The 144,179-nt window shown below is 38.5% G+C and overlaps 3 protein-coding genes across 7 annotated transcripts; 1 reads left to right on the plus strand and 2 right to left on the minus strand.

Moving 5' to 3' along the window:
• The first annotated feature begins 6,765 nt into the window (after positions 1–6,765).
• Positions 6,766–19,970, plus strand: LOC113452952 (E3 ubiquitin-protein ligase TRIM39-like). Of its 4 annotated transcripts, none has more exons than XM_087916420.1 (4): positions 6,766–7,074; positions 11,471–11,771; positions 12,682–12,789; positions 13,447–19,970. In XM_087916420.1, the coding sequence occupies exons 2-4, from the start codon at positions 11,495–11,497 to the stop codon at positions 13,968–13,970; spliced, it is 909 nt and encodes a 302-aa protein (XP_087772546.1). In that variant the 5' UTR covers positions 6,766–7,074; positions 11,471–11,494; the 3' UTR covers positions 13,971–19,970. The 4 variants fall into 4 exon arrangements, with proteins under 4 accessions (XP_087772546.1, XP_026580229.1, XP_026580228.1 ...); XM_026724444.2 differs by having other exon boundaries at positions 6,773–7,156; positions 12,685–12,789; XM_026724443.2 differs by having other exon boundaries at positions 6,774–7,074; positions 12,685–12,789.
• A 17,935-nt stretch (positions 19,971–37,905) lies between these two features.
• Positions 37,906–67,963, minus strand: LOC113450805 (long-chain fatty acid transport protein 2-like). Its single transcript, XM_026722107.2, has 11 exons — positions 67,920–67,963; positions 67,200–67,749; positions 60,840–61,049; positions 60,120–60,275; positions 57,683–57,807; positions 56,238–56,432; positions 53,307–53,397; positions 44,338–44,536; positions 43,236–43,333; positions 40,608–40,738; positions 37,906–38,286 (listed from the first exon to the last, which is right to left on the minus strand). The coding sequence occupies exons 2-11, from the start codon at positions 67,675–67,677 to the stop codon at positions 38,110–38,112; spliced, it is 1,860 nt and encodes a 619-aa protein (XP_026577892.1). The 5' UTR covers positions 67,678–67,749; positions 67,920–67,963; the 3' UTR covers positions 37,906–38,109.
• An 11,888-nt stretch (positions 67,964–79,851) lies between these two features.
• On the minus strand, positions 79,852–118,072 carry LOC113450802 (long-chain fatty acid transport protein 2-like). 2 transcript variants are annotated; one of them, XM_026722104.2, is made up of 10 exons: positions 117,512–118,066; positions 113,240–113,449; positions 111,805–111,963; positions 110,785–110,909; positions 108,509–108,703; positions 90,927–91,017; positions 88,941–89,139; positions 84,284–84,381; positions 81,855–81,985; positions 79,852–80,870 (listed from the first exon to the last, which is right to left on the minus strand). In XM_026722104.2, exons 1-10 carry the CDS (start codon positions 117,987–117,989, stop codon positions 80,694–80,696), a joined length of 1,863 nt encoding a protein of 620 aa, XP_026577889.1. In that variant the 5' UTR covers positions 117,990–118,066; the 3' UTR covers positions 79,852–80,693. The 2 variants fall into 2 exon arrangements, with proteins under 2 accessions (XP_026577889.1, XP_026577890.1); XM_026722105.2 differs by lacking the exon at positions 110,785–110,909 and having other exon boundaries at positions 111,809–111,963; positions 117,512–118,072.
• Positions 118,073–144,179: the final 26,107 nt, after the last annotated feature.

Genomic DNA, 144,179 nt, shown 5'->3' on the forward strand with positions numbered 1-144,179 from the left:
CATAATAACTCTTATTATCAATCCAAACTTATCTAACCTCATATCATTATATAAAAAAAGATTTGACTATACTTTTATTCGGTCATGCCTTATGAGATAACTATGATTAAAATAATTTATTCTGTAACAAATCATATAATCGTACCAATTCTATCCTAAAAAAAGAAAAAACATTTTATAAATATAATATCAGATACCAGAAGAAAAAAAAGTAAAATCAATAATATTCCTCATTGTCTAACATTCCAAATATTCTATTTTTGTATTTCATCATCCAACCATTGATAGAAAAGGTCCCAAATTATATAAAATTGTTTCTCTTCTTGCTCTCTAATTTCAAATGTCAATCTACTCATCTCAGCACATTGCAATATTTTCTTGATAACTTCCTCCTGCAATGAAATTTTGTCATTTTTCCAATTTTTTGCAAATACAATCCTAGCCGCAGTTAATACATTCACAATCAAATATTTCAAATCTTTACTATAAACATTTGGTAGGATTCCCAATAAGAAGAGTTCCGGATTCAAGTCTATATGCTTCTTTGTCATTTTTTCCAACCACATGCGAATTTTGGTCCAATATTTTCTAGCATCCTCACAAGTCCACCACATATGGTAGTATGAACCAGGTTTCTGATGACATTTCCAACATTTTTCCGATTTGTTCTTGAACATTCTTGCTATCCTTGTCGGGGGGAAGTGCCACCTGTAAAACATCTTATACAAGTTTTCTTTATAAGCTGTAGACATTGTCATTTTATAGTTTTGCAACCATAATTTCTGCCATTTCTCTAAGTCAATCCCATATCGAAAATTCCTCCCCCAGGCAATCATAGTTTCTTTAACTTGTTCTTCCTCTAATTTAATTTCCAATAAGTAACCATATAATTTTTTAATCACCTTTTCATCGGTACCCATCAAAATTTTATCTAAATCAGTCTGTTTATCATAAAATCCCTCTGTTTTGGAATCCTCATCATACCTCGAGTGTATTTGCACATATGAAAACCAATTCATCTGTATACCTTGTTCCTCTAAGTTTTGTATCGATTTAAGTTCACCCTTTTCATCTAGTAATTCCCCATATCTAACTGTTTGTTCCTTTTTATAGATTATAGGATAAGAAAAAGCTTCTATCGTCGATAACCAAACTGGGATTTTCAAATAACATTGTTTTTTTATCTTCTCCCAGTTTAGCCACAAAGACTCCCGTATATAGTGTCTTCTAAAATAGCCCTGTGTTTTGGTTCCCTTATACCATAGAAAGGCATGCCAACCCAACAACAAATCATGACCTTCTAGTATCAACAATCTAGTCTTCCTTAATGTTATCCATTCTTTAATCCACGTCAAATTTGCAGCTTGATAGTACAACTCCCAGTTAGGCAGGCCAAACCCTCCTCTAGTTCTAGCATCCTGTAAGAGCTTTAGCTTTATCCTTGCTTTCTTGCCTTGCCATATATACTTCAAAACCATTTTATTTAAGTCCTCAAAATAGTCTTTTCCAAGCCTAATTGGTATTGTTTGAAACAAAAATAGGATTCTGGGTAGAATATTCATCTTAATTGTTGAAATCCTCCCTATTAATGACAATTGTAAGTTTTCCCATTTCTTCAAATCTAGGGCTATCTGTTGTTTAAGTTTAATATAGTTGTCCTCTTTTAATGTGCTACATCTTGGCGTCAAATATATCCCCAAATACTTAACCTTGCTTGTAACTTGGATTTTCAACAGTTCTGCTAATTCTTCCCTTTGTCTTAATAACATATTCTTTGACAAAATCTTTGTTTTGTCTTTATTTATTTTCAGACCGGCCACCTCACCATATATCTCTATTTTTTCCAGCAACTTCAAGGCTGTCTCTATAGGATCTTCTAAGATAAAAACTAGGTCATCTGCAAAAGCTTGTAATTTAAATTCTTCCTTTTTAATTTTCATTCCTTTTATAGTTTTATCTTCTCTAATATTTCTATTCAACACTTCCGAAGTCAGTACAAATAACAAGGAAGAAAGGGGACAACCTTGTCTTGTGCCTTTTCTAATATTAATAGAGTCTGTAAATTCTCCCTCCATCATTACCTTAGCTGTTTGTTCATTGTAAATTGCTTCTATTGCCTGAATAAATCTTCTAGCAAAGCCCATCTGTTCCATTAAAAGTAACATAAATCTCCAATTCACGTTATCAAATGCCTTTTGGGCATCTAAAAATATCAAGGCCATTTGTTTTTCAGGATGCGCCTCATAGTATTCCAAAGTATCTAGAATTACTCTCATATTGTCTCTAATTTGCCGCTTTGGCAAAAACCCATTTTGATCTGGATGAATAAACTTATTCAAATATTTTTTAAGTCTTTCTGCTAGTATAGAAGCAAAGATTTTATAATCTGCATTTAATAAAGAAATCGGTCTGTAATTCTTAATTTGGAGTGGATCCGCCTCTTCTTTAGGAATAAGTGTAATATAAGCCTCTGACCATGTTTTAGGTATCATCTTCTTTGACATGACTTCATTCATAACTTCTAGCAGCGGAATACACAGTGATTCTTGAAATGTTTTATAGAATTCTACAGGAAACCCATCTGGACCTGGTGCTTTCCTGTTATTTTGTTTCTTAAGTGCTTGAGTTAATTCCATCATTGTTATATTACTTTCTAACATTTCTTCAATCTCTTTAGGTATCTTAGGTAAATTTGCACTCTGCAGGTACTGTTTGACTTTCTCCTCATCAATATCTTCTTTCTTATATAAATGTCTATAAAAGTCTTGAATAATTTCTTTTTTCTCTTTGCTGCCATAACAAATTTGACCTTGGTCATCTATTAACTGCAGTATTTTCCTCGACTCTTTCTCCTTTCTCAACTTATATGCTAGCCATCTACCTGGCTTATTTGCATCTTCAAAATAATTCTGTTTAGCATTCCTAATTATCTGCGCCAGTTCTTCTTTCTCTATTAAATCCATTTTATGTTTAGTTATATCCAGTTTCAGTTTAACGTCTTTTTTCTGAGGCATTTCCTGCAGTTCCTTTTCAAGTCTTTTATACTCATCCTCCAAGGCTTTAATAGCTTGCCTTTTCCTAGCATTCTTTTTTCTTGTATGGTCTATTATCAAGCCTCTAGTATATGCCTTCATTGTATCCCAAACATTCTGTATTGAAGTGTCTTCTTTTCTATTTTCTTTAAAAAAGAAGGCCAGTTCTTTCTCCATCCATTGTGTAAATTCTTTCTCCTTTAAAATAGTATTATTTAACGTAGTAAATACTATTTAAAATAGTATTATTTAACTCAATCTTTTTTTTTGTCCCTTCCATTTAATTGTCAATGGGTTATGGTCAGCCCAAGTACTTGTTTCAATATTTACTTCTTGAACACTGGATATTAAATCTGTTGAGATCCAAATCATATCAAGTCTGGACCATGATAAATGTCTATTTGAATAGAAAGTATATTGCTTAAGTTTAGCATTTCTTTCTCTCCATATGTCTTTTAAAGTTAATTCATCTATCATTTTAAAGAAAGATTTAGGGAGTATCTTTCTGTTGTGCTTTGCCGTTGTTGCTATATAGTCCAATTTATTGTCCACAATTCCGTTAAAGTCCCCCAACATAATTATATTAGCATAGTCCAGTCCAGTTGTAATTTTTTATAAAATTCTTCTTGTTTATCATTCAGGGCGTAAATTGCAATCAAAAGTATCTTTCTATTATTGTCCATTATTTCCACCATTAATATTCTCCCCTCTTCATCAGCATAAATTAGTTTTGCTGGGGTAGCCTCTTTAATATATAAGACTACTCCTCTTTTTTTACATTGGGTCAAAGAAGTAAACAATTTCCCTAATTTTGGTTGTACTAACAATTGTTCATGTTGCTTTTTAATGTGTACTTCTTGTAAGCAAATTATATCAAACTTTAATTTCCCTAATTTATGAAAAGTCTTCCTTCTTTTAACGGCTGAATTCAGTCCATTTATATTTATTGTAATCAGTTTTTTCTCTTCCATGGTTATATTTTATATTTAGATTTAGCCGCTCTCGTGGATCTTAATTCACGCTGGTCCTTAATATCCACCTGTCCACCTACTGCGCCTTCTTCTTTTCCAATCTCCATTTGTTCCTCTTGAAATTCAATTAATGAAATCTCTTTTTCTGCCTCTTCTTCTCTCCCTCCAAAAAATTCTGTGTAGAAAAGTTCTGCTTTCTCAATTGAATCAATTCTATGTCTCTGTTCTTGCCATGTAAACATCAATCCTTCTGGGATCAACCATCTGTAATTCACCTCCTTTTCAATAACATTTTAGTCAGAAATCGATATTCTCTTCTCCTCTCTCTCACTCTTCTAGGTACTTGTTTTAAGACCAAGATTTCTTTACCTTTATATTTCAACGTCTTCTCTCTTGCCGCTTGTAAAATTTGTGTCTTCATGGATTTTTTAATAAATCTGATATGAACTTCTCTGGGCAGATTATTTCTCATCGCGTATCTTGTAAAGACTCGATATATCTCATCTATTCCATCCATCATCTTTTCTTCTGTTATTTCCAAGACGTCCGCCAAGATTCCTATCATTATCGCAGCCAAATCTTGCCCTTTTTCTTCTTCTATATTTTGAAATCTAAGATAAAATTCTGACTTCTCCATCTCCCACTTCAGCATCCCACTTTTTTCTTGTTCAAGCTCTGTTACTCTGCTATCAATATTTCCAATCTTCTCCTCTCTTCGTTTACCCCCTTCTTCAACTTTTTGAAGTCTCTCCTCATACTTTGCCATCATTTGTTGAATATTTTCCACTTTTTCCTCCATCCTCCCTGTTCTTTGTTCGATGGTATCAATTTTTATCTTAAGGTCTTGAATTCCTTGCATGATCATCTGTAAGGTTGCTTTTTCTTGTTCTTTTTCTTTATCTTGCTTTAACATTGCCTGAATTGAACGTTGTCCAGATGGTGGGGAGGCAGAGGCAGAGGTAGACACAGAAGCACCTGAAGGTATAAGTTTCCTACTCATTTTAGATGATTCCAAATCTTCAAATTCTTTCAAGTTTTAATCCAATTTTTTTTAAAAAAAGTGGCCAATTATAATCCAAAATAAAAAAAGAGAGAAAGGAAAAAAGAATAGGGTGGATTTCTTCAAACTCCACACCTTAATCCAGCCAAAAAATTCTCAATTGAAAAAAAAGAAAAAAAAGAGAAAAAGGTAGTCCAAAGTATACATTAAAAAGAAAAGCAAAAATCCCAATGGAAAAAAGAGAGAGAGAGAAAAAAATCAAAATACAATAAAAAAGAAAAATTCAAAGGCTTCCCCTTGAGAATAAATAAAAATAAAAAATAAGGACCTTACTAGGATAATAATACACAATAATGCTAGTAGAGGGGGTAGCGGAACTAAAAAAAAAAGATTAGAAAAAAAAATAGAAACAATACACTGCACTTTACTTAATTGTCCAAGGCTCTAATTATGACTCCCTTCTCTTTCCCACAAACTTCAGGCCAAGTCTTAAATATTTAATTGTAGACAGAAACTCAGAGGAGCACCTGTAATAATATTCTACTCTGCTCTTCCCTTTATCTTATCAAGAAATGTCCTTGAGAAGGAGTTTTTCACTTCTCTCTCCAGTTCAAGTAAAGTATTTCCAAGCCTATATTTGGCAGTGTTACAAAGTTTCTTAGTTCTCACTTTCCCCCCTCCTCTCAGTATAGCATACTTAAAGAGAAGAGGAAAAAAAAAAGTAAAAAATAAATAAAATAAAATAACCAAAGGGAGCCTCTAACCTTAAAAAAAAAAAAGAAAAGAAAAATAAAATATAAAAAAAAATCCAAAGGGAGAATAGAAAATATATATATATATAAAAAAGAACAGTCCGGTTATCCAGTAAATAACAATGAAGTCCGATAGCAAAAAAATAAAAATAAAGTAAAAATAAAGCCTCGCTTTGACGTCTCCCTTAAAAAAAACGCTGCTTGATCAATTTTGTCAAAAAATCACACAGATTTCTTCTAGCAATCAAAGTGTCCTTTCAATCCTCAAAAAAAATAGAAAAAAAGCAAGTTTCTCACCCAACCGACAAACTTTCTCTTTCAATCTTTTCCTTTCTGGAGCTGCCCCGGCTTTAGCAGCATGGGGGCTGCCTCTCCGCTGCCAGCAAAAAGAGCTTCTCCCGGGTCATCCAGGGATTTTGCGGTATCCCCGGAGTCCACAGGGTATGCTCCTCACAATCGTCGTCCCTACGGGATGATTTAGGTCCGTTTGGACCGACCGGAAACGGAGATATCGGCTGCAATCGAAGAGCTCGATTGCAAGCTGTATCGCCACGGCGCAAGCTCCTCCTTCTTTTTCCCCAAAATTGCTTTTGAAGTTGGAAATATTTTTAAAGTGTTCTAAAGGCCTTGGCAATGGTTTTGTTGTTGTTATTGTTGTTGTTGTTTTGTTGTTGTTTGTTTGTTTGTGGCACAGGAAGGCCGCAGTTTTACACTTACAAAGCATGTTACCTTTATTTATTTATGTTTATAGATCAAGCTACTAGAGAGGCTGACTGGCTCAGAGATGGTGGGAATTGTTCAACCGATCCGGAATTGCAGGCACCAGCCCTGGGAAACTCCTCCATTGGCAGCCTTCCCACAAAGGAAACGATACTAGGTGAAGTAATATTTATTGAAAAGCGACATTAATAGAAGCTTAACAAACTTCCCATCGCCGCTTTTAACCGTCTGGACAATTTAGGGTGGGTCTTCTTTTTTTCCCCCAGACCTTTAAGTCACTGGGAGCTCCTGCCTCTCTTGTCTGTTTCCGACGCTGCATCTCTTCATTTCCCTTTCCAAAGTCACCCACGCAGCTGGGCGTTCCGTGCCCGCCCACCCTCAACTGGCTTTCCAATTCATGTATGTGTGCCGGAGAACGACAATCTGTGTGCTTGAAAACTCAGGATGACGTCCCCTCCCGCTTCTCCATCCACTTTCACTTTTCCTCTCCGCACTGGGCAGCCCGAAGCGGCGGCGGATAAGTGGCGAGTTCTTCCCGGGGTCCCGCCTCGCTTCTTTTGCTCCGAACTGTCCAGGCAGGCTGCAGGCGGCGGACAGCGGTAAGGAGGGAATGGGCGGAGAGCCGAGAGAGTTGCCTTCCTCTCCCTTGCTGGACCGGCGCCGGTTCCCCAGGTCTTCGAGGTATCTTGATTGCAAGCCAACCCACTGGGCAGGAGTGACAGTCTTCCGCCATCTTCCAACCCTTGGCTTGCAAGAAAGCGCTCACCGCTTATTCACTGAATGCCTTCTTATCCTGAGCAGAGAAGGCGCAGCATGAAAAGCACAGGCGGTTCGTGGGAAAAGGAAAGCGATAGCCTCTTCAGGATCCAAAGAGAGTTCTCTGAATCCCATCTCGGTTACAGTTAAGGCAGAGTGCAGGAGTCGAGAAATGGAGGGAGTCAAGGAGAATGACTAAGCGGAAGAAGTAGTAGCTTTGCCTGGCCCCCGTTTCTGCTTTTTCTGCTACCCTCTTAGAGACCTTCCACTAACCTCAAACACTTTCTTTCTTTCTTTCTTTCTTTCTTTCTTTCTTTCTTTCTTTCTTTCTTTCTTTCTTTCTTTCTTTCTTTCTTTCTTTCTTTCTTTCTTTCTTTCTTTCTTTCTTTCTTCCTTTCTTCCTTTCTTTCTTTCTTTCTGTCAAGCAATTATAAGATAACAGGTATAAGTATAAACATAGTTATGGATATATTAAATGGATACATATAAGAAAAAAGAAAAATAAACAATAGGGCAGGGACGGTACTCACATTGGTGAGCTTATGCACGCCTCCTACAGACCTCTTAGGAAAGGGGTGAGGTCAATAGTAGAAAGTCTAAAGTTAAAGTTTTTGGGATTTGGGGAAGAAACCACAGAGTCAGGTAGAGTATTCCAGACATTGACCACTCTGTTGCTGAAGTTGTATTTCCTGCAATCAAGTTTGGTGCGGTTTACCTTGAGTTTGTATCTATTGTGTGCTCTTGTATTGTTATGGTTGAAGCTGAAGTATTCATTGACAGGTAAGTCATTGCAATGTATGATTTTATATACCATACTTAGATCAGACCGAAGATGGTGTAATTCAAGGTTTTCTAGGTCTAGAATTTCAAGTCTGGTGGCATAAAGTATTCTACAACGAATTGAGGAGTAGAGAACTCTTCTTGTGAAATATTTCTGGACTTTCTCAATTGTGTTAATATCAGATCCATAATGCGGGTTCCAGACTGATGAGCTGCATTCAAGTATTGGTCTAGGAAATGTTTTGTATGCTCTCATTAGTAGTGTGATATTACTGGAGAAAAAGCTACGTAGGATTAGGTTAACAACTCTTAATGCCTTTTTGGTTATGTAGTTACAGTTGGCTCTAGCACTTAGATCATTAGATATGAGAACTCCAAGGTCCTTGACAGAGTTTGAATCACCAACAAGGTCTTGACTATTCAGCTTGTATTTTATTTTCTGATTTTTTTTTCCCAATATGTAAGACAGAGCATTTATTTGTTGAGATTTGAAGTTGCCATTTGTTTGACCATTCTGATACATAGTCATGATCTTTTTGAAGGGTAGCAGTATTGTCTGTGATGTTGAATAACTTTACATCATCAGCTAAGAGAAAGTAGTTGCTTTTAATATGATCACAGAGATCATTTAAGTAGAGTATGAAGTGTGGTGGCCCTGGGGGACATTACTGTTGATAGAATTTGATGGGACGCTCCCAATTTTGACCATTTATTGTTTGTTTGACAGGAATGCTTCTATCCAGTTATGCAGATGTCCAGAGATACCATAAGATTTTAGTTTTAGGAGTAGTTTGTCATGTATCACTGAATCAAAGGCTTTACAGAAGTCTAAGTAGATTGCGTCTATTGCTTTGCCCAGATTGAGTTGTGTAGTCCATATGTTTCTGCAGTGTAAGAGTTGCAGATTACAGGATAGTTTTTTTCTGAAAGCAAATTGTTTGTCTCTAAGTGGAGGATAATGGATTGGTTAATAATTAATTCCATGACTTTACAGGTGACACAGCATAAAGAGATTGATCTGTAATTTTCAACTAGGATGGGGTCTCCCTTTTCGAAGATGGGGATGACCATGGCTTGAGACCATAGGTTTGGCAAGGAGCTGGTCCTGAAAGATTTTTCAAAGATTATGCTTAGAGGTTGGCTTTAATGGTGTTGTCGTTGCAGTCTTTACCATTTGGTCCTTTCAGGGGTTTGATGGACCTTGAGACTTTTAGTTTGTTGTTTACAAAATTGTAGAAAGCATGGGTGGAATTGGTACATAGAAAGTTTTCCTCTTGTTTAATGTGATAATTGGTGTATTCAGTCTTTATCTGGTGGCATAAATTTTTGTATTGACTTTTGAAGTTGGCAATGTGACCAGATTTGTTTTTCCACCCAAATGATTTCTTTTGGATTGAAGCTTCCTTATTGTTATGGGTAATCTTTTTTTTTCTGGTTTTGGGAGTTGTTATTGGTACATATAGTTTGATGACTCTTTTGACTTCAAGTAAAAATATGTTGTAATGGTCTTCAACAGTATTGCATCCAGTGAATAGAAATTGCAAATCAAGGGATGAGAGATCATTGTTTATAAGATCATAGTTGCCTTTTTTGAACTTATAATTGGGGATTCCATCGTTGTGATGATTTTTGTGTGGACGTATGTTGAGACAAAAGTCAATCATGTTGTGGGCACTGTTGGAAAAGGGTTCTTTAATTTTATTCCATAAATTGAATTCAAACTATTGCAGAAGATGATATTGAGGCAGTTATTAAGTCTAGTATTGTTGGTTACTAGTTGTTCTAGTCCCAGATTTGTTACGGCATTGTAAAAGGTTGCATGTGTGGGTTCAGTTGTACATTCGTTAAGCGTCCAGTTAATATGAGGTAGATTGAAGTCACCAAGAAAGATAAAACTGTGTGGGCAGGATGCTGCCCATGTTAGTAGTGTATTTAGCTTGTTTGCATGTTCGATGTCATAATCAGGGACTCTGTAACATAGTAAGAATCAAAATGTGATATTTAAGAACAGTTCACAGATGATGGTCTCAGGAATAGCAAGCTCCTGGGTAACTTGGATGTTTTTTTAGATATAAGGACTTTTTATAGAAGATAGCAACACCTTTACAGATTTCATGATCTGATCGGTAAACATGATAGTATCTTACTGTGGTGATGGAGTCAGGGAGAGATGTATTGAGCCATATTTCACAGACAAATATAATGTCAAATTTACCCGTATTTAGTAAGAGGAGAAATTCAGGTATTTTATTCACAAGGCTTCTTCATTGAATAGCTTGCATTTAAGGCCAGCTGTAGTTGGAATTGAGGTAGTTGGGAGCTTGCATGCCTAGTCTTGGATGATGGTGGATTGGTTTAAGTGGGGTTGGATGCTGAGTTGTGGGTTGTGTGACTTACTTTTGATACATTCAGCATGGTAGTCAATGTACAGGTCCTTTTCTCCATTGTCTAGATGGTTTTTGAGTTCTGCGCGGAGTTCATGGGAGCAGATTCTTTGCAGTATGGATAAGTCTGGTCTTGAGTGAAATTTTTTATGGGTGGGATTGGATTTTGCAATGGTGTTTATTATATGAATGAATATATGTTTGCTGGACACAGAGCTGTCACTGTATTTGTACCCAGGACCATCTCTGGTTATTTCAATTATATCTTCAGGAGATATGTTTGTTGTATTTGAGTTGTTTCTGATATCGCGAACCTTGATGGTGTTGTCTGATTCGCTGGTGTCTTCGAGACTAAATAAGATGGCATTTGGACGTTTCTGCTCACGTTCCATGATGTCCCTGATGAGTAAGGGGATATTATTTGTGGAATTATTTGATGGAATAGTAATTGTTTGTGGCTGTGGTTTGGTGGTTATTTTTGGTTGTAGTTGTGATTGTAGTTGAGGTAGTGGTTGTGGTAGTTGTGGGATTTGATTTTGAGCTGATAGGTAATCACTTATCCGTGCTTCATTTTTTTTTTTCAAGAGAGATTAGGCTTGCTTGTATAGTTGTTTCAAAACATGTTACTAAGCGTTCTTCTATTGAGTGAATGAGTGATTCTATGCTTTCAACTCTGTCAGGCAGGGTACTCAGTTTGTTTAGGTTAGGAGAACATGATGGACATAGACAAAAGAATGTATCTGATTTAACCTCAGACTGTCTACTGTTGACCTCACCCCATTCCTAAGAGGTCTGTAAGGGGCGTGCATAAGCTCACCAAGATGCCTACCTTCCCTATCTTAATGTTCCCTTTTATTCATATCTATTTCATGTATTAATAATCATGTTTATACTAATATATATTATCAAATGCATGCTTGACCTTTGAAAGTGGCCAGAGTTTAATGAAGCTTCTTTCCTCTGAGGGCTTGCTATATTTAACTTGCTTTCTTTTGCCTATCTAAACTTACACCACACTAGGTTTCATCCTTTTAATCTGATTTCTATTGAATTTTTTACATTTTCTTTTTTTCAGGTACATTTGACTGGGGAGAGCACAATGTCACACACTCCCCGCTGCAAACTAGTTGACTATTTGGAAGAGCTGAATGATGAGGAATTTAAGAAATTTAAGATGCACCTTGAGGACTACCCAGTGGAGAAGGGCTATAAGCCCATTCGCCGCTCCAAGACTGAGAAAGCTGCCCACATTGAAATAGCCCGATACATGATTGAGGCGTTTGATGATGCCAAGGCCTTGAAGATGACTGTCAGCATTCTAGACAGAAGAAATAAAAAGGATTTGGCAGCAAGAATCCGAAAGGAAATGCTGGAATGTATGTAGAGAAAGCCCAACTGGTAACCCAAGGGTGACTCTTAAGCACTCATGTCCTTTGTTGGCTTCTAATCCTCTTTCCCCCTCGCTTTCTAATAATCTTTCTCTCAAAATCAATGTGAGAACAGTCTTTACATATTGTCATTTTGGAGTGTAGAGCAAGTGTGTCAGACAGCTGGAGGAAAAGGGAAATAAATATGAAGTAGTGAATGCAGTATTTAATAGAGTCTGTTGTGATGTTCATCTTGTTTTCTGCAACTCAGGTCTCACCTCTTGTTTTAGCTGATTTACTAATCTAGCAAACCAAAAACAACTAGAGATGTTTTGTGAGTTAATAGTTATCCCCTTTGTTTTAGCTGAGGCATCTGCCTCCTCAGACAAACAAGAAATCCTTTTACATTTTTATTTTTGAATTTGGTATTTTGATGAAAAATTCTGTTGGCCAGCTTTTCTCAATGCATGATGGATTATTCAAACATAGGCACCTGCGATCATGGAGAACAAACTGAACACACTAAAAATAACCTTAAATGCTTTTATTTTTACATCACTACATTATCATTACTTCGGTCTTTTTTGGAAACTGGTGATAAAAGAAGAGCTGGAATTGATTCCTTCTTGTTTCCTATTCTTCATTGGACCCCATAGTTGCAGGAAATTCTACTAACTCTCTGGGAAACAATGCTCCTCAAGATGTGATGCACAAAACGATGGCAGTAGGAGACGTCTGGTTGGGGAAAAAATCTGTTCTATCCAATATTGTTTGTTGTTCATTTTATCAGTTGATGCTCACTGCATTAACTATGCACTGATGCATTTATTTGTTTAGCCTATCAGATGGTTGCAGAAGGAACAAAGGAAACCAAGTAGATTCTATTTCTTCTAATCTAAGAATGACCATTTATTTCCAGCAGATTTATTTCCAAAGCCACCTACCATGACCAAGAAAGAAAAAAAAGAACGAGAAAAGACAATACAGTCAAATCTACGTGACAAGTTTTTGGGCATCCGAAAGAAAGGTTAGTTGCTGTTGAATGAATTAATGTGTTCCTAAATTAAAGTCTTGGGGTTGCTGCAGAAAGAAGGGCAGAAGAAGATAGATCTGAATGCTTATCCCAGTCTGAATTGCTGTACACCTGAGGCACCCTATACTCCATTTAACAAATGCATTGGGGAGAGCAGGGTGGGTGTTATTAAGGAAGGCAATCATGTCAGCGCCCCACTTAATGACCATCACCACCTTAGACTATTATGGACAAGTTCCATTATGGTTATAATTCAAGGATTATCTGTATACTGTAGAAAATCAAGTTAAATTTCTTGCTAGTAAGTTCTTTCTGGGTTTAATTCATGTTTTCCAAATGCCACATTTTTACTCCAAGCTTAGCTCTGTGTTTCTCTAGAAATGCAAATGTTTATAGTATCCACAATTGCATTTTGATTGAGGGCTCATACTTACATCCCCCTACCAAGTGCCACTTCAGAAAGAGAAACTTTCCAATATAGAGGCCACTGTAGGAAAGTGGGTACCATTTTGGAAGCAGCCATTGTGTGGCTTTGTGTGGCTATTGTGTGTAAGCAAATAAAGAAGAGAATTTTGGTTGAATTGTTCTATATTGTTTTTAATCTTAGCCTGACAGAAAATATCATTGTAATATTTTTATTTACAACTTTAGTGGAAGTGATCTTGGATCCCAAGACAGCTTATCCTGCCCTCATCCTTTCAGAAGATCGGAAAACAGTACATATGGGGGAGCAAACCAAGGTCCTTCTTGACAACCCTGAGTGCTTCCGGTTTTTACCAGGTGTCCTGGGAGCAGAAGGTATTGAGTCTGGGACTCTAGAATGGGTGGTGGAAGTGGGAAAGGCCAAAGAGTGGGCCATTGGGATTGCCCGGGAATCAGTAGAAAGAACATATTCAGAAGATATTACCATTACTCAAGGATTCTGGGTACTGCAATTAGCACAAGGAGAATACCAAGCATCTACAAGCCCTCCAATCAAACTTACACTTTGGAAATCACCAGAACGTATCTTAGTTATCCTGGAGCATGATTTTGATAGGCTTATCTTTTATAATGCTGACTCAATGGCTCATATCTTTACTTTTAATTATCCATTTTGTGAGAAAGTGTTCCCTTTTCTCCTAGTGAGGGACAAAGAAAATCCCTTGAAAATCTCTCCAAGAACTTCAGTGTGACAAGACATGGAGAGAAAAAGGAGAATGAGTTTTTGAATCATTTGTTTATTTACTCTGGAGGAATTTCTTTTTGGATTAGTTTAGTGTTTTATTAATCTTTGATTCATTTCTCTTTGCCTGAAATGTTTTTGAACTTTCAATCTATATCTTAATAAAGAATATGTAGATAGATAGTAGAGAGATATAGCTTTTTGTTTAAATGCTTATATATTTTAACTTTCTATTGCTGTTTTCTCATTATATATAAACTGCATAGTTTATATAATGTTTAATGTAAATTATACTGATGATATTGTTGTAAGCATCTCTCTGATTTTAAAATATGAAACAAAAATATATGCAGCTCAGGATTTAATATTTTAGTTGCTGTCTGAACTTGGTTATTGTTTAGCCAGAATAGGCTAATCATGTTTTGAGGGTAGAAATAGACATCTGCCTTTACTGACAAAAAAGAAGAAGATATTTTGTTTTCAAAATTAAGCTTGTTGAGGTGACCAGGACACAATCTCATATTCACATGTTGTTAGATTTAACACAGGTTTTCATCCAAAATAATGATTTATATGATGCCTTTAAAAAATTATAATACAGATTGACATTTTGTTAAACTTGGAAAACTAAACTAGTCAAAACATTAGCAACTTTTGTTTTATAAAGTAGCTACAGTTTTATCCACCAGAATTTTTGCCAGTCTGATATTAACTTTTCAAGACCCTTTTTGCTTTTGGTGTTGGCCTTTGTTTCTGCATCCTTGGGTGGGTTTAAATTTTTTAAAAAAACATACTCTCACAGCATCGGCAAATGTGATAAGTTCCAGAATTCGTAATGTGAGGGTGATCTGGCTGCAACATCTGTCACCCCATTGATCGCCAGGGTTGATTTGTCTGATCTGACTGGCTAGGCGAGTGTCCCCTTCCTCCCTCACCACTCCAAGTGCGTCCTTCCCGAAGCTGTACACTTGGTGGTAGAGGATGACCATCCCAGATAGACGGAGTGGAATGTACCACTCTTCGGTCAAGGGTATACGATAGATATTTTGGTTAAAAATTTGAGAGTCTGCTTATCTGTATACACTTATCTACAAGTATATACAGGAAGTATGGGTACTTAAAAAGTATTATTGTATAAACCCATGGATAAGCCCATCCTTGGATAAACCAAACACAATTTGGGAAGTGTATTTTAGCACATAAAATTTTTGTTTATTCACGTATATACACTATTTTAAAATTGCACAAACATTAAAAATAAGTATTCAAATAGCTATATTTTCTAATCAAAATTTGCAAATGAAAAAGACCTACTTCTGGAAATTGCATAAAAACTGCATTAAAAAAATCAAGGGAATTTGTATTTTAAAAAGCCCTGGGCAATTTATATTAACATATACATAAATTAAGGTAGAAGTCTATACAACTCCCCTAGGGAGCAAAGAATTTGCCAATATAAATGATTATAAATTTTTCTATACCGTTGAAAGAAAAATCCTGATTTAAAATCTTGGTAAACTTAAGTGGCCTGCTAACATGAATAGGCTGTTAACATGGGTGGTATAATCAATTTTTAATTACCCAAAGATTCCCAACTATAGCTTGCTTCTAAAAAAAACAATAAAGAGTCATCAACTTTGCCAACTTAATGAACATCAAAATATTGCAAAAAAAAATTATCATTTGCTTCTATGGGCTACTTGTTTCAATTCAATTACCGTGTTTTCCATTTTGGAAAATGTGTAATATTTGGCTTTATCACAGTATTTTTTTAAAAAATATATAAAACATGCCATTTTCAACATTTTTCCTACCTGCTACAGCAATACATTCCATCCAATTTTTTAGTACATTGAAAGCAATTGTCTGTTTCCCACTTAGTTCCTGGGGAATGTTTTGCTTTATTTAAAAAAAAATCAATGCATACAATCTCTAGGAAACAAAATTTCAAATCAGTGTTATTTGATCACAAGATCTATCATGAACCTTAAAAAAGTTATACCTTAAAGAACGTTACAATTGGCTTGCTGTTGGACATGTAATATATATTATTATTTATATGGAGGTGTTGACAGTTGAATCCATAACCTGCAAACTGCACAGCTCTTCTCATAAGAACTAATGGAGTTCATTTTTTTCATTGGTATTTTTCCATTCTGAATGTAACAGTTCCAATGGTGGTTTTCAAAATTTTTTGCTACTGGTTCTGTGGGTGTGGCTTGGTGGACATGGCAGGAGAAGGGTACTGTAAAATCTCCAGTCAGAGGTGGTATTTGCCAGTTCTCTGGACTACTCAAAATTTCCACTACCGGTTCTCCAGAACTGGTCAGAACCTGCTGAATACCACCTCTGAATAGTTCCCCTAATTTTAAGTAGGTGGTTGAAAAAATAATATAGTTATTAATTATTACTACTGTGCTTTTTATTTATTTAAAACATTTTCATTGCTCCCATCTTATAACTAAATCTGGACAGTTCCCAATCAAAAGTTAAAACAGCAGAGAAACCATATTAAGTTATAAAACTAAACACATTACAGAATTAAAGCCATCCAAGATCCGGGGCCAAATCAAACTTCTGGTGTGCAGTCATCTAATCTTATCCCAGCACTTGTGGGTGGACAAGGGAAGCCAGGTCTTTCAAAGCTTTAGGCAGGGCTAGGAGTGTGGAGTATTACTGAACTGCATAGGGCAGGAACTGCAGTGGAAAAGGCATGCTTCCTAGCTCCCATCAGATGAAATATTTAGGGGAAGGAATTAAGATTGTGTCCATCCTATCTGACCTGGTAGGAGCCATGCTATAGGAGGGATCAGGACAGGCAGTATCGCTGCTATACAGACTTATGGTTGGAGCTCCTGGATATCTGTAAAGCCCCAACATGCACATCCGCACATTGCTGAATGACCTAGGTGACCTTCTCCTAGGGTGGAAAGACAGCGAAAGTAAACTCAAGTACATCCATTCAAGACTGGGTGACCCAAAGCTCCAAGTGCACATTCAAGGCTTTGAAGGGATTAACAAGGAATATGCAGAATGTGTTAAGAAAGGGGAAAATGCCCTCCAGGCAGTGCTCAACGACATGCTTCAACTGGAAGTAGTGTCAAGGGAGTGGGCCACATCTGACATAACTCCTCGATCACATGTGTCTTCTTCCCACTATTCTAAGATAGCCTCCTACCTCCATCCCAAACCAGCTAGTTCACAAGCAGGCTTCAGCGTCTCATGGCAAATCTCTGCTGCAGAGGCAGATTTATGTATTATGACAGAGGTGATATGGCAGAAGGCAGAAATGGCCAACCAACAAGCAGAAGTGGCCAACCAACAAGCAGAAGTGGCCAACTAACAAGCAGAAATGGCCAAACAACATGCAGACATGGCCAAAGCTCAAGCCAACCAAAAAGCAGAAATGGCCAAAAAACAGGCAGAAATAGCCAAAACTCAGACCCAAGTGGAGTTGCTTGAATGACAAAGAGACATGGCAGCAAAGACAGCACAGGCCGCAGCATTGTGGTTGATGGCCAACAATGCCTCCTTCAACTTTGACCTCGAAGAGTTGGGAGAAGAGAGCCCAGATACATAGGTCAAGGCCTACGTGGATGAGCAGCACTCGCTACAAAATGAGCAGGTGGAACCGCCTCAGTTGCCTAGCAGTCTCCCACAACCAGGGGAATACAGGGAAAAATCTCAACCACAGACTCTAAATATCAGTCATGCAATGGACATTATAAGACCTAAAATACGAGATTCACTTCCCACCAACAGCAAATCTTCCACAACTGATGTTGTACCTTTTCCAAATTTGAAGCATGGCAACTCCTTCATCCATGACAGATATTTCTGATGTACTAGAAGACTTGAACCCACCACCCACCCTTGATGTAAATGTGGAGTCTGGTTCCCCAAACCCTCATTCAGACATTTTGTTCAGTTTTTCTCTTTTTTATTTTTCTTTGCTTGTTGGCATTTTATTCCTGCTTTTGAAATGTAATAAACCATATCAAAAGAATTGTGTATATGTGCAGATGTGTATAGAGTTAGTCTTAATATATGAAGCCTGAGCACCCTCTAGTGGCAGGGCAGGGTCTATGGCACTTATGAGTGCTACAATGGCACTTATGAGTGCTATAATGTAGCCAATCCTTTGAAAATATTACAATCACTGTCATTAACATGTTTTTCTGGCTGCATATTGGAGAATATTTTGATGCATTCTATGTGGAAAAGTCTCAGAAGGACAGATAAATTTTTGGACATTCATGGAGGAAGAAGAAAAGGAGCTATAACAGAATCTCAGAGGAACCAGCTACTTATTCCAAGATAAGATTTAGAGTTCAGAATAGAAAATAAGCTTAGTGCTTCAGCCTAAAACAGCAGTTCCAGTCCTACACATTAGCACAGGGGATACATTTCTATAAATTTTTCTAACAGAGTATTACAAGATTTCTGCTCAGACTTTAATCCCTATCATGAAATAGAACACCTGGATTCACATAACATGTTAAACTAAAATGATATTGAGGTTCTGTATTTCTAGCAGATTGCATGAACTCAGGCAGCACTTCAAAATATGCTATGGTTTACTAGTAAAAGCACATTATATAAATATAGTAATTATGCTTATTAATCTGGTTTTAGAGATCAAGACAGAGTTTCTTAAATTCCTCTAGAACAGGGGTCTCCAATCTTGTCAACATTAAGCTTGGAGACTGAATTCTGGGAGTTGAAGTCCACCAGGCTTAAATTTGCCAAGGTTGGAGACCCCTGCTCTAGAACATAGAACACCAGCCCACACATGTCTTTTCCTTTCTCCTAAATATTTATAGATTGCATCTCTATCAGAGGTGGTATTCAGCAGGTTCTGACCAGTTCTGGAGAACAGGTAGTAGAAATTTTTAGTAGTTCAGAGAACCGGCAAATACTATGTCTGACTGGAGATTTTACAGTATCCTTCCCCTGCCATGCCCACCAAGCCACACCCACAGAACCGGTAGTAAAAAAAATTTGAATCCCACCATTGGAACTGTTACATTCAGAATGGAAAAATACCAATGAAAAAAATGAACTCCATTAGTAAAAAAAATTGGAATCCCACCACTGCCACATGCACTTTATCTGCAGCATCTATAGATATTTATTTTTGAAAAAGAGAAAGCTTTAATTATATTTATTCCTCTTCATATTATATGCATTATATAGTGTAAATATTAGCAGTCTGGTTTGAAAGGTTTTTTTTAAAGAACATCTTAGAATCAGCATAATATTCATCCTATTTCAATTGCTAGTCTTGATTGTAAAGAAATAAAAACACAGTATTTTCACATAAAAATTTATGTTCTGTGTAAATGTTTATCCAAAAGTTTTCTAGTTATGATTTTTTCTCTCCAGTTAGTTTAATGTAACATTAAATAATAATTTTTATTATGGATAATCTATTTACTTGCTTGGTAAAATGAGTGATCCTAAGCCTCACAGCTTTGGAAAGCAGTGGTATTTCACACTTTATGAAATATTTAGTGTGTTTTATGAAATCAGTCAACTAGTATTAGCATTTGCAGTGTGCCCTATACAGCTTTCTCAGAAAGCTGTACCATAATTAACTTTACATATTAGGACAGGGAGTCATCAAAGATTCATTTTTTGTATTACTAACTTATGTATGTCATTTTAGCTTATAAAGTTGTAGTAGCCACTGAGATCCTCTGGATGTGCTAGATGCTAGCAGCAGACTGCGCATTTGGCTAAGAGGGCCTCTTTTGTTACTGCATGATCTCATCCTCTATCTGTTAGGCTGGAAAGTCCCAGACTTTCCAGACATATAGGTGCTCTCATTTACTAACATCACCACTAGTCTTAAGGATTGGTTGGGAGGTTGTACCAATGTGGTTGAGAGATTTCACCCATGTGGGATTTATTCTCCAATCTGAATACTGTATCTATGTTACTCTTCTTTGCTTGTAAAAGTAGTATAAAAATAATAAACGCCACATATGTGGTCAGACATCTTTGGACACTGAAATGACTGGTTATTGAATTCCCACAAGTGGCTCCTGAACAGGGACATTTACCCTATGGGGACTCAGCTCCCAACATACTTGCCTTCATCTGAAACAGACCCCAAAGGTGCGCACCACATCCTCTGGGACCGATCAGAGGTAAGTATGGGCTGTAATTTATTCATCATCAGCAGAAACATGTTCAGGACCTTAAATTCCTGTTACATAAAACAGGTGCAAACATTCCTGAGGCTGATATAAAGAAGCTGATTGAAGAGAGAGGAAAGCTTTGCCCCTGGTACCCTGAGCACGGGACACTCGGGTTACAAGATTGGATAAAGATAGGGCGTACATTACATCTTGAACCCAGGACTCCAGTTCAAATATTACATCGATGGTATCAATGCCATCAAGCAGTGGAACAATTTGGCTTTGATGTCTCAATGAGGCAAAGATTAACTACCAGCCCCCCTCCTGATGATGATCAGGTAAAAATTGTCACTCCAAAATCATTTTCAATTGGACCTACAGTTTCATCAGAAGAAGCTAAATCTTTTGCTGCTCCACGGCCAGTGTACACCCCCATAAGGAAAATATTGGAAGAACAATTAGACGTGTGTGTGTGTAGAAGAAATAGCAGAAATGCTTTCTGTGTGTCCAGTGCATGCCACTGGACAAGTAGATCAAAATGGAGCTCAAATAGTAGAATATCGCCCTCTGTCATATCTAATTTTAACAGAACTAAGGAAAGGAATTAGAGATATGGAATTGGGAAGTACCTATGTGCAGGGAATATTAGAAGCTACTATGAGAAATCATATTTTAGTACCTGAAGATTGGAAAACCACCTTTCATATCTTGCTGACTCCAGTGCAATATGTAGTATGGGACAGTGAATTTAGACATCAATGTGCTGTGCGTGCCCAGCATTCAGGGGGGCTTTTATTCCTGAGCAATTGTATGGATCTGGCAATTTTGCTCCAGTTGATAATCATTGTATTACCAGCTGCCACTTTACGGGTTTCTTCTGAGTGTGCCTATCAAGGATTCTCAAAAGTGCCTGTTTCTGGCAAGCCTCATCAAGCTTTCTCTAACATCAGACAGAAAGCTACTGAACTGTATCCTGATTTTATTACAGATAACAAGATGCTTTATGGAGGCAAATAGACAATCCTGAGGCTCAGCATGAGTTACTAATGAAATTGGCAAAAGAAAATGCTACTGCTGAATGTAGAAGAGCAATTATTGGTCTGGGAACTAATTCTGATTGGGCAGAAATTATTAAAGCATGTCAAGATGTAGGAACAGCCTCTTATCAATCTATTTTGTTAGCAGCTGCTTTATCTCAAGGCAGTAAGCCTAAAGGAAAATGTTTCAAATGTGGTAAGAGTTATTATACAAGGTAATTATAATTGTGACTATGAGATGAGTGCACAAAACTGATGAACCAACCGACTCACTGTTTGTAGATAAATATGGGGGAACTGATGTTTTTATGTTTTGTCTGTTTGTTTGTATGTCAAAAAACAATAAAAAATCTTTGGGAAAAAAAATGTGGTAAATCTGGTCATTTTAAATGGGAATGTTGTAATTCAGGAAAACAAGAGTTGAAAATAAGATTGAAAACAAAGTGTCCAAAATGTCAGAAAGATTATCATTGGGCAAGGGAATGTTGGTCAGAAACAGCCAACTGGGCCGGTCTCTGGCCCCAGTCCAAACAGGCAATAAATCATCAATAGAAAATACTCCTGCAGCTACAAGAGGTAGTGCTGGTATTGAGTTGATACTGCAGGAGGAAGTTTAAATTTTCTGGGGAGGTTCAAATAGTTCCATCACAATTATCAGGCCCCCTGCCACAAAATTATGTGGGACTTGTCCTTCCCCGGTCAAGCATGGAAACAAAAGGTATTTTTGTTATCCTGGGAGTGATAGATTCAGATTATACTGGAATTATTTATGTCCAATTGTGGACTAATTTTCCTCAAATTTTGCCCATACATTCTAGTCCTGCTCAACTCTTACATTTGCCTTATTTTGTCCTGGCAGGGGGAGAGCCAAAAGAGAGAGGGGAAGGAGGTTTTGGTTCTACTGATCCAGCCACTTCCATCATAGCTGCTATCACTACCCTGATTACATTTGAATGGCCCTGTCAGATCATTGTATTGCAGGGTAAACCCTTTGAGGGAATTTTAGATACTGGAGCAGATGTTCCAGTGATTTCTGCCAGGCAGTGGCCTGATGCCTGGCTAACTAAGCCCTGTTCTAGTTTATGGGGTGTGGGGGGGGGTCGTCAATGTGCACATCAAAGTGTGAAATTTATTTCAGCTCATTTACATTTGGTCATACAGGTCCGTCCTTTTGTATTAGATATTCATGTCAGACTCTGGGGACGTGACCTGCTCAGTAAATTGGGAGCCATTGGTGAGGTAATTCCCCATTAGGAGATTGAACGCATACAGGGAGATGTAGTGAGAGTGGTGAAGAATAACACACAACTAGCACACAGATACACTGTATAGTAAAATGTAGATTTTTACTTGCAATAAACATTTAAGCAAAGTCCAAACAAGCAATCCGAGTCATTCACTGTTAAAGTAGTCAGTTTTCAGTCCAGGGATAATCCAGATAACAAAGTCCAGTATCAAAAACAGCTTAGTAACAGACTTACATCAAATCCAAGAATAACAGTCAATAGGAACAGCAACACTCTCCAGAACAGAACAGGACAAGCCAGATTTCTGGTTCCATCTTATGGCCATTTGAGGAACCACACCCAATTACCATTTTAGCATTCCCTTAAAGAGACAGTATTAAAATGTTTATCCTGGTTTATATATAAAAAAAAAAAAAAAAAAAAAAAAAAAAAAAAAAAAAAAAAAAAAAAAAAAAAAAAAAAAAAAAAAAAAAAAAAAAAAAAAAAAAAAAAAAAAAAAAAAAAAAAAAAAAAAAAAAAAAAAAAAAAAAAAAAAAAAAAAAAAAAAAAAAAAAAAAAAAAAAAAAAAAAAAAAAAAAAAAAAAAAAAAAAAAAAAAAAAAAAAAAAAAAAAAAAAAAAAAAAAAAAAAAAAAAAAAAAAAAAAAAAAAAAAAAAAAAAAAAAAAAAAAAAAAAAAAAAAAAAAAAAAAAAAAAAAAAAAAAAAAAAAAAAAAAAAAAAAAAAAAAAAAAAAAAAAAAAAAAAAAAAAAAAAAAAAAAAAAAAAAAAAAAAAAAAAAAAAAAAAAAAAAAAAAAAAAAAAAAAAAAAAAAAAAAAAAAAAAAAAAAAAAAAAAAAAAAAAAAAAAAAAAAAAAAAAAAAAAAAAAAAAAAAAAAAAAAAAAAAAAAAAAAAAAAAAAAAAAAAAAAAAAAAAAAAAAAAAAAAAAAAAAAAAAAAAAAAAAAAAAAAAAAAAAAAAAAAAAAAAAAAAAAAAAAAAAAAAAAAAAAAAAAAAAAAAAAAAAAAAAAAAAAAAAAAAAAAAAAAAAAAAAAAAAAAAAAAAAAAAAAAAAAAAAAAAAAAAAAAAAAAAAAAAAAAAAAAAAAAAAAAAAAAAAAAAAAAAAAAAAAAAAAAAAAAAAAAAAAAAAAAAAAAAAAAAAAAAAAAAAAAAAAAAAAAAAAAAAAAAAAAAAAAAAAAAAAAAAAAAAAAAAAAAAAAAAAAAAAAAAAAAAAAAAAAAAAAAAAAAAAAAAAAAAAAAAAAAAAAAAAAAAAAAAAAAAAAAAAAAAAAAAAAAAATTTATTGAATTTATTTTCCCTTTCTTTTATTGTTGTTTGATACTATATTTATATAATAGTTTTTCTGTTTCTTTCTTTTTCTTATTTGGGATAGAATTGGTATGATTATAAGATTTGTTTTAGAATAAAATATTTAAAATATAGTTATCTCACAAAGGCATGATCGAATAAAAGTTTAGTCAATTTTTTTTCTTTTTTTTAATAGTGATACTATGATTTATAAATTTGTATTGATAAGAGTATTATATAAGGTAATTGTAATTGTGACTATGAGGTGAATGCACAAAACTGATGGACCAACCGACTTACTGTGTGTTCATCCATTAGTTTTTGTCTACCATTATATGGATGATATTTTAATTGGAGCACCTAATACAACCTAATTGGCTTTCTGAACTAAAAAATGATCTAAGTGTATATGGATTGAAGATTGCTCCAGAAAAAGTGCAGCTGCACTCTCCGTATCTTTATTTAAGCCATAAAATGTTGCAATCTTATTTTGCTCCAGCTTTTCCTCTTTTGAAGTTACCTGAAGTTATTTCTTTGGTTAATTTGCAACAATTGTTAGGCACCCTTAATTGGGTTCATCCATATTTTCCTTTGCCTACACATTTAGTCCATTATTTGATTTAGTAACTAAAGGAAAACAACCTGCAGATCTTATTACAGTAACACCTGCTGCTCTTTCTGTGGTTTAGCAGATTAATAATATATTAAGTACTCAGTTTGTAGATCACATTCCTCATAGAAATTGTCAATTAATTCTTTTGATCTTTCCTACTAATAAATTACCTACAGGAGTGTTAGCTGTGTTAGAAGAACAAAAAGTATATTGTATTGAATGGCTTTATTTACTTCATACCCCTTCTCAAAATGTTTTACCATTTATTCAAACTATTTCTGAATTGATAATTTTAGGACAAACTCGAGCTTGTCGAAGAAAAGGCACCAACTTAATAAATATTATTCTTCCTATTCCAAAATCTGATTTTCAATTTTATTTTCAGAATAATTTATCTCTTCAATGTGCTTTAACTGACTATGTAGGCTGTATTGTATATCATTTGCCTAAAGTTCCTAGACTTGCTTGCTTAATGACTTCTTCCTTTCCTATTCATCCATTACTTTCTCCTTCTCCATTGCCTCAAGCTCCTACTATTTTTTCAGATGGTGGACAAACGAGAGGAGCGATTGCTTACAAGGATGATGATACCTGGAAAGTGTCCTACACTGCAGTGCAGTCCTTATCTCAACGTTCAGAAGTAGCTGCTGCTATTTTAGCTTTCCAAACCTTTTCTCAACAACCTTTCAATGTAATCTCTGATTCTCATTATGTGTGTCAACTTATTCTCAATATTCCAGGTGCTTATATCACACCCAGGATTGATCATAATCTCATGGCTTTATTTTTAACTTTACAGCAACTGCTCGAGGATCGAAAGCAGTTCTACAATGCAGCTCACATACGTAGTCATTCTTCTCTCCCTGGACCTCTATCTGAAGGCAATAGTTATGCTGATGTTGCTATTCATGTTTTACCTACTTTATTTTCAGATCCTTTTTTTAGTCATTCTTTTTTCCATCAAAATGCAAGCTTGTTATATTCCAATTAACCAAGCTAAACAAATTGTTTTATCTTGTCCCCAATGCTCTGGGGCATCCCACTCCAAGGACATGGGTGTTAATCCTCGTGGTTTTGCCTCTAATCAACTTTGGCAAATGGATGTTACTCATGTTCCCTCTTTGGCTCCCTGGAAATATTCATTTATCTATTGATACCTACTCGGGAGTCATTTGGGCCACACCTCAGTGAAGGAAAACAACTAATGTTATTTCACATCTTTATTCAGCTATTACAGCCCTGGGCAAGCCTTTTTCCCTAAAATTATAATGGGCCAGCCTATCCGTCATCAAGTTTTTTGCAATTTTGTACCACCTGGAATATTGTTCTGACTCACGGCCTCCTTACAATTCCTCAGGGCAGGCCATAGTAGAACACGCTAACTGGTCCTTTAAGGACTGTCTCCAAAAACAAATAAAAAAGGAGGGATCTAGGGTCCCCAATTCATCATGGGTAACACAGCAGGTTCAAAAAGTATTATTTACCTTAAATCAATTGAATGTCTCTATTCAAAATTTGACCACTTATCAGAGACATTTTCAATAGAAAACACATTTGCCTCCCCCTATGGTGTATTATAGGGCCTTGCCAGATAAAACATGGCTGGGGCCTGTTCCTCTAATTACTTGGGGGCAAGGCTATGCTGCTGTGCTTACTTCTACAGGACTTCTCTGGATTCCAGCTCATTGTGTCTGTCCTGCCAAGGATGTCATGGCACCAGTCCCCAAATCCATTCCCGGAGATGGCAAGGATGACACTGCAGACAGCACTGCAGACAGCACAGCATCAGCATCCAACCCGATCCCGCCATGCCAATTGTACAGTGACAGCGATGTGGGGAGATGTGAAGACCTTGACTGCCAAAGTGCAGGCATTGTTACATCAGCAAGTAGAATACACTCCCGAGAATTTATGCACTGCAATTTTTGTGCTTTTAATTGCAAATTCCTTAGCCATCCTTTGCTTATGTTTAATTGTTCACAGCTGTCCTTTGGCATCAGCAGCTCTTATTCCACTAAAGCATTCACTTGAACAATGAATGAAGCAAAACCTATGGGTACAATTAGCTAACATCACACAAAATGATGCCTTTTGTTTATCTGAAGCTTATGATATGGAAAATTTGCTTTCTACATGTTTAATTCCTGTTTGTAACTCCTGTTGTAGTGATTCAAAACTTTACTGGCTTAAGCAAATATTTACTCAATGGAAGTTTTAACTATGGGACTATAGCTAGTTGGGGATTTGCTGCATATTATCCACCCCTTGATGAGAATGCTTTGCATACTCCAGTGGTAGTGATTCCTGCAAATATAACTTGTGCAAAAATAGTTAATTGTACATCTTCAAATAAAAATCTCATTGTCATCGTATTAGCTCATCTACTTTAAACTGCGCAGCTTTTGAAGAGACTTCTTTTCACTTTGCTCATATTTGGTTGCCACAAGGATGTTTTTTTTACATGTGGTAAAGACACTTTTAATTATATTCCTGCTAATCTTAGTGAAGCACACTGCTGCTTCAATCAGCTGATTCCTGTTTTACTTTCTAAACAACAACTTCATCATTCAAATTGTTCTCAACAAAGGGTTACACTAGATGCCCCTTGTGACTCTAAAAAACCTTACTTAATAAAGAAGAATATGTAGCACTAGCTTGGTCTATGATGGGTGTGCCTGCACTTGCTGCCCATGCTCATTGTAACATTAATTCTGTTGCATGTAATTTAGCAAAAACAATTAATGCTACTTCTTCAGCTATTTCAGCAATCAACCATGAGATGCAAGAATTAAGAAAAGCTGTTTTACAAAACCGTGCTGCTATTGATTATTTGCTTTTACGTCAACATTTGGGTTGTGAAAGTTTCCAGGGATTGTGTTGTTATAATCTTTCTGATGAATTGAGAAACATCCAGCATCAGCTTAATATTTTACACAATTTGGCCTCAGATTTAAAAATGGATAATGTAGGATCTTGGTGGGAAGGTTTTTGGACTTGGCTACCCATGGGGTTAATGGGAAATATTTTATGCTATGCAATTATTATTATTGCTCTTTTAATTAATGGATGCTGTCTTATTCAATGTCTCCCTTCTCTTTGCAATATCTGTATCATAGCTTTTTGTCCAAAACCCTCTCCTACCTTGCTAAAGGTCAAGTATATGCCCTGTATAAACAACTGCAAGCTTGCTCTTCTAATGATTATTATGTACCCTCTCCTAATTCTTTTTAACTCCTTTTATGATTTTTTTAAACTAATAAAATAAAAAAGAGTGAAATGTAGTACCCACTGAGATCCTCTGGATGGTGCTAGATGCTAGCAGCAGACTGCACATTTGGCTAAGGGGGCCTCTTTTGCTACTGCATGATCTCATCCTCTATCTGTTAGGCTGGAAAGTCCCAGACTTTCCAGACATATAGGTGATCTCATTTACTAGCATCACCACTAGTCTTAAGGTTTGGTTGGGAGGTTGTACCAATGTGGTTGAGAGGTTTCACCCATGTGGGATTTATTCTCCAATCTGAATACTGTATCTATGTTACTCTTCTTTGCTTGTAAAAATAGTATAAAAATAATAAACACCACATATGTGGTCAGACATCTTTGGACACTGAAATGACTGGTTGTTGAACTCCCACATATAGTTTTTATCTTTTATGATTGTAAGTCACCTAGAGTTACCCTGAGGTAAGGTGGGTGGCCAAGTAAAATTTATAAAGAGAGAGAAAGAGAGAGGCGAATCTAGGCAACAAATTAAGGCTGAAGACAAACACAAAGTAGAATAACCCTTCTCCATTTTAACCTTTGCAATAATTCTAAAAGATAAATCAAGCTACAAAAGAGGGTGTATCCAAGGTCACTTGCTCAACATCATAAATGAGTAGATATGTACTTAGGTCTCCATGCTCCAAGTTCATCTTGCCAACCATTATATCACAGTAGCTCTTAGAGATTAGTTTGCAATGTCAAGCGAAAATATGAAGCCAATTTTATCAGTGCTTCAGTCATAATTCCGAGAAAAGAAGGAACTGGATACATTTTCTATATTTTGCAAGGAAATAGATGAATGATTACACAGAGTCTTTGGCAAGCTGCCTCTTGGTTAATATTTATCTGTTACCAAACCTTAACTAAGACAATAAGTAAAAGTACAGAATTCAGATGTGCTCAGAATTTGTCCTTTGGCCTATATTTCTCTGCATTTCTCTGCATCGTTATGGTTACTTTGTGATAAATGTTTTAAGAAAAAACTGCATACTCAGAAAAACACTATCATTTCATAGATTCCAGAATTGAGTTTTGACATTGAAAAGAGGATTTATGAACCATTAGAATCCCAAAACGGGATGGGGATTAAATTGTAGAAATGATTTTGAAAGGGAAAATAGTCAAGAAAACCCTTTATTAACACACTTTTATAAATAATATATAATTTGATATATTGATTTTGTAAGTGACAAGGTACCTAGCTTAATTTTCTCTTATTTAGCACCAAAAATTATAGTGTACATAGAACCTATAATCTAAGAAAATTGACTGCTGGTCAGACAAGTCATAATTGATTTTTGCCAACTTAATTTATGTTAATTAAGTAAGATTATTCTTGGGACAGATTTTTTTTTCTGTTCAAAAAAACCCGTAGTAGTCAAATAATTGCTCATTTGTTTTTAAATCTTCTCTTCCAATGCCTCAGTTGTTATTGATACTTTTTAGCACTAGATCTGACTGCAAAAATCTGGATTATCAATAGACTGAAGAAAAACTTTTTGGCATCTCTTTTCTGCTATCTTCTGATCATCCAGATATTTATTTATTTATTTATTTATTTATTATTTTTGTGAATTGCTTACAAGATAACAGGTATAAGTAAAACATAGTTATGAATACATGAATACATATAAGAAAAATAAAAGAAATAAAAGAAAAGAAACACTAGGACAGGGACGGTAGACATGTTGGTACGCTTATGCATGCCCCCGACAGAGCTCTTAGGAAAGGGGTGAGGTCAATAGTAGACAGTCTAAGGTTAAAGTTTTTGGGGTTTGGGGAAGAAACCACAGAGTCAGGTAGAGTATTCCAGACATTGACCACTCTCTTGGTGAAGTCGTATTTCCTGCAATCAAGTTTGGTGCGATTAACCTTGAGTTTGTATCTATTGTTTGCTCTTGTGTTATTATGGTTGAAGCTGAAGTATTCATTGACAGGTAGGATGTTGCATTGTATGATTTTATATACTATACTTAGATCAGACTGAAGGTGGCGTAGTTCTAGGTTTTCTGGGTCTAGAACTTCGAGTCTGGTGGCATAAGGTATTCTGCAATGAGTAGAGGAGTGGAGAACTCTTCTTGTGAAATATTTCTGGACTTTCCCAACTGTATTAATATCAGATACATAATGTGGGTTCCAGACTGATGAGCTGTATTCGAGTATTGGTCTAGGAAATGTTTTGTATGCTCTAGTTATTAGTGTAATATTACCAGAGAAAAAGCTACATAAGATTAGGTTAACAAATCTTAATGCTGTTTTGGCTATGTAGTTACAGTGGGCTCTAGCACTTAGGTCATTAAAGATGAGTACTCCAAGATCCTTGACAGAGTTTGGCTCATCAACAAGGTCTTGACTATTCAGCTTGTATTTTATTTTCTGATTTTTTTGCCAATACGTAAGACAGAGCATTTATTTGTTGAGATTTGAAGTTGCCATTTGTTTGACCATTCTGATACATAGTCAAGGTCTTTTTGAAGGGTAGCAGTATTGTCTGTGGTGTTGAATAGCTTTACATCATCAGAGAGAACGCAGTTGCCCTTGGTATGATCACAGAGGTCATATATGTAGAGTATGAAAAGAGTTGGTCCTAGAACACTGCCTTGGGGAACACCACTATTACAGGTGCAGAATTTGATAGGACACTCCCAAGTTTGACCATTTGTTGTCTGTTTGACAGGAATGCTTCTATCCAGTTATGCAGGTGTACAGAGATACCGTAAGATTTTAGTTTTAGGAGTAGTTCGTCATGCACCACTGAATCAAAGGCTTTACAGAAGTCTATGTAGATTGCGTCTATTGCTTTGCCCTGATTGAGTTGCATAGTCCATAGGTTTTTGCAATGTAAGAATTGCAGATTACAGGATAGATTTTTTCTGAAACCAGATTGTTTAGTAGAGAGTAGGTGATTTGTTTCTAAGTGGAGGATGATGGATTGGTTAATAATTGATTCCATGACTTTACAGGTGATGCAGCATAAAGAGATTGGCCTATAATTTTCAACTAGGCTTGGCTCTCCCTTTTTGAAGATGGGGATGACCGTGGCTTGTGCCCATAGTTTTGACAAGGAGCTGGTCCTGAAAGATTTTTCAAAGATTATGCTTAGAGGTTGGCTATGGCAGTAGGTAGCTTTTTTAAGAAGTAGGCACATATTCCATTCAGTCCAATAGATAGAGATGGTTTTAGATTGCGTAGTGCTTTTTCAACATTGTCTACTGTAAAATTGATGTGTATTAGATCATTGTAGTTGTCTGTGGTTCAACTAGAAAATACTGGGCATGATCCATTTCTGTTTACAAATACTGAGCCAAAGAATGTGTTAAAGAGGTTGGTTTTAATAGTGTCATCGTTGCAGCCTTTACCATTAGGTTCTTTCAGGGGTGGGATGGACCTTGAGTCTTTTAGTTTCTTGTTTACAAAATTGTAGAAAGCGCAGGTGGAATTGGTGTGTAGAAGGTTTTCCTCTTGTTTGATGTAATAATTGGTGCATTCAGTTTTTATCTGGTGGCATAAATTTTTACATAGGCTTTTGAAGCTGGCAACGTGACCAGATTTGTTTTTCCGCCAAAGTGATTTCTTTTTGGATTGAAGAGTCCTTATTGTTATGAGTAATCTATTTTTTTCTGGTTTTGGGAGTTGTTAATGATATGTATAGTTTGATGACTCTTTTGACTTCAAGTAAAAATATGGTGTAATGGTCTAAAGTATTGCATCCAGAGAATAGAAATTGCCAATCAAAGGATGACAGATCATTGTTTATAAGATCATAGTTGCCTTTTTTGAAATTATAATTGGGGATTCCGTTGTTGTGATGATTTTTGTGTGGTCGTATGTTGACACAAAAGTCATGTTGTGGTCACTGTTGGAAAAGGGTTCTTTAATTTGTATTCCATAAATTGAATTCAAACTATTGCAGAAGATGAGATCAAGGCAGTTATTAAGTCTAGTGTTGTTGGTTACTAGTTGTTCTAGTCCCAGATTTGTTACTGTATTGTAGAAGGTTGCATGTGTGGGTTCAGTTGTACATTCACTAAGGGTCCAGTTAATATGCGGTAGATTGAAATCACCAAGAAAGATAAAAGTGTGTGGGAAGGATGCTGCCCATGTTAGTAGTGTATTTAGCTTGTTTGCATGTTCGATGTCATAATCAGGGGCTCTGTAACATAGTAAAAATCGAAATGTGATATTTAAAGACAGTTCACAGATGATGGTCTCAGGAATAGCAACCTCCTGGGTAACTTGGATGTTTTTTAGATTTTGGGACTTTTTATAGAAGATAGCAACACCACCTCCTCTACGGATTTCATGATCTGATCGGTAAATATAATATTCTCTTACTGTGGTAATGGAGTCAGGGAGAGATGTGTTGAGCCATGTTTCACAGACAAATATAATGTTGAATTTAGCTGTATTCAGTAAGAGGAGAAATTCAGGTATTTTATTCACAAGGCTTCTTCATTGAGTAGCTTGCATTTAAGGCCAGTTGTGGTTGGAATAGAGGTAGTTAAGGGCACACATGCCTAGTTTTGAGTGATGTTGGATTGGATGGGGTGGGGTTGGATGCGGAGTTGTGGGTTGTGTGACTTTCTTTTGATGCAATCATCTCTGTAGTCAATGTAGAGGTCCTTTTCTCCATTGTCTAGATGGTTTTTTAGTTCTGCACACAGTTCATGGGAGTGGATTCTTTGCAGTATGGATAAGTCTGGTCTTGAGTGAAGTTTTTTGTGGTTGGGATTGGTTTTTGCAATGCATTTATTCTATTTATTTAGTTATATTTATTTATTCTATTTATTTAGTTCAAGGTTTTCTAGGTGTAGAATTTCGAGTCTGGTGGCATAAGGTATTTTGGAGTTCAGATGTGGTAGCCATTTTATTTGCTTCAGACCCACTATAAAAGAGAAGATGGATAATCCTAATGACTAAATCTAAATTAATTGGATTCTTTGATCAACAGGATTTTCGCATATTGTCCTTTGCACTGTGATACTTTTTTATTTTTATTTAACCTCCCATATATCATCCTGAAGTTTTCAATTATTCAGTGTAGTTTCTTTTTCTATATACATATTTAATACTTTTATTGCTTCATTGGCCAACTTCTTGATACCCTACAGGAAATGACAGATTATATGGCCAGTAATTTACAGTTAATCAAACTCACTATAAGACACTGGCAGAGCAACTGCCATGAAGTAGCTAAATCTAATTTGGTAGGTGCCATTGGTAGACTAATTTATTTCATACCTTGGGGCCATCAGAAGCTTGCTTGTTAATGATAGTGGTTTAGAACAACATTTAGTAAGCTGGGCTCCATTAAACCATATATTGTAATCACCATGAAAAAACAATGTCTGAATCCAGCCAATGGTGGAAGCCTATACTTAAGGGTGTGGACAGCCCTCATCAAAAATCATTCTGAGAGTCATATTAACATTCTAGAACAATGCTTTTACTGACCATATAATCTGTAATCTCCTTTCATTATAATTCATATTCATTCTCACAGACTTTGTAATTCTTTCTTTTGCTGTTCCTAATCTCACCTCTCTCTTCTATAAAGATACTGATGACAGTATCTTTACTGATGAAGTCTGCAAATTCAATAGGAAGATTCTTTAGGAAGATTTTGAAATATTCACACTAATAAAATCAATATTGTTATGCAGTCTAAATGCTAGGCACTAACAAGGTTTAGGTTTCTTGTAGTTAGCATAAACTAGGCTGATTATCCTTTCTCTTAGTTATTCAAAGTGACATACATGTTTCTTTCTCTTATTCTTTCAAAAACTATAAATCAATCAACTGGGAAACAGTACGATCCAAGACCGTGGGAAAGGAACACTGTATCTCTCTCTACAATATACAGAGAGTGTGTTCTAAAGTGTGTGTTCTACAAATGACCTCTAAGTGAGATTATAAAGTAATTAAATAGACTTAAAAGGGTTGCAACTATGTATTGAGACTTACTATAATCATGATTTAATTAGCTATGTAATATTTGTGGGGGTTCAAGCTGATACTTTGGATTGACAAAGAATCAACTGAGTTACAGAAGCGTATAGAATTATAGAATTGGAAGGGATTTTGTCAGGTCATCTAATCTAAAACACACACCCCAAAAGAACAGGAGACCCTACACCATTTCTGACAGATGGCAGTCCAGTCTCTTCTTGAAACCTTCCAGTGATGAAATTCCCACAACTTCTGAAGGCAAGCTGTTCCATTGGTTGATTGGTCTCACTGTCAGAAAATTTCTCCTTATTTCTAGGCTGAACTTCTCCTTGATCAGTTTCCATCCATTATTCCTTTTGTAACCTGGTAGACTGGAGGATCCTAGCATACATCTATGATCAGTCTTGATGAGAGCTGGATGGGAGCTGAAACCTGGTAAGATTGAGTGGCTTTTGGTGCATAGAGCTTCAAGTTCCAGGAGCTCCACACAATCTCCAAAATCCATAGCAGACATGAAAACTAGAGATGGGAAATCAGTCTTTCCCTGTGTGTTGCAAATGTGTTGGATTATTACTTTTAAAATTCCCAACCTGAGTAAAGGACATGCAGCAATAAAACTTATTGAATAACTTTGATCTAGTCACTGTCTCATAGAGCCTTCCCACTGTTGAGGTGGAGTGTTTTACACCCATTCATGAGTCAGACTACTGTATGATCATCATAATGTTTACTATCCACATGGTTGATCTCAACCCTGCTTCCATTGCCTGTTTGTCCCTACAATCTGTCTCCCCTCCATACCAATAGGTGATGAAGCCTTACAGATCTTGATGCTCACCTTGGACCTGAGCAAATAGGTTGGGAAGAGTGATAAATATAATTTAAAAACAGTACTAAGGCCATCTTAAAACTGCCTCACTGATAAGCTGGGACTGAAATGAAGTTAGAGATCGAAGCAAAAAAAAAAAAGTGGATTTCTGACCTGGGAAATGTTGTGTTGGAGTTGGGGCAGTGGGGAGAATATTCATTAGGATTCTTGTAAAAAGCAATGAACTTGGCAGCAGGCTGAGTAAAAATAAATAACCAATGAATGTTCAACAATTGTGTTAAAGGTAAAGGTTCCCCTGTCCATTTGGGTCTGACCCTAGGAAGTGATGCTCATCTCTGTTTCCTAGTAGAGGGAGCCAAATTGTCCAAAGTTGGTTCCATGGCCATGTGGCCAGCCTGACTATGTGCACAGAGAATGGTGTTACATTCCCACTGAAATGTTTACCTACTTGCATTTGCATGCTTTTAACCTACTAGGTTGGCTGGAGATGGGGCAAAGATGGGAGCTCACCCTGTTGTATGATGCTTGGATCATGAACTGCCAACCTTTTGGTAAAAGCATCTTTAAAACCCTGCTGTTTTACACAAGCATCAGAAGCCACAGCAATAGCATACAAAAACTTCCACAATCTGTAAAAAGCCTGGGCAGAGATAAGGGGCCTGCCTCATTTTCAATAGCTGTTGGTTAGATAATAAAAACAAGCATGAAGAAGGTGGGAGCTATTCTGTTGCAGAATTTGAGAACGAAAACTTGAGAATGTGGAGTTGGAAATGGAGATTATGAGAATACAGGTAAGGAGCAGGCTATACAGCAGTACAAGGTTGTTGTAATGATGAGGCAGTCGAGGTGTTTGATCATGAACAACTGAATCATGATGAACTTTATTGGAGTCTAGTCTTGCATTTATACACATTTTTAATTATCCTCCAACATTGGTTAACTTTGGTTACTGCTTAACTTTCATTACTGTTTAGCATAGTAATTAACACAATTAATTATCTCTAGTTAAAGTCTAACATATGTTTACTTCCTTTCTCTAATCCTCCTTTAGATTAGTGACTTTGTTTGCCTGAGTTGTATTTGCTTGGAAACATTCTTTATCTGAGGTTTGCCATCCAAGATAGGAACATTCCTGCAATTACAACTCTACACAAGGTAATTTGGATTTAAGTTGTATTCTGAAAAGAGTTTATATGCTAAAGTAAATTTCTTTAGGTGAAAATACCATGTTTACCTCAATAAAAAGTCCTTTAAGTTGAGTTCAACTCCTGGTGGCTTTGCGGCCGTATCTACAGTATATAGTTCTTTTGGCAATAATACAGAAGTGGTTTTCCATTGTGGCCTATATGCAGGGGTGGGATCCAACCGGTGTAACTACCAGTTTGGTGATTTTACATTTTTTTACACTGCACGCACATGTATATAGTCATCAGCTAGCTGCCTCGACAGCTGAGCAGCGCTGCGAGTGGGTGCACAACAGTTGAAAAAGCACTTTTTTCCTGCTTTTTCAACCACTGCTGTGTCACGCAAAGCAGCTGCGGTTGAAAAAGCAGGAAATAAAGGTCAGGTAAGAGCCTGGATGGGCGGGTGGGCCAAAACAGCAGCAGACATAGAACTTGTTCTATGTATGCTCTCTGTCTGCTGCTCTTCAGAACTACCGGTTCTACAGAGCTGGACAGAAACGGTAGAATCCCACCCCTGCCTTTATGTTTCTTTGGCATCTAGATTATCTTTTAACTCCGAGTTTTCCTGGTGATTCCCTTCTAAGTATCAACCAGTTTCCATCCTGCTTAGCTGCTGAACTCAATGAAGGCCACTTCACAGCTGCTCCCTAGCTCAGCTTTGCCTTAAGGGCACATTCCAAATGACTTCCCTCCTGGAATTGCTTTCTGACAGCTAAAAATGATGAAGAAAGGTTGTTGACCACAAAAGCACAATTCAGTGTGAACCAATAAAGAAAGTCAAAGTTTGTTGGAGTAAGATAATTTAGGCAATTTGATTATTTTATGAGAACTATATTGCCAAGAGTTTATTTAGTTTGCAAAGCAATTCCACAGTTTAGTACTATTGGGAAAGAAAGGTATTTAAGTGAAGGACAGTAAATCATATAAATGTTAAAGTAGACCTGTATTAGAGTTCAACTCCCTGATTATCCTCAAGTTTATTGTCTGATACTGGGTAAATTACTTTTATCCCAAACTATTCCTTATAACATGATCTAAAATCTGGCAAAGTTTTATTATGGTTTTCAAGATGAAGAATTTGAAAGGTTCTCAGAAGACCTTCCCCTCCCTTTTCAAGAACTGTTCATTTCTCTTTTCAGGAGCTGTTAGTTTCTGATATATGCCTGACATGGATATGGCTGTACCATTACAACTATGATCACAGCTATAATTTATTGTTCGTTCATCTCTGTCTATATGATGACCATTCCCTGTACTGTAGTTTCAGAAATAGAAAAAGCAGGAATTAAATTATTTAGCAATTTAATAAAATATCGTTAATTTGGCAAATTGATTTCATGATCAAATATCCTGTTCACATAATTGCTATTGGAATTGTGTATGAATATGATTCTCTCAGGATAACAAAATTATATTCATATGTCTATATACTCATTATATTCCTATATTATATTCATTTCCATTGAACTCTGAACAAAAAGAATAGATTTGCACTGTTAATATCTTAGAGAAATTGACTTAAATGTCTGATAGTTCACAAACCAGAATTAGATCTACATCTCTTAATTTATAGCACAAACTTCAACATGGTATCTCCTTTTAGGAGGTCTGAGAGAATTTCTCCCATCACTTCTGGAAAGCATGAGGGCATCAGCTTAAGCTGCCTGTATGAGATACTTCTAACTAGGAATGCTCCAGAGTTTTATTCAGTTTGAACCTCAGATTGAACTTGAATCAGATCTCATCTGATTTATACTTCTCAGATGGATGAACAGAAGACCATGAAAGCACACTACAGTTGTACTTTGAGTATCATGTTTCTCTGATTGTTGCAATATAGTTCTCATTTTTTTAAAAATCCAAAATATTTGTGGATGTGACAGTTTTGATCGTGTTTGTCAAGGTGAAGATTATAATATCCCCCCCCTTTTTTTTTACCTCAAGGTGGGATACAAAAAGTGTGATGAGTCTCCTTCCATATTTTACCCATTGAATGATTAGACCCTTATGAGGTTAGGCTGAGAAAAAGTGGTCCAATTCATCCAGTGAGCATCATGATCATATGGTAATTTGAATCCAGGCCTCTCTTGTCCAAGATTGGTTGCTAGATTACAGTGATATTAAAATATATTTCAAAATAATAATAGTATACAGAGAGGTATTTCAAGAGGATCAGAGTTTAGAAATGAGTGGTTCTTGGGGAAAATGTTAGACGTGTGCATGAACATGTATTGATATAAATTGTAACAATGTATTAATGTTTTGAGCCTCCTTTGATATAGTTTCTCCCACACTGGAAACAAAGCAGGATATGGCACCAGAGGAATGGCACCAGAGGAAAAAGAATTAACCTTCCTCCTTTCTTCAGAATAAGCTTCACTTGAAAGCAAATGTTTTCTGTGGCAAGAGAAAGTGGCAACATTTTATTATTTCCAAAAAAATCCCCAACTACTATATTAAACAGATCTCTCAAGAAACTACAAATACATTAAGAAGAATTAATATTCTGGCCATAACTTTTTCCTTCTTGAGAAAAAATCAAAACATGAATGACTGCACTTCTAAAGCTGTTAAGGAAACACAGTTATGTTTCTCTTTCAGAGTTTTCTTTTCTTTTCTAAAATGGAGCTGTAGATCTCCTCAGTCATGGGTATGTAGTTCTTCTCTGAATCATCCAGGAAGAAGAGGGGATCACTGATTGTGGCAGGATTGAATCCATCCTTCAACAGGTGACTTTTGCATAGCTTGAAAGTTCCTGTAATCTCCAGTTTTTCCTGCAGGAAGTAAAGGCAGCAGTGAAAACAAAGTCACGAATTTGTCAGTCACGGATTTGTCCTACCCTAATCCTAACCCTGCCTCAGTAACAAAGCTAGTGAATGGTGCTTCCCTTACTCTCTTAGTGTGAGGCAAATAAAGTAATTGTTCAATGGATTCCCACCGAGTGTTATTTCCCCTTAAGAAAACCCATCACATCACTTTCTTAATGTGTAGTGAGGCAGGAATGAACAAGTGTTGGGGATTTTAAAAACAGCTTGTTTCACCACCTATCCAGTTGCACAACTAACAGGTCACAGATAGGGAGGTCAGATTAAAAAAATTACTTTATACAATAAACCCACATCTCAAACAGCATGGCTAAGAGGACATAACCATATTTATCATATGAAGGCCAACCTCTTCAATACATTCTTCAGTTCAGCCTTTGTAAACAGCAATGGCTCATGCCCTACATTTCCTAGTCGTACCACAACTAACTGTAATGATCTACAATATGTTGACTTTACAGAAGATAACATAGAAAAGGCACTATGTAACCTAAAATCATCCCTATCTATTGGCCCCAATAGATTATGTGCATACTTCTTTAAAAAGTTCTCCACTGCCATAGCAGAACCTCTAAGCATTATATATGAGATATCATTCAGAACCGGCTCCTTACCAAACCTATGGACCTTAGCAACGGTCATCCCTATCTTCAAAAAAGATGATCCCAGCCTGACTGAAAACTACAGACCAATCTCGCTGTGTTGCATCAAGTCATGGAATCAATCATTAACCAATTCACTGCCCTCCACTTAGAGTCAAATAACCTACTGTCAAAAAAACAAGTTGGTTTCAGGAAAAAGTTGTCCTGCAATCTACAACTCCTACACATATGGACTCCTCTACTTGACCTTGGTAAAGCAAATTACATAGATTTCTGCAAAGCCTTTGATTCAGTGGTACGTGACAAACTACTGTTAAAACTAAACTCTTATGGCATTTCCAGATCCCTTCATAAGTGTAATTCCTGTCAAGTATTCCTGTCAAACAGGCAACAAATAGTAAAAATAGGGAGCACTATATCAAACCCTGCTCCGGTTAACAGCGGTATCCCCCAAGACAATGTTCTAGGACCGACACTCTTTATACTCTCTTCCCTGTTTGAATGGAATTTGGACAGCATAGAAATAGGGGCCTCTCACAAGAGTGCTAGATTTATTTTCAAATGTGATGTTAATGATCCGTTGAAAAAACACTAGTGTATCTGTACTCTGTACTCTCTTGCAGTCAATGCCCAAAAGAATCATGGAGGGCAATGTTCAGAAGGAGAGATGCTATACTCACAACAACCTATGGAAGCTTATAAGATCTCAGCCTGTATCATCATCCATTTTGTCAATAAATCATTAGATTGTATATGTTGTATACTAAAGAGTAACTAGGGCCGTGATCGTGAACCAATGGCATATGTGCCACAAGTGGAATGCAGAGGCATTTGTGTGGGCACATGAGCCCCAGCCAAACCTACCTGCACTGCACATGTGCATGTCTCCCAGCTGATTTTTGGACCGATTGAGGCAGTTTTCACCTTCCCAGAGGCTCAAGGGAAGCCTCTGTGCCTTCTGGAAATACTGGAAATGCTGAAACCTATTCCCCTCCATCTCCTCCACACCCCACAAGCATCATCACATTGTCTTTTTCAACTTTTACCCAAGGCTTTCCCCATTTTCAGCTTGCCTTGCTGAAATTCATTTCAGATGAATTTATATACACATTTTATTTTCATTAATTCCATTTTTGTTCCTAATTATGTTTTTTTAAATAGCAATAGCATTTAGAGTTATATACTGCTTCATAGTGCTTTACAGTCCCCTCTAAGCAGTTTACAGAGTCAGCATATTGCTCCCAACAATCTGGGGCCTCATTTTACCCACCTCAGAAGGATAGAAGGCTGAGCCAACCTTGAGTCTGGTAAGATCCAAACTGCCAAATTGCAGGCAGTTGGCAGTCAACAGAAGTAGCCTGCAGTACCGCACTCTAACCACTGTGCCACCATGGCTCATAAATAATCAATGTACTTCTACTTTTTGATAAAATGAAAGCATTTTTAAAGCAAAGAAATTCCATGCATATTCAGTTGGCGGCTTTCATTACTAACAATCCTTAGTATTCCTATTATTATTATTTAATAAAATCAAACCTACATTTACTTCTTTTCCATTAATATTATGATTGGCATCAGCACTTCTACTTCTATTATACTTTAAGATACTGAGGTTTTGAGTTATTTTTTTCTAATGGTAAGCAAGAGCCTAAATTAACTGTTTCTCACCTGGATACGAATGAAGCGGGGTATGGCATAGCTAGGTAGATGATCTTTGGTATGTATGAACAGCTTCTTTCCATCAAAGGGGCATCCATCCTTCAGCCGTATGGCTGCCATCCCAATCTTTCCTTCATGCCCTGGAATAAACCAGAATGAGATAATGGATAGTAGGGCTACATGTTTTATGCAAAAATAATAATAAAAATGTTGGTTGATGTAGCTAGGTAAAGCAACTTTCATTCATTATGAAACCTCACTCAAATGGCCTGGTGACCCTCATTCTATCCTCTGTCCCCATGAAGCTGACAATATCTCATGCTCAGATTATGACTGATGCTATGATTTAGCCTTATCCTGCTACTTCCCATATCACAAAATATCCATTTTTGTTACATAATTAAAGAGTAGTTTCACATAAGGAAAAATGCTGCAGGTCTACTTGCAGTGCAAGGTAAATCTTCAAGATGGCAGTAACTAAAATAAAAGATGGGGCTACTTCTCAATTCTATCTAGCTTAGATTTTTCTACCTCTGGGCTTTTATAAATCAATTTACAGATGTGAAATAGCTGATAGACTACAAGTAATGAATAATCTAACCAACTTGTCAGTGCCACCCATTCAGGATAGTCACTGTTTATGTAACATGCTTAAACTGTGAAATACTTATTGGCTTCGTTTGCATTGTGACAAAGTTTGGTTAATTTTTTATGTCTCACTTTAATGTGCAAAGAAACCCTTTTGAGTGAAGCTGTGGAGGCCCTATCTTAATCCCTGGAGGATGCAAGGGTCTGGTTGGGGAGGAAGAGGCACAGGTTCAACTCTGTGTGGTTTTCAAGTCAGGCTGATTTATTATCTTTAGCTCTTGATGGGATGGGATGGCATCCCTAATTTGAAGAGTGCGCCCTACACTTGACTTCTGCTCAATGAACAGGTGGTGGTTATGACCAATAGGGCTTTGCACACATCTCTCTTGAGTGCCAATTATATCCTTTCTTAAATTGGAAGATACTTCTCACAGTATGTATAGCTTAGTCAACTAGTGTTTGGACTACTGTAATACTGCTCTGCATGTGGCTACTCTTGGAAGACCACATGTAAGCTATAATTGGTCCAAATTACACTTCTTGACTCAGAGGACCTGGAGCATGCCCTTCTTGCCAGATCCAGTTCAATGTGTAAATGTAGTGAGAGAAAAGTGGTCTCTCAAATAACCTGGTCCCATTTCATGTAGTGCTTTATAAGTTATTATAAAATTGTTGCTTTAGAGAGGGCTGTAAAGCACTATGAAGTGGTATGTAAGTCTAAGTGCTATTGCTATTAGCAACACTTTGCATTGAATTCAGAAGATAATGAGCAACCAATGTAGCTTGCAGATCAGAGGTGAAATATGCACTGATCATGGAGTGCACATAACTTCCCACGCAGCTACATTTTTCACTAGCCACATCTTTGAGGTACTTTTCAAGGACAGCCTCATGTAAATCATGTTACAATAATGCAAAACAAAGATGATTTTCTGAAGTTTCTGCATGACCACCTTCTCAACAACTTTCCCTAAAAAATGGGAAATTGGAGATTGGAAAAATTGTCCAGTACAATTCAGTCTATGATGCCTTTATGAGGAAGGGTTGAACCACCACCTCTTTAAAGGAAGGGGAGATAACCCCTTATCTCAGGAAAACAATTACATCTAACATTCCACTATATATCAAATTGTGAATGTGATGGACATGGATAGACATGGATCTAATATTTGGTTGAACTCACAGGCATGAGGAATCTGTCAATTCCTGAGGTACAACAGGATCAATCTGCCTATACACTACTAGGCAAGACTTTGCCATTAAAACCTATATAGCATTTGCTTCAAAACTGGAAAGCAGCTTTCAATGATTTTGTCTGACAAATTCCAGCATGCTCCTCTTAATGACCTTCAGGAAAACCTCTGATCCCAATCTACCTAAAAGCACTCAGGTCACCCTAAACAAGACTGCCAAATGGTTATCAGACAATGCAATAAGAACAGATTATTCCCAATATTAATATTTCCAGATTTCAATGCCTTGGTCAGTTCTTGTTTGGATTACTATACTGCATGTTCTACAGCATATTGAGTTCTAAAGACCATTCAGAAAGTATCTAGTCCAGAATGAAGCAAAATGTAATGTGTTGGGTCTTCAAAGTTGCTTGTGTCATATCTGTGCTATGCTCGCTCTACTAGCTTCCAGTTTCCTCTGGGTATAATTGTGCTGGTTATCATTTTTAAAGCCCTACTTGTCACAGGACCTGGTTACTGAAGGATTGCCTCTCCCTGAGTCTTCCTTGTAAGTACATTCCAGGTCCCTTCCTTTAAACACTATTATCTTATGGGTCCTTAGAAGTGTCTATTTTCTGTTGCCCTCCCTGCCCTATGGAACACCTGGAAGTCCAACAGGCTCCACCCTGTGGCTAAGGAGGCATACAAGTTGACAAATAAATTAATAGGGTTAGGGTTAAGGTAATTCTTCAGGATATTTCAGAAACCCACTAAATGGGTAAATCCAGTAACCAGATTAAGTATCTTCTGCAAATAAGATTTCTAAATGTGCATTGGAAAGGGTGTGTAGAAGTGTATATAGCTGTTTCAAACTCACCTGGTACTGGTATTCCATATACATTGGCTTCCTCAATGATATCCAAAGCTACCAATGTCATCTCAACCTCAGTAGTGGCTACGTTCTCCCCTTTCCAACTGCCAAAACAGGAAGTGTTTATTTCTTTCACAGGGTGGTAGAATTATGTATTATTTAGCATTTGGATATTCCCATAGATGGTTTCACTCACAAGATTTTTTTTCTGGGTTTATGATCAGGGGACAGTATTACTTAACCCACTGAAGTAAACTCAAAGGGATGAGCCTGCTAGCAATCACACAGAGAATTCTTAACAGTAGAGGAAGTTATTTACTATGGTCACTCAACAAACCATTGATTAATTATAATATAAACATGGATTAGGTCACCATCACAATAAAATCTAACAAAATATATTATCCATTAGAAAAGAATATATGCAGCTCGGGGTTGAAGTGTTGGGTTTTAGTGCTCTCTGAGTTTGCTTGTTTCTTTGCAGACAATTATTACCATCATCAGTGCCCTGTATTGGGTTGGTACCATAGACAGGGGGTTTGGGGTTTGTTTATTATTCAGTCGTTCTTTGGCATTTTCTATGATTTATACGGTATTTTTCAAACCCTCACAACTTTATGATGCATGCTGGTTGGGGAATTCTGGGAGTTGGTTAGCACACTGTAAATATAGTGATATATTGTATTGTAGAATAGCAATAATTTGGCTCTTGAGAGTTTTTAGACATAATTGTGTTTCTGCTTTTAGATCATTCAAAGCAGAAATGTGGTTCATATTGGATATTTCATGAATCATTGATCAATCAATTCTCTCAATGGGTTGTTAGAGAGTGATTGGCCCAGAGTCACCCAGCCAGTGTTTATGACTAAAGCAGGACTAAAAGCTCATAGACTTCTGGCTTCTAACTTGGTGTTGTAACCATTAGACCACATTGGCTCTCCATCTTTGAACAGTACTGTCTTCAGTCAAATGAATTTCAAATTTTTAACTGCAATAAAAAGTCATAAAGTAACAGTGAACACAAATGAATCATGCCCATTCAATATCTTACTTCAGATAGGTAAAACTGCAGATGCAATTTACCAACTGAATGAATAGTGAGACTTACCGGAAAGTATCTCCCACTCGATCATGGAAATAGATAAAACCTTCATGGTCTTCCCTCAAAAGATCTCCAGTATTAAAATAGCAGTCTCCTTTCTTCAGGACATTACGGAGAATTTTCTTCTCTGTATTCCCATAATCTCCTGCATAGCCTTCAAATGGGTTTGTCTCACTTATCTTTACCACCATTAAACCTGCCTGTCCTAGAACATGAAAAGAGAATCAAGAGGAATCAATAAATGATTGTCTCACAACAAAGAACCAATAACCTCTAAATAAGAATTATCCGATCTCTAAATCATCATCTACTATAGACCCTAATAGCTTCCCAGAAGACAAAGGGAGATATAATCCCAGCTTTTTCTCATCTGTACTATCTTCTCAACAGCATAAATATGTGCTAGCAATCTTTTTGCACTGTGTCCTCATGACATCATCATCATCATCCAATGTGTCCAAAAGGAGTGTGACTATTAGCTGATATGAATGGATTTTTGATATACAGTCTGTCTAGATAGTCTATCCTCTCCTCAAAGGATCCATGTCATAGAAAAGTGATTGGTCATGTCTACATGTTGGCAGGTGATGTTTGGTGGGAGGAGAGGGAAACTATACTAGAAGAATAATGTACCAATTCCTGCTTTTAACATGCTTGTATAGTGCAAGTAAAGATAGCAATATTTGCTAGCATTACATCTATAACACGATAAAGGTTGCAAATTTGATCAAATTTAGCTTCCTGTGGTCTTAAAACTGAGAGAATAAGACTTTAAGTTGACCATGAAAAGTAGCTCTCATTCATGTTTTTTCAGAACATCCTCAACCAGACAAAGCAAGAGTGCTGAGCATGCAGAGGTGTAGTAGGATACTTTTATTGATTATATTGGTTACATCAATATATGTATTGGTTATATTAATTAAATAACTTGACATTTGTTTTAAGGAGGTAAAGGAGATTATATACCCCCATCCCTATACTCCCTTGTCCTCCATATATATACATACACACATGCACATGCATATGCATATATTGTACATCATAAGTCACTTTTTTTCAGTGCCATTGTAACTTTGAATGGTCACTCCACACAAGCAAAGTACCAGCAAAGGAGGGGAAAAAAAACTCCAGAGAAGTTCCTGAGACAGGAAGTCTAGTCCTGCCAAGAATATAATAAGAGGCAGACCAGAATGTTTCCTTCCTGCCTTCCTTACAGGATTAGGCCAATAATTTCTTCTAGCAACCGGTTCTCTGAACTGCTTAGAATGTTAACAACCTGTTCTAGCAAATAGGTGCGAACCTGTAGAATCCCACCCCTGCATAATCTCTATTAACATAATCAAAAAGAATTAAAATCTGATATATCTAGAGGGTTTCTGGTTGAAAAAAGAGTGTTCAAATAGGTCTTAAGTTTCTAAAAGTGTTCATTTTATGCCCATTTTTTTCTTTTAGAAATTAGTTATTTATCAATTGACTATGGATTCCCATAAAGATTCCTTAAATTGGTAGTAATAAAAATGGTTTTTAAGCCCTTCTCTACAAGATTTGCTAAACAGAGATAGGTTAGGAAGATGAACAAATATTTACAAAGAAAGAAACTCTGAACTAGCTGTTGAGTAATGTATCTACATTTATACTCTTTCAGATACACCCTTTATCAAAGAGAACAGTAAGCAAGCATAAGTTTCAAGGTGCTAAACATTAAATACACTTAGAATCTGAGTAGCCTTTTATAAGAATAAACATACACACTATATGTATGATAAACATACGCACTATTGTGCTTACAATTAATGTTATGCTGATGTAGCCAGTGCAGTTTAAAAAGCTTTATTATTAAAATATGAGATAGTCTAATCTCCCATCCACTCACTTCCCTTGCAATTTGGTACAACATGAACAAATGAGAAAAGCTTTATATTGTCATTAATATGTGAAGAGAAGTTTGTATCCTAATGATAGCCATACATTCTACTTACAAAGTTACAGATTACAGATAATCAGAGTTGGAAGGGACCTTGTAGGTCATCCAGTCCAACCCTCCACATAAGCGGGAGAACCTACACCATTTCTGACAAATGGCAGTCCAATCTCTTCTTGAAAGTCTCAAGTGATAGCGCTCCCACAACTTCTGAGTGCAAGCTGTTCCATTGGTTGATTGTTCTCACTGTCAGAAAGTTTCTCCTTATTTCCAGGTTAAATCTCTCCTTGTTCAGTTTCCATCCATTATTCCTTGTCTGGCCTACAGACGCTTTAGAAAATAGCTTGATCCCTTCTTCCCTGTGGCAGTCCCTCAAATATGGGAAGACCACTATCATGTCTCCCCTGGTCCTTCTCTTTACTAAACTAGCCAAGCCCAGTTCCTGCAACTGTTCATTGTATGTTTTAGCCTCTAGTCACTTAATCATCCTAGTTGCTCTTCTCTGTACTTTTTCTAGAGTCTCAACATCTTTTTTATAATGTGGTGACTAAAACTGGATGCAGTACTCTAGGTGTTGTCTTACTAAGGATTTATAGAGTGGTATTAGTACTTTCCTTGATCTTGATTGTATCCCTCTGTTAATACAATTTAGGATTGCATTAGCTTTTTTGGCTGCTGCTGCTGCACACTGCTGGCTCATATTTAGCTGGTTGTCCACTAAGACTCCAAGATCACTGTCACAGCTACTGCTGTTGAGCCTGATTTCACCCAGTCTATATGTGTACTTTTGTGTGTAGGACTTTACTTTTCTCTACATTGAATTTCATTTTGTTAGATATGGCCCAGTGTTCTAGTCTGTCAAGATCCATCTGGATCTTGAGCCTATCTTCTTGGATGTTAGCTATTCCTGCCAGCTTAGTATCATCTGCAAATTTAGTAAGTTCCCCTTCTATTCCCTCATCTAAGTCGTTAATGAAGATATTGAAGAGTACTGGCCTAAGATGGAACCTTGTGGCACCCCACTGCTTACTTCCCTCCATGTAGACTTAGACCCATTAAGGACTACTCATTGAGTACGGTTTGCCAGCCAGTTGCGAGTCCATCTAGTGGTGGTGCTATATATTCCACTTTTTTCTAGCTTACTAAGAAGTAGGTTGTGGTCTACTTTGTCGAATGCTTTGCTGAAATCTAAATATATTATGTCCACAGTATTTTGCTGGTCTACTAATTTAGTCACTGTGTTGAAGAATGAAAATAGATTGGTTTTGTTGTGTCCCTGACAACTGCAGTTCCCAGTCTGGTCTGCCATGTCCCTAGCTAGGGGGAAGGGGTGTTATGTCCCTGCCTGACTTCAGTCCCCAGTCTGGTCCGCATTTCTGGCAGAAGCACTGATCACGCCCATTGGTTGATGCCGTTTGGCAGCGGCTATAAAAGGCGGCTGCCAAACGGCGTCGGCAGTCCTCGCCCTCTGGGCTGCCAGCCCAACCAGGGCAGCCGCGGCAACCTGTTATGCTCCAATAAAGAGATGTTAGCCTTCAGCTCCGTGTCTGCCTCGTGTGTCCTCTGACTATATAACACTGGCGACGAAGGTGGGATCGCACAAAGGAGAGGCAACCAGACTGAATCAGCTGAGCTAGTCACTGAGAGCGAAGTCACGGGTGCTGAAGCCGCAGCTGCCGATGCTCACGAAGAGCGCGAAATTCAAAAAAGCCTCTGTAGCTTTTTGAGCTGTAGTCACTAAGAGCGAAGCCACGGGCGCTGAAGCCGCAGCCACCGGAGCTCACAAAGAGCGCGAAATTCAAAAAAGCCTCTGTAGCTTTTTGAGCTGTAGTCGCTAGAGCGAAGTCACGGGCACTGAAGCGCAGCCGCCGGCGCTCACAAAGAGCGCGAAATTCAAAAAGCCTCCTCAGCCGAGGAGACAGACACGCCTGACCGGCGCAGCTGCAAACGCTCTTCTCAGAGCGCGATTTTCGAAGTCACAACTACTGAGGTGACAGGCACTGCCGCTGGCACTACTGGGAGCACGAAGCTCGGAGCCTCCATTGCTGAGGAGAAAACGCCCCCGCCAGGCACTGCCACTGGCGCTACCGAGAGCACGACGCTCAAGCCTCCATTGCCGAGGAGAAACGCCCCCGCCAGGCATTGCCGCTAAGCGCTACCGTGAGCACGACGCTCAGAGCCTCCATTGCTGAGGAGAAACCCCCTGCCAGGCACTGCTGCTGGCGCTACCAAGAGCGCGAAGTTCAAAGCCTCCCTCACTGAGGAGACGAATGCCGCCATTCCAAAAGCCGCCGAGATGAGCCGGTCTACCTGTCAAGCCCCGAGACCCCGATCTACCAAGCACCCGTCGACAACGAGCCGGTCTACCTGTCAAGCCCCGAGAGCCCGATCTACCAAGCACCCGTCGACAACGAGCCGGTCTACCTGTCAAACCCTGAGAGCCATGATCTACCCCGTCAAGAGTTCCCTGCAGGGCCCGATCTACCTCGCCGACGACGAGAGCTCCCTGCAGGTTCCGGTCTACCCAGCCAATGCCGAACGCTCCCTGAAGGCCCCGATCAACTCGAGAGACACTGAGCAGCCCCAGCCGGACCTGGTCTACCGGCAAAGGACATTACCCCAGCTGGGGATCCCCTGGGACTGGGGGGCCTATTTGCAGGTCTGCCATGTCCCTAGCCAGGGGAAGGGGTGTGTCCCTGCTTGACCACAGCCCCAGTCTGGTCCGCATTATCCCCTGGGACTAGGAGCCGATTTGCAGGTCAGCCATGTCCCTAGCCTAGGGGAAGGGTGTTGTGTCCCTGACAACTGCAGTTCCCAGTCTGGTCTGCCATGTCCCTAGCTAGGGGAAGGGGTGTTGTGTCCCTGCCTGACTTCAGTCCCCAGTCTGGTCCGCATTTCTGGCGGGAGCACTGATCACGCCCATTGGTTGTTGCCGTTTGGCAGCGGCTATAAAAGGCGGCTGCCAAACGGCGTCGGCAGTCCTCGCCCTCTGGGCTGCCAGCCCAACCAGGGCAGCCGCGGCAACCTGTTATGCTCCAATAAAGAGATGTTAGCCTTCAGCTCCGTGTCTGCCTCGTGTGTCCTCCGACTATATAACAGGTTTGGCATGATCTGTTCTTAACAAACCCGTGCTGACTGCTAGTTATTACTTTACTTGTTTATAGAAGTTGGCAGGTCTGCTTTTTTTATTATCTTTTCCAGTATCTTCCCAGTTATTGATGTTAGGCTGATGGGTCTATAGTTTCCTGGATCTGTTTTTTTTTTCCTTTTTTGAAGATGGGAACCACATCAGCTCTTTTCCAGTCCTCTGGTAGTTCCCTGGTGCTCCAGGATTTTTGAAAGATATGGTGCAGTGGTTCTGAGATGATCTCTGCCAGATCCTTTAAAACTCTGGGGTGTAATCCATCAGGCCCTGGTGATTTGTTTTCATCAAGATCAGACAGGTGTTCCCTTACTTTTTTTTTTTTTTTGCGTATTTTAACTTTTATTTCTGGTCTGTCTTTTACAGTTATGTTTTTGATGGGTTGAGCTATAGTTTCTTTTTGTGTGAAGATGGATGCAAAGAATGAGTTAAGCAGTTCTGCTTTCTCTCTGTTGTCTGTTACTTCCTTGCCATCTTCTCTCTTTAGTGGACCGACTGTTTCCTTGGTTTTTGTCTTGTTCTTTATATGTTGGAAGAAACTTTTTAAATTATCTTTGACTTTTGTTGCAAATCTTTGTTGTTCTGAGCCTTTGCTATCCTGACTTCGTCTTTGCAGATTCTGGCTATCTGCTGATATTCTGCCTTAGTTGTATGTCCTTCTTTCCATTTTTTGTACTTGTCCTTTTTTTTCTTTCAATTTGCCAGAGAGATCTTTGTGCAGCCATGCTGGTTTCTTCTTGGATTTCTTGTTTTTCTTTCTCAGTGGTATTGTGCTGGTCTGGACTTCTATGATCATACTTTTTAGAGTTTCCCAAGATTTTTGAGTTGTTTTCCCCTTTAGGATTTTCACCCATGGAATCAGTTCTCTCTGAGCTTATTGAAATCAGCTCTTTTAAAGTCCAAGACTCTGGTGTCATATTCTGTTGCTTGTGTTTGTGTTATATTGAATGACATGGTCACTCTCACCCAAGGTTCCTGAAGTTTCAACTCCCTCTATCACTTGTTCTCTGTTTGTAAGAATTAAGTCCAGTATGGCTGTCCCTCTAGTTTCACCCTCTACCTTCTGGACAACAAAGTTGTCAGCTAGGTTGGTTAGGAACTTATTTGATTTCTCACTTGGTGCAGAATTAATATTCCAATTGATATCAGGATAATTGAAGTCTCCCATTAGCATTGTTGTGTGTTTTGTGCATATGTTTGTTAGTTGGCTGGCAAAAGGACATCTATTTTTTCTGCTTGATTGGGTGGCCTATAATATATACCTATGGCCATGTCATTCTTTTTTTCTTTTATATTGACCCATATGCATTCTAGGAGGTTTTTGTCTTTGGTTTCATGCATTTCTATAGCAATATAGTGGTCCTTTACATATAGTGCAACTCCACCTCCTCTTTTATGGGGTCTGGGGTTTTGAATAGTTTATATCCTTCTACCAGTATGTTCCAGTCATGGGTTTCATCCCACCAAGTTTCTGTTATTAGAACTATATCATAATATACCTTCCCGTATTCTTAGTTTGAGTTCACCCTGCTTGTTCCCCAGACTTTGTGCATTTGTATATAGGCACTTGAGATCTTTATGTCTGACACTGTGTTTACTGTCTCCATAACCTATGTTGTGCCTTCCTGCCCCTACTTTCTTGCCACCTGTTTGATTAATGCACTTGGTATGACACTCACTATTAAATACTTGGTTTTGGTTGGCATCAAGGTTGATAATCTTACCTGCACAAACATCTATTTTGCATACACTGGTATCTTTATTAGTTTTAGGTTGCTTTATCTTCTATATACTGTGATTCAGAACTTCTGCTTTGTGTCCTTTTTGTATATAATGTCTCTTTATTTTTATCTGTGTTCCTGATTTGTATTTTCCAAGTAATCATGCCATCTATGGTCTTAATACAAATACAATATGTACTATTTTTATGACAATACTGTAATGATACATACTGATTTGCCATTTGCTTCACATTGAACAAAAAGCAAGAGAATGCCATATTTCCATTTCTACTATGCTTTGCTGAAAAGATTTTTTAAAAATTTCACAGGTAATACAGTAGCATTAGGAAATGTAAAAAGAACCCCCTAAATCTTCTACAAAGAAATGGCTGGAATCTCCAATAAAATGCCACTGCAACATAGTAATTCTTGGAATCTGCTAGCACCCTCATTCTTGAATCAAAATCCTTGCATGAAGCAAGGATTGTAAGCCAAGCATACAGCAATAGAAAGATGTAAGCAAGTGGAACCTCTGGTCATGACCGTAATTTGTTCCGTAACTTCAGTTGCAACCTGATTTCATCATGACTGGAAGTGAGACTGACTGTACATGTGCCTACAAAAAAAAAAAATGGTGAGGAATGGGAAATCAGTACGGAAAGAGACTCAGCCACGTCCGTGTGTGATCACCATCTAATTTTTGAATCATGATCCAATTTAAAAATGTGGATTTTTTGGTTGGAACCCAATTTGGAAGTGTTCAGAAGCATTCATGACCAGAGGTTCCACTGTATTATCTTTGGAATATGCATGCAGTCTGGATTGTTCGGGTAAAAACAGTTCAGGAGTATTCATGGGGAAGGGTAGTTGTTAAAAAATTCAAGAGATTGACTCAGTGATGGGATTCACATAATTTAACAACTGGTTCTTCCAGGGTCAGGTTAACTGTTGTGGGAGGCGTGGCCCATCTCCATCCTCCAGCTCCACTACACATATGGGATGAGCCTCCTGCGATGGCCAACCTGACCCTGGGCGAACTGGTTGTTAAATTACCCACACCCTGCTATCAAAGTGGATCCTGGGCACTGCGCTGCAATGGAGAAATGGGCAACAGAGGAGCCCGCACAAGGGAAGGAGGAGGGAAAGCAGCCTTCTCCTTCCCTTGCACCAGCCACTTCATTGCCCATTACTCCATTGCAGAGCAGCACAGTGCTCAGGATCCACTTTGATAGCAGGGAGGTGGAGGGGTATGTGGATAATTTAACAACCAGTTCACAAGCCATTAAAAGGGTTAAAGTTTTGATTGCACAGTCACAGCTACCATCTTGATATTTTTACATATAGCAATAGCACTTAGACTTATATACCATTTCACAGTGCTTTCCATCCCTCTCTAAGCAGTTTAGCAGAATCAGCATATTGCCCCCAACAATTTGGGTCCTCATTTTACCCACCTTAGAAGGATGTAAGGCTGAGTCAATCTTGAGATTCAATCTGCCAAATTGCAGGGAGCTGGATGCAGCAGAAGTAGCTTGCAGTGCTGCACTTTAACCACTGCACCACTAAGGCCCTTATAGTCTCCAAAACAGTGAAAGTTTTAGATTTTTAAAAAAAAATTTTTTTAAAGAAAAATGGATATATGAATTTTCTTTTAATAATATATCATATTACTAATTGCCATAGACCAGGGATCCCCAATTCCTAGGCTGCAGCCTGCTAATTGTTTGTGACCTGTTTGCAATTGGGCCATGGAAGCATGGGGTAAGCATGCCTACGCAACTCCACTTATTTGAGCAATGGGATAGCATGGGCATGTGTGCTCCATGTGCATGAATGGGGGACACATGTGCATACTACTCATGCAAATGGTGCTGCACATGTGTGCTATGGCTGCTTGCGTGGAATCATCCCCTCTTCCTCCCCTGTGGTCTATAAAGTTGCAAATGTTGGGAAACTGCCATATATCTGATGTTGCCTGTGATTTATGACAGTTTTGAAGCCATTGATTGAAGCTATTCCATTGTTTCAAGTTTTGAATCAATTGAAGCCCAATAGAGTTGGAGGAGCAGGTATGAAAAGATTACACTGAAGGTAGTATATCTTTCTATTGGGTGAATTCTTGATGATGCAAAGTCTGATATTTCTTAAATGTGCTTAGCTTTCTGTTGTCCACCTGTCTTAGAAAACATACCTGTAGGCACTGTGATACAGAGCCCCTTCTCATCTCTCACAGGCTGATCTGAATCCACATCATATTGCACAAATTTATAGTTAAATAGTTTCTGAAATTGAACAGACAAGTAGAAATATGAGCCTAAAACAGGCACTAATTACAGATTACATGGATTTAATGAGCGAAAGGAACTTCATGCTGGATAAAGAGGCCCAGTTAAACCCTATAGAGCTAGTCTCTCCCTTTATCCTCTGAACAAATCCTGAGATATAGTAAGGCAGAGAATCGGGTATGTTGGAAGTGATGTATTCTCACATTCTTTGGAGTGGGCAAAAATAATGATTTGTCACAGGCAAGAAGACAAGCACTGCCCTAAGCACCCCATCCTCATCTTTTAATGTAGTGGTGAAGGTTCTGGCCTAGAAATTGGGAGACTGTGAATTTTAGTTCCATCTTATTCATGAAAACTGACTGGGTAACCTTGGGCCAGTCACTTTCTCTCAGCCCAGCTCACCATACAGGTTGTTGTGGTGAAATTAGCATGAAGAAGGAATATTATAAATGTTCATCATGTTGAATTACTTACAAAGTAATAAAGGTGGGAGATAATAGATGATAGATATAGGTAGATGATAGATAGATAGATAGATAGATAGATAGATAGATAGATAGATAGATAGACAGACAGACAGATAGATAGATGTAGAGATATGTAGAGATAGATAGAGATAGAGAGATGACAAACAGACAGATATACACATATCCACTGACTTGATCCAGCCAATTAAGACATCCTCAGAGCAAGGATTTTTGAGTTAGAACATTCTTCAGAAGCTGCCCTAGCATTTTCCTAGGTGTAGCAAAAAAGCACCCTGGAGTGCCTCTGTCTGGGAGTAAAACATTAGAATTAGCATCATTCTCTCAATAGCTGATCAATCCATGTGCTTTGAAAAATTTCACTCCTGGCAGACCTAATGTACTATTTTTTTAAAAAAAATCCTAGATCTCCTAAAACAAGAAAAGCTAATTCATTCCAATTATATTTCATTCCATGTGACCTGTGGAGACTAATGATAGCAAAAGTTGAGGGGGAGAAGAGTATTTGACCTCAGACAGTTCCACAAATTGAGAGAGAAGCTTGAAAGTGGGAAGAATTGGCAGAAGTCCTGGAAATCCAGGTCACGAATAAGGTTAAATACCTGGGAATATATTTGACAGCAAGATGTGGCATACTTAAAGAGAATAATTATAATAAACTCAAGCAACAGATTGTGACAGACCTGGCAAAATGGGAAAAGTTACAATTATCTTTTATAGGGAGAATATCAACAATTAAAATGATTTTTTTACCAAAAAATTTATATTTGTTCCAGACAATTCCAATTAGATTAGGGAAAGAGTATTTTGATGAGTTGAATAAAATAGTGCTGAAATATATCTGGCAGGGGAAAAAAGCAAGAATAAAATTAAAGTTATTACAAGATGCTAAAATAAGAGGTGGGTTCAGTCTGCCAAATTGGGGGTTATATTATCAAGCAACAACTCTAATGTGGGTCAAGGAATGGATTACATTGAGAAATACCAGACTATTGACACTTGAAGGACATGATTTGTTGTTGGGTTGGCATGTTTTCCTATGGTACAAGGAAACTAAAACACATGGATATTTTAGAAGATACTATATACGAGAGGCTTTATTATTAAGTTGGGAGAAGATTAAAAGGCAACACTATCTGAAAGTTCCAGTCTGGCTTTCAACTATAGAAGCATTTTCATATCCAGTGATATATAAAATGGAACAAACAGTTAGATATGGCGAAATTATGAATGAAAAGGGTGAAGAATAAATCTATGCAAGAATTGGAGCAACGAGGTATAAGGATGAATTGGTTTTCATATGTGCAAATACATTCTAGATATGATAAAGATCTCAAAACAGGTTTTTATGATAAATTGACTGCTTTAGATAAAATTTTAACAGGTACTGATGAAAAGGTGATTGAGAAATTATACGGGTATTTATTAGAGGTTAAATTAGAAGAAGAACAAGTTAAAGAAACAATGATTGCATGGGGGAAAAATTTTGGATATGGGATTGACTTAGAGAGATGGCAAAAACTATGGTCTCAAAATTATAAAATGACAATGTCAACTGCATATAAAGAAAATTTGTAGATGTTTTACAGGTGGCATCTTCCCCCAATGAGAATAGCAAAAATGTTTAAGAATAAATCTGAAAAATGTTGGAAATGTCATCAGATACCTGGCTCATTTTACCATATGTGGTGGACATGCGCAGAGGTGAAAAAATATTGGACTAGAATCCACACATGGTTGGAAAAAATGACAAAAAGTCAGATTGATTTTAAACCAGGAATATTTTTACTGGGTATTGTACCAGAGATATACTGATATATTTGATTGTGAATGTACTAACAGATTTCACTCCTGGCAGACCTAATGTACTATTTTTTTAAAAAAGAAAAAAGAAACCCAGATCTTCCAAAACAAGAAAAGCTAATTCATTCCAATTATATTCCATTTCATGTGACCTGTGGAGACTAATCATAGCAAAAGTTGAGGAAGAGAAGAGTATTTGACTTCAGACAGTTCTGCAAATTGAGAGAGAAGCTTGAAAGTACTGGGTTTAGGGGCTGTATGCCTTTTTCTTAAAATACTCCAATTACATTTCAAATAGTTCTGAATATATATTTTATGACCCTATATTTCTCTCTCTCTCTCTCTCTCTCTCTCTCTCTCTCTCTCTCTCTCTCTCTCTCTCTCTCTCTCTCTCTCTATATATATATATATATATATATATATATATATATATATATATATATATATATATATATATATATCAGAGGTTAAATGTCTATAAGTGGCTAGGTCTAAGTGGCTAGAAGTGGCCCAGACATTTTCAAACAGACCCTAAGAACTTCTCATTACCTTAATGAAGAAATTGGTCCTTCCCACTGCTCCTACTTTTCCTGTATAATTAATGAATCCAACAGTTCCTTCAGTAGCTCCATAAATTTCACGGATTTTGATGGGTCCAAATCGATTCAGGAACTCCTTCCAAACCTCTATTCGCATTCCATTACCAATAGCCATTCTCACCCTATGGTCACGGTCATTGTCTCTCTGTAAGGTGAGATATCAAGAAAATTAGAACTCTCCAAAATAAATATTGTATTATCAGTGGCCATGCCAAATGGTCAGGCAGTGAACCAGTTTTTTAAGAGATTGCTTGAAGAACATCCTATAAGATGGTGAGAAGGAGTGACAGTCTATAAGGATTGTTTACAATTAGTCTATAAAGTCTGCAAGGAAACTTTAGCTATTTCAGACTACAGTTGCATGGCTATGATGGCTTTAGTTTAAAAGGATAGAAATCCATGTTACCCATAGATAAATAATACGGGTTTGGTTTTCAAATTCTGGTTAATACCTTAGTGTCAATGGATAGCATCTTTGAGCAAATAGCAGGTACTGAAAATTAATTAAAGCCTAGCAGAAATATTAGGAATTACAACATTTTAGCATTTGTAACCAAATGACTATGACTAGAAAACATGTTTACTGTTGTAAAAATGACTATTCCCTCCCTACTCCTCAAGAAAAAAGGTTGTCATCTACTAACCTCCCCTGCAAATATTTCTGCTTTTGAAAACTCCCTGTAATCCTTTGTTGGAGGAGAATTCTCCAGATCTATAAAAGATCCATTAAGCCTTGGAACTGGCCAGTTCTGAATCAACCTTGTCATACAAAAACAAAGCAACCCTAAACTTGTTGGTATCACACAACCATTTTTAAACCCCTAGGTACCTTTCTTAGAATACTTTTCTTTGTTTTACCTCCATATAACTGGATTCAGTGTTTTGAACCTGCTAAGACCCTTGCTATGAGGAATATACAAAGGAATAGTGCCATTGCACAACGGCATCAGTCTACCTGTATTACAATTATATGTTCCCATATAAAGATACAACACTATTCTTCTGTGAAAGATTAGTAATAATATCGTTATTTTTCCTTTTACCTCTATAATAGATTTATATATACGTATGTATACGTACACCTACATATATCTATCCTATGACCTGCTGCTAGGCAAGTATAATTATCATTTTTTCATGAAATGGGAAACAAATGAGGGAATTGGATTACGTGAAGGGAGAAGGAATGGATATAGGAGAAAGAAATATATAAACAGGCCATGCATTCATGATAAATTGGGCCTGGGTCTCCACAATATGGTACAAGTACTGTATAGTTATCTTCTAGATTTGTATCTGCATTGCCTAGACACTGGGACATACAATTTGGCAAGCAGTTGCTTATCATTCTTTGTAATATTATTTTCTGAAGTATTAGTCCATCTTATCAATTACCTTTGGTGCATTACACAAGTAGCGCATCAATTCTCCTACATACTGGATCACAGTGACATGATAACGTCTGCAGTCATCCCAGTAATGAGAAACAGAGAACTTAGATCTCAGAACACATGTAGCTCCTTACATAAACAGAGAGAGAAACTAAGTTGGTGTGATCACTGGGTTAGAATCCTAAGCTGAAATGCTCCACCCTGCAACTTTTCAATGACATTTTCCCCTAGTTATCTCAAAGATGCTTTTTCAAGAGGCAACTGGACTCTGTTGAGAGAGGGCCGTAGGAGAACAAACACATCAGGACTAAATTCAGCAGTGCATTTGCATTTAAAAGTCACAGGGCATTCTTTTGAAGACAACAAAGTCTATGTTTTGGACAGAGGGGATCACTGTTTTAAAAGAGGGGTTAAAGAGGCCATCTATTTCAAAACTGAACAGCCCTCTCTCAACAGAGGAGGAAGGATATGACATCAATCTACAACACAGTCCTTTCAACAATTCCAAGAAGCCTCCGCACCAATTTCCATCATTCAGATGACCTTGATGACATAGATAAACTTCCAGGTGACTTTAACAATCTACTAAAAGAATGCAAATGAGCAGCTGTCTGCAAGGAGTATAAATCCTTCCATTCCCCACCATCCAGTCAGAGCTGAAGAAGCTTCTTGGATGAAAAACAAAACGTCTTCAAAGAAAAACCAGAAACTCCAGTTGCCTCTTGAAAAAGCACCTTTGGGACAACCATGACCTGGGTAGCTGAAAATCTCCATAGACACTTCGCCTAGTTACATAAAATGGCCTAAAATGATTTGGCTCCAGGATATTTGAAGAGGACAAAATCAAGATATAAATCAGATAAATAAATATATAAATAAAAGTCTTCTCTTCTTCAGCTGCTTCTGTGAATGTCATTCTTCTGCAATCAGATATCCAAATAGGTTGGGATATTGGCAAGAAATAGGCCATTTAGCTTTATATATTTTTACAGTTTATATGGTTATCATCACAAAATATTTGATCCACAAATATTTCAATCGATATCTATCCACCCACTATTCAATGATTTACTAGTTATTTTCTGCTTCTTCATTTAGCTGGGTAGCCTTTACCACGTTAAATGTCCTAGAATTACTTACTAGGAATTACTGGCAACAAATATTACAACAAGTAAATTAGCAAACAAAAAGGGATGTAATTCTCGTGTCCTTTCATTAGGGAGATTGTGAGTTCAAGTCCCATCTTAGTCATGAAAACCAGTTGGGTGACTTTGGATCAGTCACTCTCTCTTAGCCCAATCTAACACACAAAGTTGTTGTTGTGGGGAAATATTGGTATGTTAGATATGTTCATCTTAGCTGATTTTTAAAAATAATTAAGATGGGATATAAATAAATAAATGACACAACCATAGAAAATGAATACTGCTTAAATACCTATCAGTCTGTGAAATTCATGTATACTTTGATATGGCCTATGGTTAAAACAAGAAAAACTACTACTCCTCTTCCTCCTCCTCAAATTCCTCCTCCTCCAACTCCCAGCATTAACATTCATACATCGACATGTCAATTTTCTGTCTTACAAATATATGTTTTTGCATTGCAAAACTGCTCCAAGAGAGAGAAGTTTCCTTCTGAATCTGCCAAAGAGTCAGTTAAAGGGTCCTTGGCTCAGCTAATTTTTATTGTAAGAGTATATTTATGTTATTTTTGTGTCAGGATATTGGAAATGTACAGGTAATCCTTGACTTACAATTGAGCCCAAAATTTCTGCTAAGTAAAATGTTGCCCCATGTTATGACTTCTGGTTGTGGTGCTGTGGCGGAGTGGGGAGAAAAGAGCAAGCTCTGCTCTCTCATCCTATGAGCTTTCTTGCCACAGTTGTTAAGTGAATCACTGCAGTTGTTAAGTTAGCAACATCCTTGTTAAGTGAATCTGGCTTCCCTGTTGACTTTGCTTGAAAGGAGTTTTCAGTGTCCCGGGGTTATCATAGGCCCCTGAGACACTTCAACTGACATAAATAGGAGCCTGTTGCCAAAGATCTGATTTTTAATCATGTGATCCCAGGGATGCTACAATAGTTGTGTGAAAAATGGTCATAAGTCACTTTTTTCAGCACTGTTGTAACTTTGAATAGTCATGAAATGAACTGTTCTAAGTCAAGGGCTACCTGTACCTCATTACTATATTAAGATTGGTTAATAAATGACACCACAGGATAAGTCTTCCTGCTTGCCTCCTCCCATTTTTCTTAACTCCTTCATGCAGAGTTATTATTAGTTTGCTGGGAAATTATCTGGGGCAGGCTGTGATGTTCTTCGTGGATGCTGCTATATATAAGATATAAGCTGATATAAGAGTTCTGTATCTCTTGATTATACTCTGAGGGTGAAGCTCTGTTTATGTGTATTCTAGGCTCTCTGGTATTTTTTGCCTACCCATGTCTATGCTTCCCAGAAGCCCAATGAGTCCACTTCCGTGGTACAGAGGGAGTGGAATATAAACAACATCTTTGTCATGGACACCAGACAGGCGAAACAGGTGGGAGGCTGTTATTATTTTCTTCTGGGAAATGACAGCAGCTTTGGGGAGTCCTAGAGGAAAATAAAAAGAAAATAAGAAATAAAGAGTGCAATGCACTTAGAGAAAAAAGCAAGAAATGATAATTTACAATCAGTTTCGCAGCATGCTTGACTCCATGCCAAACAAAGGGATTATAATATGATCCTGGTATTTCAAAAGCACTCATTGGCAAAAAAAATTTCTTATAAGTATTTATCTCATGTATTCAAAACTATATTTATTCTTATACCTGTATCTTGTAAGTGATTGACAAACAAACAAACAAACAAATAAATAAATAACTGTGCCAATTTCCATTCAACAACAGCATCATCAGATGACATGATGATCATGATGTGAAGTGGACAGTGGACATCATGACATGATGATGAGGTCAGATGAGCAAGAAGCTTTGCAGACCCAAAGGAAAATGACTTGTTATCTAATCTTGTTACTTATTATCTAACCCTGATCTACAAATATCATAAAAACCATGCAATCATATAAGCAGAAGTCAACTGAAAATATTTCCAACCAATAGCATATTTTATCCTTCTTGGTCTCTCAACAACCACCCCATCTTTCATGCTCCTCACCTGTGGTCCCAGAGGTGAAAATATATAGACATACAGATTTAGGTGTTACACTGGCTCTGAAGGAAAAGGGCACTGATTCAGCAGAACTTAATTTGACCCTTTTGAGCAGTGCCTCTACACCTTCAGTTGGGGAATCATCACTCAGATAGAAAACACGTATCCCTTCATCATTTAAAGTAGGCAGGACATCTTCAATGGCATCTTTGAAATCTTGAAAAAGGAAAGGAAAAAAAATTAATTGAATGTACAGCCTTACTTTTGTAAATCTCTCTTTGAGCCTCTTACATAAATATTAGAACATAGGAAAAATATGGCAGAGTTTTTGCAAAGACAATGTAAAGAATAGAACTCCAATCTTACATTCTTAAAAATACTAACCATTCCTAGACAAAAATATATAATATAGTCCATTTTTCCTGATTATTTTATTATATAAAACAGGATGAAAATGTATACATAAATCTGTGTGCTAGGACTTGCAAGCAAATGAGAAATCAAGAAAGAAGAATGGAAAAAGACTTTCGGTTGTAGTGCTGTGGCGGAGTGGGGAGAAAAGAGCAAGCTCTACTCTCTCATCCTCAATCTGTGCATTCAGAGGCCCCAGCAAGGGGCCCATAGACCCTGGGGGGGAAGACGAAGGTGTGAGGAAGCCCGAGGAGAAGTTTGATGGTGGGAGCAGTCAACAGCTTCGAGGGAAACCCCATTTGCTCCAATGTGTGAATGCTCGGCCATCTCGATGGCAGACCGAAGCCGCGGTGCTTTAACTCAATGAGGGAGATACCAGACTATGAACACTATTCCTGACATCAATTGGCAGATCTGATCAGAAAGTGAAGAAGGCAGAAAGTGAAAGTCGAGGAGAGAAATGGCAGAGAGAGATGACAGAACTGTGAGTCTTAAAATAGCGGACAGAAGTCCGAATGGAAATGATGATCTGGCATTGAAAGCAGGGAATTTTTAAGATGAGATTGAAGCTGATTTATTTGACTAAAAATTGACTGGTGTTTTGGACTTGTTCTGATGAATTTGGAGTTGATTTAGACTGATTATTCAGGAATTTGGAGCCTAATCTGATGGATTTGTGACTTGTAAAAGAACAGTGGAAAGAAGTAAGAGACAGGACTGAATTTAAGAACGGAAATGACATTTTGAGATTATACAGAGAGAAGAGAAGCTCATGCAACAGATTGTGTCTAAAAGAAACATGAATGGATAAGAAAAGGAAAATGAATGAATAATACTGGACCTTTTTCTACAGAATATAATTAAAGAAATAACATTTTGATTAAGGTTTGATTGAATTTATAAGGAACTTAAAAGTTGAAATGATATGAAATTGTGAGAAGATTGAGGAACTACTATCCTGATGATTATTGATTGATTGATTATTAATAATTAATGAAATAAGTAAGGCTATATATATAAGAAGTGGAATTTAGATTTGTTTAATCCTATATTTTAATATCTATCTGTTTAAAAGAAACTGAACCCTATAGTTAAGGATAAAGAACATAGTTGATATATCATAATATAATATAGCTGTATAAGAACAATTTATAGTAATTATACCCTATTCAATTCTATCGTACCCTTTCTCCCTTTTCCTCTTTATTTTGATATTATCCTTCCTGCCCTCCCTTTTGCTCTCTCTCTTCCTTCTCTTCTCTAATATTGGTGATCCAGCTAACCCTAGGCTTTATATAAGATTTAATTAACTCTGAATAATACATAATACTATAACTTGGAGCGGTGGTAAGATATATTTTAAGGGAAATTACTGAACAAAATTGAAAATGAAAGGGAAATTAAATAATGAATGGTAAAGTGGGAAGATATTTACAACAAAGTTAGGAACATGACCAGTATTATGAAAATGACCCTGAAAGGGGAAAAAATGATTTCTGGTTTATCAGTATCCATTGCAGCTCTAGTGGGTCAAAAAACAATAGAAGGAATGCTGAACATGGAAAAAACAAGCAACACTGCCAACATGCAGACGATGCATGAAATGACGCTTAAAATGCAGGAGCCAATGGTAAACAACCACACAGATATGAAGACAGAAATGGGAGAAATGAAGGGTAAGATCCAAAAACTGGATGAGAAGATAGGAACAATTCAACAGACAATAGAGAAGAACAAACAAAAAATAAGGAATATAGAAATCAAAGCTGAACAAACAAACAAGAGACTGGAAGGGATGGACAGGAAGGTAACAGAGATGAATATAGATCTGGAGGATTTGATAATCCATCTCGAAATGGAATGTGCAGCATTTTATTTTAGATTCCAAAATGTATTGAAATCCAAAGATGAGGATCTAGGAGCCATAATGTCCCACCTAATAGCAGAGGCATTGCAAAGGGGCCAACAGGAAACAGTGGAAGAATTGGATGAGGTCTTTCAAATTCATACAAACTATGCCAGATGAAACGAACTGGCAAGGGAGGTCCACATTAGGTTCACCAGGAAAAACATAAGGGATATTGTATTTAGAATTACAAAGGACGAGCTGATGGTGTACAAAGAAAGAGAGATCATGACCTTGAAACAAATCCTGAGGTGGGTGACAGAGCTGAGGAAGGATTATAGATCTCTGGTGATACTTCTGAATAAACAAAATATCTGATTCCGATGGTTGGTTCCTGAAGGAATGCTGGTGATGTGGCAAGAAAGAAGAGTAAAAATTGACAGCATTGAAAAGGCACAAGAATTTTATGACCAGGTGATAGAAATAGAGGAGGAGGGGAGTAGCAAAAAAGAGTCAGAAGGACCAACAAGAAGACCAACAACAAGGAATACAGGAAATGGACCAAGAAGAGAGAGGCAAAGAAAAGAGAGAATACCCAAGGAGAAAAGAATTAAGAGTAAGACCCTAAAGAGAAGCAAGAACCAACAGAAGATATAGATAGACTCAGAATCAACAATGGAAGAAGAGATTAAACTACTCTCAATAAACATCAACAAACTCCCAGATTAAGAGAAAATAAATATTAACTAAATTAACTAAACAAAACACTGACATTATATGTCTACAGGAGGTACATATTCTTGAGGTAATTCCCCGTTAGGAGAATGAGTGCACACAGGGAGACATAGTGAGAGTGGTGAGGAATAACACACAGCTAGCACACAGATACACTGTATAGTAAAATGTAGGGTTTTACTTCCAGTAAACAGTTAAGCAAAGTCCAACAAGTAGTCCAAATCATACACGGTTATAGCAGTCAGTTTTCAGTCCAGGGATAATCCAATAACAAAGTCCAGTATCAATAACAGTTCAGTAATAGACTCATATCAACCCAAGAAGAACTATGATCAGCAACAGTCAATCGGGAAAAATTCAGGAAACAGTGAACATCAGAACATGGATCAACTAGTAACTATCAATAACAGAATTAACAAGCCAGGTTTCTGGCTCCATCTTATAGCCATTTGAGGAACCACACCCAATTACAATTTTAGCATTCCCTTAAAGAGACAGTATTAAAATGTCTATCCTGGTTTATGTATTTCCAACCCAACTGTTAGGTGACTTACATTCCAAACACATATCCAAAAACAACATGAAAAATGTTGAGAATACCCCAAGTTAGGTGTATTATTTACAGCATTGGCAGATCAAAAGAAAATGGGGGGTAGCAATTTATGTAAAAAAAAGAATAAATGCAAAACAAATTTACACAGATGAACAAGGCAGAATTTTAATGATACAAATTAATTTGTAACAAAACAACTACTATTAGTGGGGATATATGCCCCTAACAATAACCAGAAGAAGTTTTATAAGAGATTATATGATAAAATATTTGGTGTAGGTGAAGAAAATATCTGCTTAATAGGGGATTTCTATGCCATTTTGATGTTAAAAATATTATGGAAGAGACCAGGAAGGAAAAAAAGAGAACTCTACCAAAAGCTTTCTTCAATTTAATGGAAGAGACCAACTTGGGAGACATATGGAGGAAGAGAAATCCAAATGAGAAGAAATTCACGTTTTATTCTAGTCCACAAAAATCCTTGTCCAGAATCAATATGGTGTGGGCGAATGGGACAATTGAGAAAGACATTAGTGCAGTAGAAATAATGCCTAATATATGAGCTGACCATAGCCCGGTAAAAATTACATGGAAAGAACAATATAAAAGGAAAAGGAGATGGATACTCAACCCACAAATAACAATAGAAAAAGAATATATTCAAAGAATTAAAGATGAATTAGAAATATTTTTAAGGTTAACCTAAAACAACATACTAGCTTACAAAACTATGGGACACCACAAAGGCCTTCATGAGAGGCATGTCAATAGCTATATAGCTAAGAAAAATAAAGAAAAAGGGAAGAAACAAAAAGAACTACAATAAAGGATTAAAAAAATTGAATATGAGCTTCAAAAAGATCCAAAAAATATGGAAGCTAAGAAAGAAGTAGGGAGGATTAGACATGAATTAAATTTGATAGATACTGAGGAAAATGCACTTAAAAACTGTCAAACATAATTTTTTTTGAATCAGCAAATAAACCAGGAAGATGGTTGTCCCATAAACTAAAAATAGAGAAAGAAAAAAGATTAATTCAGCAATTTAAGGATGAGGAAGGAATAGTGTACTATCAGATGGAGGAGAAAAAGAGAATTGCGCAAAGGTATTTTGGAGAGCTCTATAAGCAAGACGAAGTTATGGAAGAAAACATTAGGCACTACTTGGAGGGAAACAGTCTGAGCCCAATCTCTGAAGAAAACTCAACAAAGAAATAACACTGGTAGAGTTACAAAAGGCAATACAAAAACAAAATAATAATAAAACACCAGGTCCAGATGGTCTATCCGGCAAACTATATAAAAATCTGTCCAAAATATTTGAACCAATGCTACTAGAACTATATAACGAGGCATTAATGCAAGCTAGACTACTGAAGCCCTGGTCCAAGGCATATATCTCCTTAATTTCAAGAGATGGCACCGATCAACAACTAATTGCAAACTATAGGCCAATCTTGTTGCTTGTTGAGTCATTTTTCACAGCTCCAAGGTATATATTTCTTATGTATAAACTCATTATGTATATAATTCTATGAATTATTACACCTATACACAATAAGATTTATAAATGCACTAAAACAATGTAAAAGGATTTTATAAATTAGTGGAAGAACTCTCTCACACACCTACACACACATACAGAGATCTCTCTCATCTCCCTCTGTGTCCCTCGCCTCCCCCTCCATCTCTCATCATCAACATCTATAGGGAGCCTGCAAGCAATATATATCTGAACATTGTGGAATTACAAAGCTCTGGATTATCCAAATTTATCAAAGAGGCCCAGAACTAGGATATTTATTAAGTAGCAATGCAAATTACTTCCTTACTTCAAAGTGCTGTAAAGACCCTAGACTTCTGCCTCAAAGTACTACTCCAAAGATACTTCTATCTGAATAATAGTGTCCAAAAGAGCAGTAGAATGGACTGATCCACTCACTTATATATTTAAATTTATTATAGCTGCCCCCTTCACTTATGAGGTTCAGAAGTTAAAACGGGAGATGTATAGAAACTGATTAAAATATGTTAAAATGCAAGAAAGTGCCAGCTTATAGCTCATAAGAAAATACAGTCATCTTTCAGGGCTCCCCACATCATGGGATCCACCCAGCTGATGGCACAGACATGTCTTCAAGGACTTCCTAAAGGTCAACAATGTTAGGATTGTAAAGGAGATGAGGTAATGTTCCAGAGGCTAGGTGCCACTGCAGAAAAGGCTTCCTTGAGTGTCATCAGATGGAAATTCTTTGTATACAGGAACCACCATACCCTCCTTCTTCCAGATCTGATGGGACAGTTGGATACACTTAGTTTTCCAGAAAACACTTTTTTTAAATTACAGAAGCAAAATCCTACTCTACGTGTCCCTTTGCAGTTCTTATAGTCTTAGCTTCCTGATCTCAGAAGACAATTGATGTTATAGTGGTGGGCAAGAGAAAAAGAGCAAAGGAGAAAGAGGTCCATTCATTCACTAACTAAATAACATTTAAAGTTAGTTGAACTATTGACAGATTATTAGCAGAGAAATGTAAACATGACTTTTAATAAACCAAGAGGTGTACTTTGGAAAATGCTTCCCCACTACCTAAATTCACAATATCAACCCATACAATGATGACAGAATACTGATATAAAAATCATTTTGCATATGCCAAACTTATTTTACCAATGCAAAATCAGAAATTGGGGTAACACTTTGACCATCCTCCTGGTTTAAAAAAATATCTTTGGGTGCAATTCAAAAAGAAGAGAAAGGACCAGGAGTTATGACATATTACTATTTTCTATAGAAGTATTTCCTACATAATTCACTCACCTGGAGTTGATAGAAGAACTTTAGCCTTGCAAGATTTCAGCACATGTATCAGAGATTTGAGTCGTATGTTAGAGTTAACACATGCCATGGTACAGCCAATTTTTGACAAGCCAATCAAAACTGACAGATAGGCAGGGATGTTCTTGAAGAAAACGGCCATAGTCTCCTCTTCTTTCAGCCCCACATAGTCCTTCAGTACTCTGGCTAGCTGGTTGCTGTGTCTATCAATGTCTCGGTAGGAATAAACCTCATCTTCAAAAATAACCAAGGGTTTGTCTGAATACTTCTTAACTCTGGCCAAAAATATTTCTAGGAAAGTGATAGGGGGAGTGTGCTGCATGTAACTGCGGCATCGATATCCCATGCGTATGTAGCCAATAAGATTTTTAAGATCCAACCAAAAATAAGGGAAGAAAAATTTGGCCAACAAGGGCAGAAGAATCAAAAGCCCAAGCACAGCTGTGTATAGATCCAGCATGGTAGGAATTTAGCCTTAGTATTTTGGAAGAAGTAGATCAGAATCCAATTTATTGCAGGATCTATCCAAGTTCTGTTTTGTGAAAGGCAAAGAGAAGAGAAATCATGAATAATAAAAAAGATGCAATTCTCACACTCCACACAGTTTCTCTAGGCTTAAATAAAAAAACATTTCTTTCCCAGCCAATAAAATTTGAATATGTGCTATAGCTATGTAATCTCAGTATGCTGTTTGTTCCTTACCTTCCTCATCTGTTGGCAACTTTCTCATCTATAATATAGGAGGTAGGTTTTAAGCAACAGGCAGTAGTTATATACAGTGCTGCCTACCTTTTGTCCTTGCCCACAATTTATATCTCAAAGTCCTGAGGCAGGAAGGAATGTTGGCACAGTTGATGCTGAATGAAAATTAACAATCTGGAAGGTCACTGGCCCTTGTAGAACAAACATTTACGAAACAATTTAAACCAGAAAGGAAAGAAAGATACATTCAGCTGCAATACCAATGAAGGAAAGGTGCATGAGTGAATGAAGCTTGCTCAAGTGGTTTAGCAAAGGATCCTGCAATCATCAGCTCCTCTTTCAAGCTGCTCTCTATGTACAGTGGGCCACTTTATATTACAGCAGTTCTCTGCAGTCTGGTGGTCACTAGCTATATAGGCTGCATGTTAAGTTTGGAAGGTCGGGCTCATAAAGACGAGAGACTCTGGTTCAGTAACAACAGCTCTTTATTTTTCGGCTAGAACAAGCTCAAAAGAATAGCAGCTGCGGCGGCTCTTTTATAGAGCTCGCCGGGGCTTGGCGGCCAATGACATTGCTTCAAGTCTCCCACGCTTGGTTTGGACCAATCGTGGCAGACTTTTAGCAAGCCAATCATAACTGCCCCGGCTGTCCAATCAGGTAGCGGTTGAAACAATGGGAATGCATGGTTTCAAGTCTGCTAATATGGAACACCCCTCCCCTCTTGGTATCGTCCAAGGGGCGGGGTGACTTAGTCGCATAGGTAGGTGGGTCTCCGCACCTGCCTACTTGACTTGCATGCTTCATTTAGTCTCTGGTCGTCGGATGGTTCAGACGGGCTCCGCATTGCTCTCAAACCTCCTGATGGAACCACCTGGAAGGGTGAGCCAGGCCTATAGCTGCGACTCCCGTCTGGTTCGCCCAGGTTGGTTGAGTCATTCGCTCTGCTGCTCCCGCCTGGATTTTCTGGGCTGGTCGAGCTTGTCCGGCTACTCCTTTCAGGTGAAGCACCCATCTGCAACGGTTCTGTGTATTCAGGTGAGTATGGTTGGTTTATTGTTTGGCTTCTGCCTGGGGGGTGTTCTGCTTGTGTTAAGTTTTTTTCTTTTCCCATGTTTGAGGTTTCCCCCCACCCTAATTTCTTTGTTAAAGTCTGTGCTGGCTAGCCTTGACCGTAGCTGGTCGATGTGGCGCTTCCAGCTTCACCCATTGGTTGTTTCTAGGCGGTATGACCGGGGGCCGGTTATTTGGGTGATTCATGCGGGTACCCAGAAAGGGTCCCCGGTGAAACTTTTTGTGAAGACAGTGTTGCTGATGTTGAATGCGTGATGTCGGCTAGTGGAGGCGGGGGGTTTCTCCGGATTATAAATGGGATGCAATCGGTCTAGTGGCAAGTGGAGTCTTCTTCCCATAAGTAGTTCTGCTGGGCATTTGTTAGTGGTTGTGTTAGGTGTGATATGGTGTATCAGCAGCATTTTATTGATTTTTTCCTGGATATTGCCGTCTTCAATTTTTTGTATGGTTTTTTTTTGTAAACTGAACTATTCGTTCTGCCTGCCCATTCGCCGTCGGGTAAGCGGGCGATGTTAATGTATGTCTGATGCCTTGGGCCGCCAGGTATTGTTCGAATGCCAGTACCATGAACTGTGTCCCATTGTCGGACACTATCACATCTGGCAAACCGTGTGTGGCAAAAAGTTTGTTAAGTTTAGCTATGACGGCCTCTGTGGTTGTTTTTTTCATAGTGCAAACTTCCAGCCAATTTGAATAGGCATCTACGGTTATTACAAATGTGTGTCCATGAGTGGGGCCAGCGAAATCAAGGTGGATTCGTGACCAGGGGCCCCGGGTGTTTCCATTCCAGGGGGGGTGCTGTGGGGGGGATGGATCGCATTTGTTGGCAACTGTTGCATGCGGCTACCCATGTTTCGATCTGCCTGTCCATCCCTGGCCACCAAGCATAACTTCTTGCCACGGCTTTCATCCGGACGATGCCCGGGTGACCTTCGTGCAGCATGTCCGGTACTGTGGTTTGTAATGTTCCTGGTATCACCACCCGATCTCCCCAAAGTATGCACCCTTTTTGAGCAAAGAGTTCAGTTTGCCGGTTCCTGAAGGCTTTAAAACATTTGTCTTTGTCATTTTCCGGCCAACCCGTTCTACCCAGCTCAAGACTTGTGCCAGCTGAGTCTTTTTTTGTTTCGCGGGCAATGTCTGGCGCGGTGAGGAGTGGGCTGGGTAGGGTTTCTATTTGGAGGACTTGAGTGGTGGGTGCTGGGTCGTCTTGCACATCCGGAAGAGGTGAGCGGCTTAAGGCATTGGCATGCAAAATGTCCTTGCCGGGGCAGTGTGTGAGCTGGTAATTATAGGCAGCCAAGAACTCAGACCACCTTGTCATGTGAGGTGACAGGATGTTTGGGGTGGCCTTGTTGCCCACCAATATGCCTAGCAGAGGTTTATGATCAGTAATGATTGAAAAGGTCCTACTGTAGACATATTCGTGGAATCTTTTCACTCCGGAAATGATCGCTAAGGCTTCCTTGTCCAGCTGGCTGTAGTTTCTTTCTGACTTGGACAGGGTTCTTGAAAAGAAAGCAGTGGGTGCCTCTTTTCCATCTGGTAAGGTATGACTGAGGATTGCCCCCACTCCAAAAGTTGATGCATCGCGTGTAATTGTTAGTGGTAGAGTTTCACTATACTGGATGAGGATTGCGTCAGAAGTTAAGAGGTTTTTTATCTGTTGAAAGGTGTTTTCCTCCTGTTTTCCCCAAGTCCAGAAGGCGGTTTTGTCCAACAGTCTATGCAAAGGTTCTGCCACGGTCACCTTTTGGGGTAGGAAAACATTATAAAAGTTAATGAGTTCTAAGAACACATGAAGCTCTGTTTTGTTTTTCAGTCTGATGGCTTCCTTGATGGCTTTGAGTTTTTTCCCAGTGGGGTGAATTCCGTGTTTGTCTAGGAGGTACACCAAAAACTCGACCCGCTTGGTGCATAGTTGGCATTTCTCTTTTTTAACTTTCAGGCCAGAGTCTTTCCCATGGACGCTGCTCTACGCCGATGATGTGTTCCTGGCCAACCTGTGCAAGGCTGAACTAGAGCACCGAGTCCAACAGTGGCACGACCGCCTCGAGCAGTTCGGGCTCCGGCTGAACCTAAAGAAGTCCGAATACCTGACCACTGACAATGAAATGACAGGCTCCATCCACGTGAACGGGCAGGAGCTACCGCGCGCCTCCACCTTCAAGTACCTGGGAACTACTCTTGGGGAAGAAGGCCTACTACAAACTGAGGTGGCAGCCAGGATCAATGCAGCGTGGGGCAATGGAAGTCCGTCACGGGCGTCCTCTGTGACAAGAAGATGCCGATGCGCCTGAAGGCGAAAATCTATAACTCTGTGGTGCGCCCGTGGCCATATACGGGCGCAGAGTGCTGGCCGACGACCAAAGAAGTCGAAAGCAGACTCCAGATAATGGAGATGCGAATGCTCCGATGGTCGGTAGGCCTCACCCTACTCGATCGCGTCAGGAACGAAGAAGTGCGTGAGACGGTTCAACGTCGTGCCCATCCCCATGGTCATGAGGCAGTCCCGGCTACGATGGTTCGGCCATGTGAGCCGCGCCAAGGAAGAATCCATCATCAAATCTGTAATGAAGGTGACTGTCGGAGGAGCGAGACCGCGTGGTAGACCTAAACAACGCTGGATGGACACGATCAAGGCCGATCTAGAGATTGCGAAGGCAGACCCGACACACGTGGCAGACAGAGAGGTGTGGAAGCAGTACTCAAGGACATTAGCGGACCTCGCCCGAGCGCGAGACAAACGCTGAAGAAAAAGAAGAAGAAGAAGAAGAAGAGGCCAGAGTCTTTAAATTTTTGGAATACTGCCCTTAGGTGTTTTACTAATTGTTTTTTATTAGCTGCTGCCACTAATACATCATCAAAGTACGGCACTACTCCCTTTATGCCTTGCAGCATCCTTTCCATGAGGCTTTGGAAAACCCCAGGCGCTATGCTGATGCCGAATTGGAGGCGGTTGCATTTAAATGCCCCATGGTGTGTTACGATCGTGTGTGCCTCGGCGGTTTCTGCATCAACCAGCAGCTGCTGATAGGCTTGTGCCAGGTTGAGCTTTGCAAAGACCTGGCCTCCCCCCAGTGAGTGCAGGAGGTGCTGGACTACTGGCACGGGATAGGCACTTTGCTTCAAGACATGGTTGAGGGTGGCCTTATAGTCCCCACAGATTCTTATGGAGCCATCTGGTTTGATTGGGGTGACTATAGGCATTTCCCAACGGGCATGGTCAATAGGCTCCAATACCCCTTGGGTGATGAGCTTATTTAGTTGCTCATCTATTTTAGGCTTGAGTGCAAATGGCACTCGCCCCAGTTTGAGGTGGATAGGGGTGATATCTGGGTTAAGATTGAAGGAGATTGAGGACCCCTTGTACTTGCCTAAGATGTTGTCGAAGACCTCTTGAAAGTCCCGTGCAAGTGCCGCTTCCCAATCTTCTTCGTTTGTGTGGTGGATACCAGCCATTTCTATCCCTAGTAGCTTGAACCATTGTAGCCCGAGCAAGCTGGGGTGGTCTTTGTCCATGATGGTGAGTGGCAGTATGTTGGTGTGGCCTTTGAATGTGATTTTGAAGTGCCTAATGCTGGTTACGGGGATGTGGTTTCCCTGGTAGTCTCTGAGAATCAGTTTTTGGTTGCTTAGTTTGTGTCGGCGTATGCTGGGTATTAGGTGCTTGATGGTGTGCCAGGAGACCATGGAGAGGTAGGATCCAGAATCCACTTCCATGGAGCACGTTTGGTTTTCGATGTTTACTGTTATGCCTACTTTTCAGGCGTCTATGGTTGAAGAGTGGCCGATGACAACCATTTGATGGGTCTCTTCTTTCCACGGCGCCTCATTGAATCATTTGGTCCAGCCGTCTTGGCTCCATCAACTGTCAGTCTGGTGATCCCGATGCTTTGGGGGGGTGCCGTCTCATCGTATAGGGTTGCTGCCTCAGCGCCGGGGGCTGTGGTTGCGTTTATTTCAGCATACTTTTGCAATGTGCCCCCGCTTCTCACAATGCCGACAAATAGCGTCAAGAAAATGGCATTCAGAGCGGGGGTGATCACCTCCGCATCTGGCACATTGGAATCTCAACTTATGACCCCGCCGTCTCATCGATCGCGTTCCGACTGAAGCCGGTGGATCTCTTACTCCTCATAGTCGCTGTCAGAATGGGATTTGATGTTGCCATGGTGGGTGGAGGTGATGTGTTTCTCCGGTGTTGAAGCAGTCTCGCTGACCGGATGGCGGTCGGTTCCATTTGATCGCCACATTTGAGCCGCTGATTTGCAGGTGGCTTCTGCTGCCATTGCTTCAGGTATGATGTCGGCGAGGAAGATACTGCCCTTTGCCATCAACTTGCTTTGTAGTGTGGGGTCTTTTAGGCCGAGGACGACCCGGTCTCACATGGCCTCTTCTAGGTCAGTGAATCTGCACAACCCTCCAAGGTCCCTTAGATCGGCCACGAATTTGCTGATGCTCTCACCCTCACGCTGGTCTCTTTCGTAAAAGTCGTGCCAGTGAATGAGGGTGGGCACGGCCGGACCGTAGTGGTTTCGGAGGATGGGTGCGAGGTCGTCCCAATCCATCGTCTTGACATCTGCGGGTTTCGCCAAAGCCTTGGCCATTTTAAACACAGCGGGCCCGCAGTGTGATAAGAATACAGCCTGTTTGGTTGCCGTTGGAGTCTTTCAGGTTGCTACATTCCAAAAACACCTGAAACCGTCGATGTAGGACTCCCAGTCCTCAGTGGCCGAATTAAAGGGTGCGAGTGGCATGGCATTGCTGGCCATCTTGAGGGTTGTTTCGCGCTGTTTGCCACATGCTGGATTGTCTCATTGTCTTCTCTATCCCACCTTTGTCGCCAGTGTTAAGTTCGGAAGGTCGGGCTCATAAAGACGAGAGACTCCGGTTCAGTAACAACAGCTCTTTATTTTTCGGCTAGAACAAGCTCAAAAGAATAGCAGCCGCGGCAGCTCTTTTATCGAGCTCGCCGGGGCTTGGTGGCCAATGACATTGCTTCAAGTCTCCAGCACTTGGTTTCGATCAATTGCAGTAGACTCTTAGTGAGCCAATCATAACTGCCCCAGCTGTCCAATCAGGTAGCGGTTGAAACGCAACAATGGGAATACATGGTTTCAAGTCTGCTAATATGGAACACTGCAATACTCAGAATTCCCAATATCATTGACAGGGATTCTGAGAGTTGTTCGAACACATTTGGAGGCTATTGTGGAAGGCTGTTTAACGATAAAGCAAAATTCCTGAAAGATATAAGTGGGAAAGCTGTACTTTTCCAAATATTGTTGGATTCTACCACCTATTAATCCCTACCAGCATACCCAGTGGTTAATTTAGGGATCATTTCAGTCCTATATCATATACAGTATTAAACAAGCGTCAGTTTCATTTAGTTGTTAAGGCATCCAGGTAAAAACTGGGGGGAAACTGTTATGCTCTAGTCCTGCCTTAGGCATAAAGTCAACTGGATGACTTTGGAACAGTTATTTTCTCAGCCCTAAGAAGAAGGCAACAGCAGAGGACTTCCGGTTGCAAGGCTTCAGCGGCGGCAGGAATCCACTTCTCTGTGGGTCCCTGCTGCGCTCACCACTGAGGTACCCCCAACCCAACTGGATTTGGGGGTTGTCGCTACCCTGAAGGGGCAGCGGAAGACAGAGGAGATCCAGGCAGGGGTCTGGGGATATCGCACCCCCTTTCCCCAGCCGGCTAGACTCCTTTTTCCTGAGGCGGTGAAGCGGCTGTCAGTAATGGCAGCCACAAAGAAATCTTCAACCAGATAAGATTGTGCAGGAGGAAGAGCCAGAGGAGAAGTTTTCTTGGCTGAACCGGGACATTAAGTTACTTTCAAAACACCCTGGAAACCTGACTTTTGGATTGATACATTTGTTTCCAAAAGAATTTGTTACAACGGCAAAAGTGCTGAAAGAAAGTTCACTCCCCTTCCTTATGGAGAAAGCAAAGGAGCACAGAAAAACCTGCTTTTTAAAGGTAAAAATAAGCTCTTTGTTACAAGTGGGAAGGGGAGGACTAAAAAAAAAAATTTAAAACTTTGTTGGAGGAGACGCCTTGAAGATTATAAGACCATCAATTAACTGTAATATGGCTTTTAAAATACATTTGGGATTTTGCCTCTGGAGGAAAAATTGTAAAGAGAAGAAGAGGAAATAATTTTTATTTGTTTGGATTGTTTGATAACTTTGACATTTGGAAATTAAGATTGAAAATATCTGGGTTGTTTTTAAAAATTTACAATGGCACCATCTGTGGATGAACTAAAAATGGAATATGAAAAATTAAAAGAAAGACAGCAAAATGGCAAGGATTCCTTGGGAGCTGCCTTCCACTTTTTAGAAATGGCGGTTTCTACGTACCAGCAAATACTTGAGGAAGAAGGAGAAGGAGAAGAAGAAGAAGAAAAGGAAGAAGCCATCTTTAATGGACTAAAAAGTTCGATTAAGAAAGAAAATGGGATGAGAGGAAGGAAAAATGAGAATTTAAGATTTAATAAAACAACCAAGAAAAAGAAAAATAGGGTGAAAAGAAGGTACAATGTTAGAAAGCAATTGAAAAGAGAATTACAACAGAGAGGGGAAGTTAAAAAGGGGGAGGCTAGGAGAGGGGGGGGGGGAGACCAGACTGCAGAAGAAAGGGAGGGGAAAAGAAAAAAAAAAGCCATGGGCTAGAACAAGATCTCAAAAAGCAATTTTTTTTTAGAGATAAAGGATAATGGATAGTGCATAATTAAAGAAAGATTCTGCAAGAGTACATAAGATAGTATTGTAGTATTTGCATTTGAAATAGTTTATTGGAATATTTAATAAAATATTAATGTTTAATAATGATAGATTTCAATATTTAATAAAATATTAAGGAGAATGTGTAAAATGATTAATGTTTGGTTATAGTTTAATTTGTTATTGTCTTAATGTTATTATAAACTTAGTATTTTATTTTCTTATTCTAAAATAATGTATTAATCAGAATTAGAATTAGAATGGAAATTATATATTTAACTATACTATAAGTTTATTATTCTTTTATTTTAAGATCTAATATGTAGAATGTACTATGCAGAATCAGGATGGAAATTATGTATTATTTTAAGTTTTACTTTAGGGGAAGGCGTCACACTTTAAAAGTGATTACAGGGGAATTTTTTTGTTAAAGAAAAGAGATAAATAGATGATTGGAAAAGAACGGACAAAAGATATAAGCATAATGATTTTGAAATAAGATGAAATAAATAAAACATAATTAAGAGAGTGAAAAGATGGGAGAAGATATATAGAAAATATAAAATGGTTAATAAGATATGAATGGTATATAAGGTGAGCATGAATTTGATTTAGGTCTGTTAAAAAAGATGCAACCCGGGGCTAAGCCACTTTTCAAAAGAAGTTTTATGTTTTGTGTTTTGATTAGTTATGTTTGATTGCGAATTAATAAAACATTGGAGGAATGAAACTAAAGGGAGAGAAATTTGGAAAAGACATGTATAAATGACAATTAAGGAGGTTTTTTTATGTCTTGTTTTATGTTATGTATTTTGTGTGCTTATGACTGATTGAGAATTACTAAAACTTTGATAGAAAGAAATATAATTGAACAAAAGTGAAGGGAGAAATGATGAGAAATTTGGAAAATATATGTATGTGTAAATGGAAATGTGATAATGTGGAACTATGCTTTAAAAAATAATGCTTTATTTGCCATGTTAAAATTTATAAGTAATTCTTAGAAAGAAGGTTTTATACTTTTATGTTTTATGTTTTGTTTGTCTTCAAAAATCAATAAAACTTGTTCTTAAAAAAAAAGAAGAAGAAGAAGGCAACAGCAAACCACCTCTGAAAAACTTTGCCAAGAAAACTACAGATTTGTGCAAGCTGTCTCTGACAATTGGACATGATTGAATAGAAGAAAATATATATTATATTATATATTAATAACTAAAATTTTATCTGTATTATACTTAAAACCCTAGGATTCCAATCCCTGGTTACATGTTTTGATTTTAACAAATATTTTAAGTTGTTTTGTTAAAAAAAACCAATAGTTTCAAAAAATCATAAATCAACTGTGTAAAAAGGTTGTTTTCTTTTAAGGGACGGGAGTAGAGAGATCTGCAAAGTTTGGCCCTGGAGGACAAATGACAAGATGTTCAGCTCATATAACTTAGATGAGATGTGAAACCAACTGTTTTCTGGATGTTTTCAGATTCCAATCCGCACAAATTCCAGCTAATATTAAGAAAAAATAATGGAAACTGTGGCTCAATAACACCTGAAATGCCTGTAAAAACTACCCAAGTTTAATTACTTCTATAAACAGTGTTAGCAATGTCCGTTTAAAATATTTTAATATAGGTTTTATTTCTTGGTTGTTTAGTTTTCTCAGCTCTATTTGGAGATGCCAGGCAATGAATATTGCATTTTTACATGCAAAAGAATCAATCCTAGAATTTTTATATTCTGTCTTATGTTAATGAAAAGGGCTTAATTTGAGGGACTATCTATATCCTGTAGGATCTGTCTAGCTGATAAGAATGATCAGTAAGTGTCCTTTAAATACCTTCAATTAAAATATGTCATCTTTTGAGATCCAGAGACTGGGTCTTCTAGAACCTACTATATAAAATAAAGTGCCCTGTGAAATTCAGATGGCTCCAACCCTAACAGCATGAGAATAGATCCATTGTAGGAGCTGTGTGTACACAATTAGGGTTGCTCCTGCCCAACAAATCATGATACTTTTTAAAATAGCTCAGTCGCAGCTATTGGAAATGCTACAGTTCAGCAAGCAGGTACATCTCAAAATGCTAGGAATCAACATAAACCCTTCCTTTATCTGTTATTGGCATACACATAGTCCTCGAGGTACGACCTAATGGAGCCTGTCCATTAGGGTCATAATTCAAAACTTTGTAAAATGGTTTGGAAATTATATTGGGGTATCAGTTATTCTGGAAGCATGTTTATCAGTATTTAACTAGGAGAAACAATCTATGTATATGTATTTTAATGCACCTTTTAATGCCTTGCTTAGCTTTGCTTTCTTCTTGTATAGGTTTTCTTTTTTCTTCTTTTTAATTTTGTGAATAAAATAAAAAATGGGGAAAAAACAGTTTAACCCCTGTTATAAGTACATATTTAGGGTGCATTCATACCTTTGAACAGTCATTAAATGGCCATTTATATCCAAGGAATACCTGTACATTTGATGATTTAGGCTGAAATGTATAGCTTTCTCAAGCTAGCATCAGCCAAGTGGCAGTAGTTTGTATTGTTAGATGATAAATAAAACTAAACGTGGACTTCAGGCAACCATAGGTTATACAGAGGGCCAGACCCACTGCTAGGCCACTATTGCTAATAAAAATTGGAGAAGAGAGATTGAGTTAAGCAGCTTTAAAGTTCATCAAAACCAATGGTATTACAAGATCATAAAGTCATATGACTACCACAGGCATCATCTGGTTAATTCCATGTCTGTAGTTATTAGTAACATGACCATATCATTTTACAATAATTTAATATTTTTTTTCTATTTTGTCCTATCCATATTTATCCAGTTACTGTTTTACTTTTCCAAGAATTGTGCTGCATTACACAAAGTAGTGGGACATCATCCAAGTATCTCTTTATGAACAAAAATTGGCACAGCCTATTATAATCCCTCTTGTATCTTGCACATTTATTTTAATGTTCTTTATCTTTGCATATACATACACCCTAATTTATTCACTTTTCTGCCCTAATCTATATTTCTAAATCCACGCATCAAATTCCACGTCATCATGTCTTGCAACCACCACCTGATGAAAACTATTTTTGCTGAGTTCCTCTACAGTTCATTTATATTGGCTTCTGCTATTCAGAATCATGAACTATAACATACAATGGCTTCCACCAGTTTCAAATCAACTTTGGATCTATATAATCCCACGATGTCAGACAGTTTGACAACTGAGTCTTGTCTGATGTGGTATATTTAAACCCAGTGCAGGGTGTGGGATTTCTCTGTGCTGCTGTGATTCTGTGGAGGTTGTGTGCAGTTTTTTCCCAATTGTGGGAACTCATGATGCAACCTACTACCCAGTCTCCCCATTTCTGCTGCTATATTGTGGCTTGGATGTTTACAAATGACCTTTCCACTCATAGCTTCACATCACAGCATAAGGAAGGACAAGGATAATATTAGCATCTTAATTTCCCTTTTGTGCTGAATAGAGATGACATGATTCTTACTCTGTGGTTCTTACACTAGTTCCAGAGCAGGTGACTGAACTAATCATATTCTTTGCACTCTCAATCTTTTTGTCAGAAATTAAAATTATCACACCACAATTATAAAGTGTTTCCTAGAGACTGGAAGTGGAAACAATCAGGATATAAAACTGCTGAGGGAACTTACCACAGTTGGTAGTAAAAAAAATTTGAATCCCACCACTGGAGGAGGTGAATTCCAGAGGAGTAAGAGGCAACTATGTGTGACAAAAAGAGGGTGAAGACACCCCCCCGCAAAAAATATTAAAAACAGGGTATTTTGTAGATATAGCTCAATTGGAGAGCTCAATCTAGCAAGATTTTGTCTATGAGTATGAAACAATAAATAACTTGTTTAGAAGTATGACTACCTGTTATTCTTGGTTTTAGGCTTGACAGGTCCAAACATCTCGAGGCTACAGGATTGGGAATATGTAAATGGTAATATTTTCCCCAACGAACTGTAAATGTTAATATTTTTCCCCAATGGCCACAGGTAGCATTGTAGAATCAAGTATGGTTTCCAGATCTTGTCCTCTGTCTGGCCACATTGAACTTGCTCTTTTGAATTGGATTCCATGAATGAATGCACAAACTTTACTAAATGCTGGAGTTTTACTTATTCTATTATCCTCTAGTTAAGGCATTAATATCATAGGTAAGATAAAAAATATATACTATATTTCCTCTATATACAATGAACTACAGGGTCAAGAGATTAAATCAAAAATAAATTCTGAGGTTGGAAACTGTTTACTGAATTTAAATGATAACAGATTATTTTTAACTGATATGAAATGATTCCTTGTAATTTTAAAAATTGACCAGGAAAAATAAATCACATCAATTCTGATTTTTAAAAATAAACCCCAGCTTCCCAACTTTTCCTTTGGTTTTATTAGACTTTTAATTCTTGCATAGATAGCAATAACTTGATGGGTGTGTGTTACAAGAAGCAAATGGAGCAGAAGATATGTATATTTATACTGAAGAGTATGAAGCTTCCTTTAAGATAAATTCCAGTTACCTTCACAGGAAAACTACACAGGCTTTGCTATGCAAAGTCAAGCACTTAAGTGGAACACGATGTCTGTGACACTATTGGGACACAGGATGCCCATTTCATGCATATTGTAATGCATACACATATTTACCTCCCTCTACTGGAGAGCAAACAGCTCATGGGAATACAGAAAGGCTCTTTACTTGGGGAAAGAAAAAGAATAAGAATAAAATTAACTTTTCTAAATGTCCTTAAGTTTGGTATGCAAGATACCTGTTCCAGAAATCTTTAATTTGCCAGATATCTGCCAAATTAAAACAAAATTAATCCAAGAGAATTACTCTATTCTTAGGCTATAGTCAAGAAACACCAAGCTCTATTCCTGGGTTGCTATGCCACAAAAGAATGATGATGTGTTATCTTTTGAAGTCCTTTTCATAGTTTCCGCTTCTTCTCTTTGATAGAATGATAGATCTCCAAAGTCAGTGGCACAAAGCTCTTCTCGGAATTGTCCAAGAAAAATAGGGGCTCTGTGATGGTGATAGGGTTAAATTCTTCCTTCACCAACTGAGTTTTGCAATGTTTGAAAGTCCCTGTGATCTCCAAGGCCTCCTGTGGTGAAAAGGAGCAAATCAACCCATTATTCCACTGTTCTCCTAAATGGCAGAATTAAAGCATTGGAGGAAGACACCATTACTGTCAAATACATGCTGCACTTTCTCCAGAGTGCCCATCAGTTATATGGGAGTGGATGATAGAAGGGATAAAGCGGAGAATTTCATTTGTACCAGATAGGTAAATAGCACATCATATATCTTGTATAAGATGGAACATATTAATTTTACTAGTGCAGGCGGCAAACATATCATCATCATTAAAAAAAAAAACCCTCTAAGAACAACATAAATATCAATATTATTGTTCGGTTGGGATCCAAAAGCAACTTGGAAAGCTGATTTAGATTAGTAAATGATAAAATAATTAAATTATCCTTCCTACAAAACTGCTAAATTGATTATAGCTATGCCGCATTATATATACTTTGCCTCATTCGGGCACATTTTGCTGCAACACTGGCTTAAATTCTTGAATTCCATCACTTACCTTAATAATGAATTGGAATGAATATCAATTTTATAATGAGGCAGAGGAAGAGGCTACCTTAGGCAGAAGAAGCTGGGAGGTGACAAGAAGCTGCTGGAGGAAACAGTAATGTGCCACATGGTCTTGACACATTTAAAATGTGTGGACTTCAACTCCTAGAATTCCCCATCCAGCAACACCCTATTTTGGAAGTGATGGATGGGGAAGAAGTTCACACATCTAGATACCAAGTTTGAGAAACACTGTATTAAGACAACCCAGATCCAGTCAAGATGGTAGCAGGATCAAAACTTTCACTCACAAATTCTGTCTTTTTTGATTTTTGATTGTTATCAATCCCATCAAAGTTCATTCACATTATATCAACTGATCAGTAAAACAACAATAGAACACAAGAGTCTCACCTGGATGCGAATAAAGTGAGATATAGCATAGTTTGGCAGGTACCGATCAACTGATCGGTAAAACAACAATAGAACACAAGAGTCTCACCTGGATGCGAATAAAGTGAGGTATAGCATAGTTTGGCAGGTAATTCTTGGTATGTTCATATAACTGTTTCCCATCAAAGGATTCCCCTTCCTTTAATCGTATTGCTGCCATCCCAATCTTTCCTTCATGTCCTAGAAAATATCAGAATGGTCAAATATCTTCTCAGAATAGAAAGACACAGGTTTGCGCTGGAGGAATAGCAAGAGAAAAAGGTTGACTTAACCTTTTGCTTTCCAACTGTTTTGCTCCTCTGGATTCCAGAACCCCTCTTTGGTGAGTCAATAGTAAACCATTCGTTGTAAAATGAAGAAATAAATACTTACAAAAGCACTTTAGTCTGGTGTCATATAAAATAGTGCAAGTTATAAAAGAAGTATCTAAAACTCCATGGATAGAATGGATAGCTATAAAAATAAGCCAATTTGTTTCTTTTACTATACTACAGGAAGTTGTCGACTTATGGCCATTTGTTTAACAACTGTTCAAAGTTACAAGAATATTGAATAAAGGGCCTGCCTTTTTTCTTTTAAAGAAAAAGGAGTGAATGGGAACAAAACCTTTGGGAGACATGCCTGTCCTTAAAAAAATCCAGATCTCAAAAAACAGCAGAAATCTCACTGCAAAAATCATTGCCAAAATAACTTATTTTGGCAGTGTGATTTGGGGCCATTTTATGGGAATTAGGCAAGAAGCTGAAGTGAAAAGGAGACTGTTTTTCACCCAGAAGGCCTCCCTTTCTGTCCATGCTGAGCCATATTTCTGTATGTGTGTGAGGGGGGAAATCTGGAAAATCTCACTGCCAGAAATTGTTATTATATAATATTGGCATCTCCATTCCCAGGTTTCTGGAGGGTGTTGTTGAGATGCTAAAACTAAAATGCAGCCCATGGATTGTGCATTTCAATATTCTAAGAATTTAATACCTGCTCTAATATACCATATTTTTCACACTATAAGATGCACCTGACTCTAAGACGCACCTAGGGTTAGAGGAGGAAAACAAGAAAAAAATACATTAGGTGTCCCCATCAGAGGAATATGGAGAATATGGAGAATATGTGAATATGGAGCGTCAAATATGGAACAGCAGTGTAGTGAGGGCAGGAGGCAGAGCCTGAGAGGACCACAGATAGGTGTCCTCTTGTGTCAGCTCGGCCTATTGACTCCTGCACTGCAGAAAAGAGATATAAGAGATGGTCAATGACAAAGATACAAGAGGTGGGGTTCAGCACTTTAAAAGGACCCTGCTGTGGCTGCTATTTACCAAAGGACCGGCACCAGTCCACTGTTGGAGACTCCTGAGGTAATATACTTCATGATCTATGACACAATATTAACTTCATAAGATGCACAGACATTTCCACACACTTTGTGCAGGGGGGAAGGAAAGTGTGTCTTATAGAGAGAAAAATACAGTAATATACCTGTTCTAATACAAATTATAACTGTGCAGGATAACAACTATCATCCAGTAGCTTTGGCCCACATGATTGCAAAAAATCCCGAAGTTCAAGTGGTGTCAATTTTTCAATAACTAAATAACCCCAAATTAATATTTAACTGATTTGTCCATCTAAAAGGCTGATTCATTTGTTTTCTTTATTAACTCTGACACAACAACAACTGAACTATCATTCATATCAGATGGGATTTTAAACAAAACAAATTGGAAAAACAACTCGTATCCTCCACCCCACAATCTTAAATGTTCTCTAAAATCTGGCTACCAAAGTGAACCCTGCATTTTTTTTCCCTGCAGTTATTATGAATCGTAATAAATGTAAACAACAGAAAAGATTGGTGACAATGCTTAAACTAGCAATCCCTATTTCTTGAAAATAAAAACAAGAACCAAAATATCAAACTTTGAACAAATACTAGGTAATTTTATAAGGTGTTGGTATATTTAAATACCCACCCACAGAAAATAGATATTCAATAATCATTTAACCATTCATAATTACTCTGCCAAAATGTCACATCCGTAGGTTTCTTTCTGAATATTTTTGTCTGAATATATTTTTCTTTCTGAATATATATATATTTTAAATGTGTGTCCTCCATGCCTACGAAATCTATTTCATAGCCTACTAGTGCCACCAGCCTCCGAAAAATCTGCCTTATTCATTATTTTAAAAATATTGTTGAACATTAAGTCAACATTAAAACATGCTATTTTTAGCTTCAGTTTGTAACTAATCAGCATTTCACAATAATTACTTTTTATTAGCATGTGTTATAAACTGTTTCAGAAATACTTGAGTTCACTATTATTATTCAAGAAAACAAGACCTTATCCAATATTTGCAATGGGACCAATGTCCCTAAGGATTGTGATTGATAGGTCATGCAATGCCTGGTATGATTCTGGGCATTATTCTTTTATAGACATTAAAGATAGCTTTCTGAAAGAATATACTTTGATCTACCTGGCACAGGTACTCCATATACATTTACTTCTTGAATAAATTCCAGCATCACAAGAATTGTCTCAACTTCTGTAGTAGCCACATTCTCTCCTTTCCACCTACAATACAGTGAAAAAGAAGTGATTAGCACCACTTGTTCATATTATAACTGAATTTTCTCCAAAAACAAAAAAAAAACCCTTCATTTATTACTAAAGCATGATTGTAAATCTCAGGTGAAGTGATCTACTGGTTAAGGCACCAGGCCAAATTTCAGCCCTTCTGTGTTCCCTCGCAATACTGGCCTTGATTTATAGCAGATTCAGACTGGAGACTTCCTCCTTCGCAAGTAATTTCTTGATCTATTTTCTCTGAAAGGCTCAAGCTACTATATTCCTGTGTCTTTCTAAGTCCATAGACCATATTCAGCTGAAGTTTGGTTTTTGGAAGCTTTTTGCTTATTCCTTACTAAAATTCTTCACTGGTTATACTCCACAGTACATATACTTGTGCACAAAAAATAAAATGAAAGGGAGGGAGGGAGGAAGGAGGGAAGGAAGGAAGGAATTTATTGATTGTAATGCGACTCTGTCCAATTAGTGTTCTCATTTCATAGCCAGATATATGGAATGTAGATTCTGCAGTCAAAAGGTTTTAATTTTTTATTGTTTTTATTTTTATTTATTTGTCAAAAAGCTTACAATATAACAGAAACAAGAATAAACATATGTTTAAATACAAGAAATAGGAGCTAATAATTGGGGACAATAGGACAGGGACGGTAGGCACAACTGTGCGCTTATGCACGCCCCTTACAGACCTCTTAGGAATGGGGTGGGGTCAACAGAGGTTAGTTTGAGGGTAAAGGAGTGGGCGTTTGAGCAGGTGACAACAGAATCAGGTAGTGAGTTCCAGACACTGACCATTCTGTTGCTGAAATCGTACTTCCTGCAATCAAGTTTGGAGTGATTTACATTTAGTTTATATCTATTGTGTGGTCTAGTATTGTTGTTAAAGCTGAAATATTCATTAACTGATAAGAAGTTGTAACATATGATTTTATGTACTATGCTTAAGTCTAATCTTAGTTGGAGTAGTTCAAGGTTGTCTAAGCCAAGAACCTCAAGTCTGGTGCTGTAGGTTATTCTGTTGTGAACAGAGGAATGTAGTACTCTTCTGGTAAAATACTTCTGGACTTGCTCATTTATATTTATGTCAGATATACAGTGCAGATTTCAGACAGCAGAGCTGAATTCAACTATAGGTCTAGCAAAGGTTTCGAATGCCCTAGTTAGCAAAATAGTATTACCAGAGGAGAAGCTTCATAAAATTAAATTTACAACTCTTAAAGCCTTTTTGGCAATATTGTTGCAGTGAGCTTTGGCACTTAGATCATTCAATATGAGAACTCCAAGGTCCTTGACAAAGTGAAGGTCATCAACAAGGTCATATCCACCTAGATTGTATTTGGTATATAGATTTTTTTTTTTACCAATGTGTAGGACAGAGCATTTGTTGGTAGATATTTGGAGTTGCCAATTGTTAGACCATTCAGACACATGATCAAGGTCTTTTTGAAGGACTGTAGCATTGACGGTGATGTTGAATAGTTTAACATCAGCAGCGAAGAGGACGCAGTTGCCCATTACTGTCTTCAGCTGCTTGTTCTTGGGCATAAACTAGCTGGAAATGAAGCTGGTTTAAGAAAGCTATTCTGGCTTTCATTCACTTCTGCCACTTTGCCCACAGATGTGCTGCTTTGATGATAATTAGAACAGCCTCCATTGCTAGATTCCCACCCCTCTTTTTGCCTTCCAATGAAGCCTAGAAAAGAGACAACTCAGCAGCCCAGCATAAAATGGTTGCTGAAAGGAAAATATACATTGGCCAGTTGTAATGGAAGCATTAATATATGACAGAATAAAAAAGTAGCAGACAGTCAGGACTGTCTTGTTTGCCCCAAAGAGGCAAAACTGTCACTTTTAGAATCTAGTGGTTGGACTTCCGGTTTGCCAGGCTTTGGCGGCGGCAGGGATTCGCGATCCTGCGCGATCCCTGCCGTGCTAGCCATCTTGGTGCCTCCGATCCTGACGGGTCTGGAGGATAAGGCTGCCCCATAGAGGCAGCCAAAGACAGGGGGATCCAGAAAGGGGTTTGGGGGTATCGCAGACCCCCTCCCCAGCCGGCAAAACTCCCTTTTCTCAAGGCGGTGGAGCGGCGGTCTGTAATGGCCACCACAAAGAAACCGGCAGCTGGACAAGACTGTGAAGGAGGAAGAAGGAGAAAGCTGTAAAGTGAAAGTTTTTTGGCTGAACCAGGACTTTTAAGATATACTTGATATCCTGAAAACTATGATCTTTTGGATGATATATTGTTTCCAGTGGCGAATGGAAGTGCTGAAAGGGAAAGTTTACTCTCCCTCCCTTACGGAGTTAACAAATGTACACTGAAAAACCTGCTTTTTTATATAAGGTAAAAATTTAAAGCTCTTTGTTACAAGTGGGAAGGGAGAGGACTGAAAAAAAAAACTTATTAAGATTGTTGGAGGAGATGCCTTGAAGATTTAGAGACTAGAAGTTAACTGCAATAAGGTTTTAAAATACAGATTGGGTTTTTTTCTAATTGATGTTACCCCAGGAAGAGAAATTGCAAAGGGAAGAACTTTGTACTCTGTTTGGACTGCTTGATGACTCTGGGACTTTGGGGAACTGTTTTAAGTTTTGAAATATCTTGGTTGTTTTAACAAGAAGAAGAGGAAAAAGAAAAAGAAAAGGTTTATAATGGCTTTACCTCTTGATGAACTAAGAAAGGAATATGGAAAAACAAAGAAAGAAGGCAAGGACGCTGTGGGAAAAGCCTTTCGCTTTTTAGAAATGGCGCTTGCTACTTACCAGCAAACTCAACAACAGATGGAGGAAGCAGAAGCAGAAGCAGAAGCAGAAGCAGAAGCAGAAGAAGAAGAAGAAGAAGAAGAAGAAGAAGAAGAAGAAGAAGAAGAAGAAGAAGAAGAAGAAGAAGCCGCCATCTTTAATGAATCAAAAAGTTTGATCAAGAAAGAAAAAAGAAAGAGAGGAAGGAAAATGAAGGACTTAAGACCTAAAAAAACACCCAAGAAAGAGAAAAATAAGATGCAAAATCAATACAATGTTAGAAAGCAAAAGAAAAGAGGAATATAACAGAGAGGGGAAGCTAAAAAGGCAGAGGTTAGGAGAGGAGGGGGTAAAAAGGCTAGGTGGGATAAGAAAGAAAGGGGAAAGGGGGTGGGGGAGCCACAAAGGTATGAAACAAGATGGGAAAAGGCAATTTTTTTTAGGGATAAAGGGTAATGCATAATTAAAAAAAAAGATTCTGCAAAGTACAAAGGATAGTATTGTAATATTTGTATTAGAAATAGAAAATTAGAATTTTATAAGATCTAATAAAAGATTAAAAGATTAAAATGCTTAATAATGATAGATTCTAAGATTTAATAAAATATTAAAGGAAATGTTTAAAATATTTAGTTTAATTATAGAGTTTAATGGGTTATTGTGTTGATGTTATTATAGATTTATTATTGCAACATCTGTTTTTGAAGCAGACAATTGGAATGTTACAAGATTTAATAAATTAAAATATTTAAGATTTAATGATAGATTTTAATATTTAATTATGTACTTAATTATTTTATAGATTTATTCTTTCTTCTTTTAAAAAATTTAGTAGGTAGAATGTACTAAGCAGAATCAGACTGGGATCTAGGTGTTATTTTAAATGTTAATCTAGGGGAATGATAGAAAGGCATCATACTCCGATTAGTGATTTCAGGAGAAATTTTCTTTTTTTTATTATAGAGAATGAGATAAATGGTTAATTGGAAAAGAATGGACAAAAGATACAAGTATAATGATTTAAAGTAAGATAAAATAAATAAAATAGAATTAAGAAGATTGAAAAGAGGGGAGGAGTTATACAGAAGATATAGAATGGTAAATAAGATAGGTAATGGTGTATAAGATGAGCATGAATTTAATTGAAGTCCGTACAAAGAGAGGTAATCTGGGGCCAAGCTACTTTCTTAAAAGAAGTTTTATGTTTTTGTGTTTTGTGTGTTTATGTTTGATTGAGAATTAATAAAACCTTGGAGGAACGTCAGATGAGAATAATTGTAAACAAGTCAGAGGGAAATATAAATATGATGACTATAAAACAGATAAATATAGAAAAGAAATGTAATTGAATAAGAGTAAAGAGAAATAATGAGAAATTTGTTAAAAGATATTTATGTGTCCATATGGAAATGGGTTAAATTAGAATTATGCGGGATAAAATAACGTTTTATCTGTTTTGTAAAGATTTACAATGGAAAGAGATTTTATGTTTTCAATGCTTAATGATGTTTTGTTTGTCTTTAAAATTAATCAAATTTGTTTAAAAAAAAAAAGAATCTAGTGGTTAAGGGACCAGGCCAAAAATCAAAAGTCCATAAGTTCTAATCCTGCCTTAACTATAAAAGTCATTCAGGTGACTTTAGGCCTGTCACTCTCTCTCAGCCCAATCCTCCTCACGGAGTTGTTGTTGTAGGGGAAAAAAGGAGAAGGAAGAAGGTTTGTTCACCATGTTTACTTATTTATAAAATGCTAAAACGATGAAAGCAAGCAGGGAATGGATATCAGCTTTTAGTGTCTATGGGACTCACCGGAAAGTATCTCCCACTCGGTCCTGGAAATATATAAATCCATCGTGGTCTTGCATCATGAGGTCACCACTGTTAAAGTAGCTGTCTCCTTTTTCTAGGACATCCTGGAGAAGTTTCTTCTTTGTTTTCTCAAGATCTCCTGCATAGCCATGGAAGGCAGACTTCTCGGTGATCTTGCATACTAGTAAACCTGTTTCACCTGCAATTAGGAATTAACTAATCAATTAATATTCATTCCCGAGCAAGCACATTATTTCCACATATTTCCCTTTGGGTTTTCCAGAAAACATTCTATTTTTTTTAATTAAAAACAATTAAAGATTGCTTTACTTATTTAATTTGGAAAGTTAATAAAAATGAACATGTCATATTAATTCTGGCTATAATATATGTATATGAAAAACATTTCTAATTCTCAAAAATAATAAATTACATTCAAGCAGTTGCTTTTATGTGAAGGAAAGCATAGTTCTAGAAAAGTGAATTTAATGTAGCCTTCTTATTGATAGCCCCAAACTTAAGAAACTTTTTTCTAATTGATGCAGCCCTTTGTACTAAAAAGGTAGCCATTATTTGATTCCCTTTTTTAAGCTCATAAATACACATACTCTAAACTGTACAGGTAGTCTTTGACTTATGAACACAATTGAGCCCAACATTTCTATTGCTAACTGAGAGATTTGATAAATGAGTTTTGTCTCATTTTACGACCTTACTTGCCATAGTTGTTAAATGAATTGTTGCAGTTTGTAAAAACAGTAATACTCAGCCCTCACAAAGGAGACAAAAGGGCTGCCACTTTATTTTCTTTGCCCTATATTTTTCACTCCCTGCCTCAACCATAGTGAAGGAAAAAATTCATAAGGACATTCATTTTTCACTCTTCTCTAGTAGATACAGGCATGAAAAATGAAAGGGCAATAGAGACATTATAAATGTATTCAATTCTTTTTTTCAATTAGGATACATTCTAATATCCGTAACTGGCCTGCGGCTTTTGTATTGAAAACCCAAGCTCAAGGGTAATGCTAGTTCCAAACAAATCTCTAAAAAGAAGCCAAGGCTTTGCTGGATGGTCAGTCTTTCTGTCACATAAGTCATCTAGTCTGGTAGCACCTTTTCCAAGTTTTATTAAAAAGCTTTACGCAATTGTGAGTTTAACTCATTCCATTGAATGCATAGAGCATCCTGGGAAATTAAAATGTTCTGACATCACTTGTCTTTGTTTTGAGTCTCAACAGCAGACTTATGTCTTAATTATTTTGCACGAAGTTTGCCTGTTTATCCTATGTAGAATCCACATTAGTTTCCTTCTGATTGTTGCCATCTCAGTCTAACATAACCAATTTCTACAATATCAGGTCTTCATATGGAAAAAAGAAATATGGTACTGATTTGGACTGTTTTGGTTGTTGTAGTATTGGAAATAAACTCGATGTGCACAGATTTGTTTATATATTTGCAATACTTGCAGAGAACTTACAACAAATCAAAACATGCCCTGTCTAAGACAATAATTGAGCACAGACTTAGTGGATCATTTCCTGGCTAGCAACAAGGGCCTCTCTCCGCTGCTCAGATTCACAACAAACATGTAAACTCCATTTCTTCCTCTGTAAAACAGGGAAAAATAAACTGGTTTTTGTAATCTCCAGAATACCATATTTTAATCTCTTTTCCCAGGCATGAAGTGCAGCCTTCATGTTGGTATCCCAAAAGCTGGGGGATAGAATTAATCAGATTTCTCCAGAGGTTTCATGTAACCACTCCCATGAAACTGAACTTGCAACTCATTCACTGCTGTGATCAAGTGACTGTTCTATGGAAAACTCATATGTGGCACTGAGACAACCAAGGACTTAACCCCCAAGGTCTGAATCTGACCAATGGCACAAAGAAGAAGACCCATTTTATCACTGGAAGTAGTGCATAACTTTGCTTTCACAAAATCCAATTCATTTCCAAATGTAATTTGTATTAACATACCTGTGGCCACTGGGATGCAGAATCCTTTTTCATTCCTCACAACCTCATTCTGGTCAATATCATATTGAATTAATTCAAACTTTGCCAGTTTCTGAAGCAGAACAAATGGAAATTGGTAAGGGCTGCAAGGCAGAAATTCTAAACAACTCCAGCAGTTGGTCATAAAGAACCCCACAACTCTTTGTGTGCCCCTTGAATTAATGCTCCCAGTTTGATGACTTCTAAATGATAGAATTCTGTACTATTTTTCAAACATTAAAATTAATACAGCTGGGTGGTGATTTTGGGGTGTTTTTACTTTATGTTTTAAAATAGAAATCCTTAAAGGAAACAAAACCCAGGGGATTTTCTGGTCTCAATCTTTTAAGGCAGGGCTATCAAACTCCCAGCCCACAAGCCAGATGCATTATATGCTGGCCACACCCATGCCCGGTTTAGCAAAGGGGGAAAAAAGTCCCTATATGTCACATGACACTACCATGATGATGCGAGTTTGACACTCCTGCTTTAAAGGAACCCTAAAATAAGTTTAACCAATAATTTATTTAAAGAGGTAATAAACTAACAAAGATTTAATGTGCTTACTGGAAATCCAAATATCATGTTTATTCCTAATTCATTCAAGATGAATAAATTCCTTATTCAGGTGTGAATACCATTACATTATATCACAACAAAATTGGTCATCATTATTCATCCATGTAGTTTTTATAAGCAATATGAAGCTCACAAATTCATGAAAGGAATAATTTCCAACCTCTTTCCCTCCAGGAAGTTTCTACAAACATGAGTGAGCTATAAACAAAATACTCCTAATTAATTCAAGTGGAAGTAATCCATCACCAATCATCAAAAGAATGAGAAGAATTGTAAGTAATTTTTTTCCCAAGAAGCAAATTTCCATTTGTCATCTAGACCTTTCATCCCAACATGTATGTTGCCTCTCAGGTGCCTGAATTCAAGATATGATGGAAAGACTGACAAGCCTCTGCAAGTCTAATGAGCCTTATCAGATCTTTCTTATTCATTCATATGGTCATAAATGATATGCAAGGCATGATCTCTAGGGTATAACAAGTGATTTTATGGCTTTTGAGAAGAGAATGAAGAACCTTAGGAGACAAATGAACTTCTTATTGCTACTTCCCATTGAAAACAAGACTCAGGAAAATGAAAAGGTTTTTCTAGTGAACTTTTGCTGGTAACATTGGTCCATGTTTGGGATTCCAAATTGGTGCAAGCATATAGAAAGGAGGATGGTTTTGCAGATATAGAATTCATCTCACAAAAGTGGGGAATGATGTTTTTGGAAAACAACTGGCTAACCTGATCAGAAGGTTTTAAACTAAAATAAAGGGAGAAGGAGTAACACAGTCATGGATGAGTAATACATTGGCAAGTAATAAACTGAACACAGTAGGAAAGCAAAACATTTGGGAAGTGACTAGTTTAAGTTTTATAAAGGGGGAAAGGAAAAAGGAAATTGAACATAGGGAGTCTATCCAATTATCCCAAATGTCTCTATACAAAAAAAAGTACTCTATAGGTAACATGCAAGATGAGCTGAGTGTCATGAGGCACAGAATCAAGTATGATATAACAGGGATCATAGAAATAAAGTGGATGAATTCCAGTGGTAGAACATTTGATTTAATGGTAACATTTGGATTAAAATAAGCTAAAAGAAAGGGTGGCTTGCTAGAAGTCTGCCACAGACAATCAAATCAGTCACAATTGGTAGATGAAGATTTATTGAAGCAGATTAACTGAAGCTTCAAGACATAACTACGATAGAAACTTTTAAATCCTTTGGATATCTGTTTTAGTTCTGTCAAATATGGATAGATGCTTGACTTTTTTTCTTTGAAAAGGCTCGAGTGGGTTTGAGAAATCTAAATATGTCCTTATTAACAAGAAGAAATTGGCTAATAAAGTTAAAGTGACCCATTATTACAGTTGCTTAAAAAACTAATTAAAAACCAGTTAAAACATGCCATGGATTTTAGAAAGGCTAATTTTAACAATGAGAGAGAAAGACAGCGCTCTTTAATAATTGACCTACTCCTTAACGATGGAAATCAACTGGATAACTTTGGATAGTCACTGTTTCTCAGCCCTAGAAGAAAGGCAATGACAAACCACTTGCAAAAAAAAACTTAGGACTGCAAGGAGAAGTATTGTTACCCCCTTCAAGAAAAAGGATTCTAATAATCATCAACCAGTGACCTAATTTCAATATCTAAATAGTTGTTAGAGCAGATGATAAAACAGGGCATTTGTAAGCATCTTGAAAACAATGTCAGGATTGCTAGGAATCGGCATGATATTGTCCAGAATAGGTCAGATAGAACAAATATTGTCTCTTTATTTGACAAAACAGTTACCTTGGCAGATAAATAACAGAACAGAACAACAGAATTGGAAGGGACCTTGAACCCTTGGCTCAAGCAGGAAATCCTACACTTTTTCAGACAGATGATTGTCCTATCTCTTCTTAAAAGGAAATAAAGAGAATGTTATGTATATATTTAGCTCAGTTTCAGCAAAGAAATTGATTTCTTAACTTCAGAGATTCAGCATTCATAGCAGTAGATAAAGAGCAGAAAGCAGTAGGGTCCTACAGGGTTCTGTTTTAGGCCAATATTAGTCAATCTCTTTATAAATGATTGGAATAACAAAATTGATGAGCTGCAAAATTGATGACAAAAAACTGGAAGATGTAATCAACATTCAGAATGAAAGAATGAGACCAATCCATAGACTAATCTGGACAGGTTGAAAGACTATGGCAAGAGGAACAAGTTGTCCTTCAACCAGAAAACATTATATTTAAATAGCAACATTCTTAGCTTGGGTGGAAGCATTACACCAGAAAAAAATCTTGGCTGTGATGATTAACAATAAGCTGTACATCAACGTAAGATAGCTGCTATAAGGGCTAATTCTTTTGGAGAAGCTGCAGCAATGGATGTGTGAAATCTCACCGTGCCTCATGGAATGTTGGGCTTTATTACAGAACAGAATAATAATATTTGTTCAGATCATAGAATTAAAAAAACTAACCCCTCCCTCAGGATTTTTCCAAATGGGGATGTCTCTCCATTAATGGAACAAGGTGTCCTCTCCATTCTCATGGTCTTATCATTGGTGTGTATGTAATTGTACTAGGTCCCATTTTTCTTGTTACATTGGCCAAATAATTTAGCTAAAGCAAGTAGAAGCAAAGAAAGAAGTGCAGAATAGGAAATCAAAATTGATGAATCTATAATATTATCTCAAAGACCTCAAGCTAATTACAAGGTATTTGATTCAAATTTCATCTTCCTTTTTCATGTTTGTTGTCTATTTGTCTGAAATAATAATATTGTGTCCTTAACAGGATTGTTATAGTGGTTATGGAGTAACACATTTCAGAATAAACAAATGTTAAATATTATTATGAGATATAATATATTATCCCAATGATTTAGTTGTGCTCCAACTGTGCTTGACTTCAGTCCCAGAAATTGACATACTGCTGCATAAACAGGGGTTGTTGGGAATTTGAGCTATTACAAAATCACTATTATTTATAGAGGCTAAACCAACTTATTAACATTTTATTAGTATAAAGAGTCCCTCTTAAAGGAAGATGGGTAGTTTAGTTATATGACATATAAACAAACAAACAAATAAATATTCCTTTAAAAAACTAGCCAAGATGGCACCAATGACGGCTGCCTCGGTGAAATGCTCTCTAATGGTTTCTTTATTATTATTATCTGCAATTCACTTTGGATTTCATACTCATGAGACCAGCTGCTAAGAATTAGGCAATGTTTCCTAAAGGAGCAGCTTTCTGATTCTCCACCCCCACCTGTCTTTGCAAATGCAGAGGAGATTCTAACCAATTCCCCAGTGCTATGGATTACAACAAAGAAAGCGAAGAAGCGACCATGCCAGAAGAGGAGATGAGGTAAACAAGCGGGAATTTTAAACAGACTAAGGAATAGGGGGGAAAAAACTCCTCTCCCTTCAATCTTTCTGAGTAATTTATACTCACTGGCTAACAAGATGGATGAAATTCATCTCTTAAATAGATGGAATTCTGATTTTCATAATTCAGCTGTTCTTTGTTTTACTGAAACCTGGCTTAATCCACAAATTCATGGGGACAACACCATATACATCCCAGGATTTCAGACATTTAGATCAGACAGAATTGAAGAGACATCAAGTAAAACAAAGGGTGGAGGATTATGTGTATATATCAACAACAGCTGGTCTCAGGATATAACTATAAAAAATAAGTTTTGTGATGAAAACTTTACACATCAACTGCAAGCCATTTTACTCTCCACATGAGTTCTCCTCATTTCTCTTAATATGTTCCTCCACAAGCCTGTGTAAACAAGGCATTACAAACTCTTGCTGATCAAATTATGGAGGCTGAAGCCAAACACCCAGGTTCCCTTCCCATCATTTTAGGAGATTTCAATTAAGTGAATTTAAGGAAAGAGCTCCCAAAATATTTCCAGCATGTAAATTGTCCCACCAGAGGCAAAAATAGTTTAGACCACTACTACACAACAGTAAAAGATGCTTATAGGTCTTTACCATGAGCAGTTGTGGGATACTCTGACCACTGCATGATTCACCTTGTATCTGCCTACAGACAAAGATTAAAACCATTAAATCAACAATTAAATCAGTGAAGACTTGGTCGGATGAGGCAAAGCTGAAACTCCAGGCCTGCCTTGATTGCACTGATTGGAATGTTTTGGAAGATGCCTTTGCAGACCTAGATGAGCTCACAGATACTGTAACATCATATGTTAGCTTCTGCGATGATCTGAATGTGTTTTACTGCAAGTTTGAAAAGAAACTACAACCACCTATCTCCACAACCCACATCTCAAACACACCAACAACAGCCAAACCTCCTACAACTGGCCCCAATCCATTGGGCTCACAACCTCTGGAGATCACAGAAAAAGAAGTGCAAGATCTATTACCCAGACAGAAGCCAGGAAAAGCACCAGGGCCAGACAAGATAACTCCTTCTTGCTTAAAAGTCTGTGCTGAACAATTGGCTCTGATCTTCACCCAAATCTTCAATAGATCACTAGAGATGTGCTATGTTCCTTCCTGCTTCAAACGTCTACCATCATCCCAGTGCCAAAGAAGCCCTCCATCAAGGAACTGAATGACTACAGACCAGTCGCTCTAACATCTGTAGTTATGAAAATCTTTGAAAGGCTTGTGCTGTCCCACCTGAAAACCATCACGGATTCGCTGTTAGATCCCATGCAGTTTGCATACCGAGCAAATAAATTGACAGATGATCTGTTAACATGGCTCTGCATTACATACTACAACACCTTAAATCTCCAAATACCTACGCAAGGGTCCTCTTTGTAGACTTCAGTTCAGCATTCAATACCATCATTCCAGACACTCTTCTAAGTAAATTAAACCAGCTAGCGGTACTTGAATACACTTGTAAGTGGATCATAAGCTTCCTAACAGACAGGAAGCAGCAGTTGAAGCTCAACGGAATCACATCTGATACCTGTACAATCAGCACAGGTGGCCCCCAAGGCTGTGTGCTATCTCCATGTCTCTTTTCCCTATATACCTGTTCTGTATTAGCATTCTCGAAGGCGCGCACCCTGATTGGTCCAACCGGACCGAAACCTGATTGGTTGACTGAGCGCCCGTGATTGGAGCGTTAAGAATCTACCGCGATTGGCCGAGCCGATCGCGGGAGATTCAACACGCTGCCATTGGTCACGCCGAGCCGCCGGCCGGCTGTATAAAGCCGGGCGGCTCGCACACTTTCCCAGTCCTTATTCCTGAACAACAATAAAGAGCTGAATGTTCACTTAAGCGTCTCGCCTCTTCTGTGACCCGATCCACCGATCGAACACTGGCGACGAGGGTGGGATCGTGAGGCGAGGACCAACTAGCACGTGGCAAACGGTGACCAGCGCCCTGCACAATGGCCAGCACCCTGCCGCCCGCTCCATTCGACCCAGTAACCGAAGACTGGGAGTCCTACATCGACCGCTTGCAGATGTTTCTGGAATGCAGTAACCTCAAGGACGCCAACGGCCAGAGGAAACGGGCAGTTTTCCTAACACACTGCGGGGCCGCAGTGTTCAAAATGGCCAAGGCGCTCGCGAGGCCCACCGACGTCAAAGAGATGGATTGGGCTGACCTCGAGCCCATCCTGCGCCGCCATTATGCCCCCACGGTGCCCATCCTCATCCGCAGGTACGACTTCTACCGCCGAGATCAGCACGAAGGTGAGTCCATCAGTGATTTCGTGGCCCAGCTGCGGAACATGGGAGGCCCCCTACGAGTTCCCCGACCTGGACCAAGCGATCCGGGACCGACTCGTCCTCGGGCTCCGAGACCCCATGTTGCAGAGCGGCTGATGGCCAGAGGCAACATCTCCTTGCCGACACCCTCGCCGAGGCTACCGCCGCCGAGGCCACCCGCCAATCCGCAGCTTCGGATGAGGCAAACCAACGTGCCTGAGCGGCCACCAACCAACGAGGCGACCCCAACCGCTGTGAAGCCCCGGAAACCAGCCAGCGAGAGACGGCCACGCACCACGGTGACCTCGAACCCCAATCCGACACCGAGGACGAGGATGAAGAGATCCATCGATTGCAGACCGGCGTGACCGCCGGGACCGCCGGAGTCATAAGTCGGGGTTCCAGTGCGCCGGTTGCGGCGGCGATCACCCCTGCTCCGAATGCCGTTTCCTCGACGCCATTTGCAGGCATTACGAGAAGCGGGGCACATCGCCAAGGTGTGCCGGAACAAAAAGAGCTACAGCCCGCAGCGCCCGAGGCAACAGCCCACGACGAAGGGACGGCACCCCGCCCAGGCACCGAGACCAACCCACTGAGAGCCGGTGGAGCTGCAACAACCGCAGCCGGCGACTCAGCGAAGCACAGCGGTGCGAGGAAACCCACCAGACGGTCGTCATCGGCCATTCATCAACCACGGACGCCCGGAAGGTACACGTGGCCCTGAGCATCGAGGACCGGCCCTGCGAGATGGAAGTGGACTCCAGGTCCTACCTATCAATGGTCTCGTGGTGCACAATCAAGCGCCTAGTCCCGACCATCCGCCGAAATGAGCTAGATGACCAGAAACTAATCCTGAAAGACTACCAGGGAAACCGCATCCCTGTAGTTGGCATCGGGCATTTCAAGGTGACCTTCAAGAGCCACACCGACGTCTTGCCACTCACAATCGTGGACCGTGATCGCCCCAGCTTGCTCGGCCTGCAATGGTTCACCCGCTCGGCATCGAAGTAACCGGCATCCATCGCACAGACGAGACCGACTGGGAAGCGACTCTCGTAAGGGATTTCCAGGAGGTCTTCGGCAACTCGCTAGGCAAGTACCGAGGGCCCCTATATCCTTCAACCTTAACCCCAACGTCGCCCAATCCGCCTCAAACCCGGCGAGTGCCTTTTGCGCTCAAGCCGAAAATCGACGAGCAGCTAGATAAGCTCGTCACAAGGGGTACTCGAACCCATCGACCATGCCCGTTGGGAGACGCCCATAGTCACCCCATCAAACCCGATGGCTCCATAAGAATTTGCGGGGACTACAAGGCCACCTCAATCACGCGCTGCAGCAAAGCGCCTATCCCATCCCAGTAGTGCAACACCTCCTGCACTCACTGGGGAGGCGGTCTTCGCAAAACTCGACTTGGCACAAGCGTATCAGCAGCTGCCGGTCGACGCAGAGACAGCCGAAGCGCAAACGATTGTCACACACCGGGGGCTTTCGTTGCAACCGACTCCAATTTGGAGTCAGCGTCGCCCCAGGAGTCTTCCAAAGCCTCATGGAAGAGGCTCCTCCAGGGCATCAAGGGGTGGTTCCCTACTTTGACGACGTGCTAATCGCAGCCGCCAACCAAGAACAATTGGAGACCCGTTTAAGGGCGGTGCTTAGCAAATTCAAAACGCCGGCCTTAAAGTCAAAAGGAACAAATGCCAACTTCACACCGAGAGGGTTCGAGTTCCTGGGGTACCTTTTGGACCGGCACGGAATACACGCGACCGGGAAGAAACTCAGAGCCATCAAGGAAGCCCCACACCAACAAACAAAGCAGAACTGCAAGCATTTCTGGGACTGCTTAACTTTACAATGTTTTCCTACCCCAAAAGGTGACCGTGGCGGAGCCTCTACACCGGCTACTCGATAAAGCGCCACCTGGACCTGGGGAAGCGGGGAGGAGACTGCGTTCCAACGAACAAAGGACCTGCTGACATCGGACGCAGTCCTGGTCCAGTACAGCGAGACCCTCCCGCTCTCGGTAACATGCGATGCCTCACCCTTCGGCATAGGAGCAGTCCTCAGCCACACCCTACCCGACGGGAAGGAAGCACCCATCGCCTTCTTCTCCCGAACACTAGCCAAGCCGGAAAGAAATTACAGTCAACTGGACAAAAAGCCCTCGCCATCGTCGCCGGAGTTAAAAGGTTCCACGAATACCTTTACGGCAGGAACTTTTCAATCATAACGGACCACAAACCCCTGCTCGGGATACTGCAGGGAACAAGGCCACCCGAACATCCTGTCGCCCCGGATGACGAGGTGGTCCGAGTTCCTGCCGCATACTCATACGAAGCTGTCACACACCGACCCGGCAAGACCATCCTGCACGCTGAGATGCGCTAAGCCGATCACCACTACCGGACCTAGACAACGACCCAGCGCCCACAACGCAGCGACCCTACAGATCGAGACTCTACCGTGCCCACTCGTAACCGCGCCAGACATTGCCCATGAAACAAATAAAGACAAACGGCTGGCGCGGGTATTGAGCTGGGTAGAGCGGGTGGCCAGAAGTTGACGGCGGCGAGCAGTTCAAACCATTCGAGAAACCGCCAAACTGAGCTGTTCTCACAAAGGGCTGCATACTCTGGGGCGACCGTGGTAGTCATACCGGAAGCGCTGCAAAACAGAGTGTTGGCATTGCTGCACGAGGAACACCCAGGGATCGTCAAGATGAAAGCCCTGGCCAGAAGCTATGCATGGTGGCCAGGGATGGACAAGCAAATCGAGACATGGGTCACCGGGTGCAGCAAGTGCCAAGAATCAAGAGCCAACCCCCCCGCCGCCCCGGTCCTGGAATGGGAAACCCCGAGAGGACCATGGTCGCTGTTAGTGTTTGGGGACAAACCCCCGAGCAAAGTGCACAGCAGCAGTCAAGCCAGGCAGCCAAATGAGAGTGAGGCTGGGCCCAATAGTATACACACACTTGAGACAAAAACACTGTTTGTGGTTTTAAATAGATATTTAATTCACACAGAGATTAAGAAGAGTCATTCAGTCCATATGTCAGTATCCAGTATATCTATCCAGTTACCTAGTCTTTTAAACAGTAAATTCAATGTCTTTATCTGCTTGTTAATCTTCTTCTTCTGATACCTTTCTCTCAAAGACAATGCTGAATCCACAGCTCACCAAGCAAACAGTCCTTGTGTTCAGTTGAGGGAAGTATCTTGCACAGTAGACATCTCATACAGGAGGAAACAGTAGGCAGACAGACCAGAGACCAGTAACACCAGGAACCAGGAACTCGAAACCAGGATCAGAAACCAGGAAGTGTTACGTCTCTCTCACTGCCTCTTATTGCAGCCTGCAACCGCACCCATAATTATGCAATGACATTGCATGTTTGAGCTTAAAGTTGCAAACACTTACACCTAGGTTTTATATATTCATTCACCCAAACCAGTTGGTGTATTCATATACCCAACATACTCCCCTTTTGGGTGACATGAATATATAATGCCTTTACAATCTGAACCCATATTTTTCACAACTCTCTAGGTGCTTAATGACACCTTGGGCTTTAGTAAAATTATCAGCTATATTGTCCTCCGACATACAGTACTCTAGCTGTATCATTTTACTATTTACAGATTGCCTTACATTTTGATATCTCAAATCTGTATGCTTGCTCCTAGTTTTTACTGCAATACTTGTGGCCATTTGAATTGCTGCCTGATTATCCTCATGTACAACTATAGGGTAATTTACAGTTATACCCATATCTTTCAACATTTGTTTATACATAATCAACTCAGTACATAATAGTGATAAACAGGAGAATTCTGCCTCCATAGTAGACAAACTTATATGCTGTTGTCTAATTGACTTCCAACCTATTAATGTCTTACCCAGCATTATGGCTGTTCCTGAAGTCGACTTTCTTGTGTCTCTTTCTGATGCAAAACTAGCATCTGCATAAGCACTCAATATGAGATCACCTTCTGGTTCTAAATACAGTGCATGGTGTAATGTTCCTTTAAGATATCTTAAGATTCTTTTCAATGCTATCCAGTGACATTGAAGCGGGTCATTACTGTGTCGTGCCAGCTGATTAATACAAAAAGCTATATCTGGCCTTGACCAATTGCTAATATATGATAAGCTACCAATCAAAGATTGATACAGTTCCTTATCACATTTGGGACTTTGTGTATCCATTTTGCAAATATCCTGACTCATTGGAGTCTTTGCAGGCTTACAAAGTTCCATTTTATAATCTACTAGCAATTTAGATATCTTATCTTCCTGAGATATCTTATAACCTTTCTGTGTTTTCATTATATTCAAACCTAGATATCTCTTTATCTCACCTAATTGCTTGATTTTTATTTTCTTGGCTAATGATGATATTATTTCATTTGCTTCATCATTAGTCTTAGTTATCAGAGCAATATCATCAGTAAACAACAATAATAATGATATCTTCCCATTCTTTTCTCTCTTAAATAGACATGGGTCGGCTAAACCAGCTTTAAACCCTATATTGTTCAGTTCCTTTACAATATACTGGTTCCATTCATAGCCCGATTGTTTAAGACCATAGAGGCTCTTCTTTAACAACCAACAATCATTATTATCACCTTTCAATCCACTAGGCTTTTTCATATATACAGTATGTCTTAGTGGAGCATGCAAGTAAGCAGTTTCCACATCTAAATGGTTAACTATATACTTCTTGCTTGCTGCCCACACTAAGGCTGCCCTTAATGTTGCTGCTTTAAGACTAGGTGCAAATACTTCATCATAGTCATTTGCACTTTGTCTAAAACCTTGGGCTACCAATCTTGCCTTATGGATTATATTTCCATCCTTATCAGTTTTTATCTTAAAAATCCATTTGCAGCCAATGGGTTTTACACCAACAGGTAATCTCACATTTTCATATACCTTCATATCCTTCAAGGATTTCAATTCCTTATTCATTGCTGCATACCAATTTACTTTCTCTTTAGAAGGATACCTTTTTATCTCATCCACAGTAGATGGTACTCTATTAACCTGGCACGCTGTGTTAGCCTGGTATCTATCAGGCGGTCTAGATATACGTGTAGTTCTTCTGGGAATTACAGGGCTTGTATGAGGACTGTCTTGAGTTACTACCTGGTCCTTTTCCTCATCTTGCTGAGCTGTTTCTTCCTTTTCTTCTTCTATGGGCACTATCTCTTCCTGTACTTCTGTCTTCACTTTATTTTTAAAGTTACAGGGATACTTAATGGGATTTCTGTAGGATTCAATAACCACTTCTCTATTGTTATCCTGCTCTAACTTATCCCATCCTACGTGCTCTAGAAATTGGGCATTGGCACTACATAACAATCTAGATGTGCCTTTCTCCCAAAATCTATATGCCCTATGGTTAGCTTGGTAACCAACGAAGAAAAATTGTTTAGCTCTGTGTTGCCCTTTACGCCTGAGTTGTGTAGGGATATGCACCCATGCTGGTGCACCAAATGTGTGCAGGTAACTCAGATCAGGCTTCCTGCCATGCCACATGGTGAATGGTATTTCACCAGTAGTTGAGTTAACCACGTTGTTTAATAAATGATTAGCACACATTGTGGCCTCCCCCCACAAAGAATCAGGTAACCCAGAATCAGTTAACATAGTACGGGTCATTGCCTGTAGAGTTTGGCCTCGCCTTTCAATAAATGCATTGTGTTGTGGTCTGTATGGTGCAGATTTTTTGTGCTCTATTCCAGCTGCCTTTAATCTATTCTGGAATTTGCTGTTAACAAATTCCGTACCATTATCTGTCACCAGGGTTATCAGTTGCCGTTTAGCCTTTCTTTCTGCAAACTTTAACCAGTTGAAGAAATGTTGATATGTTTCAGTTTTGCTTTTCATTAAATAGCAAAACCCATATCTAGAGTAATGGTCCATAATGCTCAGTATATATCGAGCACCCCCCATACTGGGTTTCTTTGGACCTATAATGTCTGCAAATACTACTTCTAAAGGTTCTTTAGTTTTGAAACCATTTAGCCTATTTGCAGGCAATATTTTACTCTTATCTTCACAACAGACATTACAACGCAAATACTTATCACAGGGTTTTAACCTTATTCCTTCAGATAACTCAACTGTACGTTTTAGCATTTTAAAATTTACATGCCCCAAACGTCTATGCAATAAATGGATACATTCATCATGAGGCTTGATATTATTAAATACAGTTTGTGCCTCCCCTTTCTTACCATCATGTAAGACATATAATATTCCATTTAAAGCTGCAGTTACCCTTTTGTTATCCTTTTCCAGTATGCACTTATTATTCTTAAATGTAACCACATATCCTAGTTTATCTAATTCTCTTACAGAAAGTAAATTCATTTTTAACTGTGGTACATACAACATGTTTATATTCTGGTTTAAACATGGACAATATGCAATACCTTCACCCTTGGCCTTGAGATGCCAACCGTTAGCGAGTGATATATGCTGAGAGCTTGAAGACATTTTTATAAACTTAGTCTTATCTCTCGTGATGCAGTGGGATGCTCCACTGTCCACCACCCATATATCATTCTTCACATCACAGTTGCTAAACATGGCCAGTTCAAAGGATTTATTTGGCTTCTTTACATCCTGGCGTTTTCTTTTTCTGCAGAATCTTGCCAAATGTCCTCTGCCTCCACAATTAAAACACTTTTTAATTGTGTATGCCGTTGAAGATAACTTCTCTTCCTCCGGGTGCTTTACCTTGCATAGCTGGTTTCTTTCAGTCTTTGAAGATAATTTCTCTTCATTAGGCTTATCTGCTCTCAGCTGGTCACGTTCACTCCTTCTCCTGGCTTCCTCTAAGAGCCTGCCGGTTATCTCAGTTACTGATAAACTGTCTTTTGGCAATACCTCTAAAGCAGTCACAAAATCATCATAGCTTCGATCCAAAGAAGACAGTATAATGTATACTTGTTGCAACTCATTAAATATAAGCTCTTTTTCTTGTAATTCTTGAAAAATGCTTTTTATACAGTTTAAATGAGTTAACATGTCTCCATTTATCTCAAGATGTGTTCTAAACAGCTTCCGTGTAAGATTGATATGAGCTCCTACACTGTCTCGAACATAAACCTTTTTGAGATTCTCCCAGCAATTGGCAGCACTTTCCTCTCCACGAATATGTATCAGTTGCTGGTCTGAGAGAGTCAGTCCTATGATGCACAAAGCCTGTTCATTCTTTTGCTTATAGTCCTGTATCTTTCTGGCATCCTCATCAACAGTAGGATCTAAGTTGGATACATCTGGTGGGTTTGTAACTATGTCCCACAAACCTTCTCTTCGTAGCAGTAAACTACACTTCATTGACCATGAAACATAGTTTGTTCCATCTAACCTGGATATCATGGACAGACTTGGCAAATTTACTTGTGCCATTGCTCTGTAGATAAATAACTATTCAACAAACAGTTTGTCTTTACAGCAATGTGTAACTCTTGACCAAAAAATCTCACTGGTATATCCTGGTTAGCTAGACTGTGCACACTGCTGGGCCCATAACCAATGTTAGTGTTTGGGGACAAACCCCCGAGCAAAGTGCACAGCAGCAGTCAAGCCAGGCAGCCAAATGAGAGTGAGGCTGGGCCCAATAGTATACACACACTTGAGACAAAAACACTGTTTGTGGTTTTAAATAGATATTTAATTCACACAGAGATTAAGAAGAGTCATTCAGTCCATATGTCAGTATCCAGTATATCTATCCAGTTACCTAGTCTTTTAAACAGTAAATTCAATGTCTTTATCTGCTTGTTAATCTTCTTCTTCTGATACCTTTCTCTCAAAGACAATGCTGAATCCACAGCTCACCAAGCAAACTGTCCTTGTGTTCAGTTGAGGGAAGTATCTTGCACAGTAGACATCTCATACAGGAGGAAACAGTAGGCAGACAGACCAGAGACCAGTAACACCAGGAACCAGGAACTCGAAACCAGGATCAGAAACCAGGAAGTGTTACGTCTCTCTCACTGCCTCTTATTGCAGCCTGCAACCGCACCCATAATTATGCAATGACATTGCATGTTTGAGCTTAAAGTTGCAAACACTTACACCTAGGTTTTATATATTCATTCACCCAAACCAGTTGGTGTATTCATATACCCAACAGTCGCGAATACACATAGACTTCGCCGGGCCAACCAAGGGGCATACCTTCCTCATCACCGTAGACGCATACTCGAACTGGCTGGAGGTAAGCACAATGAGGACAACAACTACAGAAGGGGTCATCGACAAGCTCAACAGACTCTTTGCAACACACGGATTACCGGACATCATAGTGTCAGACAACGGCCCCCAGTTCACGGCACTGGCATTCGAGAAATACCTGGCCAAACGGGGCATCAGACACGCCTTAACCTCGACGGCTCACCCGGCGGCGAACGGTAGGAGGCGGAACGGATGGTCCAGTACACGAAAAAAAGCCATCCAAAAGATAGAAACCGGCGATATCCAGGAAAAAAATAAACAAACTACTATTTATACAACACATCACGCCAAGCACGACCACGAACAAAAGCCCAGCGGAGCTACTGATGGGAAGGAAACTAAGATCTCCGCTGGACCGCCTACACCCCACCTACAACCCAGAGAAACCCCGGACTCCTCCAGCCGGTACCGGGCATTCAACATCGGGGGATGCGGTCACGCAAAGAACTTCACGGAGACCCCCTCTGGGTACCCGCACACATAACGTGGGTAACCGGGCCCGATCATACAGACTGCAAACAACAGACGGAAGGAGCTGGAAGACACATCGACCAGCTACGATCCAGACTAGCCACCAACACCCCGACGACCCGGCAACAACAACAACCAAAGAAAACAGAGGGGGGAGGGGAAGCCTCAACCACCAAACCGGCAAGCAATGAAAGACCGGAACCACCCACGACACACACCCCAGCATAAGCCGAACACCCCCACCAGAAGACAGAGACTACCAAACAAACCAGCCATACTCACCAGCAGACCCCGAACTGTCGCAGACGGGATCTTCACCTGGAAGGTATAGCCAAGCCAGCGCAACCAGCCCGGAAAGACCAGGCGGCAGCAACAGGAACCGCAACTCAACCAACCCAGGGCAACCGGGCGGGAGCTGCGGCATCAGGCCCGGCTCACCCTTCCAGACGGTTCCAGCAACAGAGTTGAGAGCGACGCGGAGCCCGTCCGAACCGGCCGACAGACACACACAGACTGAACCGCGCAGGTCGACTAGACAGACCCGGATCCCCACCCACCTACGTGACTACGTCACGACGCTGCGTCAGATGAAACCATGAGGGGAGGGGTGTTCTGTATTAGCATTCTCGAAGGCGCGCACCCTGATTGGTCCAACCGGACCGAAACCTGATTGGTTGACTGAACGCCCGTGATTGGAGCATTAAGAATCTACCGTGATTGGCCAAGCCGATCACGGGAGATTCAACACGCTGCCATTGGCCGCCGAGCCGCCGGCCGGCTGTATAAAGCCGGGCGGCTCGCACACTTTCCCAGTCCTTATTCCTGAACAACAATAAAGAGCTGAATGTTCACTTAAGCGTCTCGCCTCTTCTGTGACCCGATCCACCGATCGAACAATACCAATGACTGCATCTCAAATGATCCATCTGTTAAAATACTGAAGTTTGCTGATGACACAACAATGATTGGTCTCATTTGAGACAACAATGAATCTGCATACAGACAAGAGGTTATACAACTTGCCTCGTGGTTCAGTTCTGGACCTCGTGGTCCAGAACAATCTGGAACTGAACACACTCAAACCATAGAAACGGTGGTAGACTTTAGAAGAAACCCTCCTTTACTACCACCTCTTACAATACTAGACAACACAGTATAAACAGTAGAGACCTTCAAATTTCTAGGTTCTACTATATCACATGACCTGAAATGGACACCTAACATCAAAAACATCATCAAAAAAGCACAACAAAGAATGTTCTTTCTGTGTCAACTCAGAAAGCTCAAATTGCCCAAGGAGCTGCTGATACAGTTCTACAGAGGAATTATTGAGTCTATCATCTGCACCTCTATAACTGTCTGGCTTGGTTCTGCAACCCAACAGGACAGACACAGACTTCAGAGGATAATTAGGACTGCAGAAAAACAATTACTACCCACCTGCCTTCAGTTGAGGACCTGTATATTGCACGAGTCAAAAAGAGGGCTGTGATAATATTTACAGACCCCACACATCCTGGACATAAACTGTTTCAACTCCTTCCCTCAAAACGACGCTATAGAGCACTGCACACCAGAACAACTAGACACAAGAACAGTTTTTTCCCAAAAGCCATCACTTGGTTAAACAAATAATTCCCTCAACACTGTTGAACTATTTACAAAGTGTACACTACTATTACTGTTAATCTTCTCATCACTCCTTATCACCCATCCCCTCCCACTTGACTGTTTCCTAGTATGATTTGATTGTTGATTGTACCCTATGACCATCATTAAGCGTTGTATGTTATGATTCTTGATTCTTAACGAATGTACCTTTTCTTTATGTATACTGAGAGTATTTACACCAAGACAAATTGCTTGTGTGTCCAATCACACTTGGCCAATAAAGTATTCTATTCTATTCTATTCTATTCTATTCTATTCTATTCTATTCCTTCCAAAAATCTGGGATGACATGACTGGAAAAAGAGAGGTTTTAAACAGAAGGAAGGAGCACATATTTATTTTGGTTATATTTAGTTGTGCAGAAATATGACAGCCTCTAGATTCTGATAATGCTCAACAGTACTATTTCATCATTTAGTAAGGTGGCCCCATACTGGGAATCCTACAGTTGCCAAGATTGATATTCTTTTTGTAACATGTATTTCAAGTATATGGCATTTCACACAAAACTTTGTCCATTTAAAACTAAGAGCTTCTTTTAGTGTTCACATACATACATCCATGTTTCTTAACCTTGGCAGCTTTAAGATGGGTGGACTTCAACTCCCAGAATTCAGTCAGTCCATCCATCTTAAAGTTGCCGAGGTTGACAAACACTGATACAGATATTGAAAGGGTGGATTCAGCTAGACCTCTAACATCAGAAAAGTAATATAATTTCTCTGGACAAAACAATTCCTATAACCTTGAAGCAGGCTTGAATTATAAGAATTGCAGTTCAAACAATAATTCTAAATTGAAGATGCTACAGTGGTAACTGGGATTGTGTCCATCAGCTTCCTAGATTCTTTTCAATATGTCTGCAACATCCCAGTTTAATTTTGTTACCTTATAGAGGAAGTTAATCCTTCCTATAGCTCCAACTTTCCCAATGTAGTTAATAAAGCCTAAATTGCCTTCTGTAGCTCCATAGAACTCATAGATCTTAAGGCGTCCAAATCGGTGCAGAAATTCTTTCCAGACTTCTCTCTTCATGCCATTGCCTATGGCCAGTCTCACACTATGGTCACGATCATTGTCCTTCTGCAAAGTTAGCAAGAGAACCTTTACAACATTCAATAATATTTATTGATATATAGTTTCTTTGTCCTCTATGCTAAATAAGGATCAAACGTTATTCTTTTTAATCCTAATGTATGTATTTATTTATTTATTTGATTTGTCAATCACTTACAAGATAATAGATATAAGTATCAACATAATTATGAATACAGTAAATGGATACATATAAGAAAAATAAAAAAAGAAACAGTAGGACAGAGACAATAGGCACGATTGGTACACTTATGCACGATCCCTACAGGCCTCTTAGGAAAGGGATGAGGTCAATAGTAGACAGTCTAAGGTTAAAGTTTTTGGAGTTTGGGGAAAAAACCACAGAGACAGGTAGAGTATTCCAGACATTGACCACTCTGTTGCTGAAATCGTATTTCCTGCAATCAAGTTTGGTGCGGTTAACCTTGAGTTTGTATCTATTGTATGTTCTTGTATTGTTATGGTTGAAGCTGAAGTATTCATTTACAGGTAGGACATTGCCATGTGTGATTTTATATACTATATTTAGTTCGGACCAAAGGCAGAATAGTTCTAGGTTTTCTAGGTCTAAAGTTTCAAGTGTGGTGGCATAAGTTATTCTGCAATGAGTAGAGGAGCGGTGAACTCTTCTTGTGAATTACTTCTGCACTTTCTCCACTGTGTTAATATCAGATACGTAATGTGGGTTCCAGACTGATGAGCTGTATTGGTCTAGCAAATGTTTTGTATGCTCTAGTTAGTAGTGTGATATTACCAGAGAAAAAGCTACGTAGGATTAGGTTAACAACTCTTAATGCCTTTTTGGCTATGTAGTTACAGTGGGCTCTAGCACTTAGATCATTAGAGATGAGTAGGTATATACATTAGGATTAAATGAAGAAAAAATGCACCATACTCAGTGACTTTGATGATGTACTTTTTGCACATGCATATTGCACACTCTAGTTCTAAATTAGCTGGAAAGGTTGCAGTGATGTTTGGTGGACATAGATCAACATTTTTGCCTGCAGACTGAATACAGCCTATGAGAAATTATGTGCTTTCTATTAGATTCCCACCAAGTTCCAACCATTCTTTAAGACCTCACCCATTCTCCTTGCCCCCACCCCATTTTTTGTCTGAGCCAAAAAAAAAAAAATACAAGTTGTCCCCCACTTGCAACTGGTTGTTGAGTGACCCATTTGTAGTTACAACAAACTTTCCAAAACTACTTATGATCTGTGCCCCCTGGTCATATGAACAAATTTTGGGCACTAAGCCATCAGCTCATATTTATGGCTGTTTGCAGTACGCCATGGTTATATGACCACAATTTACCAACAGTTTTGCCATAAATCAATGTTTAGTGTCAGTTTCTTGCAAAAACTGCCCCCCAAAAAACAATGGCTTTGATTGCAATGTTCACTTAATGACCTCAGCATTTGCTTAGCAACTGCTATGGAAAAAGTCATAAAATCAAGCCCAGTCATACTGTGACTCACTTTACAATCATCAAAACTTACATCACAATTTGAACACTACCTCTACCTCTTCTTTCGTTCTAGCAGCTGATTGCAAAGAAGATATTTTCTAAGACAAAGTTACAAATATACCCCATTAAGCTCATAGCTTCCCTCCTGAGGGCTAAACCCTATCCCCAATGCTAAACCCACTTCCCAAAACTGCAGTTATAATTATTTTAAAACAGACTCCCTTGTGATCAAGGGAGAAATGTCAAGGCCTCAAGGTAGCTTTGAACAAAAGTGCTATTGGAGATTGAAATATTGTTCCCTCAAAACAAACAACAGACACAATAGGTTTTAAAATAAATCTCTACTGAGGTTATTGGAGGTAGTTTGTAATTTCCAAGTGTGAGTAGAAAGGGCAGGGTTTTCAGGAATGTATGAATGCAGAAGTTAATGTGTAAATGGAGTATTTGTACATGCATAATAAAGTTATACACCCAAGGTACAAGGAAAATGGCAGAATTATTCATTTTCATTCTTTGTAACCTTCATCTCCCTACCCCGCTCACCAAATTTATTTATTCATTAATCTGTTTATTAATTTATTTATATGCCTTTTTTTACCTTTGGTGCATTACATAAATAGTGCATTGTTTCGCCCACATATTGGATTACAGAAACCTGATATCGCCTGCAGTCATTCCAGAAATTTGAAACGGAGAACTTCGGCCCTAAAACACATGTAGCTCCTTGTGAGGAAAAAAAAAAGACGTTTGTATGTCATAGTACAGCAAAACAATAGAAAAAAATATGTTCCAATCAAAAAGTTGAACAAATGGAACAGACTTAAATACCATCAAAGCAAATCAAAGTATGGGATTTGGAGTTTCTCTTGTATCTCAGGCCTTCTGAAAATCAACATCTCCTTGACTGAGTGCTAAAAACATTATATTGAAGAATGACTTCAGAGTGGAAGGTTGTTTTCATCAGAAAACCAGTGTGGGTTGATAATGTGTGGCTAATAAGCATTTTGCAGATCTGACAGCTGTTTTTTCTTTCAAATAAAATGTGGCCACTAAAGAATACTTTTGAAAAATGAATCCCTGTGTTTTGGTCTGTTTATTGCTTTGAACAAGTGATTCATCATATTTTCTTGAAGACACATTTTTGTCATATTTAAATTGTCCCCCTCCCTCTTTTTCTTCATTTTTTCCAAATTCTGAGGTTAGATATTTAGTTTTCAGATTCTGGGAATTTATAGTCCCAAATACTTCTGGAAGAAACCAGATTGGGGTGGTCTGTATTGTAAGTGGCATCCTTCTTTTTGATGCTGTTTTTGACCATTTCTTCTTTTTTGAAGTATATTTGTTTATTAATTCCATATTTAAGTATATCAAATGATATGCACTAAGAATTTTGCACTGAGGCTTAGACTTTGGAATAAAGCATATGTACACCATATTTCTCTCTTTTCCATGATCCATGTTTAGACACCCCAGTAACCAGAGACTTCTGAGTCAAATCATTTTTTTTTAAATAAGTTAAACAAACTATTCATATATTCTAACTCCCTTCCCTTCTCTCCCGCTATCCCTATTACTTTCACAGCTCTCATGTACTTATTGATGGATAGGTGGTACATACCAACCTCCAGGCATCCTCCAATTCCAATAAGAAGCGCAGCCGAATGGTACAGTGGCAGCGGAGTGTAGATGATGTCTTTGGCATTGATGTCACACATGATAAACATCTTAGATATCTTGAACAGCTTCATTTGGTTGATGATAGCAGCTTTTGGTAGTCCTTAAGTGAAAAGGAAGGGAGCATAAGGAACATCTTAGCTAAGGTGCAGCACCTATTCAATTTTGACTTCTTTCCCAAAAGCTAAAATGCATCAGTCCTAATTATTAATTGAATGGGAGACTATCAGAGCTGTAAACTAATCTTGGAACGTGACAAAAAGATGCTGGAAGACATTGGCAAACTACTTCTGTAAGTTGCTAAGAAAACAACAGTGAGGCATCCATATAGCCACCAAGAGTCAAGCTTAGCTGAAAGGAGATTTAGAATAAAATGGAATAACAGAGTTGGAAGGGACCTTGGAAGTCTTCTAGTCCAAGCCCCTGCTTAGGCAGGAAACCTACACCATTTCAGACAAATGGTTATCCAACATCTTAAAAACTTCCAGTGTTTGAGCATTCACAACTTCTGGAGGCAAGTTGTTCCACTGATTAATTGTTCTAACTGTCAGAAAATTTCTCCTTAGTTCTAAGTTGCTTCTCTCCTTGATCAGTTTCCACCCATTGCTTTTTGTATGGCCCTCAGGTGCTTTGGAGAATAGCTTGACTCCCTCTTCTTTGTGGCAGCTCCTGAGATATTGGAACATTGCCATCATGTCACTCCTAGTCCTTCTTTCTATGAAACTAGACATACCCAGTTCCAGTAATCATTCTTTATATGTTTTAGCTTTCATCTTTGTTGTTTTTCTCTGCACTCTTTCTAGAATCTCGAGATCTTACATCATGACCACCAAAACTGGATGCAGTATTCCAAGTGTGGTCAAGTATGATAATGCTTTAATTAACTTGTCAAATATATAATCATTTCATATTTTGTGGGTAATTCAAGGCTGGAGGAGGAGGAGGAGGAGGAGGAGGAGGAGGAGGAGGCGGAGGAGGAGGAGGAGGAGGAGGAGGATTGTGATTTTCTGGAAGAGAGTTCCCCTTGTCTTGAGAGGGATTTTTTGTGCAAAATTTTCAGAAGACATTTTTTTTCAGATTTTTAATATATCATACTAAGCTTATTTGAAGTCATGTTTTTGTATGTTTTCTATCTCAGAAAGCAAGTGGGTAGAGATCATTTCAAAAAAGATGCAAAAAAGAATTTCAGATATGGTCCTGGACTGCAGATTGCCAAGTTCTAAATTAAGGTAAGGCTATTTTTCACTTGACAAAATGTACATCTGCTTCATTCTTGAATATGCATTAGCCAGTCTTCAAATGGAGAGAGATTCAGAAATTCCTAGATTTATCTTTAGTCCTTCAGACATTTAGTACATTCCAGAATTGTTCCTCCTTACCTGTGGTTCCAGAAGTAAAAATGTACACAGATGTAGATGTAACTTTTACATTGGCTCTGTAGGAAGCAGGCACAGGTTCATCTGAACTCAGTTTAACCTGTCCAAGTAGTGCCTCAACACCATCAAAGGGGGAATCATCACTGAGAAAGAAAACTTTTAATCCTTCGTCCTTTAAATCAGGTAGAATATCTTCAATGGCATTTTTAAAATCTGAAAAGAAGAATGAATGTAGAATTTTGATTGGATCTCATTTTCTATCCTCATTTTGGTAACTGCATTATTCCGCACATAGGCAAGCAGTAATAAATTAAAATGCCACTTGATTAAACTTGTTTTATTATTACTGTTTAGTTCATAGCTCATGAATGAATCATGGGCAGATTTTTTATTTTAGCTGTTGGTTGTAGGTAAATCAAATCTTTCTGAACTGGTATTAATATGTCTAACTACTTCTTGACAGAATCACTCTTGCAGTTTTATGAGTTAGAAGATTCATGTCTCTCTTTTCCATTGATTTCCTATAGTGTTTCAATTAATTAGAATCAAAACTCAAAAGTTTTTAGGGACATTATCAAATCTATTGGTTTATTTAATTCTGATTGCCCTTCTATTCCACTAGAAAGAAATATAATTAACTTTCTCAATGGCAGGAATATTCATTCCCTATTTCCAATTTGCATTTATAGAAGTGCATTACCTTTTATTAACAATATTATGATTCTATGGCAGTATTCTAGAAATGTAATTCCACCACTTCAGTAAATCCATTATCTCTGGTCAATCTAGTTGCACAGAGGTTCCCAGTACTTAAGATTCAGAGATAACTCTAAGTGATGGCAAAGTATAGAAAACTTTCTTTCAAAGTATTTTTTTGCGCTCCAAGTATCAGATAAATTTTACATTAAAAGCATTATACAGCTCAGTTTTTACATTATGTTGCTATATTCTGAATTATTTTAAAGTATGTCTAAAATTAAGGAACTTTCAGAGCTTTTCTGCACTAGATAGTGACAGTAATTCAGAAGATCTGCCCTTCTAGTCCCTAGGTAAGCTATTACATGTTTTGTATTTAAGTCTACATGAAAACAACTCATTTTTCTTAAGATTGTGAAGAGACAAAACAGGTCCCTGCATTTAGAGGAAGATTAGAATAGGTATGTCATTCCTGAACCAATCCTTAAGGCTGTCATACTTCAACTTTAATCGCCAAAGCTGAGGTTACTTTGGAGTGGAAATGATATATGGGAACATATATATGGGAATATGCATGGATCTGTGGAGAAGTTGAGAACCATACTTTCTCAGGGAAGAGATGCTAGCTTTGTCAACAACCAGGAGTAACCCAGCTTCAAGAATGAAAAATGTGAGACAAGAGTCTGCCAAACTGTAGGAAGGCAGGGATAAAGAATCCCATTATAAAGGAGAAGGGCAACCATGCTGATTAATGGCAATTAACTGTTTTAAATGACTCTGTCTTATTATTCTGCAAAAAAAATATCTAGTCATGTCATGTTTTGTACCTGAACCCAAGTCTTGTTTGAGAATTTGGAAATATTTGCTGACTTCCTGTCAGTAAGGTTGACAGTAGCATTAGACTGCAATCCCTTAAAAGAAGCAACATCTTTTTCTAATATTGTTCTTCACAGCCCATCATTTTCAGGACATTCATTTTCTGCCCTTTAAGGACAACACATTTTATTAGCCATAAAGTACATATCATAGACATGAGTTGGGTTAATGTGTTATAGTGGAAAGAACTTATATTGCACCAAGGACCATTGCTCCTTGAAATGGCACATCTTCTGCTGTGCTTATCAAAGACATTGAGCACAATCTGCAGAGAAGGTGTTACTCGCTTATTCCAGACTACTCACCCAAGGCCTTGTGTGAGGACACTTTTTTGACTAGGAGTTTTGACATTTTGATATGAGCCATTTCAAAGCTTCCCACTTGGAAGCATTTCAGATAATGCTAAGGGAGAAACTGAGAGGAGCCTTTAGTATTGGTGTAAAGTAACTCAAATTACTTCATCAAATGATTGTTGTTTTTTCCACTGGCAGGTAATGTTGGATGGGAAGGAAATGCAGGCAAGAGAATTGACCAATTGTCCGATTATCTGGATTATTCCAGATTCAAGTTTGAAGGGTAGCATCAGTTGCCTGCCTTATCACTGAGGCAGAATAGGGTCAAAGATGGGCCTCTGCAGAGGATACCCACAGCATTAAAATAGTGGATGTGACGGAATGATCAAAACTCTTTCCTTTTTTAACCTGCATCCAATGGATGTAAGAATGAATCATAAAGAGAATATTTGTAGTTCAGAGTTCAATTGAGAGGTCCTTGGTGCTCTTTGAACTTGGCTGTTTTCTTGTAGACATTTCATTAACTAAACTAGGTAACACCATCAATAGTAGTAGTGGAAGTGTGCCCGCAAGCAAATTTTTCTGATTTGCATGCTTTCTGAAGTGTTTTCTGCCCATATATGGTACCCATAAAGGAGAATATTTGTAGCTCAGAGTTCAAATGAAGGGTCCTTGGTGCTCCCTAAGCTTAAATGTTTCCTGCAGATGCTTCATTACCCAAACCGGTAATATCATTGGTGCCATCAGTATTGCTAAGTAAACACTGATAATGTTACCTAGTTTGGGTAATGAAACATTTGAAAGACAACAACCCAGCTCAAAGTGCTCAAGGACCCTTTGAGAAGGAATCAGACTTCAGTCACTTTAGTCATACCCATCATTTGATTTTGTTGGTGCCTGTGGAAACCTCTGAGCTAAGTCATCAGGGCAGCACCATTCATGTCAGCAAACTTATCTTCTGATTCAAGGACTGCAGGAAAGCTAACATGACCATGAGGAAGAGTCCAATTTTGTTAGAGTCCTAACTCTAACAAAATTGTATATCACGTGATAGTTATCTACTGAAAAGCATCGAAGACATTGCATAAGGAACCTCCACATCAGGGACATTCATCTGTCCAAAAGAAAAAGAAAAGCAGGGTATTTTGCATCTTGTCACTGCAAGAATAATTTATTTTTTTATTAAAACAAAAACAAAAAATAATATCCCAACTCCATGCACCATAACAAGATTAATAGCTTCATCTCTCTAGAATTTATGTGCAGAAGCCTGAGAGTGGGTGAGTGGTGGTTCTCACCATTGGGAAACTGTCTTGTCCACAAACTTTCCAAACATCATGGACTAAAAAGGGAAATTGCTTTATCCAAAGTTTGAGACATATTCCTGCTCAACCAGAAATACATCAGCTCATCTGACCAACAGAAGCAAAAACAAGTTGGTCTACATAGTTGGAGCACGGATTGACTGTCTTTCCCGCAGGCAGGAGATGAGAAGAACTTGACATAATGGAAAAATGTTGTCAGGACATGTTTGGATTAGTTTATTACAATTAGGAAAAGGCTCATTGTTGTGATAATGGTCTGTTCAGGTGAGATTGCAAAACATTTTTAGTGTCCTTTCTTTCTATTACATTCATTTCCACTTTCTTTTGACATTCAGTTCAAATATTAAGTTGCTCTCTTTTCTTTTCAGGCAAAAATGTTTTCTAAATTGTTTTCCCAGTATTTTTTTTTCTTCCCTCTTTCCAGGAACCTCACTGTTTTTTTTAGGTCTTCCCCATGAAGAAAAAATAAATGAAATAAGGGAAAGAAAACAAGTTTTAAGTTACTGAATCATTTTTTTTTTTTTGAAAAAGAGTAAATATTTTGATTAAGGTTTTGATTATTTTGATTAAAATAAAGTTTTGAATTCATAGCAGCAGCACACTGCACGAAACTTGGAAGTAAGCAAGTAGGTGGTGGAATTAGTTTGAACCTGGGTAAAAGAGAAAACTTCACTTCATCTGCTAACTTTTCTGCCACAGAATTGACATTTAGGATGGAGTATATTCTAGGTAAAGTGAATTAACTCAGACCATAAGGAGAATTCAATTTCTAGAATCCCTGCATTTGAGACAAGCAGAAACTGAGCTGTAGACCTTTGATTATAGTTCAACTGGAAATCAATGTACCGTATAATCTTCTTTTTCTTTTTTACAAATTTACAGAACCTATGAAGATTAACATGAAAAAAATGAAAGTGCTGTGTCAGAGATATGTGCATAACACAAAGGGAAGGGTTAAAGCAAACAGGAGGGGTCAAAGATCACTGAGATTCCCTCCTCTTGAGAGCTGAAATCAAGCAGCCTCAGATTCACAGTGAAAATATACATTTCATGATCAGTGGACATAACTGTTTGGTTTAACTCACCTGGGGTTGTCAGAAGCACTTTGGCATTGCAGGATTTCAACACATGCAACAAAGATTTTAATCGGATGTTATAATTGATGCATGCCATGGTGCAGCCAATCTTCTCCAAGCCCATCCAGATCCAGATATAGGCAGGGATATTCTTCAAGAAAACAGCCATGGTTTCCCCTTCTTTCAGCTTCACATAGTCCTTTAGCACTCTGGCCATTTGGTTGCTACGTCTGTCAATGTCATGATAGGAATAAATTTCATCTTTAAAGAGAATGAAAGGCTTCTCTGGATGTTTCAGGACCTTGTCTAAAAAACAGTCCAGGAGGGTGAATGGTGGATTTTGCTGCAAACGTAATTTGGACTTGTATTCCATCCACAAGAGAGAGAAAAAGAACCGCAGGTCCAGCCAAATATAAGGGGAAAAAATATTGGCTAGCAGAGGGACAAGGATCAAGAGTCCCAGCAAAATTGTATAAAAGTGAAGCATGCTTACACACTGGTCTGAGATCCAGCACTCTGGAAGCAACAGGGACAGACTGATAGCTATGTAGAATGAGAACAAATAACAATGAAGGGAGAACTTTTTGCTCCTCCCTCTCCCTTGCAAAAATGTCCTTGGAGCCCTGCCAATAAAATTCAACTCCCATCAAATGCTTTCTTGGATTCTTGTCTAGTTCATGGCTGAGAATGGTGTGGGTCTATTCATCTGACAGTTAAAACAAAACCTGAATGAAAATGGCCTGATTGATTAATGGACGTCTTAACAACTCACATTCATAATAGTTTTTCATGTCCACATCTTTCCAAAAACTGTTATGTCCCTGGAACTTGCCAAAGTCCCCACCCAGGTCCGTTCATGCTGCGGGGGCGTTTGCTGCCCCTCATTGGCTGGCTTCCCACGACAGCCGGCTATAAAAGCCAGCTGCAGGGTTCGGTCAGCCGCTGTTCGCTGTGAGCCTGCTCCAGGCAGGGCTAACACGTTCAGTCCTTTATTGTTTCAATAAAGTCTTGTTGCATCCATGCCCTGGTCTAGCCTCTCATTGCTCAACTACAACACTGGTGACGAGGGTGGGATGGCTACCAGAGGCAATCCGCAACAGCTGAAGTCACTCAATTGCTGAGCCGCAGCCGCGCCGCCGGAGAGCTCGGTCAGCAAGAGCGAAAGTAAAGAGCGTCTGTAGCCGCTAAGTTAGCAAGCTACAGGGGAAAGTGAAGTGCTGCGAGCCACAGCCGCTCAACACAAAGAGCGCGAAATTCAAATGGCTGTCGTTTGAATTTCTTGCCGGAATACAGCGCGGTGCTGTTATTCCAAGTCACTGACGCCTACGCAGGCGTGAAATTTGAAGCGCTATCAGAGGCGTCTAGCCATTACCGCCTACGCTCCCCAGGAGCGCGAAATTCAAAATGCTGCCAACAGCCGTTGCAGCCAAGCCACAATTGTTAGCCCAGAGAGAGCAGAGAGGTTCTATGGAGCCTCTCCAGAGCTGAAGTCACTAGCCTGACAAGAGCACAAAGGGCCATTTTGTTGTCCCAGAGAGATTTCACAGCAGCATAACCTGCAGAAGTTCTCATCATGAACTCCAACCCAGCCTTCCCACCGTTCAAGCCGGATGAATAAAAGTGGGAGTCATACAAAAATCGCTTTAATCACTATATCGACGCCATTGGTCTGGCTGATGCGGGGGAGCACAGAAAGAAGTCATTCTTCCTCAGTTATTGCGGAGCCATCGTTTTTGATACCGCCACAGCACTCGTCGCTCCACGTGAGTTAAAGAATGTTCCCTGGGCAGAATTACTGGAAATTCTCACCAATCATTACTCCCCTAGGCCCTCACAGATCGCGAGGCGTTTCACCTTCCGGATGAGGAAGCAAGCTGAAAAGGAAACCGTCAACCAGTACATGGCCGCCTTGAGGACTGCAGCTCTCCACTGCGGGTTCGGGAACTACTTGGATGACATGCTCCTCGACCAGCTCGTCTGCGGGGTCAAGGACCTTCACCTCCAGAGGCGACTGCTTGCCAGGAAGGATCTCAACCTCTCCCAGGCCGTCGAGGAAGCCTTGGCTGCGGAACTGGCAACCCAGTCAGCCACCGCGATTCAAGGTCCCGTTCCCAAACAAAGCTATGCCACCATCCACTCAGAAGAGGTGGTCAACGAAGAGGATCCCAACGATCAAACAGACATCCACCGCCTCGCTCATGCCAAGAAACCACAGGTAGGAACCAGGCAAGAAAGCAACAGTTCACCGAAACACATCATCCTGTGCCTATCCTGTGGCGGACCTCACTCGAGAGCTACCTGCAAATTCAAAGGTGCCACCTGCAACAATTGCCACAAAAAGGGCCACATCGCCAGAGTCTGCCAGGTCGCACACAACTCAGCACAAAAGGTCCCTTCCTTTTCCCATTCTGGACTCCAAAGGCAAGTATTAAATTGTCACACTTGCTACCATGCTAATCACACCTGTCATTCTATTAGTAAAATCACACTCTCCATTTTATTAGAAGGTAAACCTTGTCGTATGGAGGTTGACACGGGGTCAGCGCTCTCAATCATCTCTTGGAGCACCCTCAAGAAAATCCAGCCCAGACTATCCAGAGACCAGCTCCAGAAGTGCCATCTCACCTTGAGGGACTATCAAGGGAAGGACATCCCAGTACTCGGCAAAGGCAAGTTCCTTGTTAATTTTAAAGCTTTCAAAGGCCACCTGCCTCTAGTGGTAGTTAACGGCAACCTCCCTAGTCTCTTGGGGCTTGATTGGTTCCCCTACCTCGGCCTAGGGTTAACAGGAGTCCATGCTGTCTCAGCTTCTGACACTGACTCCTTATTCACTGACTATTCAGACGTATTCAGCGATGAGTTGGGGTGTTATAACGGTACCCCCATCTCATTTGCAGTTGACCCCCAAGCAGTTCCAGTCCGGCTGAAACCTCATAGAGTCCCATTCGCCATTCGGCCTAAACTGGACGCAGAACTGGATAAATTATTAAAGCAAGGGGTCATTGAGCCGACAGACTTCGCCAAATGGGAGACGCCAATTGTCACACCCCTTAAAAAGGACGGCAGTCTGAGAATTTGTTCGGATTACAAAACAACAATTAACCGCTTTCTACAAGTTAGCGCTTACCCAGTCCCGGTCATTCAACATTTACTGCACACTTTTGAGCCTGGCAACATTTTCGCCAAATTGGACATGTCACAAGCGTATCAACAGTTTCCTGTTGACAATCAAACAGCCGAATTACAAACTATTGTGACCCACAGAGGTGCTTTCCGGTGCAGGCGTCTCCAGTTTGGCGTAAGTGTTGCCCCTGGCATTTTCCAATCCCTCATGGAGCGTATACTTCAGGGCCTCCCTGGCGTAGTACCCTACTTCGACGACATTTTGGTCTCGGCCAGGGACAGACCCCAACTCTTCCAGAGAGTCAGAGCAGTGTTAGACAGGTTCAGACAGCATGGCCTCAAATTAAAAAGGGAGAAATGTGCCATTGCCACTAGACAAGTGGACTTTCTGGGCTATAGAATTGATGCCTCAGGCATTCACCCCCTAGAATCCAAAGTCAAGGCAATCCATGAGGCACCCACACCAACCACTAAAGCCGAGCTACAAGCCTTTTTGGGATTATTGAACTTCTATGCATCATTCCTACCCCACAAAGCGTCAGTAGCAGAGCCCTTACACAGGCTCTTGGATAAAAAATCACCGTGGCACTGGGAACACAAGGAAGACACCGCTTTTCGCGCAGTCAAATCACTGCTCACATCAGACGCAGTCCTTATTCAATTTGACCCACATCTTCCATTAGTACTAGCGGCTGATGCATCCCCTTTTGGGATTGGAGCTGTCTTAAGCCACAGACTACCCAACGGCTCCGAGGCACCAATCGCCTTCTTTTCCAGAACGCTCTCAGCAACAGAGCGTAACTATAGTCAAATTGACAAAGAGGCTTTAGCCGCAGTGGCAGTGGTAAAGAAATTTCATGAATTCCTTTTTGGCCACAACTTCGAACTAATCACGGACCACAAGCCTCTCCTGGGTCTTCTATCCAGAGACAAGCAGACTCCCCAAGTGTTGTCTCCCAGAATGATGAGGTGGACCCTGTTCCTGGCGGCATACTCGTACAAGCTCATCCACCGCCCAGGAAAAACATTAAGCCACGCAGACGCCCTCAGCCACTGCCCCCTGCCAGCTCCAGCTGAGGACCCGGCCCCGGTCCACGCCATCTTCGATGTCACTGAGCTCGATCTTCCTGTCACCGCCCTCAACATCGCCACCAAATCCAAGACGGACAAAACAATCGCCCAGGTACTGGACTGGGTGAGGAGGGGGTGGCCGGGCACTAACCTCGCAACCGAATTCACACCTTTTAAGACCTGGCAACAGGAACTATCTAGCTTGCAGGGCTGCCTGTTGTGGGGCACCAGAGTTGTCATTCTGGCCTCGCTTCGCACACAAGTCTTAGAGGCACTACACGAGGGCCACCCGGGCATCGTCCGGATGAAGGCGTTGGCTCGGAGTTACGTCTGGTGGCCTGGCTTGGACAACGACATCGTCAAGTGGGTAAGCTCTTGCCAACCCTGTCAGGAATCCAGACCATCCCCTCCAGTCACCACCCCCACAAAGTGGGAGAGCGCCAACGCGCCTTGGTCAAGGCTTCACATTGACTTAGCGGGTCCTATACATGGCAAAACCTTCTTGGTGGTCATGGATTCATACTCTAAATGGATTGATGTGGCCCAACTATCCACGACCACCACGCAAGCAGTTACCAAGGCCTTGACCCGTCTATTCGTGACACACGGGCTACCAGATACTATAGTTTCGGACAATGGCCCCCAGTTTGCCTCAGCAGAATTCAGCCATTTTGCCGCCAATCTTGGCATCCGACACATCTTCACGGCCCCCTTTCATCCTGCCAGCAACGGATTGGCAGAGAGGGCCGTTAGGACCACAAAAAAAGCGTTAGCCAGATTCAGCAAAGAAGACTGGCATCACAGACTCTCCCGCTTCTTACTAAGCCAACACTCAACTCCTTGCATGGTCACCAATAAATCCCCAGCTGAATTTCTAATGGGTAGACGCCTAAGAACCATGTTGGATAGGCTCCACCCTCACTATTGCCCTGACACTCCACTTGCTTCAATGACGGGGGTCAGAGATTTTGTCTTGCAGGAACATGTCTTCGCAAGGAACTACGCCGGAGACCCACTTTGGATCCCTGGGGAGATTGTAGCCATCACCGGTCCCAGGTCGTACCGAGTACAACTGGAAGATGGCCGCATCTGGAGAAGGCACTTGGACCAGCTAAGGAAGCGTCAGGGTACCCTCGCCAGTGCCGGATCGTGGGCACAGGTCAGCACCCAGGTGCCTCACCAAACTCTCATCGAAGACCGTCCCAGAGACTCTTCGCCACCATCACCCGAGCCGAGGGAGCAGGCAGTAGACCGGGACTGCCCGATGGGTCCTCCACCCGGACCACCTGACGGGGACACGACATCACCGGCCAGAGGCACGTCACCGATACCAGCACAGACCTCCGAGTGAGCTCGCACCCCATCACCAACCCAACCTGTTCCTTCGAACTCTGAGACACTTGACAGCTCGCCTGAGTTACGCCGCTCGGGGCGCCAGCACAGACCACCCGCTTATTTGAATGACTATGCGTGTTCGCATCTGGGGGAAGGGGTGTTATGTCCCTGGAACTTGCCAAAGTCCCCACCCAGGTCCGTTCATGCTGCGGGGGCGTTTGCTGCCCCTCATTGGCTGGCTTCCCACGACAGCCGGCTATAAAAGCCAGCTGCAGGGTTCGGTCAGCCGCTGTTCGCTGTGAGCCTGCTCCAGGCAGGGCTAACACGTTCAGTCCTTTATTGTTTCAATAAAGTCTTGTTGCATCCATGCCCTGGTCTAGCCTCTCATTGCTCAACTACAACAAAAACCATGAATGGATTTTAAGTATAACATTGCAAAAAAGTTCATCCAGTTCCTTCTGCCCTTGGCAAAAAGTGAAAATGCGGGTTTCAACCGGTTTTGCTCTCTATTATTTGTCAGTGCTAATTCAAATAATTTGTTTTGCAAAATACATGTGATCTTTAAGGTAATACACACTTGGAACAGAATTTCCATTGATAAGCAAGGTGGTTGTTAAGTAAGCTGCCTCCAATTTTATGACCTTTTTTGCCACCGTGGTTAAGCAAATCATTGCAGTTGTTAAGTGAATCATGCAGTCATTAAACGTATCCAGCTAATCCATTCATTTTGCTTGTTAGAAGCAGGCTGGGAAGGTCACAAATGAACCTGAGATATTGCAAACATCATAAATACATATCAGTTGCCAAGCATGCAAATTTTGATCTTCTAATCACAGGGATGCTATGATAGTTGTATGTACAACTGGAAACTGAACAAGATGGAAATTAAGGATTTATATGTTGAGTGCAGTTGGTCAGCTAGTTACGAATCCATCTGTGTTGGATGGTGTTTAACCCACGCTTTTCTTTCTTATCAAATAGTAGGTTGTGATCTACTTTATCGAATGCCTTACTGAAGTCAGAGTAAATTATATCCAAAGCATTTTGCTAGTTCATTAATTTTGTCACATTGTCAAAGAAGAGATTCATATCATATCATATCATATCATATCATATCATATCATATCATATCATATCATATCATATCATATCATACCATATCATAAAAGATGAATCATAAGTTTCATCTGGCAGGATCTGTTTTTCACAAACCCATGTTGGCTTCTGGTTATGACCTTACTTGCTTCTTGATGTTTGCCGATTCATTACTTGATTATTTTTTTCCAGAATCTTCAGTTATTGATGTCAGGCTGATAGGTCTGTAGTTTCCTGGATCCATTTTTTTTTCCTTTTTTGAAGATGGGAACCACATCATCCCTTTTCCAGTCATTTGGTTGTTTGCCAGTGCTCCAGGATCATTGAAATATATGGTCTAGGGGTTTTTTTCAGTGTCGTTGTAATGTTGAATGGACATTAAATAAATGGCTGTAAGTTGAGTCTTATAGTCCTCTATTGCTGAAATCTTTATGCTATAATTTTAAACCCATTTAAAAGGTTAAAATGTTTTTTAGTTATACATTACAGACATTTCTATCACACCATCTCAAAAGTTCTAAATGGCATAAGGAAGAACAATTTAGCAAAAAAACTAATAATACCTAAACTGTAATAGCACAGTACATGGGGACAGACTCCAAATTTAACATTCCCTGTATATTGTCTCAAATCAAATAAGTTCCTAACCAACCTAGCTGACAACTTTGTTATCCAAAAGGTAGAGGGTGAAACTAGAGGGACAGCCATACTGGACTTAATTCTTACAAACAGAGAAGAAGTGATAGAGGGAGTTGAAATTACAGGAACCTTGGGTGAGAGTGACCATGTCATACTAGAATTCAACATAACACAAACACAAGCAACAGAATATAATGACACCAGAGTCTTGGATTTTAAAAGAGCTGATTTCAATAAACTCAGAGAGAACTTGGGAAAGATTCCATGGATGAAAATCCTAAAGGCGAGAACAACTCAAGAATCTTGGGAAACTCTAAAAAGTATGATCATAGAAGCCCAGACCAGCACAATACCACTGAGAAAGAAAAACAACAAATCCAAGAAGAAACCAGCATGGCTGCACAAAGTTCTCTCTGGCAAATTGAAAGAAAAAAAGGACAAATACAAAAAATGGAAAGAAGGACATACAACTAAGGCAGAATATCAGCAGATAGCCAGAATCTGCAAAGACGAAGTCAAGATAGCAAAGGCTCAGAACAACAAAGATTTGCAACAAAAGTCAAAGATAATTTAAAAAGTTTCTTCCAACATATAAATAAGAAGAAGAAAAATCAAGGAAACAGTCGGTCCACTAAAGAGAGAAGATGGCAAGGAAATAACAGGCAACAGAGAGAAAGCAGAACTGCTTAACTCATTCTTTGCATCCATCTTCACGCAAAAAGAAACTATAGCTCAACCTACCAAAAACATAACTGTAAAAGACAGACCATAAATAAAAGTTAAAATAAGCAAAAAAATAGTAACAGAACACCTGTCTGATCTTGATGAAAACAAATCACCAGGGCCTGATGGATTACATCCCAGTTTTAAAGGAGGTGGCAGAGGTCATCTCAGAACCACTGCACCATATCTTTCAAAAATCCTGGAGCACCAGGGAACTACCAGAGGACTGGAAAAGAGCTGATGTGGTTCCCATCTTCAAAAAAGGAAAAAAAACAGACCCAGGAAATTATAGACGAATCAGTCTAACAACAATACCTGGGAAGATACTGGAAAAGATAATAAAAAAACAGATCTGCCAACATCTAGAAACAAGTAAAGTAATAACTAGCAGTCGGCACGGGTTTGTTAAAAACAGATCATGCCAAACCAATCTTATTTCATTCTTCAACACAGTGACTAAATTAGTAGACCAGCAAAATACTGTGGACATAATATATTTAGATTTCAGCAACGCATTTGACAAAATAGACCACAACCTACTTCTTAGTAAGCTAGAAAAAAGTGGAATAGATAGCACCACCACTAGATGGACTCGCAACTGGTGGCAAACCACACTCAATGAATAGTCCTTAATGGGTCTAACTCTGCATGGAGGGAAGAAAGCAGCGGGGTCTCACAAGGTTCCGTCTTAGGCCCAGTACTCTTCAATATCTTCATTAATGACTTAGATGAGGGAATAAAAGGGGAACTTACTAAATTTGCAGATGATACTAAGCTGGCAGGAATAGCTAACACCCAAGAAGATAGGCTCAAGATCCAGATGGATCTTGACAGACTAGAACACTGGGCCATATCTAACAAAATGAAATTCAAAGTAGAGAAAAGTCCTACACTTAGACAAGAAAAACCAGAGGTACATATAAAGACTGGGTGAAACCAGGCTCAATAGCAGTAACTGTGAGAAGGATCTTGGAGTCTTAATGGACAACCTGCTAAATAGTAACCAGCAGTGTGCAGCAGCAGCCAAAAAAGCTAATGCAATCCTAAATAGTATTAACAGAGGGATACAATCAAGATCAAGGGAAGTACTAATGCCATTCTATAAAGCCTCAGTAAGACCATACCTAGAGTACTGCATCCAGTTTTGATCACCACATTATAAAAAAGATGTTGAGACTCTAGCAAAAGTACAGAGAAGAGCAACCAGGATGATTAGGGGAGTGGAGGCTAAAACATACAACGAACGTTTGCAGGAACTGGGCTTGGCTAGTCTAGTAAAGAGAAGGACCAGGGGAGACATGATAGTGGTCTTCCAATATTTGAGGGGCTTCCACAGAGAGGAAGGGGTCAAGCTATTTTCTAAAGCACCTGTAGGCCAGACAAGGAATAATCGATGGAATCTGAACAAGGAGAGATATAACCTGGAAATAAGGAGAAGCTTTCTGACAGTGAGAACAATCACCCAATGGAACAGCTTGCCCTCGGAAGTTGTGGGAGCGCCATTACTTTAGACTTTCAGGAAGAGATTGGACTGCCATTTGTCAGAAATGGTGTAGGGTCTCCTGCTTGGGTGGGGGGTTGGACTAGATGACCTTCAAGGTCCCTTCCAACTCTGATTATCTGTTAAATCTGTTAAAGGTGGCTCTAGGTTCATGTCTTAGTATACTGGAAGGATTCCCTTTTCCAAGAGAGAGACCATGGAATATAGACTAACACTTCTTTTTATAGTTTGGGCAAAAATATATTTCAAAGTGTCATAAAAATATCCAAATAAAGAAGAACACGGACAAACCACAAACAATAATTCTTACTTTAAGATCAGAGGTTTATTTCATGAGCAATTTCAAACATGAAAAGCCATCCAGACAATCAGGCCAGAAACATATTAACAAGAGACATCAGAGCAGCAAAAAGAAGCTATTTTTTTAAAGTTAAGGAATCAGTTCTCAACAAATGAATCAGCAAACATGTGGAAAACTCTTAAAAACATCACTGGCTACAGCAAACCTCCTTCCCAGGCAGAAGGAAATCAACAACTAGCACGTGATCTGAACGTGCTTTACTGTAGGTTTGAAAGGAAACTACAGCAACCTATCTCCACAACCCACATCTCAAACACACCAACAACAGCCAAGCCTCCTACAACTGACCCCAATCCATTAGGTTCATAATCTCTGGTGATCACAGAAAAAGAAGTGCAAGATCTATTTCTCAACAAAAGCCATGAAAGCACCAGGGCCAGACCAGATAACTCCTTCTTGCTTAAAAGTCTGTGCTGACCAATTGGCCCCCATCTTCACCCAAATCTTCAATAGATCAGTAGAGATGTGCTATGTTCCTTCCTGCTTCAAACGTTCTACCATCATCCCAGTGCCAAAGAAGCCCTCCGTCAGGGAACTGAATGACTACAGACCAGCTCTAACATCTGTAGTTATGAAAATCTTTGAAAGACTTGTGCTGTCCCACCTGAAAACTATCACAGATCCGCTGCTAGATCCCATGCAGTTTGCATACCAAGCAAATAGATCAACGGATGATGCTGTTAATATGGCTCTGCATTACATCCTACAACACCTTAAATCTCCAAATACCAACGCAAGGCTCCTCTTTGTAGACTTCAGTTCAGCATTCAATACCATCATTCCAGACACTCTTCTAAGTAAATTAAATCAGCTAGTGGTACCTGAACACACTTGCAAGAAGATTATAAGCTTCCTAACAGACAGGAAGCAGCAGGTGAAGGTAGGCAGAATCACATCTGATACCTGTACAATTAGCACAAGGGCCCCCTAAGGCTGTGTGCTTTCTCCACTTCTCTTCTCCCTATATACTAATGACTGCATCTCAAATGATCCATTTGTTAAAATACTGAAGTTTACAGGTGACACAACAGTGATTGGTCTCATTTGAGACAACGATGAATCTGCATACCGATGAGAGATTGTACAACTTGCCTCTTGGTGTAACTGGAACAATCTGGAACTGAACACACTCAAAACCATAGAAATAGAAGAAATCCTCCAATACTACCACCTCTTACAATACTAGACAATGCAGTAACAATAGAGACTTTCAAATTTCTAGGTTCTATTATATCACATGACCTAAAATGGACACCTAACATCAAAAATATCATCAAAAACACACAGTGAAGAATGTTCTTTCTGCGCCAACTCGGAAAGCTCAAACTGTCCAAGGAGTTGCTGATACAGTTCTACAGAGGAATTATTGAGTCTATCATCTGCACCTCTATAACTGTCTGGTTTGGTTCTGCAACCCAATAGGACAGACACAGACTTCAGAGGATAATTAGGACTGTAGAAAAAACAATTACTACCAACTGCCTTCAATTGATGACCTGTATACTGCATGAGTCAAAAAGAGGGCTGTAAAAAAATGTACAGACCCCTCACATCCAGGACATAAACTGTTTCAACTCTTTCCCTCAGAACGACACTATCGAGCACTGCACACCAGAACAATTAGACACAAGAACAGTTTTCCCCCAAATGCCAACACTCTGCTAAACAAATAATTCCCTCAACGCTGTCCAACTATTTATAAATTCTGCACTACTATTACTATTAACCTTCTCATCACTCCTTATCACCCATACCCTCCCACTTGTGACTGTATGACTGTAACTTTGTCGCTTGTATCCTTACGATCTCTATTGACTGTTTCCTAGTATGATTTTATTGCTTTTTGTACCCTATGACTATTATTAAGTGTTGTACCTTATGATTCTTGACTCTTGACAAATGTATCTTTTCTTTTATGTATACTGAGGGCATTTGCACCAAGACAAATTCCTTGTGTGTCCAATCACACCTGGCCAATAAAGAATCCTATCCTATCCTATCCTAACATTACTTACATCAATAACCCATTGCAATGAGGTCCAGAGACAATAGTTAGGTCCAGCCAGGAATAGCTACAGCCAGTGGCCCCGAACTCATCCCAAGACATTCTTTTTATACTTTTCTGCATACATTTCACAATTTACTTCCTTGTTCTTTCTTACTGACAGACAGTCTCCACATATACCCCTCAAACCTCTACCCATCAGTTACTTTCAGTTCCTTATTTCTTGTGGTTTTGTCCTTTTATGTCCAAATGTATCTATAAAGCCACATACTTTGCAAAATCATGTTTCACAATTTGCAACAGCTCAGCAGAATTACAAATACTTCTGGTATTTTGAAATCATCCTATCTAAAACTTTGGTTCATGTTTATTTATTCTGGGGCCTGCTATCATCCAAAGGCCTTATGGAATCTGATAGATCAATAGTCTATATTTTTGTTTCCCACAAATATAAAAATTGATTAGATTAGGTAAAGTCCTTTGGAAAATCCAATAATATGTAAGCATAAGAATTGGAAATTGTATTGTATTCTGAATAAAAAGAGCATTGTATTCAGAATAAAAGTATAAGAAATATTTACAGGAGAAAAACATCAGAATAAGTATACATTGACAGTGCTTTTCTCAACATTGGGGTCAAATACTTGTTTTGTTCAATAGAAAAAAACAAATTTATTTTATTTACAATGTATCAAACATTAAAAGACTATTTTTACATTCTTCTTGAACATTAATGCTTATAGAAAATTATTTGAAAGGAATACATTTGAAATACTTTTGAAAGAAAAAGAGAAAGCTAATTAAAATACAAGAAAATCCAAGTTAGTTAACCAGTGAAATAGTATCTCAAAAACCATGTTGCAAATATTCCAAAGTTCATACTGTGTGGCACTCAGAAGCTAATCATATATTTTGTAAGTCAAATATAAATCTATATGTACATATGTTTTCTCTTTTATGGATGTTTCTCCTAGAAAGAAGCTAGGCTCCATTAAAATTGCTCAGATGGACAAAGACAATACTTGTTATCTGATGAATGTTTTTTTTCCAGAAGAAGCCAAAGGTGGAACAAAATTGTATTATACATTTTCCCAATAAAGGAAGTACTCTAAACAAAAGATAAGTGTTAGTGTTTGGGGATAAACCCCCAAGCAGAGTATGCAGCAGCAGTCAAGCCAGGCAGGCAAATGAGAGAGAGAGTGGGCCCAAGAGTATACACACACTGGAGACAAAAACACTGTTTGTAGTTTTAAAATAGTTATTTAATTCACACAGAGATTAAGAAGTGTCATTCAGTCCATATGTCATTATCCAGTATATCCATCCAGTTATCAAGTCCTTTAACAGTAAATACAATGTCTTTATCTGCTTGTAAATCTTCTCCTCCCGATACCTTTCTCTCTAAGACAAACGCTGAATCCACAGCTCACCAAGCAAACAGTCCTTGTGTTCAGTTGAAATGGTATCTGGCACAGTAGCCTCCAAGAGTAAGCAGACAGACGTTCCAACACAGCAGTCAGCAGACCAGGAACAGAACCAGGTGCATCCAGAAGCCGGTGACTCAGACAGTTGCATCCAGAAGCCGGGGCTATTACGTTTCCCTTCCTACCTTTATTGCTGCCTGCAACCGCACCCACAATGACATTGCAGTTTCTTGTGCTTAAAGCTACAAAACACTTAAACCTAGGTTTACATATTTATTCAACCCAAACCTGGTTGGTGTATCCATATACCCAACAATAAGCATATAGAATTTCCAAATGGATATTAAATCACTGGTTAGAACATAGTTCAATATACAAAATTTAGCAGTTTACCTTTAGGACAGACACATATTTGAATGATTTGAGTTACCTCCTACTAAGCTAGTTGAAGCTTGTGGTATGAATACATTTACACCCTGGAGGTTAAGTAGTGCTTATCTCTCTGCACAGACTGGAATAAAATGCTAAATTCAAGAATGTACTTTATTGTTTTATCCAAGTATTAATATCAAAAGCATAAAGATTTAAGTCTTCCCCACACTATTTTATTTATTAAATGTCTACACCATAGATCTCACCTTTCTAGAGGTTTACAACAGCAATATATATATCTGAGAGGTTTTAGCTGGTGTCGCGATGATACGGCATGCGATCTTGGAGGTCTGAGATCGCTGCCGATATCTTTGCTCCTGGATCGTCCAATCGGATCTAAACTGTCCCAAAGAGACGGTGAAAGTAAAGAACGCATCCTGTTGATTCCAGGGATACAGCAAAGTCCCTGGTAGATCTAGGAGAAGCTCTTTTTGCCAGTGGCAAAGAGGCAGCCATTAAAGCTGCTGAAGTTGGGACAGCTCCAAAACAAAAGAGAATGGAAAGAGAGAGTGTGCGGTTTGGTGAGAATTTTTTCTTTATTCTAAGATTTGAAAGGACACCCTAAGGAAAAGAAAGAATCTGTAAAAGTTTTGACAGAAGTGACTAAGCGGAGATTTTAAACAGGAATGTCAAAGTAATATTTTTATTTTTTTTCCCTCATTGCTAGATTTTCTACACATGATCTTATATTTTGAAACTGAACTGTTTTTTTCTCTTCTTTTATCTATACTTTTTCTCCTTTTTGATTTTATAATAATTTAGGCTAGAGACTCCCTTTTAGTTATTTTTTTTAAAAAATATCTTTTTCTTTTTTTAATTAATTCTTATTATATTTCGCTTGGAAAAGGAGGGGGAAGTGAAAGCAAAAGAAACTTTGTAACACTGCCAACTAAAGGCTTGGAAATATTCTATTTCTCTTTTGACCAGACAAAGCTGAAAAAGAACTGAGACTTCTTTTCAAGGACATTGCTATTTGATAAGATAGAGGGAAGAGCATGGGAGAGTATTATTACAGGTGCTCTTCTGGGTTTCTATCAACAGCTGGAGTCTGGTGTTGAAGCTTATAGGAAAAGAAAAGGTCATAAGACTCTGGAGAAGAGAGTTATAACAAGAGCCTTGGATAATTAAACAAAGTGCAGTGTGCTCTTTTTATTTTTTTTAAGCTGCGCTACCCCTCCTCATCAGTTTACTTTTTGTAATAGCTATTTGGATTTCTGGCCCTTTGGAACTTGTCTTTGTTTGTTTTTTCTTGTCTTTGGAAGTTAAATTTCTACGCTTGCTCTTTATTTTAAAGGAAAAACTTTAGTATTAATGATTTTCTTCCTTTTCTTTTTAAGGGAGTAGTCTTTTTTTTCCCTCCCCCTCCCTGGTATTTTTGTCTTTCCACCTACCTTTCAAATTGGCTTTTTTTTTCTTTTTTTCTTTTTGTTTATTTTTCTGGCCTTCTTTTTTTCTCTTATGTATCCTTTTATATTTGAGACCTGTTAATTGGATTAAGGTGTTGAAGAACCTGAAGAATTTTCTCTTTCTCTTTTTTAGCTTTTTATTTTTCACTTTTCACTTTTATTTTTTAGGATTTTACAACTTTTTCTTTTTTGTGTGTGTGGTTTTTTTGTTATGGTCTTTTCCTTCATCTTTGAATTTTTACTGTTATCTAACCAATCAATTGGATTAAGGTATACAAGAACCTGAACAATTTCTTCTTCTTTTTTTATTATTATTACTATTTGGCTTCTTTTTTCCTACTATTTTTATTTGGAATTGCAATTGGTTATTTCGCAATTGGATTAAGGTCTAGAAGAACCTGAAGATTCTGAATTGCTCAAAATGAGTAGGAAATTAACAGCCCCTGGTTCCTCAACTTCTACTTCATCCTCTCCACCATCTGGAGGACAACATTCAATACAGACAATGTTATGGCAAGAAAAAGAACAAGAAAAAGTGACCATGCAGATGATTATGCAAGGAATTCAAAATATTCAAACAAGAACAGAGAATATTGAAAAGAGAACAGAGAACATTGAACAAAGAACAGGGAAAACAGATGAAAAGGTGGAGAACATCCAACAAATGATGATGAAGTACGATGAGAGATTCCAAAAAATTGAAGAAAAAGATAAACAAAGAGACAAGAAGATTGGAGATATTGATAAAAGATTAACTGTGGTTGAAAAGATAAAAGTGGTATGCTGAGATGGGAGATGTACAGATCAGAATTTTATCTTAGATTCCAAAACATAGAGGAAGAAAAGGGACAAAACCTAGCTGAGATAATGATAGAAATATTGGCTGAAGCTTTGGAAATAACTGAAGAGAAGATGATGGATGGAATAGATGAGGTCTATTGAGTCTTCACAAGATATGCAATGAGAAATAGCTTACCAAGAGAAGTTCACATCAGATTTACAAAGAAAGCAATTAAAACACAAATATTGCAAGTGGCAAGAGAGAAAACATTGAAATACAAAGACAAGGAGATTGTGGTCTTGAAACAAGTACCCAGAAGTGTGAGAGAGATGGGAAGAGAATACCGATTCCTGATCAAAATGCTACTTAAAAAAGAGGTGAATTATAGATGGCTAATTCCAGAAGGTTTAATGTTCACATGGCAAGAACAGAGATACAGAATTGACTCAATTGAGAAAGCTGAATAATTTTACACAGAATTTTTTAGAGGGAAAGAGGAAGAGGCAGAAAAAGAAATTTCACTAATTGAATTCCAAAAGGACTGCCAAATGACGACTGAAAAAGAAGGTGTAGTAGGTGGAAAAGAGGAAACCAAAGAACAACGTGAACCAAGATCTACGAGAGCTGTTAAACCTAATTACAAAATATAACCATGGAAGAGAAAAAATTGATTACAATTAATATAAATGGACTTAACTCAGCCATTAAAAGAAGGAAAACCTTCCATAAATTAGAGAAATTAAAATTTGATATAATCTGCCTACAAGAAGTACATATTAAAAAGCAATATGAACAATTGTTGACATCCAAAATTAGGGAAAATATTTACTTCCTTGACACAATGCAAGAAAAGAGGAGTGGTTTTATATTATTATTATCTTTATCTTATTAAAGATATTATCCCAGCGAAATTGATTTATACTGACAACGACGGAAGAATGCTAATGGTGGAAAGCAAAACAGAAAGACCCTCCCTAAATCTTTTTTTTAAAATGGTAGATGAAATAAACTTAAAAGATACATGGAGAGAAAGAAATGTTAAAATCAAACAATACACCTTCTACTCAAATAGACGTTTATCATGGTCCAGAATAGATATGATATGGATGTCAACAGAATTGTTAACTAATATTCAGGAAATAAATATTGAAACAAGTACTTGGGCAGATCACAATCCAATGACAATTAAATGGAAAGGACAAAGAAGAAGATCTAGATGGAGGTTAAATAATATTATTTTAAAGGAAAAAGACTTCACACAGTGGATAGAGAAAGAACTGGCTATTTTCTTTAGAGAAAACAAAAAAGAAGATACATCAATCCAGAACATATGGGATACAATGAAGCCATATGGCAGAGGCTTGATAATAGACTATACAATGAAAAGAAATACCATGAAAAGATTAGCCTCTAAGGCACTAGAGGGTGAGTATAAAGGACTTGAAAAAGAGCTACAGAAAATGCCACAGAAAAAGGACATTAAGTTAAAAATGGATATAATTAAACATAAAATGGGTCTAATAGAAAAAGAAGAACTAGCACAGAAAATTAGAGGTGCTAAATAGAACTACTTTGAAGATGCAAATAAACCAGGTAGATGGTTAGCATATAAATTGAGAAAGGAGAAAGAATCAAGGAAAATTAATAGACGGCCAAGGCCAAATTTGCTATGGTAGTAAAGAGAAGAAGGAAATCATTCGAGATACTATTATGGGAAACTATACACATAAGAGAATATTGATGAAGAAAGAGTTAAACAGTACTTAAAGAATGCTAATCTACCTCAGATACCTAAAGAGATTGAAACAATGTTAGAAAGCAATTTAACGATGATGGAGTTAACGGAAGCACTCAAGAAGCAAAATAATGGAAAGGCACCAGGCCCAGATGGACTTCCAGCAGAATTTTACAGAACATTACAAGAATCATTAAACCTTCCATTGCTAGAAGTTATGAATGAAGTTATGTTAAAGAAGAGGATACCTAAATCATGGTCAGAAGCTTATATTACACTTATTCCAAAAGAGGAGGCCGATCCATTACAAATCAAGAACTATAGACCTATTTCCTTACTAAACGCAGATTATAAAATTTTTGCTTCAATATTGGCAGAAAGACTTAAAAAATACTTAAACAACTTTATCCACCCTGATCAAAATGGATTTCTGCCAAAGAGACAAGATCTGATGTCTTTCAGTCTTTCCTCTCTGAAAAGCCTCATTGATGAGCAAATTCCCATCAAAGCAAATTCCCATCAAAGTAAAACAAGAGGATAAACAATTTTATAAAATTTGGGATCTATTCTATCAATGGTCAGATAATAAAATATAGTAATTAAATATGTAGATTTTTAGAAAATAATAAATATATAAAGATGTATTATTGTCTAATTATATCTACAAAATCATTTTAGGATAGATTTGGGATCATAATATGAACCATCATAAAACAAATTAAGTAAAATATGATTATTTTGTAAAACATGAATGAATAAAAGTATACTTAAATGATTAATTAATAACAATATTAATGTATTTAATATTTGATTGAAAGTACGAGAGTATATACAATGTAATTGTAATTGAAGACTACGAAATCTAAGCACGAAACAATTTGTAAACCAACTGGCACACTGTATGTATATATATGGAAGATGGCTTGATGTTTTCATGTTTTGCTTGTTTATGTTTGTTTTAAAAACCAATAAAAATTAAAAAAAACCAGCAATATATATATCTGCATGTAATATGTGTGTGTATTACACACATGTGCATATGTATATGTGTATATATACATATATACGTTTATATACAGGCACATACACACATGCACATATATGTGTACACACACACACACACACACACACACATATAACAAGTTCAATGTCTTTAACCACTGAGCCATCTCTCTCTCTCTCTCTCTCTCTCTCACACACACACACACACACACACACATACACACACATCTTCTAAAATGTGTTGGTACATAAACAGAGGTAGAGATTGTAGGAAGAGAGAGGAAATTTTTCCTATAAGACCTGCTCTTTTTTCTTATTTTGTTATGAATTTTGTTGTGTTATATATTGTTATCTCAAAACAATGAAATGAGCACATTATTAATTAAAATTATTAACATAGTAATATTTAGATAACTTGGATTGTTCAAAATAGAGGGAAAGGATATATTAATATTAGTCTTTGTTTGGTAACCCAGACTGGTTTTGATAATTGGTTAAGCAAAATGATCATTAAGTGAAAATCATGTGACCACAACAGTGCTTATGATTTTACTTCAGGTTTCTTTGCTTTACAGCCTCAGAAGGATGCAATCCCAGAGAGCCAGTTGAACCCAAACAGGAGGTTTATAGAACTGAACTCATGATGAAGGTCTTATAGACCTGTCACTATCTCCTGCCCTTTCGAATCCTCCACCCAGCAATGGGATAACTAGCAAGAAGAGAATTATTGTTTGAATTTACATTCATCATTGTATAGGAAAGGTGACTGACAAACATGGATTGGGAAGCAATAATGTTTGGAAAGATTAGCAGTAAAAGCAAATCAGGCTGCCAAAGAACACAGTGGCTGGGCACCATCAAAACTAACACCAACCTTAGCAAAGAAAAACTCAAAGAAGTAGTGCAAGGTCAGAAAATGTGGATAGACCAGATCTGCCAAGAGCCAGATGGATGACATCATCATTTACATTCTTTGAGGGGAAAGGGATTACATCAGAGTAAGCAAGCATATAATGGAAAATATATATCAAATATATTTGCACTTCTAACCAAAATTGGTCTCTTCTATATATTTCTGAGTCAATATGCTATAAAGAGCTGCAAGTTTACCCAGGTGGAATAAGCTGAGAAGCAGTTTGGACCTCAGGTCCAAAAAGGAGAAAGATGGTAGAAGGAGAGAGAGGAGAAAAGTAGATTGATAGCTACAGTATGTGAGATTGTAAAGGAATTTGGACAAAGAGAAAGATATGAAAGAGCAACTTAGGAGAGACTTGGAGAAGCAATTACACTATTGATTGAGAGACAGAGATTGAGACAACTCAAGATAACCATGCCTTGATTCTTTTTTAGTGTAAGATAGGACAGACAGAAAATTAGGCAGGCTTCAAAATTCTCTATTGAACCCAACAACATGGAAGTAGCATTCTTGGAATTGGAAGTAGCATTCTCTTCCAATGTCTCTTTCTGACCTGGCCTATTTGAAGGGCTAATATCAATTACAATAAATAGCAAACTTCAAGTTGATATTAGTTGGGTAAAGGCTAACCACTAGTGTAGGCATGTAAAAGCCTTACAATGGCAACACACTTCTTTCTTTGATACAAATAAGTTTTCCTCCACACTATTTTATGACTGAAGATGTTTGCTCTAGCATTGAAAAAGGGCAACATATTCTCCTTACATTAGCAAGGAGCTTTGAAAGGAGCTGTGGACTGTAAAATTATGTAAACATGTGCATTGACCTATATTCCATTCTAATCTTATTCAGGTAAGTACTTGAACAGATGTATTATGCTTGCACAATAGGTGATAAGCAAGATAAACTTTTCAAAAAAGAAATCACTCTTTCCTGATTTTGATCTGAATTACTCATTTCAGAATTAGAAGGGCAAACACCAATGATCCTACTTAATTGTTGTATCTTTCTTCATTCATACATGCATTTTGATATTTTCTTCAGTACTTCAAAAACCTGCACAACTTTTTGATCAGAAACTTTTTGGTACTATCTCTTACTTCCCATGTAGGAAATAGGTTCTATGAATCACCTGCTATTTTAATTAACCTATAATTAACTTCTAGGATAATATACTTCTGGAACATGATGGAAAATTAAATGATTCTTCTTCCCCCTTACTTGCAAGAGGATTAGGTAATCTGGCAATGATGACTCTTGATACTGGAATACCTGTTATTCTTGGCTTTTATGACAGCATTTGACTCTCTTTAAACCATAACCTGAACACTTCCAAGGGGTCATGCACAGAGAAAAATCCTAAAGTTGCCTCTTGTCAATTGTTGGGGTGAGACAAAAATTGGCAATGGCAATTGCACTTATATACAGCTTCACAGTGCATTACAGCCCTCTTTAAGTGATTTACAGAGTCAGCATGTTGTCTCCAACAATTTGGGTTCTCATTTTACCCACCTTGGAAGGATGGAAGGCTGAGTCAACCTTGAGTCTGGTGAGATTTGAAGTGCCAAATTACAGGCATTCAAGAATCAGCAGAAGTAGCCTGCAGTACTGCACTCTAACCTCTGCACCAATGTGGCTATTAAAGATTAAGCAATACAACATGATTTCTCAAAATGAGAATTAAGCATTCTATATTTACATTGCAACAGATTTCTTCAAGCCAATAGAAATACAATAATCAACTTTGACTTAATGAAAGCTTCTCTTTTACTGCCAAGTAGGACAAAAAATATTATTTATTTATGTATTTATTTATTTTATTTATTTATTTGTCAATCGCTTACAAGATAACAGGCATAAGTATAAACATGGTTATGAATACATGAAATGGATACATATACGGAAGAAAAAACAATAGGACAGGGACAGTAGGCATGTTGGTGCGCTTATGCACACACCCCTACAGACCTCTTAGGAAAGGGATAAGGTCAATAGTAGACAGTCTAAGGTTAAAGTTTTGGGGGTTTGGGGAAGAAACCACAAAGTCAGGTAGAGTATTCCAGACATTGACCACTGTTGCTGAAGTCATATTTCCTGCAATCAAGTTTGGTGCAGTTTACCTTGAGTTTGTATCTATTGTGTGCTCTTGTGTTGTTATGGTTAAAGCTGAAGTATTCATTGACAGGTAGGACTTTGCAATGTATGATTTTATATACCATACCATACCAGACCGAAGACGGCGTAATTCAAGGTTTTCTAGGTCTAGAATTTCAAGTCTGGTGGCATAAGGTATTCTACAATGAGTAGAGGAGTGAAGAACTCTTCTTGGGAAATATTTCTGGACTTTCTCAACTGTGCTAATATCAGATACGTAATGTGGGTTCCAGACTGATGAGCTGTATTCGAGTATTGGTCTAGCAAATGTTTTTTTTTAAACAGTTTTATTAATTTTGACAACAAACAAAAACACATAAAACATAAAAACATCATTCTTTCCCTCATGAGTTTACAGACAGTGTATTGGTTGGTTTACCACTTTTTTGTGTGCATCCATTTCATAGTCTCCATTGTAATTATATTACATAATAGCTCATATTATCAATCAACAATTATATAGCCTAATATCATTATTAAACAATCATTTGACTATAATTTTGTTAGTTCATACTTTAATGAGATATCTATAGTTTACTTAATTTATTTTATGACAAATCATAGTCATACCAAGTCTATCTTAATAGAATTTTATAAAGATAGTATCAAATAAAAAAAGGAAATATGTATTCATTATTCCCTAAGGTTCTAAATATTCTATTGTTATATTTTATTATCTAGCCATTGATAGAAAACGTTCCAAACTTCATAGAATTGTTTATCTTCTTGTTCTCTAATTTCAAAAGTCAATCTACTCATTTCAGCACATTCCAATATTTTCTTAATAATTTCTTCCTGTGATGGTATTTTCTCATTCTTCCAATTTTTAGCAAATACAATCCTAGCCACTGTTAATACATTTACAATCAAATATTTCAATTTTTTATTGTATGTATCAGGTAAGATTCCCAATAAAAAAATCTCTGGCTTTAAATCTATATGTTTCTTTGTCATTTTTTCCAACCATATACGAATTTTAGTCCAATATTTTCTAGCGTCCTCACAAGTCCACCACATATGGTAATATGAACCAGGTATCTGATGACATTTCCAGCACTTGTCAGATTTATTCTTGAACATTCTTGCTATTCTTGTCGGCGGAAAATGCCACCTGTAAAACATCTTATACAGATTTTCTTTATATGCTGTTGACATTGTCATTTTATAATTTTGAGACCACAATTTTTGCCATTTCTCTAAGTCAATCCCATATCCAAAATTCTTCCCCCAAGCAATCATCGTTTCTTTAACTTGTTCTTCCTCTAGTTTAATTTCCAGTAAATAACCATATAATTTTTTAATCACTTTTTCATCAGTACCTGTCAAAATCTTATCTAAATCAGTCAATTTATCATAAAATCCCTCTGCTTTAGAATCTTTGACATACCTTGAGTGTATTTGCGCATATGAAAACCAATTCATCTTTATACCTTGTTCTTCTAAATTTTGCATTGTTTTAAGTTCACCCTTTTCATCCAATATTTCCCCATATCTAACTGTTTGTTCCTTCTTATATGTTATAGGATAAGAAAAAGCTTCAATAGTTGATAACCATATTGGGATTTTCAAATAACATTGTCTCTTAATTTTCTCCCAGTTTAATCATAAAGACTCCCGTATATAATGCCTTCTAAAATAGCCCTGCAATTTAGTTCCCTTATACTACAGAAAAACATGCCAGCCCAGTAATAGATCATGTCCTTTTCTAATGTCAACAATCTAGTCTTTCTTAATGTTATCCATTCTTTGGCCCACATCAAGTTTGCAGCTTGATAATACAACTCCCAATTAGGAAGGCCAAATCCTCCTCTAGTTCTAGCATCTTGTAAAAGTTTTAATTTTATTCTTGCTTTCTTACCTTGCCATATATACTTCAACACAATTTTATTTAAATCTTCAAAATAATCTTTGCCAAGACTAATTGGTATTGTTTGGAACAGATATAAAATATTTATCATGGTCCAGAATAGATATGATTTGGATCTCAACAGAATTAATATCTAATATTCAAGAAATAAATATTGAAACAAGTATATGGGCAGATCATAATTAAATGACAATTAAATGGAAAGGACAAAAAAGAATATCTAGATGGACATTAAATAATACTATTTTAAAGGAAAAAGACTTCACACAATGAATGAGAAAGAATTGGCCTTCTTCTTTAGTGAAAATAAAAAAGAAGATACTTCAATACAAAATGTTTGGTATACAATGAAGGCATATGCGAGAGGATTAATAATAGACTATACAAAGAAAAAGAATATTAGGAAGAGGCAACTATTAAAGCTTTAGAAGATGATGGTGAATGGTATTTCACCAGTAGTTGAGTTAACCACATTATTTAATAAATGATTAGCACACATTATGGCCTCCCCCCACAAAGAATCAGGTAATCCAGAATCAGTTATCATAGTACGGGTCATTGCCTGCAGAGTTTGGCCTCGCCTTTCAATAAATGCATTGTGTTGTGGTCTGTATGGTGCAGATGTCTTATGAGCTATTCCAGCTGCCTTTAACCTATTCTGGAATTTGCTGTTAACAAATTCCGTACCATTATCTGACACCAAGGTTATAATTTGCCGTTTGGTTTTTCTTTCAGCAAACTTTAACCAATTGAAGAAATGTTGATATGTTTCAGTTTTGCTTTTCATTAGGTAGCAAAACCCATATCTAGAATAATGATCCATAATGCTCAGTATATATCGAGCACCCCCCATACTGGGTTTCTTTGGACCAATAATGTCTGCAAATACTACTTCTAAAGGTTCTTTAGTTTTGAAACCATTTAGCCTATTTGCAGGCAATATTTTACTCTTATCTTCACAACAGACATTACAACGCAAATACTTATCACAGGGTTTTAACCTTATTCCTTCAGATAACTCTACTGTACGTTTTAGCATTTTAAAATTTACATGCCCCAAACGCCTATGCAATAAATGGATACATTCATCATGAGGCTTGATATTGTTAAATACAGTCTGTGCCTCCCCCTTCTTACTATCATGTAAGACATATAATGTTCCATTTAAAGCTGCAGTTACCCTTTTGTTATCTCTTTCCAGTATGCAGTTATTATTCTTAAATGTAACTACATATCCTAGTTTATCTAATACTCTTACAGAAAGTAAGTTCATCTTTAACTGTGGTACATATAACATTTTTATATTCTGGTCTAAACATGGACAATAAGCAATACCTTCACCCTTGGCCTTGAGGTGCCAGCCATTGGCGAGTGATATACGTTGTGAACTTGTAGACATTTTTATAAACTTTGTCTTATCTCTCGTGATGCAGTGGGATGCTCCACTGTCCACCACCCATAAATCATTCTTCACATCACAGTTGCCAAACATGGCCAGTTCAAAGGATTTCTTTGGCTTCTTTACATTCTGGCTTTTTCCTTTTCTGCAGAATCTTGCCAAATGTCCTCTGCCTCCACAATTAAAACACTTTTTAATTGTGTATGCCGTTGAAGATAAATTCTCTTCTTCCGGGTGCTTTACTTTACACAGCTGGTTTCTTTCAAGCTTTGAAGATAATTTCTCTTCTTTATTAGGCTTATCTTCTCTCAGCTGGTCACGTTCACTCCTTCTTCTGGCTTCTTCTAATAGCCTGCCGGTAATCTCAGTTACTGATAAACTGTCTTTTGGCAACACCTCTAATGCAGTCACAAAATCATCATAGCTTCGATCCAATGAAGACAGTATGATGTATACTTGTTGCAACTCATTAAATATAAGCTCTTTTTCTTGTAATTCTTGAAAAATGCTTTTCATACAGTTTAAATGAGTTAACATGTCTCCATTCTTCTCAAGATGTGTTCTAAACAGCTTCCGTGTAAGATTGATATGAGCTCCTACACTGTCTCGAACATAAATCTTCTTGAGATTATTCCAGCAGTCTGCAGCATTTTCCACTCCACGGATATGAATGAGTTGCTGGTCAGACAGAGTGAGACCTATGATGCACAAAGCCTGCTCATTCTTACGTTCATAGTCCTGTATCAGTTTATAATCCTCTTCATCATTGGGATTTAAGTTAGATACATCTGGTGGGTTTGTTATTATGTCCCACAAACCTTCTCTTCGTAGAAGTAAACTACATTTCATTGACCATGAAACATAGTTTGTTCCATCTAGTCTGGCTATCATGGACAGATGTGGCAAATTTACTTGTGCCATTGCTCTTGTGATAAACAACTATTTAACAAACAGTTTGTATTTACAGTAGTGTGCAACTCACACCAGCTCTCACTACTATATCCTGGTTAGTTAGACTGTGCTCACTGCTGGGCCCATAACCAATGTTAGTGTTTGGGGATAAACCCCCAAGCAGAGTATGCAGCAGCAGTCAAGCCAGGCAGGCAAATGAGAGAGAGAGTGGGCCCAAGAGTATACACACACTGGAGACAAAAACACTGTTTGTGGTTTTAAAATAGTTATTTATTGCACACAGAGATTAAGAAGAGTCATTCAGTCCATATGTCATTATCCAGTATATCCATCCAGTTATCAAGTCCTTTAACAGTAAATACAATGTCTTTATCTGCTTGTAAATCTTCTCATCCCGATACCTTTCTCTCTAAGACAAACGCTGAATCCACAGCTCACCAAGCAAACAGTCCTTGTGTTCAGTTGAAATGGTATCTGGCACAGTAGCCATCCAGAGTAAGCAGACAGACGTTCCAACACAGCAGTCAGCAAACCAGGAACAGAACCAGGTGCATCCAGAAGCCGGTGACTCAGACAGTTGCATCCAGAAGCCGGGGTTATTACGTTTCCCTTCCTACCTATATTGCTGCCTGCAACCGCACCCACAATGACATTGCAGTTTCTTGTGCTTAAAGCTACATAACACTTAAACTAGGTTTACATATTTATTCAACCCAAACCTGGTTGGTGTATCCATATACCCAACAATCACAAAAAACTGGAAAAAGAATTACAGAAAATGCCACAGAAAAAAGAT

Source organism: Pseudonaja textilis, chromosome Z, assembly GCF_049901715.1.
Source record: "Pseudonaja textilis isolate UNSWEBS1 chromosome Z, rPseTex1.2, whole genome shotgun sequence".
NCBI classification, from domain to species: Eukaryota; Metazoa; Chordata; class Lepidosauria; order Squamata; family Elapidae; genus Pseudonaja; species Pseudonaja textilis.

What these genes read in the sequence shown, in the direction of transcription:
- LOC113452952 (XM_087916420.1), top strand. Translation starts at nt 11,495, where the DNA reads ATGTCACACACTCCCCGCTGCAAACTAGTTGACTATTTGGAAGAGCTG. An exon ending in CCGAAAGGAAATGCTGGAAT is followed by an intron (nt 11,772 to 12,681) that starts GTATGTAGAGAA and finishes ATTTATTTCCAG; the next exon opens with CAGATTTATTTCCAAAGCCA. An exon ending in TTTGGGCATCCGAAAGAAAG is followed by an intron (nt 12,790 to 13,446) that starts GTTAGTTGCTGT and finishes TTACAACTTTAG; the next exon opens with TGGAAGTGATCTTGGATCCC.
- LOC113450805 (XM_026722107.2), bottom strand. Translation starts at nt 67,677, where the DNA reads ATGCTGGATCTATACACAGCTGTGCTTGGGCTTTTGATTCTTCTGCCC. An exon ending in ACTTGTGTAATGCACCAAAG is followed by an intron (nt 56,433 to 57,682) that starts GTAATTGATAAG and finishes CTCACCTTACAG; the next exon opens with AGAGACAATGACCGTGACCA. An exon ending in GGACCAATTTCTTCATTAAG is followed by an intron (nt 53,398 to 56,237) that starts GTAATGAGAAGT and finishes GTTCAATTTCAG; the next exon opens with AAACTATTTAACTATAAATT.
- LOC113450802 (XM_026722104.2), bottom strand. Translation starts at nt 117,989, where the DNA reads ATGCTTCACTTTTATACAATTTTGCTGGGACTCTTGATCCTTGTCCCT. An exon ending in ATTTATGTAATGCACCAAAG is followed by an intron (nt 108,704 to 110,784) that starts GTAAAAAAAGGC and finishes CTAACTTTGCAG; the next exon opens with AAGGACAATGATCGTGACCA. An exon ending in GGATTAACTTCCTCTATAAG is followed by an intron (nt 91,018 to 108,508) that starts GTAACAAAATTA and finishes GTTCTGCTTCAG; the next exon opens with AAACTGGCAAAGTTTGAATT.